General features: G+C 36.9%; 2 protein-coding genes across 2 annotated transcripts; one reads left to right on the top strand and one right to left on the bottom strand.

Moving 5' to 3' along the window:
* Positions 1 to 6,232: 6,232 nt before the first annotated feature.
* Positions 6,233 to 8,613, bottom strand: LOC121383524 (putative nuclease HARBI1). The gene is made up of 2 exons (XM_041513595.1): positions 8,059 to 8,613; positions 6,233 to 6,328 (listed from the first exon to the last, which is right to left on the bottom strand). The coding sequence occupies exons 1-2, from the start codon at positions 8,611 to 8,613 to the stop codon at positions 6,233 to 6,235; spliced, it is 651 nt and encodes a 216-aa protein (XP_041369529.1).
* Positions 8,614 to 28,250: 19,637 nt separating this feature from the next.
* Positions 28,251 to 105,208, top strand: LOC121384354 (methyltransferase-like protein 24). The gene is made up of 8 exons (XM_041514715.1): positions 28,251 to 28,381; positions 67,310 to 67,401; positions 76,290 to 76,448; positions 78,669 to 78,739; positions 79,722 to 79,850; positions 94,475 to 94,549; positions 100,179 to 100,317; positions 101,551 to 105,208. Exons 1-8 carry the CDS (start codon positions 28,369 to 28,371, stop codon positions 101,854 to 101,856), a joined length of 984 nt encoding a protein of 327 aa, XP_041370649.1. The 5' UTR covers positions 28,251 to 28,368; the 3' UTR covers positions 101,857 to 105,208.
* The last annotated feature ends 15,307 nt before the right edge of the window (positions 105,209 to 120,515 follow it).

Genomic DNA, 120,515 nt, shown 5'->3' with positions numbered 1-120,515 from the left:
ACAGTGAATTTACTGCTTCGGGTGTAGGTAGTAGCAAAGTGCACAACAGTTCACTTAAAGCCATGAATATTGTCTAAAACGTTTTTAATGTACAATTTATTCTCTATGATGTGGACATTCAATTTTTTTTTACAACAATATAGTTGTTTAAATACTTATGGTTTCAATGCCATTGCCTTGACTTTTGTTGTTGTGGTAAAGGCTGTTTTGGTAATGACATTCTGTACAGATTTTGGTTTGATTAATCAGACTACTATAATGTTCAAAGCTAATTCAGACGTTCCATATCTAATTTACTAATTACTAATTTGAATCACATATAAATTACACAAAAAACATTAATCAACGAAGCTGTTCTTCAGTATACGGTAATGACACATAATTAAGTCACTAACCTGAAATTACGAAGGGAAACTGATTTTTCTAATCAATCACAGTGTTACCAGTGTGATTTCTATAAACCATATTTTTTTGAAAAACAGCCGCAGCTGCTGTGAGGCTGACCAAATGCTCGTTGCGGTAATGACGTTAAAATTCAGGGACATATGATACTGATGGAAAATTTAAAGGTGTTCTTTCGAAAAATGGTATAAATATGATTAAAATTAAACAAAGAAGTATAACATCTGAAAATTAAAATTAGTTGTTAAAATTGCGTCCGATTATTTAATTATTAGCGAAAATCCGAATCAAAGGCGTAAATACAGTGTTTAATCTGTTTATTCTTCATGAACATATTGTAAATAACATGATACGCCACTTTAGTCATTATTTATTTTTGCAATAATATCAATAATATTTACCCGTTATCCCTTTATTTCAGGGGCGAGACGTAGCCCAGTGGTAAAGTGCTCGCTTGATGCGCGGTCGGTCTAGGATCGATCCCCGTCGGTGGGCCCATTGGGCTATTTCTCGTTCCAGCCAGTGCACCACGACTGGTATATGAAAGGCCGTGGTATGTACTACTCTATCTGTGGGATAGTGCATATAAACGATCCCTCGCTGCTAATCGAAAAGAGTGGCCCACGAAGTGGCAACAGCGGGTTTCCTCTCTCAATATATGTGTGGTCCTTAACCATACATCTGACGTCAAATAACTATAAATAGAAATGTGTTGAGTGCGTCGTTAAATAAAACATTTCCTTCCCTTTAATTTGTTTTTAGTTGTGTAATGAAAAAAAACCCCAAAGCATTTTAATATCTTATATACTGTGAGCGCTAGTGTATATCTGGATACTATAGGTGTCCTGTTTTTAAGCTGCATATTATATTCTCTAGAAAATGCTTGCAATCATCCCCGAGTTACGGACACACAACATAATTTCCCCTCAAAATGCACATCCCGTATGTAACAGACTAATAGCCTCTGCTATTGCTAATGCCCAAGTATGAATATTTAATGTGCTGTGTGCGTAAATCCATATTCTAGATCCAGACAATCCAGCCAACATTGCGATGTGTGTAGCGATAGCGCCTTATTCTTGTCAAGAGTCGTACGCCGAAGAAACTCATCTAATTAGAAAGATGTCGATAATCGTCAAAGTTGAACCGCTCTAAAGCTCCGGTATATAACCAGACGACCCGGCAGAACTGAGTCGATTTATTCAACAACGCCCCGATTTCCTTAATAATTAACCGCTATATGTAACAGAATGGAGAATTTGGCTTTCATGAGTAGGATTAGTTTTTTTGTTTGTTTTTTCATGCTTGAGATATTCAGAATAATAACAATTTGCACAAGCGCCATACCAGTCTACGGTATATTATTCTTAATACAAACAAATCAAATCATCGACCCGTTTAGGCCTTCGATTGACCAAGACACACACACACACACACACACACACACACACACACACACACACACACACACACACACACACACACACACACACACATACATACATACATGATCCATGTATCCATGTAATATATTTAAACATCACATACAAAACTGATTACATAATATACAGTAGCTTGTGCCAGCGATTAACACATACAGATTTGACGTACACATCTGTACACCGCAGGTGGGCAAGTAGGTTGTTTGAGGTTGTTTCGATTCTGCTCTTCATATATATACTGAATTTTTGGGGCAATGCCTGAAGATTTTAAATGAAAACAAAAAGGAATATGTGTTTAATGACGTATGTACTATCTTGTCTGTGGGATGGTGCGTATAAGAGAACAGGCCTCACGCGAGGTCAAAATCATAGAGCGACGTCACTTCTCTCTCAAACTTTAGAGAGGGCGAAGTTTTTAACAGCAGGGAGACTCCAAGAGAAGTTATCTTGATACAGGTGCAACTTTTACAAACTGTATTTTAAATTTCTATAACTGTTTGTTGTTGGTTTTTTTTTTACCGTCTGTACAGCTAATTGATGACTATGTGCTCTATACGTTTTGTTTTAAAATCACCTTTCCATATGTCGCCGCCTTTAGAAATAATGAATTGTAATTGAAAAGCACTAATTTAACTGTTTATAATTCATTCACTCACAAGTTTGTCTTCTCATTTCACGTAATAACTACTCCATGCAGAGTATGGTGCTAGTAGATTAATCTACCACGGTCAAGCTTCGATTACAGTTTCTTTTCTTTTTTTTTCTTTCTTTTTTTTAAAAAAACGTCACAAACATTTAACACAGAGACAAAGAATTTTTTTTGGTATTTTTGGACATTACAAACATGGATGATGATGAGATGAATGATGAAACCGCAGTATTTCCATTTCGAAATGGGACTACTTGACAGGGCCGTGCTCCACGCTTGCTGTCAGTTGAGCTATCTCGGTATCATCCGAGCCCGGGGTACACGGAACCTGCAGTGCATGCCGGGTAATCATCCCCCATGTGGGGTCATACACTCGCACCCGTGAAGTGGGTGAAACTCAGTGCATGTGGCCTTACACCTACCCATTGAGCCTTCGATTACAGTTTCGTAATTGGTACACTGTGGAGTTGTGTAAAAATTGCTTATCTGCTGCACCTTGTCACTGTTGTTTACAATTAAAAAAAATTGTAGAATTTACAGTGGCCGCTTAACACGGGCACTCTAGCGACTTTGGAATCCAGTTTAAGTGGCCGCTGGGTGTGTAAGACAGGTCACCGCTTATTATGAGTGCATATACATTACAAATCCGCTAGGACAGGTTTGCCTGTATGATTTTATAATTTCGACATCTGCTTTGTATGTTGAATGTATTCATTATGACAAAGTCTACGTAAAACTAGTTAATTACTCCGCGCATTTCTTTTCACGTCGAGGTCTGCTGCTCCAAACGAATATTTTTTTTTCAATGTATTTTCCGGTGGAGCATGACCCAAACTCCCTAAAAACAGTAACTCGCCATAGTCTAGATCCCTACCCTTGTACAATTTCCAGCATATTCGCCTGACAATACGCTTCAACAGTCAGTAGCACGTTTAGGTCATCTGTTAGTGCCAGACACGGTGCTAGACCGTCTAATCTGTGAGCCTGTCGCATGATTTTGTGGCGCCAGTCTCTCTTCAAACTCTCAGACACTTCACACTTAATTATTATCTATGAAAAGGTGTTCCTCGAGTTCTTCACCATTCATCCGTGATGTGTACATTGCAAGTGATGACTATTTTTAAAAAGGCGACACAGATTTCGCCTTACAGTGACTGGTACGGCGAAGTCAGGCTGGTCAGAGCGAAGTTTGGCCTCACTTCGCCCGGTCGCGTGAGCCCTGAGAGAACCCTTGCTGCTAATCGAAAAGAGTAGCCCATGAAGTGGCGACAGCGGATTTACTCTCTCAATATCTGTGTGGTCTATAACTATATGTCCGATGCCACATAACCGTAAGTAAAATGTGTTGAGTGCGTCGTTATATAAAACATTTCCTTGCTATACTAATCATGAGTTATAAGAGACTATTCACTAAAAGTATTTGAAAGACAAACCAAGAAAACAACCCAATATAGTGCAGTTAAAACAATGGCAGCCCTAATAAAACAATTTAAGATATATACAGTTACAATATTATACATAAATCATCTCATAATATATAAAAGGAATTTTCAATATTTAAGAATGCTATGGCAGGTTTTGGCAGCTATGATACAAGTATCGGAACAGGATAAGATAAAACACTATTTTTGCATGTCGCTGCAGTCTACATTGCGTGAGTAGCTCTAGCGTTATGTCCGTATATAATGGGCAGTTAAGCAGTACGTGACACTCGTTTTCAATGTGGTTAAGATAACTCAAACACGTCCTTTAATTTGTTCGTATATTGATGTTAATAAATAGAGATTATTAAATGAGCGCGATGATTGGTAGATAATTATGAACTGAGTTTGTGTTGAAAATACACCTGCACTTTTACACCATTGGAAATCTGTCCATTACCTTTCAATAATGGATAACAAAACCCCACTACTTTATTACCCCTCCAGAACCACTAACGTTAAAATCTATACTTACATATTTGATATATAATATTTTTATTAGTGTATTTTAAGTAGGGGTCCGGAATATCCTCGTAACTCTCCATTCCTGAAAAATAATGGGGTTCGGGCCAAGTCTCCGTTATTTTTCAGGAATGTTTTAAGTGAAACAGTGTTTTTTCTTAAAACAGTTTTTATGATATCGATTTAAAATGTGATTTAGGTTAGAACATGTTTTAGTTAAAATAAGTTTTACCTTAACGACACCATTAGAGCACATTGATTTAACAATTATCGGGCATTGGTTGTCAAATATTTGGTAATTTTGTCATATAGACAGAGAGGAAACCAGCTACATTTTTTTATTAGTAGCAAGAGATATTTCATATCCACCATACCACAGACAGGATAGCACATACCACGGCCTTTGATATACCAGTCTACCGACGGGGATCAATCATAGACTAGCCGCGCATCAGGTGAGCGCTTTACCTATAGGCTACCCCCCCCCCCCCCACACACACACACACACCCTAGCAGTTTTAAGCTTCTATTTATACACAGAATATCCATGGTGGGAGTGGGACGTAGCCCAGTGGTAATACGCTCATCTGATTAAAATGAGTGAAATATTATTACAATTATTATTATTATTATTATTATTATTATTGACAGAACCACTTTTTTTTTTTTTTACATTTATACGACATTAAAATATATGAACGAATTACAATTACTTAATTAATAATGCATTCATCAAACAATATTATCATAAACTATTATATTAATATGGGTACTCTACAAAAAGAGACAAAATGTAAACTAGTACAGTGGAAACTGCCTAAACCGGATCACCTTGCAACCTAAACAGTTATCCCGTATCCCGACGGGGATCGATCCCACACCGACGCGCACCAAGCAAGCGCTTTATCACTGGGCTACGTCCCGCCCCTCAACTCGAAACAACAACCTGTGTTATATTAATAAACGTATTAATAATTAAAACATACAACAGCGATACTAAGAACATTCTAAGAGCACATGTGTAATATACAGAAAGACAGCAATTTAACTGCAGATGTTCAATTTTCGCATAACAAATGATGGAAACTTTGAAGTGACTGACGGCTGGTCGTATTGTATGTAAATGATTACACATATTTCTTTTAGCTCTATCCTGTGAAAGTCTTGGGAGTGGTAGTCCTCCTACAGGCGATGTAGGAGGGATGAAACATCCTGTTACGGACCTTTTGGATGAGTGGCGGTCCTCCCTGAGACGAGCACCTGATAGTGATCATGGAAGTAATTACGACTTTGCCTACAACGTCCTTTCGACTCTGCCTTGTGAGATATACGATTTTGATAATGGAATACGGTTTTGTTATTCAGATTACGAGTCCCTATCCACTTTAAAGTTCAAACACGCCACACACACCCCGGACACATCCTCTGACTTCGCGAGTGACTGTTTAACGACACCACTAGAACACACTGATTATTAATCATCGGCTATTGGATGTCAAACATAGTAATTTTGATATATAATCTTAGAGAGGGGAAACCCGCTACATTTTCCCATTAGTAGCAAGTAGTCTTTTATAAGCACCATCTCACAGATAGGATAGCGCATACGACAGCCTTTGGTATACCAGTGTGGTGCACTGGCTGGAACGAGAAATAGACCAGTGGGTTCAGCGACGGGTATCGATCCCGAACCGACCGCGCATCAAGCAAGCAAGCCTGTCCCGAGTGACTGAGTCCAGGTCAGAATATCCAGTACAATCCAATAATTTTAATATATGAACCAAACCTGAAGACTGTTAGCTGAACAACAAGTCTCTGGACAAGGATGATGGTGGGATCAGAGAGTTGAGGGAACACAGAGTTGAAGGAACACAGAGCTGACCCCCTTTGTTCTGCTTGGGATTAATAAAACCAATCATCACGGGAGTGTGATTTGGCTACCCTTAGATCTCTCTCGATTTAACTGTTGCTTTTCCGTTTTAAACGGAATTTGTATAACAAATTCATGCACATTACACACACACACACACACACACACACACACACACACACACACACACACACACACATACACACATACATACATACATACATATATATATATATATATCATGCGGGTTTTTTTTTAGTTTTTTACATTTTGACTTGCATGGAATTAATTTCTAAAGGCAACGCGACACGATACGAGTGCCTGGTACGATAATAGCCGATTGTGACAAGATAAACATTACGATTGTATCGGTTTCTCTGCATTCGGCTTTTCGTGTACGACGCACTCATATTGTGTGGCCTGGCCTTAAGTGTTAAACATTACAAGGTGGTCGTTCAATAACCTATAGCTGACCTCATAGTGTGTGCATCACAGACAAGACAATGGATTCTGTCTGTTTAACAGAGAGGTTGCACTACCACACCATTACTGTTACGGATAGTGATGGGTCATCATTTTGGAAGTAGGTGGTGACGTCACAGCTATTTGCTTCCCGCTCTTTACGATTAAAAGGCCTCTAAATGGCCTCCTACACGTAATAAATTCTGTAGTGAATGTATATATATAATTAAAAAATGATATTAATAAATAATACTTCGCCATCTTAAAATCACTAGCCGTGTCGATCTGCTAAACTGGCTAAGCGATTAATAGTTACCGAATGACATTGGGCCGAATTTACGAAATATGTTTTTCTTAATTCTTAAAACCCCCACAAAAAAACCCAACAACAAACAAACAAACAAAACACAACGTATTCCGATATCAAAATATCGTATCACTGCACAAATGAGAGTCAAAAAGAAGTTAGGCGAAGTAGTGATTGCTCCCATGATCCACTACCAGGTGTTTATCTTTAGGAGGATCGCCACTCCCCTACGAGATAAATAACAACATATTTCATCTCTCTTGCACCTCCCGTAAGACTGCCACTCCCAAGACAAGCATACAAAACCCAAAGTTGCACAGGATAGAGCTCAATGGAATAGATACAGCTTTGATGGCATGCACTTATGAATAATTGTAAAAACAGTGATGATATCAAGTGTTCGCGAAAAAATTCATGAAGATGTTTAAGCATTATAAATGTATGTAATTACACGAGTACGACAGCATGGGCGGATCCAGGAAATATTTTTAGGGGGGGGGGGACCAAAAAAGAAGGGCACATTGACTCGTCAAAAGGGCACCTTACTACAAGTTTTGATATTTACAATTAATATGAATTCCTACAGTTCTACGTCATAATATACTAGCAATAATGAAGTAAATTGGCGTCACTCGCGTTAGAACCTCAATGGGGCCCCATTGAGACTCAATAACACAGACACATATCTGCAAGCTTGCGCATGTACACGAAAATCTTGATTTCATTTATCTACAATATAATTATTGTTTACTTAAAAAAAAAAAAAATTCTACAAACAAAAAGGGCACTTGGACATTTTGAGGGCACTTGAACAATTTTTGGGGGGGACGCGTCCCCCTGGTCCCCCCCCCCCCTTGGATCCGCCCATGGACAGACAGGCTTTGAAAATTCGGCTCATTATGATTGGCTATCAGTATCCGTAACTGTAATGGTGTATGCCAGTGTGCCACTATGTTGACAAATCTACGATTAATGTCGCTCACTGCTTGGACATTAACAGAAGACCAGCCTTTTCTGTTGATGAATCTTTGCCCGTTTTCACCTTCTCCAATTATACGGATGTGACTGCAGTCAATGGCTCCTACGCAGTTGGGAAAACCAGCAATGTTGAACAATCTTTCTTTAAGATCGTTCATTTCCTCGTTATTGGAGAATAAAATATACTGTGGTCTTAACCTGGCGATCGCATTTGTCACTCGTTTAAGAACAGTACATACGGTCGTCTGAGAAAGTCCATGGAGGTCGGCCATGGTGAGCTGGAATCCCCCTGTTGCATAAAACCGCAATGCAAGTAAGACTTGAAGTTCGCAAGGGACTGCATGATTCCTACGTGTTGGCTGTTCTATATCTGCCCGCACCATGTCAGTTACAACGCGAACTGTATTTTTGCTCAGACGAAATCGCATTCGAAAACACTCATCAGACAAACGGTCAAATGGATTGTCACAATCTCTGAAAACACGCTCTCGTCTCATTGCACGGTTGTAGTTGATATCCTGAACACGTTGAAGATGTTGTAGTTGTCGGAGTACGTCCATGTTTCATGTCCCAAAATGTTGAAGCGACTGAGTCCAAACACGTGATTGAGTTAGACGTACCTCTTCATTGTTTTAACTAAAACGTGTTTTAGGATATTTTAAAACATGTTTTAACATTAAAATACTTTTATAAATATGGATGTAAACACATGTTTTAGTAGCAGTGCTTTAAAGTTAAAACATATTTGTAAATATTGATTTTTCTTAAAACACTGTTTTATATTTTTGAAACACGTTTTTACGTTAAAACACCTTTATAAATATGGGCCTTAGAATCCAGACTCAATTTCATACGTTTTATAAGCACGGGCCTTGTTTATTATCCACCTGTCTTACCGTGGAGTGATCAAACATCTTGCATATTGATTTCAGAGTCATCAGCTGTCAGCCTTTCTCATTTGTTTCGTCTTTACCTCCAATACCAATGTTATAAAACATGCTGTTTTTATTCCGTCTGTGCGTGTTCACAGACATACTGAAATTAAAACCAAAGTAATTGCACCCAAACAAACAGATAAATACATAAATATGTAGATATATTTACAGGAATAATATTTGCATTTCTGGTTGCCAGTCACATTTCGATTTCAACCCACAGCCATTAATTCATGTATACTTATTTCGTGCTTATATCCACTCAAGGTTCAAGCACGCTGTCCTGGGAACATACTTCAGCTATGTGAACTGTCTGGCCAGGACAGAGGGTTAGTGATTAGTTGTTAGCGGTTAGTAAACGAGAAGTCGATGTAGTGGCCTTACGTCTGCCCACTAAGTCGTCAAACTCGCTCTGGGTGGGGTCGGGACGTAGCCCAGTGGTAAAGCGTTCGCTTGATGCGCGGTCGGTCTAGGATCGATCCTCGTCGGTGGACGCTTTGGGCTATTTCTCTTTCCAGCCAGTGCTCCACAGCTGGTGTAACAAAGAACCAGTTATGGATCACTGGTTGGTGCAAGTGGTTTACACCTACCCATTGAGCCTTGCAGGGCACTCACTCAGGGTTTGGAGTCGGTATCTGGATTAAAAATCCCATGCCTCGACTGGGATCCGAACCCAGTACCTACCAGCCTGTTGACCGATGGCCTAACCAAGACGCCACCGAGACCGGTCGGCCAGGAGGCAGAGCAACAAGGCAAACTGCAACAAGTGTCTTAATATAACAGGACACACCCATTCGAAATAAAGGATGGTGCATATAAAAGATACCTTGCTACTAATAGGTAAAATATAGTTGTTTTCCTATCTAAGACTATATGTCAAAATTACTAAATTGTTTACATCCAATAGTCGATAATTAATGTGCTCTAGTGGTGTCGTTAAATAAAACTTTCCATTCAAAATAAAGAACAGGGGCGGTGTAGACTGTACGGTCGGTACGGCAATGGCCGTACAACTGTTTCTTCTTTTTTATGGGTTATATTTGTTGTATTTGTCAAAATGTCCTTCACAGGTGAGTTTGAAACGAGGGTCTGGCAACTTCGAGCCGTACTACTTTTTTCTTTTTTTTTACACTGTGCCGCCTTTGAAGAAGAGTGAACGGTTTCGTGTTTTCATAATAAAACAACTTTCACGAGTCGTGTTTGAGTATGATCACCAGTTATTACCATGGAAACTAAGACATGGTCAGTTTGGCCGCGAGACTATGCTTAAGTTTGAGGGCATTGAGGCATATTCTGTTACAGATCGAGTATAACTTACATGGCGATTTATCCATTTTTGACAAGAGTTATAGCCCTTGGACTTACGAAATATGAAAATGTGTTGGGCCCGGTAACAGTTCTCTCAAAATGCTTGTTAATCTTATTACAGACCATGTCTAACTAACCGTCATGCCACGTGCACCTTACATACAGTTATGTAAAAGCTTGTTTTGTTTAACGACACCACTAGAGCACATCGATTTATTAATCATGGACTATTGGATGTCAAACATTTGGTAATTTCGCCAGTCTCAGAGAGAAAACCTGCTATATTAGTAGCAAGGTATCTTGTATATGCACCATCACTCAGACAGGATAGCACATACCACGGTCTTTGATATACCAGTCGTGGTGCACTAGGTGGAACGAGAAATAGCCCAATGGGCCCACCGAAGGGGATCGATCACAAACCGACCGCGCATCAAGCGAGCGCTCTACCACTGGGCTGCGTCGCGCCCGTACATTTACGTAAAACGTATTAACACTATACACTCTGACAGACCATAGCATCGCCTTATTAATCCGTTAAGAGGTAAGGGTGGTAGATATCGAGTTAACTAATTGCGATCTATTTACGTAAAACGTGTTAACACTATACACTCTGACAGACCATAGCATCGCCTTATTAATCCGTTAGGAGGTAAGGGTGGTAGATATCGAGTTAACTAATTGCGATCTATTTACGTAAAACGTATTAACACTATACACTCTGACAGACCATAGCATCGCCTTATTAATCCGTTAAGAGATAACGGTGGTAGATATCGAGTTAACTAATTGCGATCTATTTTATTTCATGTACCGTAGTTTGGTACCTCGATGGTATATTACCTCGCATTTAATAACCAGCCCATCTACCCCATGGATACCCCCCCCCCCCCAACACACACACACACAGTTACCTGGATCTTCCGACGCCTATGATTTGTTAAAACCCCAGTCTAGACAAGCCATAAAGTAGGCCTATGCCTAAAAAGGAAGTAGAAAAATTCTGCCATTTATGTGGATTGATTTATACTTTTATTATTGAATACATAACATTCCAATAAATAATACAATTTTTTTTTATTGTTATGTACCGGCTTCGGTGGCGTCGTGGCAGGCCATCGGTCTACAGGCTGGTAGGTACTGGGTTCGGATCCCAGTCGAGGCATGGGATTTTTAATCCAGATACCGACTCCAAACCCTGAGTGAGTGCTCCGCAAGGCTCAATGGGTAGGTGTAAACCATTTGCACCGACCAGTGATCCATAACTGGCTCAACAAAGACCATGGTTTGTGCTATCCTGCCTGTGGGAAGCGCAAATAAAAGATCCCTTGCTGCCTGTCGTAAAAAAGAGTAGCTATGTGGCGACAGCGGGTTTCCTCTAAAAACAGTGTCAGAATGACCATATGTTTGACGTCCAATAGCCGATGATAAGATAAAAAAAATCAATGTGCTCTAGTGGCGTCGTTAAATAAAACAAACTTTACTTTTACTTTTATTGTTATGTATCTCTTTGGGTTTTTTTTTCTTTCGAAAATGGCGTTTTCGCGTGCTTTAAACTATTGTTTTGAAAATTTATCTTTTTAATGTAGAAGTATTGAACAAACAAGTAATGGATGAAGTCATGAGGGCAGCTAAATTAGCTATTCCCTAAACAAAACCTATTCAAATAACTAAACTAGTACCATGGCGCTTAAAAATGAAATTCCAGAAAATTCCGGGAAAATATTTCTATTATGTTTGTCGCCCTGCGGCACTGAACACAATAGAAACGAAGAGAGAACAGACGGTCAATTGCTCACTGCATTACTCCCTTAATTGATACCAATCTACTACGTAACGACAAGCAGACGTTATCTGATTGGACTTACAGTGCATTCGGTTTGGATGCATTGTCGTTAATGCTACTGACTGATAAGTTGCAAGTGAGTTGCATGTGTCAGTCTTCTTGCTGGATACCGCCAAAATGTCACGGAAGCGATAAGGAATTCAACAAGCGAACAGTAGCAGCGAAGCGAGAACATACCGTTAATTGTTCAATACATTACTCCCTTAATTGATGACCATCGGCTACATAAACACACGCGGACGTTATCTGACTGACCTTATCAGTATAATTGTTTTTGTTGCATTGCCGTTACTTCCAAAATTTCTTATAATGTATCCCAAGCGGAAGAATTGAGGCTTGCAATGCAAGAAAAATCAGATTTCATGTCTCAGCTTATATATCAACTTGAAAACAGATTATTAGAAATTAATACATTTACTACACGTTTGTCGGATTTATTTTATCAAGTGACTGATAGTGTTGCTGGCAGAACCTATGTGACTGTAGATAGCAGTGATCCATTAGGAAATGCATTTAAAAACTCAGTTTTAGTAAATGGCATATTATACTTATTTTCTTTATCAATCTCCCTTTTTTGTTTTGGAATGGTAAATTCTTTACTATTTTCTTTTTTGAATTTATTAAAATTTTTGACAAAGATTTGGTCGCTATTGTTTTTACTAAAGGTTTGAGCAAGCAATTGTGCCTTTTAAAAATTAGTTACCACGTCTTTATTCTTGCCCAATATTTGTTTTTTGACGACTTTTTACCTTGAATTCGCTTTATATTATTCCATACATCTTTAATAGTGCTTTGTTGATTTTAGATTGTAAAATTTTCTCAAAATATCAGGAGATTTAAACTTTAAATTTCTTCTTAATTTATTCCGTTTAGCAACTAACTCGGCTAATTAAGAATTCCACCATGGTACTAGTTTAGTTATTTGAATAGGTTTTGTTTAGGGAATAGCTAATTTAGCTGCCCTCGTGACTTCATCCATTACTTGTTTGTTCAATACTTCTACATCATTAAAAGATAAAAAAAATTTTTTACACTCACTATTAAATTTATTCCTATTAGCTTTTTCAAAATTCCATTTTGGTACAAATATTGGATTATCTGACCAAGATGTTTTTGTGTTATATTTAACCATAATAGGAAAATGATTACTATTTAGATTTTCACATTCAGCACTAATATCAGAAGTTACCACGGTTAGATCTAAACATGAATTAGTCCCGTCGATATCAGATATAAATGTTGGTGTTCCATTGTTTAAACACACTAGATTATTACAAGCCATAAATTCTTCAACAATGGAACCTTGTTTATTGGTAGTGTTTGACCCCCACATTTCATTATAGCTGTTAAAATCGCCAAAAGAATACAATTTCCATTAGATTTAATTACTTTATTATAATCTCCAAGTGAGATACCATACTGTCCAACTCGAGGATGACAATAAAAATTATAAATATTAACATTTAATTGTTTGCTATATATGTTAATCCCTTGTACTTCAATATTAGGATGTGTTTGAACGAATTCTATTTTTGTATATGGTATAGTTGTTTTAATTTTAAAAAAGCTAAACCACCTCTAGTTGTTATATTACTATTATAATGAATACTACTATAACGTTAAATATTAAACAATGTTTTACTTGCTTTACCTTTGCCCTCATGAAATCATGTCTCCTGTATACATATTATATCAGGTTTAATTTTTAAATTTTGGATAAATAACTTCAATTCATCACCATGGCCCCTAACCCTTTAGCATTCCATTGCATAATATACAATCCATACTCGTTTTTAAAAATTAAACTGCATGTTATTTAGAGTTGGTACTTGGTGACTAAGAGGAGACTTGTCTCCCATAATCAATATATTAATATTCTTAGATCTGATCAATTGTATTTAATTAACATAAAGATGACCCATTTTCTTCATTCAGAAATTGGTAATATGTTAGCCCAGCTTTCTCCATATTTAAATGGGAAATTTTCACATCACTATGGAAGGATATCATATTACACACTTCTCTGTTGGCAGTTTTAAATTCATCACAAGTAAATGTTTTACCTCCATTTGAATTTTCAACCTTTTTCAATAAAAGACAGGTTAGGATTTGAATCGGTAACCTGGCATCTATTTTGGTATCCAGAACATTATCTGGTTTTGTTTCTATTGTGGGTACCGGGATTTCCCTAACAGAATTGTTATTTTTAAATCTTGGCTACACCCCTCCGTTTAAGCTCAGTGGTTTCCATTAAAAAGATATCAACATACCCATTGTTCCAGTACTCCACCCTCTTCACATTAAGCCCTGGGTTTTCTTTAACAAGATGATGTTTGAGATCTCTGAGATCCAGTTTTATTTCATCAGTTTTGACAATAATCCTAAAGGGATCGACAGGGGACTCTTATGTTCATTTGATCACTTTTCGTTCTAACCTTTTGGGTGATCCATGGTTGCCAGGGTCCCCCATTCTGACTCCCCTCATCATTGTCAAACTGATCCTTTGTGTTAGGTGACCCATCTCTCTCCAGTGTTTGAAATAAAAGAAACATCTGAAGGTATTAGATCAATTTCACACCTCGATCTATAGATATTCAAAGAGACACAGGTCACCAAACTAAACTGTATGAAAAAAAGGGATGAGTTCAACTTTGAAATAGTCAATTATCCCTTTAAGTCGAACAATATACCTTTTGCTCCAGCTTCTGGTACCTTTATATAACAACTTCTAAGATACCTTACAACATGCTCCTTGTATGCAGATATGAAACAATGCCATGTCATTCTGGTACAGAAGTTGTTCCATCAGGGTTATGTTGTCTAGGAGCTTCTGGAAGCATCCAATAAGGTTTATGGTAGACATTTGGAGGCTATATCTACTAATTACAATGCATTATTGACTGAAATTACTGCTGATGGTATTCCATATTTTGACCGTGTGCATACTTTTTCATCTCTTTGGTGAAACTCTGGCACATTGTTTTATTTTTGCATCGTTTCAGATGAAGTAACAGACATAATTTTTTGTCTGTTTGTCACGACTTATTTAGAACATAACTTAGTTATGTCCATTTTAGTAGAAAAGTATATGATGATAAAACGACAATTCATACGCCATTTAAATATCGAGTACTGACTGGAGAGAGAGAGAGAGACGAGGAGATGGCAAAATGAGGGAGATATCAAAAAAATATACAGTGATCAAAATATATTTTTGTGAAAGAAGAACAGGGATAACATCATGTGGGTTTTTTACAGGCACGCATGAACATACACAAACATACATGCATGCATCCATCCACCGTTCGAGGCAGGAGGTAGCCCAGTGGTAGATAGTTCGCCTGATGCGCGGTCTGTGTAGGATCGATCCCCCACGGTGGACCCATTGAACTATTTATTGTTCCACCCAGTACGCCATGAGTTGTATATCAAAGACCATGGTATAAGATCCTTGCTACTAATGGAAAAATGTAGCGGGTTTCCTCTCTAAAACTAGCCGGTGATTAATAAATAAACCAATGTGTTCTAGTGGTGTCGTTAAACGAAACAAACTTTAAACCACCCATCAATCCATTTATACGTACGTACGTACCTACGTACCAACCCACCCACCTACCTGCCTACATCCATACATACCTACATTCATACATGCATACATAGTAAATACAGGCAAACATATTCATGAATCAATGGTTGGAATAGGAAAACTCAATAACTTCACCAAGAGGATAGACCCTTCGTTATAGTCCATTTCAAACGAACGGATGACAACCGAGCGAAAATCTCATTCGTTTGGGCACGCACAGTTTCAAAATGTCCACATATCATTAAATGGTGTAACCAGAGCCCCATGACTGGTATATCAAAGATTTTTGTATGTGCCAACCTTTCTGTGGGAAAGTGAATATAAAAGACCCGTTGCTGCTAATGGAAAAAGGTGACAGGTTTCCTCTCAAGACTTCGTGTCAGAATTACCATTTGTTTGACATCCAATAGCCGGTGATTAATTAATTAATGTGCTCTAGAGGTGTCGTTAAACAAAACAAAAAATTCGAACGATTTAAGCAAATGTAACAAAGTATATGGCATCTCCTGGCCCAAGCCCGGGACATCCTGGGCCAAATACTGCCCAAAATATCCCAATTGGGACAATTTATAAATTGTATAAATATATCTGGTAAACTGTAACTAATGATAAGTAAATTAACATATATTAAGTAATTTTTGACGTTTCATTTTTAATCAGATAACTAAAGTAGTAATGAGTAAAATGTATTTAATTAAAACTTGTTATTTTAAAGGGAGAGTAATTTCAAACATGAGCCTTATGTGTTGGAAAGATGCATACCCGGAGCACCAACACATACATACTGACTCTTTAAAAAAATGAAAATTGCGTAATTTTAGAGTTAATAAAAAAAAAAACGTGCTTATTCCTGCTAACTAGGGGCAGCCATTTTCTTTTCTTTTCGATGCGCCCGGTTCTCTAGCTTGGGGCGAAGTGACGTCAGCTCCGACCAACTCCTGTATGCACAGTGTAAACAAAAGCAGTACTTTACGATCAACCTGACTTGTAAAACAACATAAACGACGTGATAATATAATAAACTATTTAACTAAATATATTTCAACTTGCAATAACGGAACGAAATGGGGTTATAGTATTTTTCTCTGTTAAATAATCCAGAGGGAACTATTAGGCCTATTGGTATGCTACGCTGGAGCAAAAACGACAACCCACGACTACGTAATTGGTCAATAAAGTTTTATTTAACGACGCCACTAGAGCACATTGATTTTTTTTATCTTATCATCGGCTATTGGACGTCAAACATATGGTCATTCTGACACTGTTTTTTTTTTTTAGAGGAAACCCGCTGTCGCCACATAGGCTACTCCTTTACGACAGGCAGCAAAGGATATTTTATTTGCGCTTCCCACGGGCAGGATAGCACAAACCATGGCCTTTGTTGAACCAGTTATGGATCACTGGTCGGTGCAAGTGGTTTACACCTACCCATTGAGCCTTGCGGAGCACTCAGGGTTTGGAGTCAGTATCTGGATTAAAAATCCCATGCCTTGACTGGAATCCGAACCCAGTACCTACCAGCCTGTAGACCGATGGCCTAACCACGACGCCACTGAGGCCGGTCTAATTGGTCAGATGTGTGATTTTAGATGGGAAAGTCTACGTAATCAATAGCATTACAGAACTATTTACAGTAATAAACCATGTCCATTACCATTTTAGGGGTGACAGGTAACATTACAATACCGGTATTTAGTTTTGTGTCTACACAACGGTAATTAATTGGCTCGTCTGGTTACGTATCAAATACACACCTGCCATTCAGGAATCACAGGTAGAGAAAACTAACAGAATAAACCAATTAACTATAAAAATACTCCGTGTATCATTTCAGTATTAAGATTAATGCATAGACAAAACATGATATACTTCTTTCGACTTGTTGTGTAGACAATTTTGTATTGAAAAATAATATATACTTATTGCTGGCTTACTGGGATGTATATTATTACAGAACATTGCAATGCAAGCCTATTTTATCATCCCGCAAAACCCAGGTAGATTTGTTTCTCTAGTTGTAAGACTCATTCCTGACGTTACGTGTTAAGTATTACGTAACCACCAGCTCGCCAGAGGGCGTATTAACTGAAATGGAATAAAATGGCTACGCCCGTTATATATAATACCCGTCACATTTAACCGTTTTATTAATTAAATATATTAATATACTTGTTGATATTAAGCAATAATGTGCATTATATATCGTTGAATATGCATACCAGTCCAAAAGCCTTTCTTAAGCATTCCTTTAATTATAAATAAATAAAACATATTTTAATTACAACTAAAGTAACGTATTATTCTGTATTATATTTATAGCTTATAAGTGTTATCTGTTTATAGATTTCGATGTGACGTACAGTTCTCTTTATCCGATTGTATGTTTGTTGGACTCATCGCCAACAGCGAACGTGTGTAGTTGTTTTCTTGTTGTTTAAATCGCGTGCAGTGCGTGTGTTGCACGAACGTAAATGCCTGCACTCGTGTTTGTTTCACTTGCGCCGATTCCTATATGGTATTGTTGGTTTTAGAAATATGTATTTATCCTGCATATTACGTTGTAAATAGGATTGCATATGCATTATATTTTTACATGTCTTAACTTATTTATAGCACTGATTATATTTGTATATGCCGTTAAGTTGAAGTACGATTCAAATGTGAATGTATTATGGAAGTAATATTTGTCAGAGGCGGATCGGGGGAGGGGGGGAGCTAGTTATAATTTTATTATATATTAATTTTCTTCTTTTTTACGACACCCTCCCCCCACCCCACTCCAAACCTCCCCCAAAGTTCCTTTGGCATTCCACCTCATATCACAGCCCCCCACCCCACCCCACCCCTAAATGGATTTTCTGGACCCGCCACTGTTTGTATAAATAACCAAATCATGGCAAATGGCGTAAATGTGATATTCGTGTTATTAATGTATTGTTTTATTATTCTATAGAGTCGTAGGGTACATTAATCAATTTCTGTTTCCGCATACATCCCTGACCATTGGTCGCGCCTTGTTTCTATCAACGAGAGTGTTACATATGTGCTGGAAGCTTAGTATCTATAGCCAAGTCGGTGGCTTCGCGGGTGGGTGATTTCGTCACCGGTTTTACGTCTTCTGCTTGGATCGACTCGAGTCTTATTGTGGCGCGGGCGGGACGTATCCCAGTGGTAAAGCGCTCGTTTGATGCGCGGTCGGTCTGGGATCGATCCCCGTCGGTGGACCCATCGGGCTATTTCTCGTTCCAGCCAGTGCACCACGACTGGTATAACAAAGGACGTGGTATGTACTACACTGTCTGTGGGATGGTGCATACAAGAGATCCCTTGCTGCTAATGGAAAAGAGTAGCCCATGAAGTGGCGACAGCGGATTTCCTCTCTCAATATCTGTGTGGTCCTTAACCATATGTCTGACCCCATATAACCGTAACTAATATGTGTTGAGTGTGTCGTTAAATAAAACATTTCTTTTTTTCTTTTATTGTGGCGCTCTCTCACATTTTTGTTACGGTCGAATCCAGAACAAAGCCCCACTCGGGCTGTATTGTTTAATGTATGTTATCGATTCTTCATGGAACAAATTTGTGAAAAATATTTATGAGTATAAAATTCATTGTCATTAACAAAAGCCCACTTGACAAAAGCCCACGAGACAAAACCCCACAAGACAAAAGCTCACTCATTAATCGGAATTCTGGACAAAATCCCACTCTGAAATATTTCTAAGTGCACTTCAAAGGAATGGTTTTTAATAGAAATTTTGGTTGTGTTTATTTCTAAAGAATCCTCTTATGACACATTGCAAAGGTATGTTCAGTAGTAGATGGCTTCCCTTAATTGCTAGTTACATCACAAGTGATCTGCATATAAAACCAGAATTCTGCACACAAAAACAAAACCACTCTAAAATATTTCTAATTGCACTTCAAAGGAATGGTTTGTATTTGAAATGTTGGTTGTGTTGATTGCTAATGAATCCGCTAATGACTGAACTGAACTGAACTTTATTTACACTCAGGCCGTAGTCTAAGGCATATGAGGATATATATACATACAGTAGTCAATATAATTGTAACAAGATGGTGGGTGTACATAAATGTACATAAATACAATAAGTACATATTAATAAATACAAAAAATACACAGAATATTAGCCAGAGGATTTGAAAGTATTCATAATTAGATTACACAATATAGAAAGTTTTCTAAGGACACCAGCTTTCTTAGAGTTGAATAATTTACAAAATTTATATGTATTTGGACACACTGCAAATGTATGATCAGTGGTAGATACCTTCCCTTAATTGCTAGTTGCATCACAATCTGCATTTAAAACAAAGTTAGGTGAACATTACTAGGTACTGCTACATCTCAAACAGTTTCAGAACCCGAGTTAAAAACAAATCATCATCGCTTTTTTCGGTCATTTTCAATTCACCAACCTCACAAGCGTGCACTGGTGTAGTTTCCACTCAACAACTCAAATACATTTGCACGTGCCAACTACACGTGTTTAATCCTCAAATAGTATTGCATGGACTACGACGTAACGGTGGCTTTCGAGTGACGTTAACTGTTGATAATGTAGTAGTTGCGGTAGCAGCAGCAGCAGCAACAGTAGTAGAAGTAGTAGTAGTAGTAGTAGTAGTAGTAGTAGTAGTAGTAGTAGTAGTAGTAGTAGTAGTAGAGTAAACAAGAACTATGACAGAAACAGTTTACGTTTTTGCATTGCAACATAAATAAATTTTTATAAATCTAATACAATGTTATTTGATTTTAACGTCAATACATTTACAAATTTGTTATAGGAAGGCTAAGCACACTAACATTTCTTCAAGAATGTGATCTAATATCACGATAGTAAGGACAAACAAGTAAAAAGTAATATTGATCGTCAATCTATTTTAAATTACAAATAGTGAATACCAATTGCCATTAGACGGACCACTGATGTTGTATCTGATTCTGGGTCGTCGTTAAGCTCAGAGAGAGAGAGAGAGAGAGAGAGAGAGAGAGAGAGAGAGAGAGAGAGAGAGAGAGAGAGAGAGAGAGAGAGAGAGAGAGAGAGAGAGAGAGAGAGAGAGAGAGAGAGTGAGTGAGTGAGTGTGTGTGTGTGTGTCGATGGCCATAAGGGCCTTTTCGTCGCCTTTGATAAAGGTTTCTCCGGTTAAATCACTGCAGTTACATTATTTAGATCATCACCGAGGGGCAAGACAGTGCTTTGATGACGATAAGAAAACATATCACGTAATGTAGTCAAATAGATAACATGAAATGTTGACACAGTGTTATATAATACCTGGTAAGTCATTGCGTATGTAAAGATGCAATATGTAGCATTATGAACATTACGTAATCCTCATGTAAGAAATTGACATATAACATAGATGGGGTATAATATTACGCTAATAATGTAGTGAATAATAATTTTCTAACTCATCCTCATCCCATAACCTGTTAGGTGGATTGGGGTGGGAGGCGGGTGCAAAACATTTAGTTTACCTTCTCTGACCGGAGGTTCGAATTAAATGATTCTATAATGCGCGAGCGCAACGTTAACCTGTCTTTGTAACTCGGCTGATAGGCCGTACCGAACTATGCCGATGCGGACATACATATATATATATATATATATATATATATATATATATATATATATATATATATATATATATATATATATTACCTCTGTCTACACCGGATTAGGATTTGATTGAATGACGGGCTGCTTAATTAGTTGAACAATGATCGTCACTTGCCGAGTAATCGGGACGCCATCGCAAGATCAAATACAAAATGTAATCACACTCGAGTCCAGATAGATCTGGATTTTGTATTCAAATAATTTCGTACGTACAAATAAATAATGTTTTAGGAAATAAAATGAAATTTAACCTAGTGCAAATATTAGAACGACCAGAAACACGTTTTAATATGCAGCCACTAATATTTTATGCAGAAAAATATATTTGATATGTAATTACAATAGTTAAAGTCTCTGTTAGTAGATAACATGTTAAAAATTGCAGCAAACTCAGGAATGTCCCTTTAGGTATATTTTTTATGTCTGTGAAATAATCGATTGCAAGTCTGGCTTGTATAGATAGATAGATAACTATTTTAACGTGCCCATATTTCACTAGGGTTTCGAACACGCCCATCCAGAGTCCGACCTCCGATAAGATCGGTGGCCTGACTCGGGATGGGGGGGGGGGGGGAGGGGGGTAGAGTTAAAAATGAGCAGAATTTTGAAAATAGCAATTAGTGAGGAAAAAAAAGTTAATAGAATTAAAAAATAAATTAATATAAGGTTACAAACCAAAAATAAAAAGAATTGACTGCTCGGTCGAATATTTATATAATTTGGAGCATTTTAGAAGGACAGTCCAAAAATAAATAAGAGAAAGAAGAGAGGATCGGACTATTTAATAATATTTGTAAAGAAAAGTAATTTCGACATAAACTTTTGAACGAAGGTCTAAAAGGTTAAAGTCCGATCTATATGTCCACGTGAGTGGCCTCGTCAAGGCCGTTTTGTTCTTGAGGAGGTTGGCGCCTACGGAGACGAGATGAACTGCTTGCCGTTGAACTGTGGCACCAGTTTCCTCCACCTGTGACCTAGCAGGGTTTTTGCTAGCTCGACGTAATGGACGCCGGCGATGATCTTGAGTCCTCTGTGGACGGTGTTGTTGTCCATATACCTGAAAAGTATTCCTTATCTATACAGACCCTCCCGGGTTGAGCCGCCAGCTTTGTTGTTGTTGTGGGGTTTTGTTTTGTTTTTTTATCTATACCTAAACCAACAGGCCTAGTCACGCTCCTTTTCATGGAAACTGTGACTTAAAGTTTCCTGCACATTGACGGAGTTACCTGTATCCATACCTGATAACTGTTGGAAAATATCTTGCCCCACAGAGGTAGAATTCGAAGAATCTTCATCCTTATCTGTCTCCATCCTATTATCTGACGCTCCTGTCTTGTATCTTTCTGATGTTATATTGGTCTTGGTTTGCAGTGCCTGGAGCACTGACTTGGTTAGTTCTGGAATTACATCTTGTATGTATTGGCTCACCACAGCTGGCAAATCAGACAGACTAGTTTCGAAACAGGTACCCTAGAAATGGACGATCCCGAATCAAGTGACCTAGATATGGACGGTCCCAAATCAGATTCTCTATATGTGGACGGTCCCTTACCTTTAGCCTGGTTGGCCACCTTCTGCCTTTTATGCGGTTTGGGCCTGTCAGACATTTTATAAATCGAATTAAGACTGGAAAATATAATATCAGATTAGGGAAATCCATGTAACTTAAAATAATGTGCCATGCTGTGGTGAACATAATTTATCCTACACAATTTTACATGAACTGGATATAAAAACCTTGAATCAGGTTAACTTACATGTATAATACCCACATTCAAGTAAAAATCCTAAATACAATTAGCCGTATCAATTAAATTTGTTAGCATTATTAAAATTGATCCAAATTGAATATGCATGTACTTACACCAGTCTTGAATCTGGCATTCGTTGATAAAAATTATATACAGACTCTGTCAATACTCTGACTGGAAAATGGAATCTGTACTCACTTTATTACCTAATACAAGCACTAAGATCAATTTGGATATTAGAGCATTTCAGTGTAACTAGTTGAGGGCTGATAATACATACAATTACAAGTTCTATACATCTACAATCAACAAATATGACTATAAATGTAACTCACTTGTAATTACACTATTAACACAAGGCTACCCTGCAATACACACACACAAATACTGGCCTGTTTGCCAATCCATTTCTTTTGTGAAATACATATTGTTTAAACCACACACACACACACACACACACACACACACACACACACACACACACACACACATACATATATACATACATATATACATATGTATGTATGTATGTATGTATGTATTGATGTATGAATATTTATATATTGTATGTATGTCGAGGTTGACTATTGCATACATAGATATTAACGCACTGGCGCAGGGGATAATTAAATCCTTTCTGGCCTCACAAATTGTCCCATGCCGTTGCTGGGACTCAAACCTGTGGCACCGATTCGCCCGCAAATTGCAAGACTAACCACGATACGCTCTGAGCTATCGAAGCTTCCTTAAAAAAGGAAGTTCTTTAACTCAACCATATGCATGGGGCCTACAATCTACGCGGTCGATCCCGCTTACGTGCATGAAACAGTGGGCAGACCTGGCACTGGCTAGTATGTATTGATGTATGAATATCTATATATTGTATGTATGTCGAGGTTGACTATTGCATACATAGATATTAACTCACTGGCGCAGGGGATAATTAAATCCTTTCTGTCCCATGCCGTTGCTGGGACTCGAACCTGTGGCACCGATTCGCCCGTATGTATGTATGTATGTATGTATGTATGTATGTATGAGGGTGATTCAGTGTCCCACAATATGTCCCAGTTCTATACAGAGATGGGTGCACAATCAACACTGACTGTGTGTGTGTGTGTGTGTGTGTGTGTGTGTGTGTGTGTGTATATATATATATATGCAACTGATTAGTTAATAGTCTAAAACTCCTTAAACAGTTAAGAAGAGAATTTTCTTTAAGTTTCTTTAATGCTTCACCCAGCCCCTACCCCCCCCCCCCCCCAACCACCCCGCTAGCTACGGCCCTGGTAACGGAATATTTGAAAAGCTTAAATCCGTTTCATAACGGAAATAATCATATCTGTTGTAACTATTGTCGCCTATGGGATTTGATGTGGTGGTATACACCCATGGCAGGCCATCGGTCTACAGGCTGATAGGTACTGGGTTCGGATCCCAGTCGAGGCATGGGATTTTTAATCCAGATACCGACTCCAAACCCTGAGTGAGTGCTCCGCAAGGCTCAATGGGTAGGTGTAAACCACTTGCACCGACCAATGATCCATAACTGGTTCAACAAAGGCCATGGTTTGTTCTATCCTGCCTGTGGGAAGCGCAAATAAAAGATCCCTTGCTGCTAATCGGAAGAGTAGCCCATTTAATGGCGACAGCGGGTTTCCTCTCAAAATCTGTGGTCCTTAACCATATGTCTGACGCCATATAACCGTAAATAAAATGTGTTGAGTGCGTCGTTAAATAAAACACTTCTCTCTTTGTATACACCCAATAGTAGCATTAACGGATTTTGTTTTCCCGTTTGGTACATAAGCAATGTTTTTCTTCTATCGATATTTTTTCCTAGCTCAGGTACTGTTTGCCTTCGTTCGACGACGTACTATCTTGCCATTTTTGTGTTTGGATTATTTATAAATGTGGCTGTATTTCGTTTCATTACGTTACAGAAAGAGTATTTGTTTGATAATGCGGCCAACCTTAGGCAAACAGTGTCTACAAAACCTAGATCTATTCATAAAAAATAACCACAACTCGTCTTTTATGTTTGGGAAAGCCACTATGTGGGTCGCACATAGCTGAGCAAACAATTAATGGCAAACGCGTCTGCATAAGTGAAAGGGGTTTCGGGGTTCGACCAGCCCCAACCCCCGCTCATTGCGAAATATATTTTCTGAGAGTATGATCCAAAAAAACAGAAAGACATGTTTTATTTAACGACGCACTCAACACATTTTATTTACGGTTATATGGCGTCAGACATATGGTTAAGGACCACACAGATATTGAGAGAGGAAAAACGCTGTCGCCACTTCATGGGCTACTCTCTCCGATTAGCAGCAAGGGATGTTTTATATGCGCCATCCCACAGACAGGGTAGTACATACCACGGCCTTTGATATAGTAAATAGCCCAATGGGCCCACCGACGTGGATCGATCCCACACCGAACGCTGTACCACTGGGCTACGTCCCGCCCTACACGATCCAAACACCCCAACAACGTATTTTGCCATACAGTAGTCTAGAGTTCCCCATCTCACCCTCTGCATAATGGTCGGCACACTCGCCTGAATGTGACCGGCCTCGGTGGCGTCGTGGTTAGGCCATCGGTCTACAGGCTGGTAGGTACTGGGTTCGGATCCCAGTCGAGGCATGAGATTTTTAATCCAGATACCGACTCCAAACCCTGAGTGAGTGCTCCGCAAGGCTCAATGGGTAGGTGTAAAACACTTGCTCCGACCAGTGATCCATAACCGGTTCAACAAAGGCCATGGTTTGTGCTATCCTGCCTGTGGGAAGCGCAAATAAAAGATCCCGGCCTTGTTGCTAATCGGAAAGATTAGCCCATGTAGTGGCGACAGCGGGTTTCCTCTCAAAATATGTGTGGTCCTTAACCATATGTCTGACGCCATATAACCGTAAATAAAATGGGTTGAGTGCGTCGTTAAATAAAACATTTCTTTCTTTCGCCTGAATGTAGATGATTAGCTCGGTTTTTTGTATCACCCATTTTAAAGGGACATTCCCGAGTTTGCTGCATTGTAAGATGTTTCCGACTAATAAAATATTTCTACGATTAAACTTACATATTAAATATATTTTCTTGATTAGAATATCAGTGTCTGTATATTCAATGTGTTTCTGGTCGTCTTAATATTTGTAAGAAGCCCAAACTGGATTTTGTCTTCACATAATTTCGTACGTACGAAAAAATATTTTTTAAGAAATAAAATGAAAATTAACCTAGTACAAATACTAGAACGATCAGAAACACGTTTAATATACAGCCACTGATATTGTATGCAGAAAACTATATTTGATATGCAATTACAGTCGTCAAAAAGTCTCTGTTAGTCGACAACATCTTAAAAATTGCAGTAAACTCAGGAATGTCGAACTAGCTTGCTTACGACTAGAGGCCTAATCAATACACAGAACCACCAGTCGTTTCAATTTCTCCATGTTGGTTATAATTGCACGAGTTTATAGTGCGCAAGAATATTATATCATGAGACATCTTGTGCATTTTAAACGAAACTTAGGCACGGGGAAGGGGTGGGGGATGTCAAGAGAAGGAACTTTCCACATCCTGAATATTTCTGTTTCTTTTGTTTTAGTTTAACGACACCACTAAATTACATTGATTTATTAATCATTGGCTATTGGATGTCAAATATTTCGCAGTTTTAACATAATTTATAGTCTTAGAGAGGAAACCCGCTACATTTTTCCATTAGTAGCAAGAAATCTTTTATATGCACCATCCCACAGGCTGGAACGAGAAATAGCCCAATGGGCCCACCGACGGGGATCTATCCCAAACCGACCACGTATCAAGCGATCGCTTTACGTCGAGAGAGAGAGAGAGAGAGAGAGAGAGAGAGAGAGAGAGAGAGAGAGAGAGAGAGAGAGAGAGAGAGAGCCGGCCTCGGTGACGCAGTGGTTAAGCCATCGGCCTACAGACTGGTAGATACAGGGTTCGTAGCCCGGAACCGGCTCCAACCCAGAGCGAGTTCTTAAGGGTCTATACTACCAAATCAAATCCCATAGACAACAATAGTAACATATGTAGCTACAACTCCTACCTGCAGCGTACCAAGCGACATAAACGCCACGGATATAAATACTACCACCCCTCACCCTTAAAGTGAATCAGAAAAAATTGGGGGATCAAGCTGCTTATTTCTGAGATAACGGGTATTTTTCTTTACCCAGATGAAAACTAATTGGTTTTTTTACAACCAACACACTCACATTTATCACCAATCACAGGACTTGTGGTGTTCACTTCTCTATCAAAAGTTCGGTGCACCTCGAACTTTGACCCAGCCGAAAGTTATTTGGTTTAGTACTACCTATAAGGGTTCAGTGGGTAGGTGTAAGGCCACTACACACTCTTTTCTCTCACTAACCACCAACCAACTAACAACTAACCCACTGTCCTGGACAAATAACCCAGATAGCTGAAGCGTGTGCGGAGGGTCCTATGGGCAACCTAGGGAGACACCTCATCATCTCGGCCTACTAAAATCCAAACTCATACGTAGCTCCCTACCCTTTATTATTAGAACGACCATCACAATTGCGCCAAACTTTCCTTCATTAAAATGCGCACCATTTCCCTTTGGCTTAATCCTACAGGACATTCCAAATTACATAGCACCATACCACCTCCCGCCTGTTACCAACTACGGTTGGACTGCTGGTGTTCCCTTGCACCTGCCAGTGCAGGCGGTCGCTTTGTCACCCTCCCCAACCCTTTCCTGTCCTGGACGGAGGAACCGGATGAGGCCGGTACCTGTGCCCAGGACGGGCGTGCGCTACAACAGCTTGCTCTGAATGTGCACGTTAATCATTTTAGAATTAGAAAGAGAAGCGTGTTCGCAGGACAGCGTGTTTGAACCTTAATTGGATATAAGCACGAAAATAAGTTGAACACATAAACAACACACGCACACGATATGTTGCCTTCTATATGGTTAACTGTGGTCAGCCCAAAGTAGTAAATATTACATTTCCAATCACTACCCTTCCGGTCAGCCACCCTTTATCACCATGGTCACTCCAATCGGGGTGTTTACAACACTGGGGGGCTTACCACGTCAATGTATTCAGCCTGTCGGTTCGCTGCATTCGGTGGACCGAGCAGCGTATTCGACTTGAGTTTCCATGTGTCTCGTGTAGCGTAGCCCGCATCCAGCGATAAATACACAGTTCAAAAAAGAATACCTGCTAGGACTGCACCATGCAAATCACACGTAAGTTGTTATGATCATCAGTTCACTTATATATTTACCATTGTTTCACATCCAATAACCAATGTCTTGTTTTGTGCTGGGGTGTCGTTAAACATGTTTTCATCGTTTCATTCATTCATTGTTTCATTCATTCATTCATTCATTCATTCATTCATTCTGTTTTGCTGTTAACTTAAAGCCACTGTAAGATGTTTCTGTCTAACAGAGCCTTTTTGGCGACTACAAATGACAGATTCAAGACATTTTCTTGTTTGAATACCTGTGTCTCTGTATATCCAACAGGGATGCAGAAATAGAAAATACTCGGTGGATCCATACAGTTGATTGGGTTGTTTTTTCTCGTTCCAACTAGTGAACCACAACTGGACAAAGGCTGTGGTATGTGTTTTCCTGTCTATGGGAAAGTGCATATAAAAGATCCTTTGCTGCATTAGAAAAAAAATTGTAGCGGGTTTCCTCTGATGACTACGAGTCAGAATTATCAAATGTTTGACATCCAATAGCCGATGATTAATTAATCGATGTGCTCCAGTGGTGTCGTTAAACAAGACAAACTTTAAATAGAAAATATTTCACAAGCCCGTCGGACCAGAACAGACTAAAATTTACTAGCCCGGCAGATTTTTTTCTACTCCGCCAGCCTAACAATATATTATTGTTTAACAATATTATAATGTACACTGTCTCCACTTCAAATGGTATATATCAAGACCCAACTGTACACCATGATTGACAAATATTCTGGAAAAGATAAAGTTTTTCACATTTCTTTTATATAGATTTAAAAGTGACATCCCGCAAGTATTTAACAGAATAATATATTCAAAGCACACCGGAAAGATACTTTTAACGTAAACAAGCCATTTGTAAGGAGCATTGACCCTCCCGTCTGAATTGAACTTTTATTTGCACTCAGGCCGTAGTCTACGGCACGTGAGAACATGTTTACATAGAACAATTAATATACTGTGACAAGGTGGTTTTAGGAATGTTGCCCTTGAGCAATTTGGAACTGCTAAGTGTACTCTGACCCTAATGTGACATTAGAGATGACCGTCAGCAAGCTCAAGATGTTATATGTAACCGTGTATGTATTTTGATTGTATTTAGGAATGTTGCCCTTGAGCAATTTGGAACTGCTAAGTGTACTCTGACCCTAATGTGACATTAGAGATGACCGTCAGCAAGCTCAACATGTTATATGTAACCTTGTATGTATTTTGATTGCAGGGTTTCTAGAATGTTTTTTTTTTTAAATCACTAGCCATGGAATCAGTGATTTTAAAAATGTACTAGCCATGATTAAATATTCACTAGCCCTACTTTAAATAAATACAATTTTACTAATAGTAATAATCAGATATGTCACCTAAAGAGAGAGATTGAGCTTAACAATCTTTAGATTGGGGTGGAAAGAGGGGGCAGGATATTCATATTTATAAAATATGTAAATGCTGCATTTGACAAGGGTTTTTTTCCCCACTAGCCATCGGGCTAGTTATAGTAATTATTTACTAGCCCAACACTAGCCATGGGAGTGGGGCTGCCATAATCTAGAAGCCCTGTATTGTGAAAACTAATATGTTTTAGTACTCTACTATACCCTTAGTCGTTTAGACAGTATTTCCGGTAATCGTACAACGTAAATTGTCGGCTTCACTGTTCTAATGGTTTATAACGAGTAATGTGGTAAGATAATACTTAACTGGCAATCCCAAAGAATCTGCGTGAAATGTAAGTTATTGTCTTTATCAAATTTTTATTGTACAAGTATTAAAGGCATATTGTCACAGACCACTGACCGATTAAATGGCCTAACAAAGTATTGCCTGAAAAACATATATTTGATTTGTCCCTAAATGTAGTTTATTCAACTATCTTCTTAGCCACCCTACTCCACTTATTAAGAACATTTTGAAAAAGTAATTGAATTATGGCAATGGTCCATAATTCAAAAATTAATATTGCCAAGATGGTTGACATGGATTTCACTCCAACATGGTTCAATTAAGGTGATGCGATAGCTAGATTTGGTTATTAAACATTAATGTAATTTTCATTTATTATCCATTTTTTAGAGAAATAAGGTCCTTAAATCTGTGACAGTATGCCTTTAATTACTGTTTAACAGTTATTGAAATACCTTTAGTAAGTTAACCTAGATAGACAAATATCATGGTATTTGGCGGAGTATTGTACAGATATTAATTACTGTAGCACAGATACTGAAATACCTGTTCAAGGTTAGGAATTAACAGAGGTAAATAAGAGTATTATTCTATTCTTAGTTGACTTGCCCTGTCAGCGTTTAACCTATCACACGGGGCGTGTGCTTGGAGTATCTATCGATTGTTATTATATCGCTGTATTGAATGTAAGCCGTTATATGTGTTAGCGCAATAATACCAATGGGACAGTGTATTGTTGTTGTTTTTTGTTTAGTGAACTGGGCGCCGTTCCACGAAGCGATCTTAGCGCTACGATTACCTTATGTGCATAACTACCTTATGTGCTTAAGGTGATCTTAGCGCTAAGATCGCTTCGTGGAACGGGGCCCTTAACTTGCTAAATATATATATATATACTGGTACATATAAGAGCTTATCCCTGATACCTTTATAGTCGAGCCAACTCGGGTAGTAGGAATCCATGATGTTTCGCCCCCCCCCCCCCCCCTCCAAGGCAGTTCGCCCCTAGTTTGACCTGTTCGCTCCATGTACCAGTTCGCCCTCAAGTCGATTCGCCCCAACTGTTTGTCAGTTCGCACCAAACTTTTAGTCAGTTCGCCCTTAACTCCCAATTATTTGTTACTTTTAAACAATTATTTGTAAATTATTACAGAAGTATGCAGTTTGTTATCCTTTCAAAATATTTACACATGCACATGTTTGTATTAATTCTATAAAAATTCACTGTAGCTTATAATGAAAGCAATATAATGGGTTATTAAACTTATATACGCGTTGGTAGTCTTCAGCCGTGTTGTTCACGAAAATCCTGTACAGCAGCAATAGCTTCTATTAGAAACATACTTATCTGCCCTTGATTTACATGTGCGCTAAGCGGCCCAAACATGCACTAAATTACTTCCGGCACGTTCACGCTCCTGTCGCTTGCAACAAAGACTCTTTGTTACTACTGTATCGTGAAGTAGTCGTCGACTTGTTCTTTAATTTGTTGAGGTTAATAAAGTTTCCTGTTTCTATTATTGTTTGTCAGATTGTGTGCTATCTCCTTCTTTTACAGAAAAGAAAATGTGCAATAGTTTTTTGTGCTCATCAGAAATACTTATGACCACATCTTGGGGAGACCTAAAAAAAAAGGGGGCTCATTGATCAATGATTTGACTCGTTAAAACGGCATCTTAATAGCGTTTTGCTATTTGCAGTTAATAAGCATGTGTGTGTGTGTATATATATCAATATGTACGAACGGAAGTGTACATTAATTTTACTAAATGACTAGCTGCGATTTTCTGTACCGCTAGCTGCATTATTAACTACGACCCCTGCGAGTGCTGTAACCTCACCGTGGTGCAGGGGTGTAACATTCTCTTTGAGAATGGCCAATACAGCACAAATTGAAGTTTAGAGTAAAATTCGGTGTCCGTATAATTCTGTGATATTTGTATTTGTATTTTTGCACAGTTCTTTACAGTGTTTTTGTTTAAACCTTGAATTTTTATATTGATGTTGATCATAACTTTATTTATTTGCATTACCATAGTTTGACACCCAATAGCCGATGTATTTTTCGTGCTGGGGTGTCGTTAAACATTCATTCATTCATTCATTCATTCATTATTAACTACGACCTATATTCCATATTATCCGAGACCGGGAGATCTAATATATACCTTCAAAAAAAGTAGAGGAACTCTAATAAGAATTTACAATTGCCAAAATTGTAAGGTATATTAGCTGTGGGGAATGGTTATATGATAATAGTGAATTAATTGGGCAAACATTACAACCGGTAGTTCAGTATTACAGTAGGTTTTATAACCAACAAAGATCTTGAAGGACGATTGATATCAAAAGTGACATTTGAAAATTGACCTTTTGGTATCTGTAAATCGCAAATTCAAACAATAAAAATGACTAAAAACAATAACAACTGTATGAAAAAGGTTGACAGAAATAATGTTCCACAGTGATTAATTGACCTTCCTGGAAATTTTAAAATCGAGAATGACACCCCACGCACGTGTACGGAGCAACTGCGTGATGCACGTGCAAACTATGGAATGTGTTTCGGGGTGTTGATAAACAGACGTGAACGTTCTTTACTAGGATGTCTGAGGTCAAAACATGTGTTCGGTCTAATAGTTGATATTAACTTTAATAGTTCAGGTTCCCCAACTATTTTGAAGAGTATATATACGTTTAGGAGAGATTTTTGATAATCGTGTTCTAGCCTGGATCGGTATTTCTATTTCGGATTGGCAGTGTAACTGGATTAGGTTCGTGACCGGTAGCGAAATAGAATCCCCGTGACATCTATTGTCATCTATTGTTGTGCATTTTGTTGAACTTCTGAACTGTTTGTTTGAATGGTTTGGATATCTGGCAAGGCTACAGCGGAAACGATGATTTAGTAATTACTTGTTTGGGTTCTCATTGATGTTCAAGGTGGTGTTTACTCTTGAAATTAAAAGAAAGATGTCAGTAAAACAGGCGATTTGTGCATTTTATTGGAACAGACTATAACAAATTTTGATCGACGTATCAATTTCATTGCTGTTGCAATATGTGAGGGACCGTCTCTGATGACGGTTTACCCCTATCCCTCTCCAAAACAAAATATTGTTTTAGACATTTCTAAGTAACTTTTGAACAAAACTGTCAAGAACCATTCTAAGTGTGTGATCTATCTATTATACCGGTATTAAAAGTGCTATGTATTAAAGGGGCTATCTTCAAGTTGCATAATGAAAGCTATTGCAAATAATCTTTTTAAATTAAATTTTGCTTTAAAATTTAAAGACTAAATCTTCAACTATATGCCCATAAATGATTCTAACAAAATAATTTGATCTATTAGTCGAAAATACATTTTTATTGGAGCATCTTTATCACAAACTCCATGTCGATCAAAATGTGTTATAGTCTGTTCCAATAAAGTACACAAATCACCTGTTTACTGACATCTTTTTTTTAATTTCAAGAGTAAATACTACCTTGTATATCAATGAGAGCCCAAACAAGTAAATGCTAAATTAGGTAGAGTATCATTAAACAGATATCTAAAAAATATTTACTTGTCAGTTTAATATGAAAGAAATAATCGACGAAAATCGGTTTTATTTTATTTCCGACACTACTTTAGTTTAACGTACCCATATACCACTAGGGTTTCAAACACGCCCATCCCGAGTCCGACCTCCAATAAGATCGGTGGCCTGACTCGAGATGAAGGGGGGGGGGGGGGGGGGGGGGGGGGGCGAATAATTAAATGAGAGAAAGAAGAGAGGATCGGACTATTTAATAATATTTAAAAAAAAAAAGTAAGGCCGTTTGGGGGCACAGCTTATAAGGACGAGATGGGTTGCACCCCGTCAAGAAAACCCCTAGATTGACAGTCATTAGAGGTTGAAGGTTTAGTGCTATGCTGAAATACAGATCTTGAAAAGCCGGATCCGTCTGAACGATAGAGAGTATCAGACTAGGGTATAGTCCAGTCGTCATGGGTTGGTCTCAGGTGTGTTCAATATCAAACTTGGTGTTATAGTCCGTTCATATTACATATGTTATGCAGTAAAATTGTAAATAAATCTCATATTTCTATCTATAACAGGTCATTTATTGTCATTTTTAGGTATCGGTTGTTTGAATACCATAACAGGTCATGATAATACTGACACATCTTTATGGTTTTTATTCCAGGGATTTTCATAACTAATATATAAGACTGGAAAATCACCTGGGTATAATTTTGATTAGTACTTTAGTGTCTGTAGAAGTCACGTTTCATTTTACTTCGTAATGTATATTTGTTTCGTACGTTCGAAGTTATTGGAGGGTAAAATCTTGTTTGGGCTACTACAAACATTATGAAGGACAACAAACAACTTATTTATATAGATACTGATATTCTTAGCAATGAAAATATCATGATTAATATGTAGTTTTTGTGAGTTGTAAATATGTAAATTACAATGTCCATGTAACAAACTCAGGATAGACCCTTAAAGGGACAGACCCTAGTTTTTAAACACTAAGGCATATTTTTCACCTAGACACTAGTTTCAACCCGTAAAAATGGACACTAATTTTGGTTAATTTACAAACCTGTAACAAATTTGGATACAACAGAGTGAAAGAAGAGTCTGTGACGTTGAAATACTCTTAAAAATAAGACTAAAACGCGACCCCATAATCATTACTTCTCAGACGCACGTGCGTTTTTTAAAATATGAAAAATGCATTTTGTAGTATTCGAAACACTAGGATGACCAGAAACACTTCGGTTGTACGGAAATTGATAAACTAAACAATAACATATAAGTAATGTTTTATTTCAGTGATCATAAACGGCACTAATAGTGAAAAATATGTCTTAGTGTTTAAAAACTAGGGTCTGTCCCTTTAAATGCTACTGGACATTTTCTGATTCATCATTACGATTGCATCTGACCGTGTATTAAACGAAAATATTACAGTTAAAAAAGAAATACCATTTACGAAACGTTTCAGTAAGATACATGTATTTGACATTTATCTGTATTGGTCAGACATCAGGAAAACGGAAAAAGAAAGAAATGTTTAATTTAACAATGTACTCTACATCATAAGCGTAATGGGGGTATACAGTTCTGGAGCAAAACTTCAAATTCGGGCAAACATTATAGAGATATTCGGGAAAACAAACATTATAGAGATATTCGGGCAAACATTATAGAGATATTCGGGCAAAATGTGCTAACCTGATAAATATGTGTCAAACTACAGGTATGCGTGTCTCAAATGGTCGTGCAAAAGGTAACACAACTGGACGTTTTACACTTTACAATCATAGTGGATCAAGTCTTATGGATTATATTGTTGAGCACAGACTTAACGCTGTCAAACTTTCAGAAATGCATGTTTGTATTTTCAATGAGAGGTCAGACCACGCTCCGGTGACTTTTTGCATGAACTATTCCAAAACAGATTTCATTCATTTCATTTCAACTTATTTTCGTGCTTATATCCAATTAAGGTTTGAGCACGTTGTCCTGGGCACACACCCTCAGCTATCTGGGCTGTCTGTTCAGGACAGTGGGTTAGTTGCCAGTTCGTTATTGATTAGTGAGAGAGAAGAAGGTGTAATGGTCTTACACCTACCCATTGAGTCTTTAAAACTGGCTCTGGGTGGGAGCCGGTACCGCGATGCGAACCCTGTACGTACCAGCCTTTTGTCCTATGGCTTAACCGCGACATCACCGAGGCCGGTCCAAAGCTGATGAGTGTCACAGGACATGTATTAACAACCAAGCTGGAACCGGTACTGTATTCAGGTGGAACGCTGACAACGTAGAACAGATTAATTGTGAATTGGATACAAAGATAAAGTACTTCAAGGTTATTATTTGGATCGTCCGTATCAAGGTTAGGAATATGCTTTAAAAAATCCGATGCACAGTTTGGTTTTAAACCTGGTAATCGCGTAACTGATGCTATATTTTCTCTTCGTTATCTGATTTCGGAAGCGTTGGAATGTAAGAAGCTGTGTTGTTGTTTTGTTGATTACAGAAAAGCCTTTGGCAGTATAAATAGATATAACTATTATTTAAATTAGCTCGAAACGGTATCAACGGTAGAAATCATACTATTATAAAATCTATGTATGAGGTCTTAAATACTTGTGTAAAATTCCAATCTGTTTTTTGCGACTTTATGCAAGGCGAAGTCTTGTCACCATTTTTGTTTTCATTGTATGTAAATTATTTTGAGGACGAGTTAATTGAAGGCTCTATTGAGCCAATGTATATACAAGTGTACAACATATTTCTCTGGTGGTTTTCACCTTGCGAAGACGATACTGTGCTGCTGTCAGAGTCTGTAGATGGTCTGCAGAAAATAATTTTATTAGATTCGTTATATACCTATAGTACTAAATGGAATATTGATGCAAATATAGAAAAACAACAAGTAAAATTGTTGTATTCAGAAACAGGAGGAAAATTACTACTAAAGACAAATGGACTTACAATTACAATATAATCCAAGTGGTTAATAGTTTTAATTACCTTGGATTACAATGGTAAATTTACAAAAACTCAAACATTGTATTAAATTTTAATTGTTTTACAAGGCAGAAAAATCAAGGGTAATATCCTTAGACTATGTACTAATCTTATCACTTAATAAGGAAACACAGTTACATGTTTTTGATACTTGTATATCTATGGTTGTGAAGTATGGGGTTTTGACCCAGCTCATAATGTAGAAAAAGTTCATATGGATTTTTGTAAAATAATATTGAATGTAAAAATAAAAAGGTACAATGAATGCAGCTGTGTTGACAGAATTAGGAAGATTGCCTCCAGATGTAGTACGTAAAGTATGAATTGTTAAATATTTGTTGAAGCGTTCAGAAGCGAATAATTGTATTTTGAAAACAATATAATATGATGATATGTTAGGAATCTAGGAGTCTTTTAACTGGCTACACCATGTAAAACATTTATTATTTTCTTTAGGATTTAGAGATGTATGATTTAATTAGCAAGTTGATAATCATGTAATAGTCATAAAAAGAGTTAAATTGCGCCTGTGTTCAAGAAATAGACAAATTTTTGAACAATTCATCAAAATGTAACATTTTAAGACATTTAACATCTTTTATCACAAAATTTCGTGTTTCATCCCACCAATTACTCATTGAACAAGGGAAGTATTATGGAACTGAATAATCACAGAGAAAATGAGGTATGTGTAATCGGGATAACATTGAAGATGAATTTCATTTTATTATAATATGTCCATTGTATTTTCATATTCGCATATTGTATGTAAAAACATACTGCTGGTTAAGACCATCTGTTTTCAAATTAATACAATTAACAGTAATTCAGAATAGAAAACAACTTTGTAACCTTGGGACATATTTAAAATGTGCATTACATTTAAGATAGCAACGTATATAACTGTGCATCCTCCAAATACACATCCACTTATTTATGTTTATGCTGAAAGAAAGAAAGAAAGAAGTGTTTTATTTAACGACGCACTCAACACATTTTATTTACGGTTATATGGCGTCAGACATATGGTTAAGGACCACACAGATTTTGAGAGGGAACCCGCTGTCGCCACTACATGGGCTACTCTTCCGATTGGCAGCAAGGGATCTTTTATTTGCGCTTCCCACAGGCAGGATAGCACAAACCATGGCCTTTATTGAACCAGTTATGGATCACTGGTCGGTGCAAGTGGTTTACACCTACCCATTGAGCCTTGCGGAGCACTCACTCAGGGTTTGGAGTCGGTATCTGGATTAAAAATCCCATGCCCCGAACCCAGTACCTACCAGCCTGTAGACCGATGGTCTGCCACGACGCCACCGAGGCCGGTACTGTTTATGCTGATGATTGTTGTGTTATAATATTGTATGTAACTGTATGCTTATGACCCACACGGCTTAAAGCTACTACTACTACTACTAACCTGTGAAAGTGTAGACGGGATGAAGTGGCCCTACACTCGGCCCCACCCCTCCCCCACCCCCGAAAATAGGAGAAGCAGTCAGAACAATAGGAAATTGTTAAAAAAGAAGTTTATTTTGTTTAACGACACCACTAGAGCACATTGATTAATTAATCATCGGCTATTGGATGTCAAACATTTGGTAATTCTGACACATAGCCATCAGAGGAAACCCGCTACATTTCCTTAATGCAGCAAGGGATCTTTTATATGCACTTTCCCACAGACAGGAAAGCACATACCACGGTCTTTGACCAGTTGTTATGCACTGGTTGGAATCAGTTGAATGGATACACCGAGGTGGTTCGATCCTGCGACGCAAGAACCTTTAGTGAGCACTCAACCGACTGAGGTAAATTCCGCCTCGAAAGTGTTCAAATGGCCTTACCCTAGTGGTAAGATTCCGAATTTAAAGTATTCAAGCGCAACATCGGATGAAATTTCAGAGCCTTGCTTTCTTTTGAGGAGTCGCAATAAGAGATTGCATTGTACCAAAGTAGAAAGTTCAGTAGAGAGAGAGAGAGAGAGAGAGAGAGAGAGAGAGAGAGAGAGAGAGAGAGAGAGAGAGAGAGAGAGAGAGAGAGAGAGAGAGAGAGGGAGAGAGAGGGAGGGAGGGAGGGAGGGAGGGAGGGAGGGAAAGATTGCTGATAAAATCATTCTTTAACTCTTAAATAGTATGTGGTCCCACATTTTTTCTCAGGTACATTAATTAGAAGGTGCCACACGTTTTATGGGTGTACTGCCTGGGTGTGTAGATACTTTGTTTATATCTGTTTTACTAGAAAGGCCAAATAAAAAAAGGGTTGGTGATCGTCCTTTTTATTTGGCCTAAACGGGAGGGGGGAATTTAGCCCAGTCGGTTGAGCGTTTGCTTGGGGTGCTTGCAGATAGTTTATTAAAGTCTCACCTCATTACAACAGAATCAAATTTAGCATACAAGCAGGATCGAACCACCTCGGTGGATTCATTTAACTCATTGCTTTTTTGTCTCGTTCCAACCAGTGCAACACAACTGGTCAAAGGCCGTGGTATGTGCTTTCCTGTCTGGGAAAGCGCATACAAAAGATCCCTTGTTGCATTAGGAAAAATGTAGCGGGTTTCCTCTGATAACTACCCGTCAGAGTGACCAAATATTTGACATCCAATAGCCGATGATTAATTTATCAATGTCCTCTAGTGTCGTTAAACAAAACAAACTTTAAACCGTATTAGTAAACGTTAACATTATCGGCAATAAGAATTATTTGGTACAATGGAATTTAGAGCGTATTAGTTGAGGGTATAGGCTGGACGTTACCAAATAAAATTCGGTAGATAACAATGTTGAGATAAGTGCTTCAAACTGCGGTGTTTAAACCAGATATAACAGGGTATTGTTTTTATTGCCACCGCCAATTGTAGTACTTAGTTTTACGGGCACCTCGCGTATCGATTAAACACAAGTAATAGTTTTATATGGGTAATAAATATATGGGCCATGCATTTGTTGCCGACATAAAACTATACTTTATGATAATTACCTCTGTCACATTTATCACCAGTGACAAGACTCACAGCATCAACTCCCGCCATTTAAAATTCGGATCACTTCCACCTTTGAACCAGCCGACATGCTTTTACCTAGATTATCATGGATCAAATAAAATGTTATTAACACAACCAAACAACGTGATTTTAAAAATCCTTAGAAAGCTGCAGAAAACATTCCCAAGATAGCGCTAAAAAGGGTCAATATTTCACTTTTTTTTTCTTCTGGGGAAGGACCCTCCATACGAGTTCCGTCTAATGCAAAGTGGATCGCCCCCACAAAACACTCTGGTTACGGACCTGGTAATCGCCAATCTTATTAAAATTAGCTCTACCTGTGGGTAATCACAACTATTACATGATGATTTAATTGTTTATTAAAGTATGAAATGACAATACATGTATACATAAAATTATACAAAACAAACATAAATTGTATTGCCACCTGGCCTATATAGACTCATTGGACGCCTAAAACGTTTATTACATGAAACTAAATACATGTATAATGTTACGATATAAAACTACAGAGAAAACAAAATAATATATATATATATATATATATATATATATATATATACAGTCAAACCTGCCTTCGCGGCCACCTCCATATGGCGGCCACCTGTCCATGGCGGCCACCCTGAGGTCCCCCCAATGAATTTTACTATATATTTTACCTCTATATGGCAACCACCTGCTGACCGCGGCCAGCGGCCACACTTTTGTCATAAAAAAGCGAAAATGAACCTGCTATCGCGGCCACAATTGTTTTTAGTGCAAGTTATAAAGAAATGTCGGCAATCGTAAAAAAAATCGTAAGATGTTTTTGTTGATATAACCAATTGGCTTGATAAACAGCGGTCCTTTAAAGGTCGTCGGTCGCTTAGCTGTGTTCGTTAATTAACAAGTGTTTTTAATCTGGATTAACGGTGCGATGTACTAGTCATCGGCGGTGGTCATTAAACGCAGTTGATAAGAGGGTATCTAGCCTAAAACAACTGGAGTTAAACGTGTCAACTCTAGAAGGAATTAAATACTGCTGCAGTTTATTCCTGATATTTATTTTCAAAATGCCACCTAAACCCAGTAAGCCGATCGCGTTAACGTTTTTGCACATGTATATGACTCCTTAATAGTTCTATTGCAACATACGTGTAATTGTTTTTAAAAATTCGGACTTATATATGACCTGCATACGGCGGCCACTTTTGTCATGTCCCACGAGTGGCCGCCATAGACAGGTTCGACTGTATATATATATATATATATATATACATGTGTGTGTGTGTGTGTGTGTGTGTGTGTGTGTGTGTGTGTGTGTGTGTATATATAGGCATGTTATCCAAACAACCAAAAAGCAAAGATGATGGAAAGACATCAACAAATAACGAGGATAACAAAAAATAAAAAAAACAAGTCGATCAAACACACATATTGAAGAATAAAAGTGGTTTTCCCCACAAACCTACTGATGCTAACTCTGGAACGCCATTGCTGTATTCGCAAATCGTCAAAAAAAATGTACCAGAACGTAATTGCTTAACTAACAAAAATGGCACACCAGCAAAGCTGCAATCTAAAGAGAAGGAGAAGGCAACAAACAACAAAAATAGGAATGTTAAAACATCACACAATGTTAAAAAAAACTAACAAAATGGGTCGGAGTGGAAAACAGTTCTTCCCAGAAAAAGAAACAACAATCTGAAACCGATAAACCGGATGCAGACGAAGGACGAGATAGTAGCACACATAAACAAAACCCTAATCAAACTAACAAGGTTAGTAGAAATCGCAGATTTATCTCCACCAAAAACCGGGCGAACCGGAAACGTATTAAACGCAAACATGACGAAATCAAAATGGCAAAGAAGAACATAATTAACATTTCCAACAAAAAACTAAACGATATAGAGTACAAACTTTCAGGAAAAGGACGGTCATTTTGTCCAACTCCAAAACCCGCTAACCAAAATATTTTAGCGGGTGATATATTCAAATTCTGTAGACGTTTACGGTTAATAGAATATTTTGGCAAACAAAGACATATTACTAATGATGATGATGCTAATAATGATGACAAATACAAACTATTATTTTCCAAGTTTAGGCCACATTCAAGTTGGACACCACCTCCCGGAAAAGACCAATGTCTTGACATCTTCATACACATTATAACACAAAGCATATTGAAAGAAAATAACAAAAAGAAACATTTTGGAAATATATCAAAAAGTGAAAGGAAGGCTCTAAGGAAACTAATAATGGATGACTCAATAGTCATAAAAAAAGCCGACAAAAGTTCTACCATTGTAATTATGAACAAAGACAGTTATATTGCAGAAGTCAAGAGACAGCTATCAGACAAGCCATTTTACAAAACAAAACAGAAACAGACTTAACTGAGGCTCATATAAAAACTGTTAACCAAATAATACATCAAATGCGCAATAATCAAGAAATTACAGAGGATGTATTTAAATGTTTAAACCACGAATGGCCCCAATGGTGACTCCACAGTTCTACATTTTTCCTAAAGTACACAAAACTGTTAATAAAGACCTCCCTCTTGGATATCCAGGACGCCCAATCATATCCGGATGTAATTCACCAACAGAACGTATTTCGTGTCTCATAGATGACATTCTGAAGCCACACGTCGAAAAATTAGATTCATATGTACGTGACACATCGGACTTTCTTACAAAATTGCGTAATATACCAAATGTATCCAAAGAATCATTCCTCGTAACTATGGACGTTTCATGTTTATATACAAACATTCCTCACAACGAAGGGATTGAAGCAATAGAAAGAACTTTAACTGGTGATAATTACAACTCCAACATACCCATTAAAACAATTAGTAAACTAGTTGCAACAATATTAGAATCAAATAATTTTCAATTTAATGGTGAAAACTTTATCCAAATACAAGGCACTGCAATGGGTACAGGAATGGCCCCAAGTTATGCTAATTTATTTATGGGTTGTTTTGAAAAAGTTCTGCTGAGCAAATGTGTTAGATCGCCGCTACTTTGGCTTAGATATATAGATGACATATTTTTTATTTGGGACCATTCTGAACAAGATCTTAATAAATTCATTGAATCTGCCAATCAACAGCACCCTACCATTCAATTTACATACACATATTCAAGGAATAACGTTACATTTTTAGATGTCGATGTCATTAAAACAGATAGTGGGTCTTTTTCATCAACTGTTCACACAAAAGTAACAAACACACACCAATATTTACATTTCAAATCAGCTCACCCCAAGGCATGTAAAAAAGGAATTCCTTTCAGTCAAGCTAAAAGGTACACCAGAATCATTTCAAACAGTGACACGTTACAAACTGAACTAAATAGTTTGAAAAAACACTTCTTGAATAGACTTTACCCTCCTGCCATTGTAAATAATGCTATAGAAAAAACATCAATTGGACCCAAAGAAAAACATATCGAATCTCCTGCATCTACGTCTGAACAAAAAACAATGATACCTTTTGTCGTAACATACAACCCATGCCTACCAAATATTGGCCATATATTACACAGATATTGGTGAATTCTCGAACAGTCAAGTAAACTCAACATACTAGCACAAAGTAAACCAATTGTTGCTTTTAAAAGACCACATAATCTTAAAGACATGCTTGTTCATTCTAAACTACAATCTAATGATGATAATAAAAAGCACTCTGCATTAAAACGTGGTAAAAGTAAATGTAAAAATGACAAATTCCTTGAAGAAAAAACGCACTTTGAAAGCAGTCAAACTGGACGCGTTTATCCCGTAAAACATACTATGACATGCTGTTCTTCAAACGTAATTTATCTTATCACTTGCACAAAATGTAGTATGCAATATGTAGGACAAACAGGGGGTAAGATGTCTTTACGTATGAATGGACATCGTAGCGACATCAGTTTATATCCTAGCAAATCTACGTTGGTTAATACCCACTTTAATACGAATTATCATTCCATATCTAACTTTTCTTTTATGCCTATTGAACAAGTATTTAGCAATGATGAACATCATCGACTAGTTAGAGAAACTTTTGGATACACGAACTGAGAACCAAAACGCCACATATACTTAATGATAACGTTATATTTCATGTAAACACATCTTAGGCATTCAGTAACGTTATAAATATCCAATGTAGTACAGTGACATTACTTTGTGTTTCCATGTTCCATAATTAATTAAATAATCTTGTCTTTATAGTAATTTAACAAAATTGCTATAAAATGCATTTATACACTTATTATTACCTTTTTCTATTTAAAATTTGACATTGTTCTTTAAAATTTCAATATGTTCAGTTAATGGTCTAATGTCTGTTTTGACGGCTACTTTTCAATGCATTAACCTGCTGTTTTTAGACTACTGTTGTATCTACGCAGATCCTGTACAAATTGATAAAACAACATTACAATAATGGAAATGAGAGTGTATAAACAATAATCTGTTTGTCTCAATGGCGTCAGGATGAGAATGACGTCAGGATGACGTTACGTCATCTTATTGTTAATTTGAAAAAGGCAATATGCCGAAACATGTAATTATTAAATAAGTGAACTGTTGGTAGTAGTTTTATTATTATATTTTTTCAAAATGTAATTTTGTTATATATATATATATATATATATATATATATATATATATATATATATATATATATATATATATATTATATCCAGAACTTGCCTCCAAAATAAGATTTTCGCGTTAAAAATGACCTACAATTAAATTAGCGCCCTGCCCCATCAAAATCCTAGCTAGAACACACACACATATATATATATATATATATATATATATATATATATATATATATATATATATATATATATATGTATATGTATATGTATATGTATTATGTATTATGTATTATGTATATGTATATGTATATATCACATTAATGCTGCTAGTAATCCATTACTTATCACACTGTAACTGCTTCTAATAATAATATATTAGCATCTACTATAATGGAGAAATATATACATTTAAAATGATAAAAAGGAACTTCAAAGTGTTATACTATTACGTACCGAAGACAAACGATGCAGTATACTTTTACTAAGACCAAACAGTTTAGCAATTTGGTAAAAGTGCTTAAATAAAATAAACCTTTCAACGTTAAATGACACATGTGTTTAACAGATCCATCATTTCTCGTATAAGTAACAGGAGGTTTTTCAGTACAAAATGGAATGCGTAACTGTCACGTCACAGAATATAGGTTTGGGGTTAAAATAGAGACTTCAAAAATTGTATTTTGTTTATTGATATGTTTGTTTGGTATGCCTATTTGTTTTGTTTAGCGCTCGTCGTTCTGGGATGGAAATCTGTCAGTGGGTTATTTTTCGTTCCAGTCAGATCACCTGGTATATCAAAGGCCGTGGTATGTGCTATCCTGTCTTTGTGATGGTGCATATAAAAGACCCATTGCTACTGATACTTAACAAATAGCTATACTTATAGCTATATAGCAAAATCTTAGTATATTTCGTCGCAGTCTAAATCTGCTCACAACTGTGACAGTCACTGATACAATAAAAAATAAATGCTTTCTTTACACAATCAGTCAGACAAAAAGGACAACTGCCCTCCACCATTCTAGGAAAGAAATCTTCATATTCGGGCAAAAAAAAACAAAAAAACAAAAAACATTCGGGCAAAATGACCTGGCCTGAACACTTTTCACCAGGTATTTCCGTCATTTTACCTACAATATTAGTTGTAATCCATGTAAAATTGCGTAGAATTTCTGTTTCCTATTATCAAAGATATGTTTAACATTATTTTAAATGCAGGCATTTTCTCTGCTGCTTGGAGTGATGCAGTTATTGTGCCCGTTTTTAAAAAGGGGAATACCGCCGATCCCAATAATTACAGGGGTATCAGTTTACTTAGTGCTCTCGGTAAATTATTTACTTCTGTACTTAATAAAAGACTGTTAGGCTGGTTGGGGGAATTTGACAAAATCAGTGACGCCCAGTTTGGATTTCGTAGAGGTATGGGAACAACAGATGCAATTTTTAGTTTATCTTCCATTATCACAAAAACCCTTACGGATAGAGCTAGACTTTATTGCTTGTTTTGTTGATTATAAAAAAGCATTTGATTCTGTAAATAGAAGAAACCTATGGTTTAAGCTGTCCAGAATCGGAATTAGAGGCAAATGCTTGAAAATTATTAAAAATATGTATAAATCTGTCAAATCCTGTGTTAGTATAGGGGGAGTTAATTCTCATTTCTTTAATAATGATATCGGTCTAATGCAGCGTGAAATTTTGTCACCGATTTTGTATTCTTTTTATGTAAATGATATAGAAAATGCATTCATTGATAACATGTGTCCGGATTATGAGCTAAAGGAACTAAGTCTATTTTTATTACTATACGCTGATGATATGGTGATTTTTTCCAAAACGGCTGAAGGCCTTCAGAAAATGTTAAACACTTTATATTACTATAATATAAAATGGGGTTTGTGTCTTAATGTTGGAAAAAAGAAAATAGTAGTTTTCAGAAAGGTTGGGTGCCGATATGATTATGAAAAATGGTATTATAATGATTTGTTACTGGAGGCTGTAGACCAGTTTACTTATCTCGGATTAGGTTTTAATTATAATGGTAAATTTACGCATGCGATCAATTTATTGACAGATCAGGGACGAAAAGCCATATATGCATTAAAGAGAAATACAAACAAGTTAATGTTAAACCATATGTCTTCTTTGTCTTTATTTGATACATACATAGCAAGTATTTTGAATTATTGTGCCGAGATTTGGGGGTTTTACAAGGCAAACTCTATAGAGAATTTACACATAGAATTGTGTAAGAATATTATAAATGTTAAAAGTTCCACTACTACTATTATGTTATATTTTGATTTAGGTAGATATCCCCTTTTGTATACTCGTAAGTACCGTATGATAAAATATTGGTTTAAATTATTAAACACAAAGCATTGTATCATGTACTCTGCATATGTGGAACTTAGATCAAAATGTGATACAGGTAATAACTGGGCATTGGAATTGAATGTATGTTTAACGACACCCCAGCACAAATAATACATCGGCTATTGGGTGTCATACAATGGTAAAAAAAAAGAAAAAAAGGTTAGGTTAAAAACAATGTATAGAGCTGTGCGGTGGTACATGAACTGGGCAAGACAAATAAGGCAAATACTGTGTTCATTAGGTTTATATGAACTGTGGTGTAACCAAGAAGCATTAAACTATAATTTTCATTTGTTATTAATAAAACAGAATTATGGACCAGTGTAAGCAAGGTCTTAATGGGCTCCTGGACACGTCTATCAAATGTTCATATTTGTATAAATATTTAGTAAAAGAGCTTATTTTACAAAATTACCTGATGAAACCTATTCCAAGTCTATATAAAAAAAAATGTATTACAAAGATAAGATTATCATCACATAGTTTAGCTATTGAAGTTGGACGCTATCATAACATAAGTAGATCTAAACGATTGTGTGTCTTGTGTAAAATAGGTGAAACTGAGGACGAGTTTCGTGTGATATTATGTTGTCCCTTTTTCAGTGATTATAGATATATCAAGAAATATTATAGAATCCATCCATCTATGTTTAAATTGATAGAATTACTATCAACTAACAATGTAAATGATTTATGTAAATTAGGGAAATATCTGTTCAAAATGTTTAAAAGACGAGAATCGATAGTTAAATAGTCTATATACAGAGTTCTATACAAAAGCATTTATATTCTCCGTGTCCTTTTCATGCCAACACCTTCCATTGTGTCATTGTTGTACATGCATTTGTATGTATAATTGATGAACTGTAAATGTTCAAGGTTAATAAATGAATTGAAATTGGTTCGTTTGCATAGCTGTTTGGCAGTAATGCTAAATGGGGCAAAAATCAGCCAAAAATAAAGAGTCCATGCGGCTATGTTTTTTAAAAACTCATCACGTCATAATATGGCGAGTTGTCCAATGCACCCCTGAATTTGGTTTTTCGGTCAAAAGGTTGGATTGTCGTGACCGATACACACGACTTACATTAAAGTCGCAGACCCTCGTTTCAACCCGTGAAACTTGTACGTGTCAAATGGCGTCGGTCCTACAAAACAAAAACCAACAACATATGGCCTCAGACCACAATTAATTTCGCTATATGTTTCTATATAGCCTTAGTGGCTATAACATTTTTATTAATATCAGCAGGCCCGTGAAGTTTTGTGTGTACCTTTTCCTGCATGGGGGACACACACCCTGAAAAGGACAACCCCTGTTGTCCAGCTCTTTCTCCCAGCATATTGGTTTAAACAGACACACCCTCTAAACCAGGCCGGAATACACCCATTTTACACAAAAAGCACTACTTTTGCATGGGCCGGAATTACCACAAACAAGTCTTCAATGTCAACAAGTTACACATGTTTACAAACTACATGCTATCCCCTGTCACTTCAGTCAAACAGTTGCCACTTCATAGCTGTCTGCCATGAAATAATCACAGTCAAACAGCAGACTACTTGCGCGGTGAAACTTCCGGATTTTGGACAACCAAATGGGAAGATAACTGTAATCTGAGGCCTATCAGTCCATTTTTTCCCCTAAAAACTGGCTCACACTAATGCATTCCAATGATATACATATTAAAGCAATGCTCGGTAAGTATCGGTATGCCACCTTTAAACTGAGAGTATACAGAGGCTGTGTTAAAACACCTACCACAGTGCCTTGCCATGGCCAATTTTAGCAATGGAAACTTGAGGGACACCAACTTCAAAATGTAATAACTTTATCAAATTTTGGAATTTCTTCATACAATGAGCAGCTATTTTTTCTTCAACATATGTTCTATCTGCACAGTGTTGTCTTGGAAAGATTTTGAAATATTTAAAGGAAAAAAAATCAATCATTAGATTTTACTTCATTTTTAATTAAATATTAAACTTAAATTTAAATTTTTGAAAAACAAAAAAATCTAAAACTGTAAAATTTTGCATTTTAGATATGATAAGTGGAGGCTTAGTAAAGATATGGTGACTGAATTCATGATACATTATTAGAAATGTGTCAGAGGGATGGTGAAAGTCACAAAATTGGGGCCATTTGCAACAAATGTTTACACACTAATTTCAGGGAAAATTAGACATGATAGGCCTCATATTCAATTTTGACCTGCTGTATTTACTTAATCTACTTCATTTACTGTATTAGACATGTAGCCACTTTGTAAAAGGCAAAACAGTCCATATAAATGCATATTAATATGAATATGCCCTACAGATATTACTTAGGTATACACCATAATATTTTTTTTGTTGACGACAACTTTGAAAATGAAGATTTTGTTACAAAATGCTGATATAAATCCTACCAAGAGGTACTTGCACCATATTTTTCAGTTTCCAGTGATAACTGTTAACAAGTGTAGTCATGTGCCAGTGTCTGGGATACCTCAGTGTAGTATTTCTTGATTGGAAGGATGTTTGTAGTAATGACCACTGAATATGCATTATGGATTATTTTGCCATATGTATTACAAGCCAAATGTTAACCTTTTTGGCACATTTTCTGCAATAAACTTGACAAGTATACCAGCATCTGATTACTGAACACAATAAATACATTCAGACAGCATAGAATATTAGCCTATTAGATTTTCTAAGGATAAAAGACCATTTTTTTGAAAATGACTGAAGTGTGTAATTTACATAAATGTAGGTGAAATGTATTATTAGAGTACTTAATCTTGTTAAAAACTGTATACTATTTATTTAAAGTGTTTAATTACATTTAGTAGTGATATATTCATTATATTTAGATCTTCTGTCCAATTGCAATAATTGAGAAACTCATTAAAATTCAATATGTAAAAAAAATCAAAATCTCAATATTGACTAACAAAATCCAACTTTTGCTCTTTTTTACCAAATTATTAGCTCAAAACTGTTAAAAAATATTGCAACAACCTGTAGTAACATCAGAGGTCATTTTATGCTATTTTGGAGGATATTGAAATTTAAAAGTTGAAACTTTTAATTTTAATTTTTAATAAATTCAAAAAAAATGTTTTTTAATTTAATAAAATATTTAGAAAATAAATAAATTAGTTTTCATATTCCTTGTGGTATGCACAATCAGTCTGTGTAATTTCAACTCTGGTTATAATACTTTCATCAGAATCAAGCATTTAACCGGTGTAATGTGTGAACTATATCAGGCCTCAGACCACAATTAATTTCGCTATATGTTTCTATATAGCCTTAGTGGCTATAACATTTTTATTAATATCAGCAGGCCCGTGAAGTTTTGTATGTACCTTTGCCTGCATGGGGGACACACACCCTGAAAAGGACAACCCCTGTTGTCCAGCTCTTTCTCCCAGCATATTGGTTTAAACAGACACACCCTCTAAACCAGGCCGGAGTACACCCATTTTACACAAAAAGCACTACTTTTGCATGGGCCGGAATTACCACAAACAAGTCTTCAATGTCAACAAGTTACACATGTTTACAAACTACATGCTATCCCCTGTCACTTCAGTCAAACAGTTGCCACTTCATAGCTGTCTGCCATGAAATAATCACAGTCAAACAGCAGACTACTTGCGCGGTCAAACTTCCGGATTTTCGACAACCAAATGGGAAGATAACTGTAATCTGAGGCCATATGTCGCAGCAAAACGACTGGGTTTTCTATTTACCCGCTACATGACGCCTCACTTCAATTTACAGATCTGTAGGACATCTGCATAAAGCTACAGCAGAGTGAAACAAGAGTCTGGGACGTTGAAATATCCTTAAGAGACCAAAGCTGGTTTTCATAGCCGTTAATTCGCATAGGTACGTACACGTTCGGTTTTGTTTTGTTTTGTTTTTTGGGTGTTTTTGTTTTTTTAATATGATAGATAATCTAAACAATAAAATATAAGAACTTCACTCGACGGAAACAAAACCAGTTCTGTTCTACAATTGAGCTATATTCCAAAACCTGTAACATCATTGTTTCGCCAGATTTTAACAGACTTGAGAGATGACAGCTCTGTGAATATGGAGTACACAAAGTTACTTGAAGTGTAAAATATAAGTACTGTTTGATTTGAATTATAAACAATATAATCAATAAAAATAAGTACTGTTTGATTTTAATTATGAAAATAAAAACCTCAAGCCGACTCTAATAGTAACTAATTACGCAGTAATGTTTAAAAGCTAGGGTGTGTCACTTTTCCTTTGAAATGACAACACAAAAGAATGAAATATATTTAGCGTATAAGGCATTCGCTAGAGTTGATTCGTGTAAATAATTCACGTGTTAGCTTCTGTCTAAAAACAACCAATTCGCAGTTTATAAATGTTGAGCTACTTACTCAACGAGTCAAACACTCATTACTTTGTACTTTTTTAATACATTATCGATAAGTAAATCCCCATATTTCAAAGCCATATAGTAAAATAGGAGCTATTTTAGTATCAAATATATTCTACACAATACTATATGATAATGTAGGGTATCTCTTAAATAAAGTAAAAATAGGAAAACAGACTTTTCTCGCTTGAATAGATAAAGTCTCGCAAGCCTTAGACCAATTCAAAAGAGAAAATAATGTTATACTAAGATACTTATAATATGACACAGTTGTTAAAGGGACATTCCCGAGTTTGCTGCATTGTAAGATGTTTCCGACTAATGAAATACTTCTACGATTAAACTTACATATTAAATATATTTTCTTGTTTAGAATATCAGTGTCTATATATTTAATGTGTTTCTGGTCGTTTTAATATTTGTAAGAAGCCCAAACTGGATTTGGTCTTCAAATAATGTCGTACGTATGAAAAAAATATTTTTTAGGAAATAAGATGAAATTTAACCTAGTACAAATATTGGAACGATCAGAAACACGTTTAATATACAGCTACTAATATTTTATGCAGATATCTAATTACAGTCGTCAAAAGTCCCTTTAATTGAACGCCCTTATAAAACCACTTCTCGTTACGTTTTAAGAACCCACCATTTCTAAATACAATTATATTACATTTATCAACATTAACTTCTTATCCCCATTTACACAAATCTTATTTAGCACATCAAGCCTTTTTTGCAAACCTATTACTGTACCATCAATAAGTACACCATCAGCAGCAAAGAGAAGCATTAGTATATCATTAATATTTTCATTCACAAAAATCCGTGTAAGATTAGTATTATTCATCTCATTTATAGATCATTAATAAAAGTTATAAACAAAACTGTACTTAACAAACACCCTTGACAGACACCACTAGATGTTGTAAAGTGATATGTTCTAACAATATTTACACAAGCTTTTACTTTTTCATACATATCTTTTAAAATGTTAAATATTTTACCTTGAATACCCCTCAAATGCAACACATACAGTAACTGGCCTGAACACCTTTCACCATATAGTTCGATCATTCTACCCACAATATTAGTTGTAATCCATGTAAAATTGCGTAGCGATTCATTTGCAACCCTATATAGCTGTTTGGCAGTAATGCTAAATCGGGCAAAAATCAGCCTGGCCCCCTACAAAAATAAAGAGTCCATACGGTTATGGTTTTTTTAAAACTCATCACATCAAAATATGGCGAATTGTCCAATGCATCCCTGAATAATTTTGTTTCTCGGTCAATGTGTTTGAATGTCGTGGTCGATACACACGACTTGCATTAAAGTTGCAGAACCCAGTTTCAACCCGTTAAAAATGGGACACTAAGCTTGGCCAAGCCCTAGATCACATTAGACAGCGCAATTCAACTTGGACGGTCGTGTTACAAGCTACGACCCGTTCACTGTGAACCCTGGCAGTCATCAGCGACCGAACACTGAAGTCGTTTCTTTACGGCCTGAGAGTAAATAAAGTTTCTGTTCTGTTCTGTCGAATGCCGTCTGTCCTACAAAAAAAAATCACTCGCAGCTAACAACTGGTTTTTCAATGTACACGCTACACGACACGACCGTTGAGTTTAGTTTCCTCGCTTCCATCTACAAACCTGTAGCACACCTGGATAAAGTTACAACAGAGTGAAACAAGAGTCTGGGACGTTGAAACATGTGACAGAAAGCAACAGTTTTCAGTGTTATATTTATCGTTTATACGACCTACCCATCCTAATGATATACATGATATGGACCCTTGCGGGGAGGGGGGGGGGGGGGGGATTGATGTCAATTAAAGTTTATAAAAGATGAAAGAAATATGCCAAATGTATCATATCACAAAATTAACGTTGGATATGTTTTATTTATTGTGTACGATGCCAAAACAAGGGTCCAAAAACTGAAAGTCGTCAACCTTAGCATTGCACTGCGAGATCGCAAGGTTGAATTAAGCCCCTGACTGATATTTCTTAACTGGCTAGGCCTATTTTTTTTTTTTTTTTAAATGTATGGTTACAGTAGCGGATCCAGGGGGAGGGCAGGGGTCCGGACCCACCCCCCACCCCCTCCCTTGACCATAACCTTTAAGGGGAAACGTGATTACATTAACTGTTCTGTGTAAAAGGGGACATCAATCATCACATTTGGACCCCCAACCCCCGTTCTGAAATCCTGCATCCGCGCCTGGGTTAGGTTCCCTCTTTATTATATATCAATATAATAGGGTAGGGACCAGGTGGTATATTTCCCAACATTAAACAAAAGTAGTGCATATACTTACTATTTATAAAATGTTCTGAACAAATTCGACCATTTGATGAATTTTTTCTGTCCATGTTCTCATTCAACTTTGAAAGCCACAATGTCGATTTTAATTAAATTTATTGCATATTACCAAAGAAGCTGGTGTCAGCAAACAGATAGAAAAAAAACCCCAAACAAACAAACAAACAGACAGACAGATAACATCAATAACAACTGTCGTAGCTCAGAGCTGAGATTTTAACATTCTTTCCATTGATTTCTAGTAATAGCTGGTAGTATGTTGAAATGTTTCTTATTTTCTTTTCTGTCTGTGATCGATTGTGACAACCCTCAACATTAGGCCAAATAAAAATAAAATGTTGGTGATCGTCCTTTTGATGTGTGGGGGGTGTGTGAACAACTTTACAAAACCCTGGAGACCATTTTGTTTGCGGGAGTAACAGCCAACAGCGCATGCGCCTCAGTGTTGTAGTTCCTTCACTGGCCGCCAGATGGACCTGGTGATGGTGATGGTGACGCATTTTAACAGTTTTTAACAAAATAAAAAATAAAATAAATTTAGGGGCGGGCGCATTTTTCAGGTATGGGCGGGGACGATCACCAACTCTTTTTTTTTTCTTTTGGCCTTAAAATAGTTTCCCTGCACCTCTGGCATGGTATTGCTGTTCGTATAAACACTGTCCACAATGGCGGACAGCCGATCTGTGACGTCACGTGAAACCACTCTTTAGGGCCTATATTTCATTTCATTTCAACATATTTTCGTGCTTATATCCAATTAAGGTTCAAGCACGCTGTCCTGGGCACACACCTCAGCTATCTGGGCTGTCTGTCCAGGACAGTGGGTTAGTTGTTAGTTGGTTAGTGGTTAGTGAGAGAGAAGAGGGTGTAGTGGCCATACACCTACCCATTGAGCCCTTAAGAACTCGCTCTGGGTGGGAGCCGGTACCGGGCTGCGAACCCTGTACCTACCAGCCTGTAGTCCGATGGCTTAACCACTGCGCCACCGAGGCCGGTTTTAGGGCCTATAGACGGGATTATTGGCCAGTGACGTCAAAGTACTGTGCGTGGCCATGTTTACAATCACGTGATCGGTCCGCCATTAAGGGATTGAAACTTGCACAATAATAACATGTGAAAGAAAAAGAAAGAACTGTTTTATTTAACGACGCACTCAACACATTTTATTTACGGTTATATGGCGTCAGACACAAGGTTAAGGACCACACAGATATATAGAGAGGAAACCCTCTGTCGCCACTTCATGGGCTACTCTTTTCGATTAGCAGCAAGGGGTCTTTTATATGCACCATCCCACAGACAGGATAGTACATACCACGGCCTTTGTTACACCAGTTGTGGAGCACTGGCTGGAACGAGAAATAATAACATGTGAAGCCATTGCATCGGATTGCATTTTCAGTATTTAATATAAACGCAAATAAAAGATCCCTTGTTGCCTGTCGTAAAAGAGTAGCCTATGTGGCGACAGTGGGTTTCCTCTAAAAAAAAAACAGTGTCAGAATGACCATATTATGTTTGATGTCCAATAGCCGATGATAAGATAAAAAAATCAATGTGCTCTAGTGACGTCGTTAAATAAAACAAACTTTTATATATTGGTAATTAAAAGAAGGAGTAATTTATCGTAATTGTTGACGTGGTACGGATTTTAAAGCGTTACGTAATCGTTGAATGGCGCCATATATATGTATATACTATTATTTTGTAATGGACACACCTACATGTATAGCCCGTCCCACCAATATACGAAAATGTTTTGTTTTGTTTTGGGTTTTTTTGTTTTGTTGTAAATAATTTCAGTTTGGTTTGGCGTAAGAAGAAAACTAAAAGTGTTTTGGAAATAACAAAACAATAGGCATACTCTCCCCCCCCCCCCCCCCCCCCCCCGCCCCCCACCCAAAAAAAACACACAAAAAAACCACACTTACTTTTCTTCTTACGTGAAACCAAACTGAAATTATTTACAAGACATTTTTGTAAGAGAATAGGACGGACTAAACATCGTTAATTGTAGGCCTATTGTTAGTGTTGTTTTGATAAACGTTTTAGTAATTGACAAAGTAACAATACAGCAATGATTAATCTTACTTACAGATATACTTCGCTAGTTTTCTGGCACATGGTATTTTATTATTTCTGCAGAATCACCGGCATTCATTTATAGTTACTTTTTTAATTTGACAGCTGCCGTCATTTTAGTTGATGTGTTACCAAGACAAGTCAAAGAAGCGTTAAGCAAAAGGGTTATAAACACAATTTATGAACTTTGACCATCAATAGAAATAATTGAACAATACAAGGACAAAAAAATAGTGTTCAGATTTGATATCAGCGATGAATTAGGAAATTCGTGTAATTTGTCAGACTTATTTTGATCGGTAACATTGTTTTGTCGTCAACTATAAAACTTCTCTTCTTTTTTTTCCTTTACAGCGTTAGTTCAAAGTAATTTAGTGTTGCTTCAAATAATCACTTGTGATTAACGCACATTTTTAAGCTAGATAGCAAAATATATTATAGTTCGAATGTTAACCCATTTTAGTTGCACTAGTTGTTGTTAATTTAAAAACATTATTTAAGTACCGACGTTAGGACACGAGATGGATCAGAATGTAATATTAATAATGTTAACATCGTGCATCCGAGGTTTAAATATCGCATTTTTCATATATTAAATACTTAGGCCTACAGAAAAGGAAGTCAATCGATGGGGTAAAAAATATTGTCAGATTCCTTGTGAAAAAGAAATTTTTGAAGAAAAAAATTATATGATTTAGGCTGTGTACTATTTACATTAGTGTTTGTTTAAATTATCGTCAACTAAAATGTGTTTACGAATCATGCCGAAACATTCCGTAACGTTTCGTTTGTTTGTCATATTATTTAGTTTGTTCATATATTAATAGACCACAATACGTGGCAAAACACATTCATGTATTTATGAATGAACTGATTTGATTTATATTTTTTAAAAATCGCATCACCCACAAAATGCATATGAGAATTCGCCATGTTTTTTCCTCGTAAAAATCCTATTTAAAAAATTCGATGCATTCTTGTTTTGCACGGTAATGTATCGAATGTATTTTCTAAAAATATATCAACACGATCCCGATCATACGGTATTTACGAAAGTAAACAGAGGATACTCCCCGAGTGTCTTGTGATGTCATAATTTAACAGCACGAGTTCATAAAAGTATCCTTTTATCAACGAGTGCTAATAAATTATGATATCACAATACACGAGGGGGTATTCTTTTTATCATCCATTATCATTCTTTTCATTTGCGACAGTTGTAAACAATGTCAGTAATGTGGGTTGAATGTCAGCGATAGACTCGTTAACTAGCAGAACGGCAGTGGCGTGACGTCACTAATGGTAGGTTTAGCGCTGAAACAAACACAGTGACGTAACAAAACATTGTCTTGTGATTAAAATTTGACCAATCAAGATTATAAGACGCGATATCTCCTGCAGTGAATATCGCAGGAGATATCACAAATTATAGTGCCAGCGATATCTCTTACAAAAGCTTTTAATGGATGATAAGATTACTTAGCCTTTTTTTTTTTTTTTTTTTTTTTTTTTTTTTTTTTTTTTTTTGCATTTGTCGCAGATTTGTTACTCATTTACTTCGATTTTGGGGTTTTTTAACGCGATTTCACTTCCGTTTTGACATTTCGACAAAATTTTATTTTCCTTACATATGGGTCTGTTTAGGTTATTTCACCTTGTCATAAGCGCTCGCTGGCGCTTGCTATTACCTTTTTAGAACATTTTCTGAAAGCAAAACAAGTATGTCGGATAATTCAACCTCATTTAAAGATTGTAGATTCATATCAAAGTTGGTGCAAGTGAGTTAATAATTAAACACGTAAATAATAAAGCATGTATGTATATACACGTGAATACGCAAGCAAATATAATTTCCCTGGACACCTGTATAGCCTAATATATTGAACTTTAAAACAGTATTTTAGTCTCAGCGGACGGTGGTATCAGATGACCCCTCTCCCCATATGCTCCTGTTTTGTTTGTACTTGTTTTGAGCATCACCAGTAAGTGTCAAAATGGGTTCGTTTTGTAATTAACTAGTATTATAGTATATAGAACATTTAATGACTAACCAGAGGCGCGTTTTCATGGTGATTTAGTGTTGAATATTGTGGATGATTAATGGAATTTTTTTTTTTTTCCTAGAAACAAACAAATCGCTTGATAACAGTAATATGAATAGATATCTCGCAAAACTATTTACCTAAGTCTTCAAAAAATGTATGTATGTATGTATTGATGTATGAATATCTATATAGTGTATGTATGTCGAGGATGACTGTTACACACACACACACACACACACACACACACATACACACACATATATATATATATATATATATATATATATATATATATATATATATATATATATATATATATATATGTATATACTCTGTCGAAAACGAAACACATAGGCGAAATATTCATGGAATTATCTTCTTAATACCAAGTGGCATAATTTCATTATTTATGATCGTATCACAGTCAAATTTGACATGGGTATGTGACAATGTTCTTGCTATGGACTAACGGCAGTCGAGGCGTTTTCGTCACCAAACAGCGTCGCACGAGGGCGCTGAAATCAGTACCTTGTGTGGCCACCAGAAGCAGCAATCACTGCGTGACGTCTCCTTGGCATAGACTGAACGAGTCTCTTAATCCGGGCACGTGGAATCCTAGCCCATTCTTTCTGCAGTGCATGTGACAGTTGCGGAAGCGCCTGAGGCTCCGGATCACGCTGGCGTACACGTCTGTTCAGTTCGTCATATAGATGTTCAATGGGGTTGAGATATGGCGATACTGATGGCCATGGCAGCACATTAATGTTCTCATTCTGTAGGAAATCCATTGTTACACGTGCCGTATGCGGCCTGGCATTGTCCTGCTGAAAGAGTTGCCTTGTAGGAACATATGTTCACTTCTGCCGGTGTATGAGATGGCTCCCCACATCATGACAGTCCCTCCGCCGAATCTGTCAACTTGTGTGACGCAGTTGCTGGCAAAACATTCATTGCGGCGTCTGTAAACACGTTATCGTTCATCACGTCGCTGTAGGGAAACGTGACACCACGTTTTCTACAAACGTACAAAACCGAAATATTTTTCTATATTTTAGGATGCATTCAGTAAAGTTTCACTTAATAACCACCAAACTTATTTACTTGCGTGTGTTTAATTCAGTGGTGTAGCGTGGGTTGCCAGCGCCCGGGGCAAGGCTCCCGGGGCAAGGCAAGTATTGTGTCCCCTAACCTGTGGCAAGTATTGCGTCCACCAGTGTAGAATTTTGCGCCCGGTGCAACCGCCCCGGTGGCCTCACCCACGCTACGCCACTGGTTTAATTTATTCGCTATGTTTTTGTATTGGCGTGTATAGGTGCTTTATTATTTATGTTTTTAATCATTCACAGATTTCCATCGACATTGATATGAATATACAATCTTTAAATGAGGTTGAATTATCTAAGAGACTGGTTTTGCTTTTACCAAATGTTCCAAGAAAGTAATAATACTGAAATTGCACCCAGCTGCATTGTCGACACTGCTGGGCATCAATCGGAAAAACCTGTCTATATACAAACCTGTAGCACATCTGGATAAAGCTTAATACTACAGAGTAAAACAAGAGTCTGGGACTTTGAAAGAACCTTAATCTACGACTGATGAGCATTTCACAAAGAAGTGTAGACGTAACTTACGAGTAAAGTTAGACGTAAATCTAAGAGTGCCCTCGACCACAACTAGTGGCACACGTCAATTGCTATATCCACTTCGATAATTCATAAAATAGTACCATTTTTGGTTTCTGTAAAGTGTTTAACAAATTAACTCCTTTTATTAATCCAGTGACACCCAGTTTTGTTACCTGTGTCCACTCAGGGCTGGATTTAGCTCAGTCGGTCGAGTGCTCGCTTGAGGTGCCTGCGTCTTAGGATCGAACCACCTCGGTGGATCCATTCAACTGATTGGAGTTTTTTTCTGGTTCCAATCAGTGCATCACAACTGGTCAAATGCCATGGTATGTGCGTTCCTGTATATGGGAAGTGCATATAAAAGATATCTTGCTGCATTAGGAAAAAATATGTAGCGTGTTTTCTCTGACGACTATTTGTAAAAATTATCAAATGTTTGACATCCAATAGCCGATGATTATTAAATCAATGTGTTCTTGTGATGTCGTTAAACAAAAACAACCTCTTTTTGTTTGGATCCACTTAATTTTTTATTTATTTTTTCAAATAGGCTGATAGTGTTCAGTTAAGACGAGTCTGCATATTTGGTGATATATGCAAATGTATGCAACAACAAACGAAACAATATTTTTTCCCAGTACTTATTTCCTTTACCAGCTCCCCTTAAACGCAGGACCGTACCGTGGTCTGGGCATGGGTGGGGGTGAGGGTGGGGGTGGGGGTGGGTGCGAAAATTAACCTGACCACTTTTTCTATATGCTCTATGGACATCTATTTTTATATGAATAACCTAATATTGCATTTTAAAATGCACCCATGGATGGTTGGGAAATACAGTCATACAAGCCAGACTTGCAATCGATTATTTCACAGACATAAAAAATATACTTAAAGGGACATTCCTGAGTTTGCTGCAATTTTTAAGATGTTATCCACTAACAGAGACTTTTTTACGATTGTAATTACATATCAAATATATTTTTCTGCATAAAATATTAGTGGCTGTATATAAATCGTGTTTCTGGTCGTTCTAATATTTGCACTAGGTTAAATTTCATTTTATTTCCTAAAACATTATTTATTCGTACGTACGAAATTATTTGAATACAAAATCCAGATCTCACGGCCAACCGCAATAAGAGTAAACTTCACACGAGTGTGATTACATTTTGTATTTGATCTTGCGATGGCGTCCTGATTACTCGGCAAGTGATGATCATTGTTCAACTAATTAAGCAGCCCGTCGTTCAGTCAAATCCCAAACCGGTGTAGACAGAGGAGGTAATTAATGCATGAACGGTTCTTTCGTTCTTGATTTTTGATCCGGAGTCCGGAGTAGATAGAGTACGGATTATGCAGAGATGTATACCTAAGAGATAAACGGTAGCTGGATGGGCTTTAGAAATGGACCGGTTTACGCAGAGATCCGGATTACAGAGAATCCGGTTTAGACAGAGTCCACTGTACATGTATTTCACTTTGGTGGTTTGTCTTAAAATATTAAAACAAAATTTTATTTTGTAACATTTAAAGCTGCCATATATATATTATTATTATTATTATTATTATTATTACATTAAACTGTCCTAAAACACGTCTCTTCGGACCTCTGTGGATCCCTTTCGGACCTCGGCTCATTTGCTTTGCACAAACACAAATGGCTCTGTTTACAATTCTGACACCCCTCGCCCCTTTACAAATATATAGATTCGCCCCTGTTATCAAACGTATTATTTTTAAAATTATATTTTACGGACTGTACAATATTTTAATTTTATCTTTTTCAAATTCAACATAATATTTTCTCTACAGTTTAGAAGAAAAAAAAAAAAAAAAAAAAAAAAAAAAAAAAAAAAATATATATATATATATATATATATATATATACATACATACATACATACATACATACATACACACACAAATGACTGCCTGTCCAACTGACTATTATTTAGGGGTGAAAGTTGTCTAGACAGAACGAACAAACAAACAAACAAAAGACATCCAAACGTCATCTTTCATATTGCCTAAACCAATAATAAACTCGTTCGTGACGTGGGAAAAGTTTAATTGCGGATCCAAGGGGTGGACATGACATTTTTTTCAGCCCCTTTTTGAAGTATATCTACTACTTTGTTGAAAAACATGAATTGAAATCACCATAATAGATTTTTTTCTTTCTTGAAAGTGCACAATATAGAGAATATATATATTGGCCCATATATTATTTTTTTTACGTGCAAAGTAGGCCTAAGTTAAGGTCGACGACAGTCACTTTTTGGACTCTTGTTTTGGCATCGTACACAATAAATAAAACATATTCAACGGTAATTTATTGATATGATATATTTTACAAAGGTACTTTTTATTTCTTTCATCTTTTAAAAGTTAAAAATAATTTGTCCAGAATTATGATAAATAAAAAAATACCAGCCTGTAAACAGCGTTGTCTGCTTGTTATAGACATTTGACAGTAAGTAAGGGGTCAAGGTTAGAATGACAGAGCCTATTGTTCATTAGTAATTTAGAAAATCTATCAATTTAAAAGCAAAAACTATGAGGCTATCATTATGCAACTTTGATCATGCAACTTTAAAGTGCTCATTACTCGTGGTGAACCCCACTGAGACTCACATCTGCAAGCTTGCGCATACACGCACAACTTAACTTCATGCAGCTAAAAATGCTTACGTGTAAAACAATTTTTATACAAACCAAGCCAAGGCCGATCTGAAAAGGAAACAACAACAACAAAAACATCAACAAAATGGTACGGATTGGAAAGCCCCGAAACGGCAGAAGCACTCACATGGGCCAGATAACGTCATTTCAAGTTGAGTCATGAATCAGTGTCACATTTGCCAAAAAAATGTTGGACCCTCCACCTAACTCGGCACATACGAAATAAACATGGACTCTTGAAATCTGAAAATAAACCTCCCCAGCAGCAGCAGCAGCAACAACAACAGCAACAACAACAGCAGCAGCAGCAGCATCCCCTAAGATTGATACATCCGTCCACCATGATCGTGTCGGGACTCGCTTCGTGTAGAAAGACATTTTTGGTACACAAACGGCTAAGGAATGGTAAAATCTTCCTACCGCCTCAACGCATCATGTGGCTCTACAAACGATGGCAACCCCTCTACAACATCATTGGGGCAACCGTTCGAGTGAAATTTGTTCAAGGCATACCTGAGTATTTGGAAAAGGATCGTTATTTGAATCCCAGAGTCAGAAATCGTATTGTGTTGGACAACTTGATGTGTATGGTCAACATAGATTCTCGCATTACCGACCTGTTCACGGAAGGAAGTCACCACAGAAACCTCTCGGTGGTTGCCATCAACCAGAACCTCTATTACAGTAAGGACCAGACACAAAGAAGAAACTGCCATTACCTGACAAGCAGCAAGTTCTGACGTTGGCACGGCAGATGTATCAACAAAAAAAACACTCGTCATTTCATGCAACGGTTTGAGGAAGCTACCCACAGGCCCTATGGACATCTCTTGGTGGACTTGAAACCAACCACGCCCGAACATTGGCGCCTTCGACCTAATGGTTTAGAAACAGGCGTGACTGAACAGTATAAAAGCACGAACGTAACGGCGAATGTCCCGACTTGGTCGGGCTGCTGGTGCACCCTTGCACCTGACAGTGCAGGCGGTCCCTCCTCCTCCCCCCCCCCCCCCCCCCACTTTCCTGTCATGGACGGAGGAGCCGGCCAAGGCCGGCTCTTGTGCCCACGACAACCGTGCACTACAACAGCTTGTTCTGAATGTGCACGTAAAACGCTATGACCTGACCTGACCTGGCGAATGTCTCAGAAGAGTTGCAACCACCGTCGAAGAAAGAGCTCTACGTGCAAATGATGCAAAGGGACGCATTCAAGAGAAAACTACCAGGCATACCCGCCAAAGAAAGTGAAGACGAAGAAGATGATGAGGTAGAACCCCATCTGAAAAAAGTCAAGAAGATGCAGTCTTGCAATACGTGTGGGCTGGTCTTTAAAGACGGGAGCGACTTGCAGTGACACTTGCGATTTAAAACTTGCGAGGAGGGAAACGAAGGCATACGTCTGATAGTGGAACGTGAATTCGACATCAATCATGACTATTTCGAAAGTAAGAAGAAACGCTACGAAGAAAAAAAACATGTCCCAAGATGCCATCGAAAAAAAACATGAAGACTTTACAATGGAAGTTATTTAAAGACACGTACTCCCGCTTCCTCACGTATATGCATTACTTTGAAGAGAAAATTACTTTGAAGAGAAATGAACACTAATAACATTTACCTGTTGCCATTGATTTTAAATCCAATGTGTGTCCATTTTATATACGTGTTATACAACAAAATTGATGTTTGTTTGTCATTGTTACAGGCGTTATTTCACTCTTCTTCGTCTGTGAAGTTAAATGCAATAAAAACAGTTAAGTGGTGAAGTGTGTTTTTGTAATTTGACAGTCGCAGATTTTGATGGTTATTAGGGGCAGGACGTATCCCCGTGATAAAACGACCGCTCGATGCGCGGTCGGTTTTGGATCGATCTCCGTCGGTGGGCCTATTGGATTATTTCTCGCTCCAGCCAGTGCGCCACGACTGGTATACCAAAGGCCATGGTATGTTTTATCCTGTCTGTGCGATGGTGTATATAAAAGATCCCTTGCTACTCATGGAAAAGAGATAGCGGGTTTCCTCTCTAAAACTGACATCCAATAGCCGATGATTAATAAATCAATGTGCTCCAGTGATGTCGCTAAACAAAAAAGAAACTTTGAGGGTTAGTGTGCATACCATAAAGGCGAATATAGGATTTATTCTGCTGCTTAAGACGGGCACGCGTCGGTATTTCACGTCATACAAGAAAGACAAAAAGAAAACGCTAGTTGTCTGCATATGTTAGATGGAATACATACGTGCTCTTGCTCAAAGTGAACGTCGCACCTGCAAACCAAAGATACAAAAGTCACTGCCTTCCAACACCAAGGTCACATACACCAAGGTCACACACCTTCACACCAAGGCTCAAGGTCACGTGATCACGGAAAAGTAGGTCATGACTACTATTAGTAGCCTACTACTGTACAATTTACAGTATTCAAATTAAACGCACTGGTGTGCGTGCACCAACACATTATACATTTTACTTTGACTATTGTCCGTTTGCGTCAATAGGGAACCGATGAATTGGCATGCAACGTCATAATGAATAAAGATAAAATTCATATAAAAACATATTAATTTATTAAATTTATACCGGCCTCGGTGGCGTCGTAGTTATGCCATCGATCTACAGGCTAGTAGGTACTGGGTTCGGATCCCAGTCGAGGCATGGGATTTTTAATCCAGATACCGACTCCAAACCCTGAGTGAGTGCTCCGCAAGGCTCAATGGGTAGGTGTAAACCACTTGCACCGACCAGTGATCCATTACTGGTTCAACAAAGGCCATGGTTTGTGCTATCCTGCCTGTGGGAAGCGCAAATAAAAGATCTCTTGCTGCCTGTCGTAAAAGAGTAGCCTATGTGGCGACAGCGGGTTTCCTCTAAAAAAAACTGTCAGAATGACCATATGTTTGACGTCCAATAGCCGATGCTAAAATACAAAATCAATGTGCTCTAGTGGCGTCGTTAAATTATACAAACTTTACTTTATTAAATTTATAAACCCATACCATCTCAAACAACATTTCTGGGACGACGACGGGCGCTTTCCCGCTGAAATACACCCCGCCCTTTTTACTATCGTTACTAGCTATGGCAAAGTTTCCTTTGATGTATACACTCGTAAATAGCCCAGTCTTTGGAAAATATTAGTCATTGTTATTTACCAAGTAACGGCATTTCTAAGTGTGGAATGCCATCACATGAAACCGGGTACAGTAACAGGAAAACAAAATCAGACGGGGTCGGGGGCATTACTTTTTATAAACAAATGAAACACTATAGAAATTAAACCCTGAGATGTGTATGCTATTTTCTGGAGTAAAAAGAGAGAAAAAAGGATCGATTCCCGTCGGTGGGCCCATTGTGCTATTTCTCGTTCCTGTCAGTACTCCACAACTGATGTAACAAAGGCCGTGGTATGTACTATCCTGTCTGTGGGATGGTGCATATAAAAGATCCCTTGCTCATAATCGAAAAGAGTAGCCCATGAATTGGCGACAGCGGGTTTCCTCTCTATATATCTGTGTGGTCCTTAACCATGTCTGTCGCTATATAACCGTAAATAAAATGTGTTGAGTGCATCGTTAAATAACTCATTTATACGCTTGGAAGACTTATAGGTGGTGTGCAACCCTTTGTTACAATACAAGTAACGCTTATTGTGTCAATATTGCCAAGGAACAAATTCGCAACAACACACGTACATAAAAGAATTATTGATCAGTACGCATTGATAGCTTACACCGACGTCTTTCGATCGTTATTACCCGGCACCTGTGTGCTCGCAACATGTTGTATCTGTGTTAGTATTGTGGACAGCCAGACAGAAAGACATACGTTATTCGAAAACCGGTAAGGTATTTGTGTAAAATTGGAATCAAAGTTTGTTTTGTTTTTATGTTAATCATCAGCTATTGGGTGTGTGAAATATTTTATCATTCTGACATTTGAAAAATTGTTTGGGGATAGCCCATATCATAACTGGCCTCGTGTAAATGGGCGAAGTGAGCTACAACTTCGCTTTGATCAACTTGACTTCACCTTGTTCAAAACAGTAACCGCTTACATTGGACACAGTCGCGAACGAATGGTGAAGAACTTGAGGAAAGAAAGAAAGAAATGTTTTATTTAACGACGCACTCAACACATTTTATTTACGGTTAAATGGCGTCAGACATAACAGTTATTGAGAGAGGAAACCCGCTGTCGCCACTTCATGGGCTACTCTTTTCGATTATGCACCTTCCCACAGATAGGGTAGTACATACCACGGCCTTTGATATACCAGTCATGGTGCACTGGCTGGAACGAGAAATATTCCAATGGGCCCACTGATGGGGATCGATCCCACACCGACCGCGCATCGAGGGAGCGCTGTACCACTGGGCTACGTCCCACCCAGTTAGAAAGGAAACCAGCTACATTTTGTTTTGTTCGAAAGAGTTCCGAATTTCCCCCAGATATATAGTAATCCAAACCCTAATCCTGATCCCAGTCCTAATCCTGATGTATATTGCATAGAACTGGGGGGAAATTCGGAACTTTTGCTGAATGGGAAAAGTTCCAAATTTCCAGTAGTTTTATACAATATATAAGGTCCATTAATCACTGTGGAACATTATTTCTGTCAATCCTTTTCATTCTGTTGATCATACAGTTGTTTTTGTTTTGTTTTTAGTCATTTTTATTGTTTGAATTTGCGATTTACTGATGAAAAAACCTTCAACTTTAAAATTTCCCTTTTGACCCCAATCGTCCTTCAAGATCTTTGGTGGTCATAAAACCTACTGTAATACTGAACTACCGGTTGTAATTAATTCACTATTATCATATAACCATTCCCCACAGCTAATATACCTTACAAGTTTGGCAATTGTTAATTCTTATTAGAGTTCCCCTACTTTTTTTGAAGAGTATATATATATTAGGGATTAGGGTTAAGATTAGTGTCAAGATTAGGGTTAGGATCAGGATTAGGGTTAAGCTTATTATATATCTGGGGAACATTCGAAACTCTTTCCACTGTCGGGTTTTGGATCGATCCCGTCGGTGGGCCAATTGGACTATTTCTCGTTCCAGCCAGTGCACCACAACTGGTATATTAGGGGCCGTGGTATGTGCTATCCTGTCTGTGGGATGACACATACAAAAGATCGCTAGCTACTAATGGACAAAATAGCGGGTTTCCTCTCTAAGACTATTGCAAAATTACCATATGTTTGACATCCAATAGCCGATGATTAATTAATCAATGTGCTCCACTAGTGTCGTTAAACAAAACAAAACTTCCAATAGCCGATGATTGATAAATCAATGTGCTCTAGTGGTGTTGTTAAATAAAAGAAAACTTACGGTAACTCGGGCATAACTTTATATGCAAAAACAGGACGGTGCATATAAAAGATCCCGTGCTACTAATGGAAAAATGTAACGGGTTTCGTCTCTAAGACTATATGTCAAAATTATGTTTGACATCCAATAGTCTATGATTACTAAATCAGTGTGCCCTAGTAGTATCGTTGAAGAAAATAAACTAACTTTTGAACTTTTACTTCCAGGTGGTATTATGAACGGACGTTACGTCAAGGTGCTTGTTCTGTGTATCATCGGCGGGGCTGTCCTCCTGGTATTCTTCCCTCTGCTGGATATGGTGAGTATTAAGTCTGGTTTCCATAAAGTCTGTAGCAGGACAGATCCGACGCAGACCGTCGGAGGTTATGTTTCCTTAAAGGGGCACACCCTAGTTTTTAAACACTAAGGTATATTGTTTACTATTAGAACCATTTTTGATAGCTGAAGTCATATTTTACATATATTTTATTGTTTAGATTATCCATTACAATACATTTGAAGTGGGTTTTTTTTTTTTTTTTCATCTTGGGGTTTTTAATATCACAAAATGCACTTGCCTCTGAGAAGTAACAGTTAAGGAGTTGAGTTTTAGACTATTTTTAGAGGCTATTTCACCATTTCAAAGTCACAGACTGATGTTTCACTCAGTTTATCCAAATGTGTTACAGGTTTGTAGATTAGCTAAACTTAGTGTGCATTTTCACAGTCTGAGACTAGGGTCTGTCCCTTTAAAGACAATTTATTTGGTCTGCGTCGATATGCGACGGTGAGCAACCTGCAACAGATTTTGTGGAAACAGACTTTATTACAAGTTGTTTATTACATTGATATAGGACCGAGACTTTATCAACGGGCGGTGGGGACGAGTTAAAGTAGTGTCGGGAATAGAATAAAAATTATTTTCGTCAATTATTTCTTTCATATTAAACTGACAAGTAAATATTTTGTAAATACCTATTTAATGATACTCTACCTAATTTAGCATTTACTTGTTTGGACTCTTATTGATGTACAAGGTGGTGTTTACTCTTGAAATTGAAATAAAGATGTCAGTAAACAGGAGATTTGTGACCTTTATTGGAACAAACTATAACACATTTTGATGATATGTGTCAATTTCATTTACCCTTAAACAAACTTTTAATTTAAAACTGCAAGTTAACCGATTATTTTGAATCGCAGCATAAATTATTAATTATGACCAGTATATTTAGTGAATAAAAATTCAATATAAGTACATTAGAAATTTACACAATCTTGCAACCACTTAAAGGTGCTATATTAGAAGTTGTATGTGAACATCTGTTTGTGATAAAAAAAAAAGAGTAGCCCATGAAGTGGCGACAGTGGGTTTCCTCTCTCAATATCTGTGTGGTCCTTAACCATATGTCTGACGCCATTTAACCGTAATTAAAATGTGATGAGTGCGTCGTCAAATAAAACATTTCTTTCTTTCTTTCTGTTTGTGATAAAGATTCTCCAATAAAAATGTATTTTCTATTTGTAGATAAAATTATTTTCTATAATCATTTATGAGCATATAGTTGAAGGTGTAGTCTTTAAATGTTAAAGCAAAATTTAATAAAAACATGATTTGCAATAGCTATCATAATGCAACTTTGAAATAGCACCTTTAATACTGGTATAGTAGATCACAAACTCAGAATGGTTCTTGACAGTTTTGCTCAAAAGTTACTTATAAATGTTTACAAATATTTTGTTTTGGAGAGGGATAGCGGTAAACCGTCATCAGAAACAGTCCCTCACATATTGTAACAGGGATGAAACTGACACACCTGTCACCTGTTTACTAACATCTTTCTTTTGATTTCAAGACTAAAAACCACCTTGTACATCAATGAGAGCCAAAACAGGTAAATGCTAAATTAGGAAGACTATCATTAAATAGATATTTACAAAATGTTTACTTGTTTGTTTAATATGTAAGAAATAATCGAGGAAAATATTTTTTATTCTATTTCCGACAGTACTGTAGTTCATCTTCAAATTTAATCCATTCTTGGACATTAATTAAATACTTTATTACACCTCAAACCCTAAACACACACACACACACACACACACACACACACACACACACACACACACACACTCACTCACTAAAAAAACAAAAAACAACAACAACACACACACACACACAAACAGAAACCACGCCTTGTAACACTACTCGTAGCTAGTATGGTTGGTCCTCCGAATGTGGGTCCCCCACCACCCACGAATACAAACTCGTGATAACTTCAATGTGCAGACACGACTATGACTCGCTCGTTCTAGAGGCTCATAATTTTGAAACTGCGCCTCGTCGATTTCAATACTTTAGGGAATTAGATTAGTATTACAGCGAGGTACAGATAGGATAGAGTATATATTACCTTATGGCGCCGAAACACATCCTAAGACTGCACGCTACCGGAGAACCGGAGAACCACAAGATATATTGTCGTGATAAAACAAGGTACGGGATCTAGCGCATTCGGTAGAGCGCTCGCTGAAGGTAGTTGCGTCGTAGGATCGAACCACCTCGGTGGACCAAGCCCCAACCAGTGGCCCACGACTAGTATATTAAAGGTCGTGGTACGTGCTGTCATGTATGTGGAGAAAGTGCATTTAAAAGATCCCTTACTGCTAATGGAAACATGAAGCGGGTTTTCTCTGAAGACTTTGGGCTATTTCTCGTTCCAGCCAGTGCATGTAAAAGTAGGTGGTTTTGTTGGGGGGGGGGGGGGGTGTTGCTGGGGGGTTATGGGGGCTGGGGGTTGGGGGGGTTGTTGTTTTTGTGGTTTTTGTTGGGTGGGTGGGTAACAAAATTCTAAAAAGAGAAATTTTAGTTTGTCGAAGGCAAATAAACGGAGTTTGTAAAGGGAGTGAGATCAATAAGCAATCTGATTAAAATTAGTTCTACTGATCTACCAGCATTGCGTGGACTCCCATGTTCAGGTGACATTTCATCTATAAATAATAATTTAAATATCGACCAATTACACTTCGCCTTTTATAGCGTTATTCGGGAGCATACAAATTCTAAAATATCGGGCGAGACTATTTATGCAATAGGCGAACTTGTTGGTCTATTTCAACATTAAAAAACAGTGGGAAAAGTGCAGTAATAAACTCTGGATTGTATACTAGTATAAACAGATTTTATGGCTATACCATCACGGGTTTTTTTTTCGTCTTGAAACGAATTTTATATAAAACAAATTATTGAAATTAGTTTCCGGCATACTTCCTAATTCACCCGAATCATTTCGTATACCCTCGGCATAATCACGAATGTTTTCAAATTATTTTCAAATCACTGGCATGATTTTGCAAGTAAGGTTTTCACTGGTCGAATAAAAGGTCAACTGGGCATGAACTCCAACGGGGTGCTGATCCAAGTATGTGTATCGATATGTGTAGTAAAGTTAGTGAACCTGTGTCGAATGTAACTCTGTCTTGTACAGATGTACAATCTAATATTTATTTCAGTGATGTGCCCCCCCACCCCCCCACCCCCGATCCAAGTATGTGTATCGATATGTATAGTACAGTTAGTGAACCTGTGTCGAATGTAACTCTGTCTTGTACAGATGTACAAACTAATATGTATTTCAGTGATGTGTCCCCCGATTCAAGTATGTGCATTGATATTTGTAGTACAGTTAGTGATCCTTTGTCCGATATAACTCTGCCTTGTACAGATTCACAATCTAATATGTATATAAATGATGTGCACCCCGATCCAAATGTATATATAACCACAAATGTTACCTTGTATCGATATGTATAGTACAGTTAGTGAACCTGTGTCGAATGTAACTCTGTCTTGTACAGATGTACAATCTAATATGTATATAAATGATGTGCACCCCGATCCAAATGTATTTATACCACAAATGTTGTATGCAAGACAAATGTTGTCTTGTATTGATATATGTAGTACAGTTTGTGAACCTTCTAATATATCTCAGCCGTGTACAGAATTACACTTTAATATGTATTCCAATGATGTGCCCTCGAAACCAAGTTTGTATATACCAGAAATGTTACCTTGTACTGATACATGCGCTACAGTTATTGAACCTGTGTCCAATAAAACTCAGCCTGGTACAGAATTCCATAGAAAACCATTTACCTATGATATAGTAAGTAAGTCAAGCGTGTATGAACCACAAACTATGCCCACTATAGAAATACCTACAGTTTTTAAAACCACTGAACATATTTACATTGCGGAGTCACCCTTTACATCAAATCGCGTGTTACCAAGTAGTCAGTTAACGTTCTTGAGTTTAAATGTGTGCGGTTCATATCCCAGAATTTGTAGATTTTGTATCAACATATGATATTATTTGTCTCACTGAAACTAAAACAGACAAACCGGACTGTATATCAAACTTTATACCAGGCTACACGTTTTACCTTAATAACAGAAAAAGAAAGCTACGCCCATCGGGTGGGATAGCCATTGGTATAAAAGATTCACTGGTTACCTGTGTTGACTTTAGTTTTACAAATAGCTCTGAGTATATCTCTTTGTCACGGGGATCCTATAATACCCAAACTGAATGAAACACGGTTATCAAAATATCTAACTGTATATCTATTAGATCTCTCTGTAACGGGCGGTTAAACCCTAGTATGGCTCGTCTAGGTATGATCAGAGATAAGATCTTATATAAAGTATATATTATTATAGCACGTTTAGTTCACTAGAAAACACAACAAAAACACAATACACTTTGGAATCTGTATTAACCTATTAACAATGTACTGCCGCAGTATTTAAATAATAACAACAAATAATAACAACCCAGAACTGATCACTTAATTAGTTAATCTCTAGGTGTCTAGTTTACACAATATACTGACCACTTCACCGTGACACAACACCCACACGTGTGATAATTGAGAAACGCTAACACACACACGTGTAATAATGGAGAAACGCTTCCAGGGGAACTTAATAAAGGAATTACAACACTATTCCTAACTGGTTAATTTTTAATTAACCCTAACTACTCATTCAATAACTTTGTAATACAGAATTAATACTGGTACCTATTACAATAAAGACAATAACCTACAGTTTACCTAGGTCCTCTAGGATGACTGGCTAAGCTTTATATATATATATCAGAACGGCGAGCCTACAGAATACTACGTCAGATGACCGGCAGCACCGTCTAAATAATATTGGTCTAATACAGTATTAAAATATTTAAAGTCACATCAATCACATCAAGGTTATACACAGAGCAGAAAATATATATTTACCAAAGTCCCGTCTGAACTAATATAGATCGTTCAGTGGACGATGACCGTTCCCTGGAAGCCTTCCAAATGTTTCTCCTCGATATCTAAAAAAAAATAGCTATTTATTATAAAAAATCAGAATATCGCCTGGGGGTACAAGGCGGTACCTCACGTATCATGTGGATTTGCCACAACCACCATGCCGGCATATTTTTCTCTGATCATCAGACTGGCTGTCGCCATACCGCGAGCAATCCCCTGGCCATAAACAGCACTACCGGAGATATTACGTAACTACTAACAACATGGCCTCCACACCTGCTGGGTGTGTATTAGAAGTACAGCTCGATGACCGTCGCGCAAAGGTATCACGTAACAAGTTGCCCACCTGTGCTAAGTGCATTTGGAACTGCACACGGCCTTCTAAAACAATTAACATCGCCACAGGCGAAAAGAAATTAAGAGCATGTACCGTCACACTCTTGGTTTAGCATACCACCCACTAAGTCAGGCCTCACTGAGAAACTAACAGTCGGTGTAGTATATATACCTCCTATCGGGTCACCATATTATAAAAATTATACATTTGATATTATTGAAAATGAGATAACGGAATGCACAGAAATAGGCAATCCAATACTTCTTTTAGGCGATTTTAATGCAAGGACAAAATGTGCTCTTGACTACATTATAACTGACACAGATACGAGAACATTGGATATTATCGAAAATGAAATGGTAGATTTCTTAAACGACGTGTCCAAATTAGAATCGATAAATGTACCTGTTGATAGATCAAGTCAAGATACAGGAAAAATAAATAGTCATGGCATTAAGATGCTGAATATATGTAAATCACATAACCTTTATATTCTAAACGGTAGAGTAGGAAGTGACAAATATATCGGAAAGGTTACTAGCGAAGATTGTAGTTTGGTAGATTATATCACTGGCACCTATCACATATTCGAAATGGCAAACAATTTTCAGATAAATGAATATGATCCACTTTTCTCAGACATTCATGGCCCTGTAACTCTTAGCATTAGTACCACACCGACAACAGGTTTGCACGACACTACCGAGGACATGCCATCACTTACTCACATAAACATACAAAAATGGGAACCTGATAAAGCTATGGAATTAAAAAATAATATCAAGACAAACTTGAAAACATACTCTTAATCCTTAACAACGATTCTGTCGAGATACAAGCGCGAGTTGACGCAGCAACCGAGGCTCTGAAAGACGTATTTCTTGATGCTGCGGTAAAGACATTAGGCCAAACTCGTACACACACACAGAAAGGGCGACCATCCCATTCGAAAATTCGTTTTTGCTATGGGAAATCTTCTATATGCAGAATCCTTCGCGGTAAATACCATATAGCAAAATCCACATACGCAAAGCATAGAACCACTTGTAATAGACTAAGTTTAATAAATGCAAGCGAATCTTATAAAAAATGTTTATGAAGAGAATGTAGAGCTCACAAATTTAAAATGGAAAAACAAATGCGAAACTTGAGGTCCAACAACCCAAAAGCTGCTTAAGCCCACAAACACTGAGGATAACTTGCCATCATTAGAACATTTCCATGATTTCTTCCATGACCTAAACTTTGGAAATCCAGAGGAAAACAATGGCGAAATACATATGGAAGACATTGATTTAGAAACAATAAATGCATTAAATAGAAGGATCGATGAACAAAAAATACTGTTAGCAATTAAAAGATTAAAAAATGGAAAGTCACCTGGAATAGACAATATTAAAAACGAGTATATTAAGACAACTTCTGACCTCATGCTACCAGTTTTCGTCAAACTTTTCAACATTATTTTAGATCATGGAGTGTTCCCAAATGAATGGCTTAAAGGAATTATCAAACCTATTTATAAAAATAAAGGAGATCGTAAAGCACCAGAAAATTATAGACCCATAACTTTTACTTAGCTGTAGCTCTAAACTAGTCACCTCGATTCTAAATACACGATTAAATGAATTTATTGAAGATAATAATATCCTGAGCGAAGCCCAGACTGCATTCCGAAAAGATTATTCTACCACTGACCATTTATTTAATATTCATGCCATTATCGAAATTCTAAAGAATAAGGGTAAAAAATTGTTTTGTGCATTTGTCGACTTCCAAAAAGCATTTGATATGATATCCAGGGCTTATCTTTGGCAAAAACTATTAGATAATAAAATTAACGGCAAACTATTCGTCATTATACATAATATGTATCAGGGTATTAAATCGTGTGTTAGTGTAAATTAAGTACATTCTCAGCTTTTCCCATGTGACATCGGAGTACGCCAAGGGGAAAATCTGTCACCGATCTTATTCTCCCTCTACTTAAACGACTTAGAGACTTTTTTTTTAAAAACAAAAATTGTATGGGCGTTACAAATGCAATAGACGACGTAGATATATTTCTTGAAACAGGTGTATGTCTATTAAGCCTTCTATATGCGGACGATACTGCCTTACTAGCTTCCTCAGCATCTGACCTACAGCATACATTAAATGCTTTTTTCGAATATTGCAATACCTAGAAACTCAAAGTGAACATCGACAAGACTAAAGTATTAATATTTAACGGTAATACAAAGGATTACAAGAAAATAGTTATGCTTGGAAATAGGGTAATTGAGAATATAAAGGAGTACAAATACCTGGGACTAACGCTAAACAAACTTAATAAATTTAACACAAACAAAACATTGTAATGGGAAAACAAACAAAGATTTCATTTTTACTACACGAATTAATGTTGCGTGATCAGTTCTTGAATGAACACAGTTATAAATGGATAAATAATATCAAAGCTATACTTGATAATCTTAGCATGTCAGACACATGGATGTACCGAAACTTTCAATCCACTAAAATATTAATAGAACAAATAAAATTAAGGCAGCATGACCAGTACATTCAAAACTGGAACAGTGATAAAAATATATCTTCCAAAGGAAAAAATTACAATATCATTAAAGATAATCTAGCTTAGAAAAATATTTTAACATTTTACCCGAACATATCTGGTCCAACCTTATTAAATACAGAACTGCGAACCATTACCTACCAATTGAAACCGGACGATGGAATAATATCCCTTTAGAATACAGAATTTGCACACTGTGAAATGAACGACATAGGTGACGAATGTCATTACCTGTTTATATGTAAAAATTGTTTACAGATATCCGCAAACAACTTTTGAAACCATATTTCTATGTTAAACCAAGTACATTGAAGTATAATGAATTAATGAATACCCACTGAATTAGTTATCTAAAAAACACATGCAAACTAATAAAAGAAATCATGAATAAATTTAAGAAACCGTAAGTAGCAAATATATTACATATTATTTACTACATCATAAGCTATATTTATATACCATTGATAAAATATCTCATTTACTAATTTTTGCATTTGTATTATATCTGTACTATTACCAATATTATAATTATACTATTTTTGCTCCTGTAAACCATGTCCTACCATTGAACACATGTCCTCATATGCCGTAGAATACGGCCTGAGTGTAATAAATTCTTGTCTTGTCTTGCCTTGTTAGATCCACAGGTAATAGTAATTAACCAGTGGAGCTAATTTTAATTAGATTGATCAATACGCGGGTTCGAGGACATGCTATCCGGAAACGTTTCAAATAAAGATGATCAGAGGCGCGTTTTCAGGGCACTTTTGTTTTGTATATTGTAGATGATGTATTGAAAAAAAAAGGTCATTGAAAAGGACAATTCAAATGGGTGGGGTGGGGGTGGGTTGGTAGGGTGCGTCACGGCACCGTGTGACCCACCCACCCATCCTCTCTTGAATTGTCAATACATGAAATTGCACCTTAAAAAACTAACACTGCTTTAAAAAAAATGGTTTTGTTTTTGTTTCAGAAAAATACATCCAATAAACTCCAGACAATACTGATGAAAATGTCAAAAGACCCGAAAGGCGTCCCGTTACCAAAACCGTTAAATAGTCAACCGTTCTCAGGTCGTAAAATGCCAGATGTTGATACCTCGGTCCTTGCCGGTGTGAGGAAGAAAGGACTGGTCAGTATTAATATGTTCTCTTTGTTTGTGGATGCTAATGTTGATATGCTGCGGTCACTTGTTCATATCAGTACACTCTCTCGTAACAAATTAAGGACAATACGATCAATATTTACATATATGTAGAAATAACTTATCACAATCATCGAGAGGGAAAGGTTACGAGCTATATGAAGAAAAAATACTTTTTGAAAATTATTTCTGATACTTCCTGAACAGCTGTGGTCAGTTATCGTAAAATTTGGAACGTCCAATCATTATTTACCCGTTGAAACTGGTCATTGGAATAGCATACCTATAGATGAGAGACTTTGTACATTATGTGACGTAAATGATATTGGTGATGAGTTTCATTATCGTTTTGTTTGTATTTTTCATGATTTTAGGGTCCAGTATATACATTCATATTACTATTAACGACCAAGTACTTAAAGAATTAATGAACAGTAAGCGAATTGGAATATTAAAGAAATTAGCATATTTTATAAATGTAATTATTAGTAACATTAAACGTCCCTAACCAAACAAAACAAAAATATATATTATTACGATGACATATTTGCTTATAAGTACTTGGTCACACATGATGTATATTTAGATTATATCTATATTTATATGAACACCAACCTGTGGTATGTGTATAAGGATGTTCTTAAATATGTACATGTATCTAATGAATTTATAGTTTTTGTTTTTCACCTTGTTCTTATAGAATTTTATTTATTGATCTTTGTATATGTTTATTATTAACCATCTTGTCACGTGAATGTTATAAACTGTATATGTATATATTACTCCTATGCCGTTGTGCAACAGCCCGAGTTTAAATCAATTCTTGTCTTGTTTTGTCTTGTCTTGTATTTTAAAGTTAAACGTAGTCACGTTTTCCTAAGAAAACGTCAGACGCCTTAATGAAGATGCTGTACTTTTAGAAGATAAACAGTACTGAATTATTTAAATCAAGTTACTTTTGTGTTCATCAAATATGCCTAGCTGAGAGCGTGACCACCATTTGCATATGGTGAACACTTTTTGGAAATCTCTTTGTCCAGCAGGAGAGTCAATCCAGGCTGCTGGATTGTGTCCCCGGGACAGCGTACTTGAATCATTAATTTGGACATAGGCACATAAAATGCTATACAAGTAAAAGTTAAAAGTTTGGAAAATGATAATTGCAGTACAATTGTTATGTTACCCCAACCCAGTTAATGCTAACAATCCAATGCTAAGTGTCAACTGTAAATGATGTATACTAATAAGAAGTGATTTGAACAAACTTCCATAGCTTAAAGACCTGGGACCCTGCTTATAAAACTTTTAGAGTCCAGACTCAATCTCTAATGACGTCACACACATACAATTTGTATGACGTTGCCATGACGTTACTGTCTCAGACTCTATTAGAGTCTCGAATCTAGACTCTAAAACGTTTTATAAGCACCAGGCCTGGGACGATATTTTCGGAGCTATCTTAGCACTACGAAATCGTAAAATCATCGTAAGCTATGACGTCACTATCGTTAAGAATTTTAATGTTTATTATATGACAATAAATATAAATTTTAAATTGCTGTTTAGAGTAGAAACGTTTGAAAAAAAGTTAAAGTTATCAAATAGATGAACATTTTCATTACAACATAATATTATCACAGGATAAAAGCTACATGATGGTTAATAAGGCAACACAGTAGACTGTCGGAGAATATCGTGTCAAGGATACACGTGAAAGATCCTTTGCTACTAAATGTCAATTCATACTTTGACTGCGGACCTCATGCGGAACGGAATTTTATGTTTTACTAGGTCGATGCATTTTAAGCAAAAAAGCATTGAACGAACGCGGACTAATGAGGATTAGGCTTGAACAGAAGCAGAACTAACATAGAATCGACGGAAAAGTATAAATCCAGATTTATGGAAAATTGTAGCGAGTTTCTCGTCTAAGACATTACGTCAAAATTACCAACTGTTTGACATCCAGTATCCGATGATTAATAAATCAATGTGCTCCGGTGGAACTATCAAACTCCTGACGGTCGTAGCATGTAATGTACCTCACCTATTCTGTTGTTACAAACTGACCATGCATCAACTATCAAACTCCTAACGGTCGTAACATGTAATGTACCTCACCTATTCTGTTGTTACAAACTGATCATGCATCAACTATCCAAGTATTTTACGATTATTTATTGTTATATTTATCATTGCTTTATCAAGGTTAAAAATCTGCAAAGTGGTGAACAGTTGAAAGCCATGGATGCAGATGGAATTTGGAAAACGTATCACAGGTAAATCATAGTGTTAAAAATAAGCAGAGGCTATTTGAATTGAAAAATAGGACTAGGTATGGAATGAAAAGTAAATGCAGCTGTAAACCTTCAGCACATCACCATGCACATGGCCAGCCCTGAGACCAGATCTTTGCGTCATTAAACACGTGTGGGAAACACAACATCAGTCGAGTTCGTCAACGTCAAGTAAGTCCAGGAAAATTTACATTTGGACAGCTGCAGTATATTTGAACAATTTCCACTGGATATTTGATCCGAGTGATATCGGACTTAGGTAACCGCTACGGCTGAGGGCGTTGCATCTTTATTTAACTTGAATTTCAGAAGATGCCTCGCTTCCTGTCTATGCCTTGTTCAGACCTCTTATATCTTGGGATAAATGTGGATGATAATGTATCAGATCAATGTTGCTTTTTCTTTGCTAATACCTACACTTAATGTATATCTTAATTGATCGTAGCATAGGGAAACGGCAAAATTGGCAAGCATCGCGAAATTTCCAATCCTTATCATCACAGGATAAAGTCTTTATCCTACGTCATTAACGATTTATTCTCTATTTATATGTGCAATATCGATCCAATTGTTGAATACAGAGCTGAATAATTGTGCAGTCGATACGTACATTTACACATATACCACAAAAACAACATTTGAACGTTGTTGTTGTTTTGTTGTTTTTGTGGGGTTACGTTCAGGGGCGTAGCGTGATCTGGACCTAGGAGGGTTCGAATATGAACCAAGTGGACCTTTTTCTATTTTGTTTTTGCACCACCCGAAACTCCATATTTATAAACCTGTATAATTTAGTACTGAAAGCGGACCATTTGCTTCAGCACCCCGAACCCAATCCACCCCACCCCCGAACACCCCAGCCTACGCCCCTGACGTTGCTAGCAAGAAAGGTTTTAGTACAAATGCCGTTATCACCTGGTGTGAATTAAACATAACACTGTCATGTGACCATTTCCATTTTCAGTTACACGGACAACATCGATATTATTTGTGAACGTCGACTTAGGATGGGTAAAATAGGAGATGGAGGCTGGGAAGTGTGTGATGATCCACCATACAGACCCATTAAACCATGCATAGTGTACTCGTTTGGGTAAGAAAAACAAATCACATATTTTCAGAAGTTTTTAAAAATTCAACTTTTCCAAGGACTGGTTGTTTGTCTAGGCTACTCAAAATTGACTAAGCCATGGTCTTCTGTCATAAGGTCCCTGCGCGTGCTGTAACCTCACCGTGGTGCAGGGGTGTAACACTCTCTTTGAGAATGGCCAATACAGCACACAATTGAAATTTTGAGTAAAAATCAGTATCTATCTGTGATATTTGTATTTTTGCACAGTTCTTTACACTGTTTTTATTTAAATCTTGAATTCTTATATTGATGTTGATCATCACTTTATTTGTTTGCATTACCATAGTCTGACACCCAATAGCCGATGTATTTTTCGTGCTGAGGTGTTGTTAAACATTCATTCTGTCATAAGGAAGCTCCAAAGGTGCAGTTACCAAAACCCAATAGATTTAGGGCCGAATTTACAAAGCCTGTTTTAGACTTACACATGTGTAACTACATACATTTACTATGTTTAGACACCTGGTTTAAGAAAAACCGGTTTCGTAAATTCGGCCTTAAAGTGTTTATTTCGTCATAGTCCACTAAATCTATTTCAAAATTTAGGTGAACCTTGAACAAATTGCAACAGAAGATTATATCCAAAATCTAACACAATCAGATACCGTCATTCTAGCCAGTGCCGCACAACTGGTATTTGAGAGGCCGTGGTATGTGCTATGCTGTCTGTGGACATATAAAAGACTCCTTGCTACTAATGGAAAACATTTTAGTAATTTCAACGTAACATTGAGGTAACCGATCAGGTCACCCACGGGTTACGCAAATAGAATTCACGTAACCGAACAATTGGTTATCTAGGTAAACAAAACCCACGTGAACAGACTTTCGGTTACCTCAGATTTCGAAATATTGTCCCCTGCACTGGGCTACGTCCCACCCTGTCTAGATGGTGTTTCAACTGTTGATTTTCTCTGATTACGTGACGTCACTAAGTCTCGTCGATTAGAAAGCAGTTTGCGTTAAAGTGGCAGACCCTAGTTTATAACCAATAAAAGTTTACACTAAGTTTAGTTAATCTACAAACCTGTAACATATTTGGATGAAGATACAACACAGTGAAACAAGAGTCTGTGACGTTGAAACGGAAATATTCTTTAAAAAAAGACTAGAACTCGACTCTTATATCCGTTACTTCACAGACGCACGTGCGTTTTTAAAAACATATATATATATATATATATATATATATATATATATATATATATATATATATATATATATATATATATAAAATGTTTGGTTTTGTTGTTGTTTTTTAATACATTTTGTGGTATTAGAAACACTAGAACTACCAGAAACGCTTCGGTTGTATGGAAATGGATAATATAAACAATAAAATATAAGTATTGTTTGATTTCTAGGCTTTGTCACTTTAAATGGAAATATACCGAATAAAACAATTATTGACCATATTTTAGGCAATGTCAAGTTTTATGGACCATTAGCCTCGTGCGGTATCAATTTCTTGAGACCATAAAACGTGATATTGCTGCCACTGATCAATGGTCAATAGTAGATATAAAGAATAGTACATGAGAGTCCGTTAGATACCGTTTATCTCACAACGAGTTGTTTTAAAATGTAACCAGGTTTTAAGCAAATATTAACATCATTTTCTACTAAAACTTATTTACAGCCGTTGCACTTGTAGCTAACTTACGCGTCACAGACACATGATTGTTAGGTTACATGGAACGTGAACAGGAGCAATGAACATAAAATATGCGAACAGGCGTTTGTGGATATTATATGGCAACATATTATATTCTTATCAGAATGTTGGATAAAAGAGGATACTGATCTTGATTTATCATTATTAAATGATGAATATGAATGTAAATATTATGTCACCATGTTTGTATTCATTGTATATAAATGATTTTCAGAACGAGTTAATTAAAGGCTGTAGTGAGCCGATGTATATACAAAATATTTCACTGTTTCTTTTAATGTACGCAGACGATACTATGCTGATGTCAGAGTCTGTTGGTGGTCTTCAGAAAATATTAGATTCGTTTTATACTTATAGTACTAAATGGAATATTGATGTAAATATAGAAAAACAACAAAATTGTTGTATTCAGAAACGGGGGAAATTACTACTACAGACAAATGGACTTACAATGACAATATAATCCAAGTGGTTGATAGTTTTAATTATCATGGATTAACTTTAAATTACAAAGGTAAATTTACAAAACTCAAACATTAACGGCTTTACAAGGCAGAAAAAACATGGGTCATATCCTCAGACTATGTAATAATCTATCACTTAAAGGAAGGGCAATTAAGGCATTTGGCCTGGTATGCATATTCAACGATATATAATGCACATTATTGCTTAATATCAACAAATATAATCATATAGTTAAATAATAAAACGCTTAAATGTGACGGCTATTATATATAACGGGCGCAGCCATTTTGTACCATCCCAGTGAATACGTCCTCTGGCGAGCTGGTGGTTACGTAATACCTAACGTGCCACGTCAGGAATTAGTCTTCGAACTGAAGAAACAAAACATACCTGACTTTTGTAAATGCATCGCAATGTTCTGTAATAATAGCCATCCCAATAAGCCAGCAACAATTATATATTATTTTTCAATATAAAATAAACCACCATTGTCAAAGTGTTGAAATAGGCCTAACTGTATTATGTTTTGTATATAACTTAATCCATGTACTGAAATAATAATCGGAGTGTTTTCTCAGTTAATTGGTCTTTTCTTTCCGTGGCCTGTACCTGTGGTTCCTGATTGGTAGGTGTATATTTAGACGGTCCCCAGACACTGTGTCTAGACAATCTAAAAAGACATGCCTCTTTTATTAAGATCACAAGGCATTGTTTGATAGCCGCGCGGACACCCCTCTAATCGTAATGGACATTATCAGCCGTCCTGCTTTATTACTGGTTGATGAAAGCGAATGGCCTTGTCGTAAATTAGAGCGTTTGTTTACACTGTGCTTAGAGGAGTTGGACGGAGCTTACGTTACTTCGCCCCAAGCTATACCACCGGACGTCACAAAAATTAAACAAAATGGCTGCCCCCAGTTAACAGAATTTTTGTTTTGTTTTTATTAACTCTAAAATTACGCGTTTGTCATTTGTTAAAGTGTCAGTATGTGTTGGTGGTCCGGGTATGCATCTTTCCAACACATAAGGTTCTTAATTGAGTTTACCCTCCCTTTAATAATGAAACACAGTTACATGTTCTTGATACTTATATATCTAGAGTGTTAAATTATGGTTGTGATGTATGGGGTTTTGACCCAGCTCATGATGTAGAAAAGGTACATATGGATTTTGTAAAATAATATTGAATGCGAAAAAAGGTACAATGAATGCAGCTGTGTTAACAGAATTTGGAAGATTACCGCTGCATGTAGTACGCAAAGTAAGAATTGTTAAATATTGGTTGAAGCTTTTAGAAACGAATAATTGTATCTTGAAATCAATATATGATGATATGTTAGAAAGTCATGAATCTTTTTTAACTGGCTACACCGTGTAAAATATTTATTATTTTCTTTAGGATTTGGAGATGTATGGTTTAATCAGCAAGCTGATAATCGTGAAATATGTATAATAAGAGTTAACATGCGCCTGTCAGATCACTGTATTCAAGAAATAGACAAATGGTTGAACAATTCACCACAATGTAATAGTTTTAAGGCATTTAACAGATACGTTTTGTTTACAATATTCTGGTGTCCATCAGTCTATAAAGTCTATCGTCAACAAAATAGCATTCGAATCTTAAATACAAAGGAAGCATGCTACATTTACAAAACCACCACAAAAACAAAAAAATAACAGAAGACGAAATAAAACAATCATTAAACACATTGCAGAAGAAAAGGGATCCGATGGTAAACAACTACAACATGTACATGTAATCTCGACTGTGGTATATAAGAGAAGCATGATTTAGGTGGTGGTAGGTAAAACTGTAACTTTAATTGTAAACGTCAATGTAACTGCAAACTTTAACTATAACTTCATCTGCAACTGAAACTGCAACTTTAACTAACTATACCTATAATTGTATCTGTAACTATAGGATAGACTGCCTGTATGCCATGTCATCTAACGGCATGAATTTAAGCATGGATTTAAGATCTTTAATTTTGTCTTTACTTAACTGTTGAATCGGTTTTAACATAGACAGGGTAGGGAGTTGGAATTTAGTGTTTTGGTTTCGGGGGGGGGGGGGGGGGGGGTGGTTGTCGAAGATTACCTTCAACTTCCTCACCTGAAAATGATAATTTGAAATGTGCTACTTTGGGTTTCTGGGATGAAATACTGATCATTTTAAAATTTGTGAAGGGTATATCATGAAACTTTAGGCATTTTGATACAGACTGATAATCATTTGAATGATGACCACAGGCTGTCTACCGATTTGTTTCAATAAACGAATAAAACTCTTTGACATTTAAGATCTTTTCAATATTGCTATGGAGGTAATCTACTCCCTGAATTGAAGAATTCCCTGGTTCACAAAAGTGCATGATAGAGTTTCTATTTTGCGTGACACATGAATCGGACAACAAAATAATGCTTTTTATCTCCGGGAAATCTGTTACAAACCTATCTAGGATTGCAAACAGAATTAATGAATGAATGTTTAACGATACCCCAGCACGAAAAATACATCAGCTATTGGGTGTCAAACTATGGTAATACAAACAAATAAAGTGATGATCAACATCAATATAAAAATTCAAGATTTAAACAAAAACACAGTGTAACGAACTGTGCAAAACACAAATATCACAGATAGATACTGACTTTTACTCAAAACTTATTGGCTTATTGCTGTATTGGCCATTCTCAAAGAGAATGTTACACCCCTGCACCACGGTGAGGTTACAGCACGCGCAGGGGATTGCAAACAGTGCACTTGCCTACAACAACAATAAACTCATCATGACTCTGGAACAAATTCAATGGCATTTCAGCAACTACAGTAATCTCGACTGTGGTATATAAGAGAAGCATGATTTAGATGGTGGTAGGTACAACTGTAACTATAACTGTAAACGTAACTGTAACTGCAAACTTTAACTATAACTTAATCTGCAACTGTAGATTACCTTCAACTTCACCAAGGGGTGCGGATGACGATTTTTATTATGAATACATTGTAATGAAACTTTGCATGTGTTTACTTTGACATTCCATTTGGTTACAAACACAATAAACCTGTTCTTGGAGATATATTTGTACCTGATTTCAATATACTAAAATGACCGATTCTGAACTTACCATCATCACAGAATTTTGGTGTCACATGTCATGTTTGATAACATATGATTGGTTAGTTAAGATAGAACAGTTTAACATTAAGATCGAGTGATTATTTTGAGATAGAACAAAATAATTCCGTTAATATCTTTATTACAAGTAACAGTTTGCAACTGAAACCGGTTTCATCTTCAAGATTATAATGTCAGCCTTCAAATGATACCCATAGCTCCATATAACAGTATAATTCTCAAGCAGCGACTGGTTAAGACCGTCTGTTTTTAAATTAATACAATTACTGTCTGTTCAGAATAGAAAACAACTTTTTAACCTTGGAAAATATTTTAAATATGCATTACATTTAAGATTGCAACATGTATAACTGTCCATCCTCCAAATACACATCCACTTGTTTATGTTTATGCTGATGATTATTTATATATGACTTATAATATTGTATATACTTGTATGCTTATGAGCTACACTGCTTAAAGTAAATAAACTACTACTACGTCACAGTGTAATATATTTCCACTGAGTTGTTTTGCATTGGATGCATGGCACTGGTGTTAACAACCCATATGTTATCAAAAATAACGCATGATGTTCTCACCAATAGGTGTATAAGATGATGGGTATTTGTGTGTTTTTTAGATTTGTTTTTTGTTTTTTAGGTGTGTTTTTTTTGCACCAACATACATTTTCATAACGTCGATAACAGTTCAGCCAATACAACATAGATCCCAAAGTATGTGACATGTTCGCACTCGAAAATGCAACCGCTAATAGCGCTTCTCGCGATCGACGCAGTGATCAATAAAGAAACATAACGGTGTTGTTCTTTGTGTCTCTTTAAGTTCTTTGAATTTCCATGAACTTGTTCTCGCCGTTTCTATTTCTATAACTTTGTTTACAACACTCGACTTCTTTTATATGTTTTTTGCAAGCGACCGGCGGCTGAATTGCCGTGTACTCGTTATTAATGAATGAATGAATGAATTATTAACAACACCCAGGCACGAAATATACATCGGCTAATGGGTGCCAAACAAAGGTAAATGATATGAATGAAGCGACCTACTATTATGAGTTGTGACGAGTTGAGTTTGCAAGCAGTGTGACTTAATGTACATATGCTGCTTTTGTTAAACTAATAAAAATTGCAAGAGTTAAATAACCTGTGAAATAATGTTTCCTTCAAAGTACAAGTCGCTGTAAAATCAGCCAACAGGTAGACATTAAATGTATAAAAGTCGTTAAAATAAACAACAGAAATCGGATGCCAAACCCTCACACCAAAACAACAACAACAACAAAACCCACCCAAATACGATAACACTACTGAATATGGAATTATTTTATACGTAATGGGACTGCAACATTGATATTTCACACCCATTAATATATATATATACATATATATATATATATATATATATATATATATATATGTGTGTGTGTGTGTGTGTGTGTGTGTGTGTGTGTGTGTGTGTGTGTGTGTGTGTGTATACACGTATATATATATGGCTATTTGTTACATCCAGTGAACATTTTAGGCCCATAGGTCAAATATTAGATATTGTTAAAATAGAAACTGATCCAAAATTGCAAGTAAAAAAGATGCGAAGCCGGACAGGAAGGCAATACAGTGCATTTTATCATGACATCTTTTTACTTACAATTGATTGAAAACATATTTTATTGCATGTAATATATATATATATATATATATATATATATATATATATATATATATATATATATATATATATATATATATATATATATATATATATATACATACATATATACATACAAAACGATTGGGCATAAATTATCCAACTTACGAATCCCTCTCCTAATTACAAACATTAAATTGTATAATAATGGCGACTGCAATTTTCAGTAAATAAATAAATAAAGTAATAGTTTGTGAAAAACGACTGAATAAACTGAAAGGACAGAAAAGGAAAGGAAAATAAATAGAAGTAATCGATGGTTTAACAGGATTCATTATTAACATTTTACCTTCTCAGACAGCCCAACTGGTAAGTAATAACAATATAATAGTAAAATATAACAACAAATAAATGAATGATTCCACACCACGAAATAACGTTTTCTTAGTCAACGCGTTGTGCCTGTTTAATATATTTGTTTATTAGTATCATTAAATGTGTCGCGACCGTTTAATATCAACTGAGGTTCAAAACTGTTTAGAGATGTTAAAAGAATTTGTCTTTGCTGGTTATAAAATTACATTCAAAGAATAATAATGGGTGCTTTCAGAGTAATGTCCACAATTGCACCAGGGATTCATACGTCTTTGTTACAATAAAGGGCACTATTCCCTTCCGCATGGGTCCAAAAATAAAGTTTAATTGTGGTACTCAAAATTTATATTTTTCTAATGTATAATGTTTAAAGTTTGTACGTCCAAACTTTTGTTAAGCAATTATCACAGACAAAAACGTTTTGACTCTTTTTCATCTGTCAACAAAGGGTGGTTAAAGACACTACACCGGTACTATAACACAATGACACAATATACAAAACTACAAAAACACAAACCAAATGAATGTTTATTTACTTCGTTTAATGTATTCTAACAAATTAATGGTGTAATTATTGTTGTAAAACTTAAATATTTTATCTCTGGCATATACTTACTACTAATTGTAATGTCTGTCATATCCATAACATGTTTTACACTTCATTTCGGTTTGTATTAACAGTTCATGGAAGATCTAACTAATGTTTTTCATTAACAGTATGCCCATTTTACAAATGGAAAATGCCCCAATGGGAGTGATAAATCCAATTTTATGCTTATGACAGTAGTGTTTTCTTTACACGTTAAGGTTACGGACACTACAATCTTATATATAACAAGATATAAATACACCAATATTGTTGTATTTATTTGCCAGGATGTTTGATTCATGAACAATTGTAAACATAATATTTACTTTATCTAAGATTTAAATGACTGTTAAAAAACACGTATGCTTTTATGCATCACATATCACATGCCTAATAAATATGACTGTAAGAGATAAAATAAAACTGCCTGTTGTGCTGAGATACCTTGACATTAGAGTTCCATTTCCAACTATTTCTAATAGGGCTATTTTAAGGCACACTATACTGATTTACACTCAGTTTGGACAGGCAAAGAATCTGAAGTAGTAAAGTCAGTAATATTTGGTTATAGACAATACCAAACAAAACCTGGGGTTTAGATATAAAATCATAATGTACATACACAGTATGTAAACATAATTTATACTGTTAAAAAAGTAAAGATGTGCATTCTTTAAGCTTAAAAAATAAAATGTTTATGACACAGTCAGAAAATAAATGATATTTTTGTTAACACCAAGAAAACAGTAACCTTGTTAAAAACCAATGGTAATCATAAATTTGAACACAATCATTCAACTTTGACTATAACAATACAAGTTTTGAAACAAAACAAATAACATTTCCCATATTTACAAAATATAGTTCATGACCAATCAACTGAACATTTTTATTTTCAAAATATTAATATTTCAGTATCTAGCTTGCTACTTGTATTATGTTTCAGAGTAACTTAATTTGTTTACTATATATGTCTTGTTTGTAAAAGAAAATTTTAGGAAAGATTTGACTAAAATGTTTTTTTCTCCTCAAATTTCATCTTAAACTCTAAAACAAAAGAGTAATAAAATGGTAATTTTTCTAAAATATATCATATTCATATGAAATCTATATCTTAGTTATTGGCAAGTTACATTTTACTACACAATTTTTATATTACTTGTTTGGTTACGGACACTACAGATAATTCTTACTGAATGTAAAGCACCCCTAGTATGTTATTGGTAGTATTTTATCATTGTGAAGTTAATTGGTTATGCAAGTTAAAAAATAGCTAAACACTCAACACAATTCAGAAATCATTTCAGCATAAAGAATGTTCTGCTAGTCATAATTTTGTTATTTTTAGGGGTGAATGCTGGATGAAATAACAATTACCAATTCAATTATATTATTCATGTTTGTTCTTATTTTAACATGTTGTAGTCTTACAAAATAAAATACAAGAAAATTTAAGTACATATTTTGGTATTTTTTATAAAGTTTCTAAATTTATTATTATGTTTTTTGAAAGGTTACGGAAATTACAGTTACAGACACTGAAAATCCACGTTCAGTGTGTATTATTTTCAAATCCTTCAGGTATTCCACATTTCTATTACTTTGCAGAATTTACTCGTACATCTGACTTGTAAACCTCATTTGGATGTAGAATTATTTTGATCAAGTTAAAAATTATTAGATGGTTACGGACACCACAGATTTTTTTGTGACAAACCTATAAGTTGCCTTACTTTTGTTAAATTGTTGTAATATTAAAAACATATTGCATTTTTGTATTCCTAAATCATAAATACTAATTATTTGTGATAACATTAAGTGCGACATGATTTAATTTCACTTAACTTTTAAAGACTTAATGTCCATATAGCATGAGGTATAGACTGTCTTTGAAAACACCACAATGAACTTATACATTTACATAAACTGCAATAACTTTTGAACCTGATGACCAATTTTTATAAACTAACTCGCATTTTAAAGACAACTGAATTGTCTGCAAACCACTCTCATTTTAAAGGCATATTGTCACAGACCACTGATCTATCTAATGGTCTAACAAAGTATTACCTGAACAAAAATAATTTGATTTGTCCCTAAATGTACTTTATTCAACCATCTTCATAAGCACCATACTCCATTTATTAATGACATTTTGTAAAAATAATTGAATTATGGCAATGGTCCATAATTCAAAAACTAAAATTGCCGAGAGGTATGACATGGATTTCACTCCATCATGGTTCAGTTAAGGTGATGCGATAGCTAGATTTGGTTTCCAACAATTAATGTAATTTTTATTTATTATCCATTTTTAGAGAAATAAGGTCCTTAAATCCGTGACAGTATGCCTTTAACATAAAACATTTTCAATACATATTTACAACAAAGAGATGCATACTCTAAAGTATTCTAATTTCACTCACTAATTTACCCAGTGTGCAATAAGAGATCTGAAATACTCCACACAGTTAAGTGTGGACCACATGCACCAACACATATTTACAACAAAGGGATGAATTCAGTGACAATTAAAATAGAAATCTATAACGTCAAAAGGTACTCTTAATTTGACTCACTAATTGACTCAGTGTGCAAATACTCCACACAGTTAGGTGTGACCCATATTTACCAATACTAACCAAACAGTGATGTGTTGACCGGCTTCGGTGGCGTCGTGGTTAGGCCATCGGTCTACAGGCTGGTAGGTACTGGGTTCGGATCCCAGTCGAGGCATGGGATTTTTAATCCAGATACCGACTCCAAACCCTGAGTGAGTGCTCCGCAAGGCTCAATGGGTAGGTGTAAACCACTTGCACCGACCAGTGATCCATAACTGTTTCAACAAAGGCCATGGTTTGTGCTATCCTGCCTGTGGGAAGCGCAAATGAAAGATCCCTTGCTGCTAATCGGAAAGAGTAGCCCATGAAGTGGCGACAGCGGGTTTCCTTTCCAAATCTGTGTGGTCCTTAACCATGTCTGACGTCATATAACCGTAAATAAAATGTGTTGAGTACGTCGTTAAATAAAACATTTCTTTCTTTCCTCAAGTTCTTCACCATTCGTTCGCGACTGTGTCCAATGTAAGCGGTCACTGTTTTGAACAAGGTGAAGTCAAGTTGATCAAAGCGAAGTTGTAGCTCACTTCGCCCATTTACACGAGGCCAGTTGTGATATGGGCTATCCCCAAACAATTTTTCCTTACTGTGCTCGACTTGGGGGTCCTTCATTTCGTTGTTTTTGTCAGCGAAATGAAGTTTTCTACTGGGATGTATGCGGCCATTGGAACTCATTGAACGCTGGAACGCTTCTCGTTTCGACAGTCTGCACCACCAGGTTGGATTCTTTTTCAGCGAGATTCCTCGCCTCCACGTTTTTCTCCGTCTGACTATGTTGACTTGTTTTTTTCGTGACTCGTATGACGGCCATTCTGCAGAACGCCACGGTTGTTCGCGTTTAGTCTCTACATGTCCGAGCCTGTCCTAGCAGCACTGGAAGATTGACCGCCCCACTCTAAAAAGAAATAGGAAGCGGGGTCGGCCCCTACTACTCTTTTTCTAGACTTTACATTGTTTTATAGTGATACCATCTCGTATCCTCCGGAGTCGGGCCCGTCCGCACCACTATACCAACCCATGACGACTGGACTATACCCTAGTCTGATACTCTACTCGTTCAGACGGATCCGGCTTCTCAAGATCTGTATTTCAGCACAGCACTACACCTTCAACGTCTATCGACTGTCAATCTAGGGGTTTTCTTGACGGGATGCAACCCATCTCGTCCCTTTAAGCTGTGCACCCAAACGGCCTTAACGAGGCCACTCGTGTGGACATATCGATCGGACTTTAAACGTTTAGATCTGCGTTCAAAATTTTATGTCGAAATTACTTCTTTTTTGTAATATTATTAAATAGTCCGATCCTCTCTTATTTAATTTTGGACTGTCCTTCTAAAATGCTCCAAATTATATAAATATTCGGCCGAGCAGTCAATTCTTTTTTATTTTTGGCTTGTAACCTTTTTCTTTTTTTTCTTTAATTTATTAACTTTTTTACTAATTGCTATTTTCAAAATTCTGCCCATTTTCACCTCCCCCCCCCCCCCCCCCCCTCCATCCCGAGTCAGGCCACCGATCTTATCGGAGGTCGGACTCGGGATGGGCGTGTTCGAATCCCTAGTGGTATATGGGCACGTTAAACTAGTTATCATCATTACTAGTGAGATTAATGAATGGAAATGAAATGAAATATTTTATTTAACGACGCACTCAACACATTTTTTTTATTTACGGTTATATGGCGTCGGACATATGGTTAAGGACCACATAGATATTGAGAGAGGAAACCCGCCACTTCATGGACTACTCTTTTCGATTAGCAGCAAGGGATCTTTTTATATGCACCATCCCACAGACAGGATAACACACACCACGGCCTTTGATATACCAGTCGTGGTGCACTGGCTGAAACGAGAAATAGCCCAATGGGCCCACCAACGGGGATCGATCCCAGACAGATCGCGCATCAAGCGAGCGCTGTACCACCGAGCTACGTCACGCCCTTAACGAATGCGGTCATTTGCGGTAATTAGGAATTAAGCATCAAGAAGATAAACTATATAACCGTAAATAAAATGTGTTGAGTGCGTCGTTAAATAAAACATTTCTTTCTTTCAGTGATGTGTTGGGCCCACAATATTTCATTGTAGAATAGCATAACATACTAAATCATGATTTGGTCCCTTTATTGTAGAAAAAGCCGATAGTAAGACCACACCGACATAGATATGCACTTAAGGTACTACAGGCATGTCTTAAAATTACCAATCTAATTAAAATTAGCTCCACTATTACGTGTGGATCTAATAGCAGCCCGTTGGAGCTCATGTCCAGTTGACCTTTCATTCGACCAATCAAAGCCTTACTTGCAAAATCATGCCAGTGATTTGAAAAGAATTTGAAAACATTCGGGATTATGCCGAGGGTATACGAAATGATTCGGGTGAATTACGAAGTATGCCGGAAACTAATTTCAATATAAAATTTTATATAAAATTCGTGTCAAGACTAAACCCCCCCCCCCCCCCCCCCCCCCCCCCCACACATCCCGAGTCAGGCCACCGATCTTATCGGAGGTCGGACTCGGGATGGGCGTGTTCGAAACCCTAGTGGTATATGGGCACGTTAAACTAGTTATCATCATCATCATCATCATCAGGACGAAAAAAAAATCTGTGATATATAGCCATAAAATCTGTTTATACTAGTATACAATCCAGAGTTTATTACTGCATTTTCCCCCCTGTTTTTTTCAATGTTGAAATAGACCAACAAGTTCGCCTATTGCATAAATAGTCTCGCCCGATATTTTTAGAATTTGTATGCTCTCGAATAACGTTATGAAAGGCGAAGTGTAATTGGTCGATATTTAAATTATTTATAGATGAAATGTCACCTCGACATGGGAGTCCATGCAATGCTGTTAGATCCACTGGTGAGACCAGTAGAGCTAATTTTAATCAGATTGTAAAATTACAATGTTGTTATTTTTACAATATTTGACCTATGGGCCTAAAATGTTCATTAAGGCTGTACCCTAACCGGACGCGAGCAATGCGTTAATATGTGTTAATATCCTAACCAGATGCGACCATAACGACAGTCTCCATTTTAAAATTGTTAGCGACAGTTGAAGCCGTCAAATACATCGTTTTGTTTTGTTTTGTTTATTGTTTTGTTGCTCGTGTCGCGCGAGACAAAATATATAGAAACAATTCCTATGGGTATGGTATCGCGCGCTCGACTAAACCAATCTGTCGCGCCGTACGCGTGCGGTTAGGATGCGGCAATTGAAATAACGGCTATTGGATGTAAAACACATAAGGTCATTCTGACACTGTTCTTTAGAGGAAACCTGCTGTCGCCACATAGGCTACTCTTTTACGACAGGCAGCAAGGGATCTTTTATTTGCGCTTCACACAGGCAGGATAGCACAAACCATGCCTTTGTTGAACCAGTTATGGATCACTGGTCGGTGCAAGTGGTTTACACCTGCCCATTCAGCCTCGCGGAGCACTCACTCAGGGTTTGGAGTCGGTACCTGGATTAAAAATCCCATACCTCGATTGGGATCCGAACCCAGTACCTACCAGCCTGTAGACCGATGGCCTAACCACGACGCCACCGAGGCCGGTTCTAAAAAAACAACTGCTTAAGAATATAGCTTTATGGTGTCCGTAAAGTTGCATCCTAGCCGGACGCGAGCGATTATTTTAGAAATAATTGATTTCAATAGGCGTATTGGGCTATTTCTCGTTCCAGCCAATGCACCACGACTGGTATATGAAATGCCGTGGCATGTGCTATCCTGTCTGTGGGATGGTGCATATAAAAGATCCCTTGCTAATAATGGATTTTTTTTAAAATAATAATGGAAAAATGTAGCGGGTTTCCTCCCTAAGATCATATGTTAAAATGACCATGTATTTGACATCCAATGGCCGATGATCAATAAATCAGTGTGCTCTAGTTGTGTCGTTAAACAAAACAAACTTTATTGTTTGGTACATAAATCACTGTTAATTCATTATTAATATTTACTTTTGAAGTAACCTAATTTAATTCGATACAAGAAGGAAAACTAAATGAAGTAAAACGTCTGTTTATCTTCCATCGGTGTTTTGCAGAATCAACAACGACTTCAGTTTTGACGACGATGTGGTGAAGAGTTACGAATGTGATGTCTATTCGTTCGACCCAAGGCAAGTGATGTTCACTTTACTCTATAACCAGTCCGTGGTATCTGTCCTTAAAGATCACTAATTTGCTTTCCGTGTTGACAGTCATAAGAGTACAAGATTGGGGGAGGGGCGGGGTAACCCCCCCCCCCCACCCCCATCTTTAGAGCTGGAGCAAATCCACAAATTCGGGCAAAAACGATAGAGATATTCGGGCAAAATGTGTTGACCATGTATTTCCAGTATTCTGCGCGCAATATTAGCTGCAATCCATGTAAAACTGCGTAGTGATTCGTTTGCAAACTTATATAGCTGTTTGGCATATAATGCAACTAAGGGGGGAGAGGGGGGGGGGTGTTATCTAGATATGGGCATTTCTGTTTAATTCAGGCAAAAACCAGTCTGCCCCACCATCCCTTTCCCACCCTATACAAAAATGGGAGGTCGTACGCTTATGTTGATAGCACCGCCTATTTCTCAATTTCAAACATACCGGGGACAAGATCTAGCTCAGTCGGTAGAGCATTCGCTTGAGGTGCTTGCGTCGTAGGATCAAACTACCTCAGTGGACCTATTCTCTGATTGTACCCCACGACTGCTATATCAACAATGGTAGTGGTATGTTCTGTTCAGTCGGTAGAACAGTGAATGTACATACACGATCCCTAGCTGATAGTGGAAACATTTAGAGAGTTTTCTCTGAGACTTCGTGTCAAAAACTTTGACATCCAGTAGCCGATGATTAATAAATCCATGTGCTCTAGTGGCGGCGTTAAACAAAATAAAGTTTTAGGGCCGAATTTACGAAGCATGTTTTTCTTAAACGCAGGTGTTTAAGCATTGTAAATGTATGTGCTTAAACGCGTGTAAGAAGTAGTCAGGATTTGTAAATTCGTCCCCTGACGTTTCCTCAGGTCAGGTCAGAGAGTTTAACGTGCACATTCAGAGCAAGCTGTTGTAGCGCACGCCTGTCCTGGGCGCAGGCGTCGGCCTCAGCCGGTTCCTCCGTCCAGGACAGGAAGCGGGTGTGGAGGGTGAAGGGGGGACCGCCTGCACTATTAGGTGCAAGGGAGCACCCGCAGTCCGATCGTGATCGGTAACAAGCGGAGGGGTGGTTTGGTGCAAAGAGAAATGGTGCGCATTTATGAGAAGGAAATTAGGCGCATTTTTTAACGGTCCGCCGAAATAGTAAAGAAGGGAGCTACGTATATAATTTTGGAATTTAGTAAGCCGAGAGTAGCTCGTTAAGGGGGCGAGGCGTAGCCCAGTGGTACAGCGCCCGCTTGATGCGCTGTCGGTTTGGGGTCGATCCCCGTCAGTGTGCCCATTGCGCTATTTCTCGCTCCAGCCAGTGCACCACGACTGGTACATCAAAGGCCGTGGTATGTGCTATCCTGTCTATGGGATGGTGCATGTAAAAGATCCCTTGCTGCTAATCGAAAAGAGTAGCCCATGAAGTGGCGACAGCGGGTTTCCTATCTCAATATCTGTGTGGTCCTTAACCATATGTCTGACGCCATATAACTGTAAGTACAATGTGTTGAGTGCATCGTTAAATAAAACATTTCCTTCCTTCCTTTTATATAGTAGCCCAGTGGTAAAGCGCTCGCTTGATGCGCAGTTGGTTTGGGATCGATGCCAGTCAGTGGGTCCATTGGTCTATTTCTCGCTCCAGCCAGTGCACCACGATTGGTATATCAAAGATTGTGGTATGTGCTATCCTGTCTATGGGATGATGCATATAAAAGACCCTTGCTGCTAATCGAAAAAGAGTCCGACGACATATAACCGTAGATAAAATTTGTCGAATGCGTCGTTAAATAATTTTCCTTTCTCCCTTCCTTTTATACATCTTGGTTACTTGTGTGCACAAATCTGACCGGCCATTTTCTATTATCATTCACTGTGGATTTGTTCCGTCTTCGATGGTGATGTGCAGAAGGGTATAGTCCGTTTGCGAGAAAATGGAACCGACTCTATAATGAATATGTTAAAACTTATATTACAGCATATTACTGAGTTTTAAATCCACACCATCTCAAAACAATTTTTTACTACACCTTTCTATGTAAATTAACAAAATCTTAGACTACACACACCATTTGTCGTGTCGTTACTTGCTGTAGCAGCTTAATATAGTCCGGTATAGGAAATAGTTCCTCATAAAAGAAATGCTACAAAATTCTGATATGCTTTTGAAAATTTTTCTTTGACGATTACACGTACGCTGACCTCTGTAGTATTTAAATAACCCATTGGTTTGAATTAACTTGTTATATGTAGTACTAACTGATAACAACTGTGCTTGTGGTATGGTGCCATTTGTATATCAGCAATACAAAGCGGTGGTCAGGCATAGGGGCCGTTAATTAAAAACTTTCGTGGTCGATCCATGTTGATTTTTTACACGATACGTGTCAGCTGAGAGCACTCTCTAAAATTAAAAGTCACATGACCCTCTCGATAGTGTTGTATTTTACACAATATATTCTGACATAGAAATTGTATTGAAATGTATCAAATAATTAATGATGGTGTGTAACCGTAAAAATTACCTTCAGATTATATAGATTAATCTCATGTTTAATACAGGGTTGAAGCCTCATTTCCATTGATAATCGATAATGCAGTACACGGAGACTAAAGGTGGAACCGTGTAATAGCTTGGCAATTCCACCAGCTGTCTTCATACCTGTATTGTAAACTAAAATCTATCCTCTGCAATTTGATGGTAATTTGTACAGAAACGTTTTTGTTTACACTAAATTTGTTTTTCAATTGGGTTTTTTATTGTTTGTTTTTTTGTTGTTTTTTGTTGTGTTTTTTTTTTTGGGGGGGGGGGGGGTATTTGAATTGATATGGGTTTAAAACGTAATAAAATGTTTTATATGAATTTTAATATTATTCAGTAGAGTTACATATGTATGCTAAAGTCACCGGTTCCCTTTTATAATAGTTGTAATACCACCAGCAGGTGACAGGACTAATTCTCTTGGCAGAAAACACCCACATTTTTCAACGCTGGATACCAAATAATACAAATTTAAATTGACCGGCCTCGGTGGCGTCGTGGTTAGGCCATCGGTCTACAGGCTGGTAGGTACTGGGTTCGGATCCCAATCGAGGCATGGGATTTTTAATCCAGATACTGACTCCAAACCCTGAGTGAATGCTCCGCAAGGCTCAATGGGTACGTGTAAACCACTTACACCGACCAGTGATCCATAACTGGTTCAACAAAGACCATGGTTTATGCTATCCTGCCTGTTGGAAGCGCAAATAAAAGATCCCTTGCTGCCTGTCGAAAAGAGTAGCCTATGTGGCGACAGCGGGTTTCGTCTAAAAAACTGTCAGAATGACCATATGTTTGACGTCTAATAGCCGATGATAAGATACAAAAATCAATGTGCTCTAGTGGCGTCGTTAAATAAAACAAACTTTACTATAATGAATATGTTAAAACTTATATTACAGCATATTACTGAGTTTTAAATCCACACCATCTCAAAACAATTTTTTACTACACCTTTCTATGTAAATTAACAAAATCTTAAGACTACACACACCATTTGTCGTGTCGTTACTTGCTGTAGCAGCTTAATATAGTCCGGTATAGGAAATAGTTCCTCATAAAAGAAATGCTACAAAATTCTGATATGCTTTTGAAAATTTTTCTTTGACGATTACACGTACGCTGACCTCTGTAGTATTTAAATAACCCATTGGTTTGAATTAACTTGTTATATGTAGTACTAACTGATAACAACTGTGCTTGTGGTATGGTGCCATTTGTATATCAGCAATACAAAGCGGTGGTCAGGCATAGGGGCCGTTAATTAAAAACTTTCGTGGTCGACCCATGTTGATTTTTTACTCGGTACTTGTCAGTTGAGAGGACTCTCTAAAATTAGTAGTCATATGACCCTCTCGATAGTGTTGTATTTTTCAAAATATATTCTGACATAGAAATTGTATTGCAATGCATGGAGTAATCAATGATGGTATGTAACCGTAACAAATTACCTTCAGACTATATAGATTAATCTCATATATAGTTGCATTGTTATTGAAATAATCGATAATGCAGTACACGGAGACTGAAAGTTAAAACGTATAATGGCTTGACAATTCCACCAGCTGTCTTCATACCTGTATTGTAAACTAAGATCTAACCTCTGCAATTTGATGATAATTTGTAAAGAAACGTTTTTCTTTACACTAAATTTGTTTTTCAATTTATTTATTTTTATTGTTTTTGTTTTTGTTTGTTTGTTTGTTTGTTTGTTGTTGTTGTTGTTTTGTTTTGTTTTGTTTTGGGGTTTTTTTTAAGGTGGGGGGGGGGGGGTATTTGAATTGATATGGGTTTAAAACGTAATAATATGTTTTATATGAATTTTAACATTATTCAGTAGAGTTACATATGTATGCTAAAGTCACCGGTTCCCTTTTATAATAGTTGTGAAACCACCAGCAGGTGACAGGACTAATTCTCTTGGCAGAAAACACCCACATTTTTCAACGCTGGATGCCAAATAATACAAATACTGACCGGCCTCGGTGGCGTCGTGGTTAGGCCATCGGTCTACAGGCTGGTAGGTACTGGGTTCGGATCCCAATCGAGGCATGGGATTTTTAATCCAAATACCGATTCCAAACCCTGAGTGAATGCTCCGCAAGGCTCAATGGGTACGTGTAAACCACTTGCACCAACCAGTTATCCATAACTGGTTCAACAAAGGCCATGGTTTGTGCTATCCTGCCTGTGGGAAGCGCAAATAAAAGATCCCTTGCTGCCTGTCGTAAAAGAGTAGCCTATGTGGCGACAGCGGGTTTCCTCTAAAAACAGTGTCAGAATGACCATATGTTTGACGTCCAATAGCCGATGATAAGATAAAAAATCAATGTGCTCTAGTGGCATCGTTAAATAAAACAAACTTTATTTTACTTTAAACTAATGTCACAAACTGGAACTCTCAATGTTTTTAGTAAATACGCTGAAATATAGTTCGTCGTTATAACACACACAGTTTTCAAAACTGATTTCCACATAATACAAATTTAAAGTTAAGATAGAAACTGGAACATCTTCTTAGTATATAAACTCAAACAATTATCATCGTTATTATTCAGAAATTATTGTACGACCATGTGCTGTAAAATTTGTGTAATACCTGTCTGTCTGCTAGCCCATCTCTGTCTGTCTCTGTTTGTCTGTCTCTATCTGTCTGTCTGTCTGTCTGTCTCTACATGTTTATTTATTTACAGATGGGGTTTGGTGGATTTACACTGTACTTTACCCCCAAAACACGATTGCCATATAGAGATAGCCACCCCCTCGTTAGCCAAGGCTATATACACAGACGTCATGTATCTAGCCACTTCTACGTTAAGTGACAAAGATAGCTGCGTCCAGTGACGTTGTATTTATGGAATGCAGCTTTGTACGCAATATTTAGTACCATCTATGTACGGTGCACGTCTGGACCCAAGTACCAAAAGATCCTTGCGAAGTGTGGTATTGGGCAAGTACAAAGAAGGCGGTCGGCAGTGCAGATCAAAACAGGACAAGCTATCATAACGATCGGAGACTGCTAAGGAGGCCTTGCATATTATATTCTAGGTTTATTTATTTACAATTTGGTTTTAATTTCAGTATGTCTGCGAACACACACAGAAGGAATAAAAACAACATGTTTTATAAAATTGGTATTGGAGGTAAAGACGAAAAAGATAATAAAAAATGGCAGTTGATGACTCTAACTTCAATACGCAAGATGTTGAATCATTCCAAGGTAAGACTTGTTACACTTCTGTATATATATTGAATTTGAAAAAAGGAGTAAAACCAGCCACGGTGTTGTTGTGGTTAAGCTCTCAGGCCTGAGGCTCTTAGGCACTGGGTTCGCATCCCAGGTTTAACGACCCGATGCATAGGTGAATGGCTCAAACACTCAACACATGTACATGCATACGTACACAAAGGCATTCCATACACGTTCACACAAGTAATCACATTCTCTCTCTCTCTCTCTCTCTCTCTCTCTCTCTCTCTCTCTCTCTCTCTCTCTCTCTCTCTCTCTCTCTCTCTCTCTCTCTGTGAATGTGTGTGTGTACCATAGAGTGTCAGAGTGTAAGACATACACAGACACAGATACATACAGACACTGGGCTATCAAAGGCCGTGGTATGTACTACCCTGTCTGTGGGATTGTGCATATAAAAGATCCCTTGCTGCTAATCGAAAAGAGTAGCCCATGAAGTGGCGTCAGCGGGTTTCCTCTCTCAGTATCTGTGTGGTCCTTAACCATATATCTGATGTCATATAACCGTAAAATAAAATGTGTTGAGTGTGTCGTTAAATAAAAAAAAATTCAGTCTTCTTCCTTTTCACTAAAAGTTGTGATGGTATACACCACGGATTACTAGCAGGTGCTTCGCCTACTGATGGTAAGTACCATTACAAGTTTGGCATGGAATTTATTTTCATGAATGTTTTTCAAACCGTAAAACACGAAAATAAAGGGCTTTTTGTAGTAAATTTGGCGTGTGACTTAATGCCAGCTACTAATTTTCACAGTGGTTGCCCTTAAAGGAACAAAAGGAATGAATGAATGACGCACTCAACACATTTTAATTACGGTTACATGGTGATTAGCAGCAAGGGATCTTTTATATGCACAGAAAGGATAGTACATACCATGGACTTTATTACACCAGTTGTGGACCACTGGCTGGATGGAGAAATGGCCCAATGTGCATACCGACTGCACATCAGTCGAGCGCAATAAGTGTAATATTTCGCAATTTTTTATTTATCAATCCTACACATATTTGCATTAAAAACTCGAAAATATTGAATTTGTAGTGTGACGAAAAAATACTTACATTAAATACATTTTAAACACCTTATACAATTAATGTTGCTCATTTCAATAATTAAAGTGAGTGATGTATTAAACAACTTGACCCCAGACTATGCCAATGATTATCATTATTAAATTATCTCTCTCTTTTTTTTTTTAAAGTCCATTATTGACGTTTTAAAAATGGATGCTGAAGGAGCAGAATGGGCTTCCGTACCTTCTATGATCGAAGCTGGAGAGCTCAAAACGGTTAGACAACTCTTGCTGGAGTTCCACACAGGGGGACAGAAAACGTACGAACAAGGCCTCCCCAAGCTGAAGTTGCTGTCAGATCTTGAACAACATGGATTTAGAAGATTTTTAGTTCATAAAAATCCAGCTTGTAGGGCAATAATGAAAGATATTTTTCCTCTTGTAAGAACTGGATGCCAGGAAGTTCATTATGTTAATATTAATTTACTGCCTTAGTATTATATATAATATATGTGATATATGAAGAACAGTGTTATCTGTATTGATTTGTGAAACTGCTGGAGACAGATCACGTAACTTAACCTTTGATCGATAGGCTTGAAAAGACTCAATCTTGTCAGAAATTTGTGCTAATTTATTGACGGAATAATCCGTTATGCTAGGCTTCGACTACCAACTGCCAACAGAAAGTTGACCAACTTTCTGCAGTCACGACTTCTATGACTGTCCAGTTGCTAGTCTGTGAGCACACTTACAACTCAATTCTCCTCGCATCCAACTGTTACAACCGATTAGTAGTGAATCTGAGCACACCTGTCCTAAGTCGGGAGTTGGGGGAAATTACAAACGCAAATGTCCAGTGGGCCAACTTTCTGGTGGCAGTTAGTAGTCTAACCCTAGCATTACTCGCCCAATAGCTGATGTGTGTGTGTTTGTGCTGAGGTGAATCATTCATTGATTCATTCATTCGGCCATATGCAGATCTACGAATTTAGCAGTCCTTATTTGTTATGCAAATTACATTTGTCCCGTCAAAAAGGTTTGAGTCAAATGACTAAATTATTGTTAACATCTTCATATTTTGAGTGCAATGCGTATTCAGTGGTATATTTCATTAAGGGCGTGACATGCCTACATAATCATCGCAAGTATACTACTCAAAACACGTTAAGAATCGGGAAATATATTTTATATGCAAGCATTTCACCATAATGCCATTAAACTGAACGTGACAGAATTTCACGTGACATCGAACTCAGACCATATATATATATATATATATATATATATATATATATATATATATATATATATATATATATAGTCCGTCTCTGGTTAAGTTCCAAAACTGATGCGGTGATGAGTTTTTGTTGGTTTATTTATTTGTTGAAAAGTATCGATCGGACAGAAGAGGTGGGTATACATATATATATATATATATATATATACACATATACATATACATATGTATGTATGTTAATTTTATCTGAACCATCGGTGCCAACTTCACCCATCAATTTTTTTTTAGCATTCCCTTATTAGGTCTCTTAGGTTGTTGTTTTTTTTTGGGGGGGGGGCTTGGGGGGAGGGGGGGTAAATTTCTTCCTCGTCTGCCACGGTCGCTCCCCATTGGCCATGGTGCCACCTTATGTCCCTTAATTATTACACTAAATGCTTTCCTTCATATTTTCTATTTTTTGTCACTATTTCCAACAAATTTAATTGATAAAGTACCTACCCAACCGTCTCAATATTAAGATAGTCCGTCCGTGACAAATTATTAATAATTTTTTTTAGGGTTTTTTCATGATGGCCTTGTTTTGTGCTGGTACTGGAATACATTTAACATTAACAGATGATGTATGTCTGTGTATCCGATACTTTTTTATGTTAGCCTTGTTTTGTGCTGGTACTGGAATACATTTAACATTAACAGATGATGTATGTCTGTGTATCTGATGCTTTTTCATGTTAGCCTTGTTTTATGCTGGTACTGGAATACATTTAACATTAACAGATGATGTATGTCTGTGTATCTGATACTTTTTCATGTTAGCCTTGTTTTGTGCTGGTACTGGAATACATTTAACATTAACAGATGATGTATGTCTGTGTATCTGATGCTTTTTCGTGTTAGCCTTGTTTTGTGCTGGTACTGGAATACATTTAACATTAACAGATGATGTATGTCTGTGTATCTGATGCTTTTTCGTGTTAGCCTTGTTTTGTGCTGGTACTGGAATACATTTAACATTAACAGATGATGTATGTCTGTGTATGTGATGCTTTTTCACGATGGCAGCTCTTTACTTACATTTACATTTCAACTTATTTTCCTGCCTATATCCAATTAAGGTTCAAGCACGGTGTCCTGGGCACACACACCTCATTTGTCTGTCCAGGACAGTGGGTTAGTTATTAGTTGTTAGTGGTTAGTGAGAGAAAAAGAGGGTGTAGTAGTCTTGCACCTACCCAATGAGTCGTTAAAACTCGCTCTGGGTGGGAGCCGGTACCGGGATGCGAACCCAGTACGTACGGCCTTACGTCCAATGGGTTAACCACGTCACCACAGAGGCCGGTAGCTCTTTACTAATTATGTAAATGTGTGTGATATCTAACAAACATACTTTAGTTTGTTGTAGCACCTGTCTGTGTACTAGACATTTAATGTTTTGGGGTATTATTTGTTTGTGTGACTTGTGGTTATTATTAAAAACGTTTTTTATTATTATTTGTTTGTTTTTTAAACATTAATGCTTTTGGTTGCTTCTAATTTCTGCCTCTCAATGCCAGAGAAGGCCTGCATTTGATATATTTTGAACAAAGCCGTGACATGACTGTATAATCGGTGTGAGCATCAACACCTTACATACTAATATGTAAAATAAAGAATGCATAATAATTTGTGTAATTTATTTTGTAATACACGTACATTAGTCATACTTTTTCGGACCTGTGTCTTTTTGCAATCATTTATCAATGGTTTTGTTTGTAATATATGTATATAGTACTGCCACGTTTAGTAAAGTACACTTATAACGAACATGCTTAGAACGAACTACTGCACAGAACGAACTGATCGTGAAGTCCCGTTTTATCTCCCTACCCTATACATCAATAACCAACGTATGCAAATGTATACAACGAACTACTGTTATAACGAACTAACTATCATGGTTCCTTCCAGTTCGTTATAAGAGTACTTTACTATATATATATATATATATATAAAAATATATCTTCACAAAAAGTAGGGGAACTGTAATAAGAATTTACAATTGCCAACATTGTAAGGTATATTAGCTGTGTGGAATGTTTATATGATAATAGTGAATTAATTGGATAAACATTACAACCAGTAGTTCAGTATTACAGTACTATATAGTAAATATATGGTGTTGTATTTAGTGTCACATTGAAATACGAAATTGTATTTTAAATATTGGGTTCTATAATGGATTAAAATTATGAAATAGTATTGTATTTTGTTGTAACTGTTGTGGTTAATAAAGAAATGGGGAGACGCCAAAATTATGTATATATTTTTTTGTTTTGGAAATATGATACAGCAGTCATCGTATCAGTCCAGACCATGTTTAAAAACGCACGTAACGGATATAGAGTCGAGTTCTAGTCTATTTTTAAAGAATATTTCCGTTTCAACGTCACAGACTCTTGTTTCACTGTGTTGTAACTTTATCCAAATGTGTTACAGGTTTGTAGATTAACTAAACTTGGTGTACATTTTTAATTAATGTTATACATGATGTTGTATTTAGTGTCTCATTGAAAAACGAAATTGTATTTTAAATATTGGGTTCTACCATGGATAAAAATTATGAGATTGTATTGTATTTTGTTGTAACTGTTGTGGTTAATAGAAAAAAAGGGAGACGCCAAAATGAGATTGTTTTTGTTTCGGAAATAAATGATCAATCAGAGCCATCTTATCAGTCCAGACCACTGGACGTCACTGAGAGAGATGTCGACGTGTTGGCCTTATACCTTCCAGAACCACCCCAGTGGATCCATTCAACTGATTGGAAATGTCTCTCGTACCAACCAGTGCACCACAACTGGTTAAAGGCTGTGGTATGTGCTTTCCTGTCTGTGGGAAAGTGCATATAAAAGATCCCTTGTTTAAGAAAAATGTAGCGGGTTTCCTCTGATGACTGCGTGTTAGAATTACCAAATGGTTGACATCCAATAGCGGATGATGAATTAGTCGCTGTGCTCTAGTGGTGATCTAGTGCCTCCTGTATAGGACAGCCACTCCCAAGAAGATCCTTTTTGCGCCGCTCGAAAGAGGACTGCCACTCCCAAACTGGTTTCACTAAAGCATAATTAGCACAGGACAGAGCTCATTGAAATAAATATAGCTGTGATGATATACACTCATGATTCACTGTCAAAACAGTGATTGTATCAGGTGTTCGCGAAACGAGAGCATATCCTGCCCCACCGGTGCCACACGTCAAAGGCATTGCCATGTCCGTCAACGAATGAAATGGTCCTCCGCTTCTGAACATGTCAGGTTAAATCTGTTGTAAATTGTGTCACATTGACATATGTCTAGTAGTTGCCTAGCTGGCTTTAGATTAAAAAACAAAACAAACAAACAAACAAACAAACTCTTCAAGTATTATGATTATATTTTTATCGTGGTTAGCTAAATAGACCAAATTGAATGGCATACATGGCAAACAACTCTAATGTTATCGATTTTTGAAACTCGTCAGTGAACAGAACCGTAACGATTTAAAAAATTTGTGGAGGATTGTGTGTTAGCTATAGAAGACAGATAAAAATATCCTGGATTACTTTTAGATACAACACCTTGATTTTAACATCACCGCGAAAATAGTCGCACTTAATTTAACAGGGCTATGAGTCGTATAGCTAAATAATAAGTTTGTTTTGTTTAACGACACCACTAGAACACATTGATTTATTAATCATCAGCTACTGGATGTCGAACATTTGGTAATTTTGACATAGGCTTGAAGAAAACCTGCTACATTTCCCCATTAGCAGCAAGGGATCTTTTGTATGCACCATCCCACAGATAGGACAGCACATACCACGGCATTTGATATACCCGTCGTGGTGCACAGGCTGGAACGAGAAATAGACTAATGGGCCCATCATCTGCCAGTTTTTACATGCAAAGTTACAATATTGCGAACTAATGAACACAGCAAAGTAAAAAAAAATAAAAAAATCCTGCTTTCAGATTTGTTTGGTGTTTGGGAATGTACATACTAAACGTCGCTCTAACGGTAATATGAACTGGACAGATATTTTGGAACCTATCGTAGCGATACAATATCGTAAAACGGTAGTAAGGTATGGCAAGCGACGTTGCGACGTCATAGCTTACGACGGTTTTACCATGTTATCGTAGCTCTAAGATAGCTTGGAAAATCTCTGGTCTGGACTCTTTTAATGGAATATCAGTAAACAAAAGTTCGTTTGTTTAACGACACCTCTAGAGCACATTTATTATTAATCTTCGGCAATTGGATGTCAAAAAATTGGTAATTTTGAAATACAGTCTTAGAGAGGAAACCCGCTCATTGTTCCATTAGTAGCAAGGGATATTTTGTATTCACCATTCTAGAGACAGGATAGCACATACCACGGCCTTTGATATACCAGTAGTGGTGCACTGACTGGAACGAGAAATATCCCAATGAGCCCACCGACGGGGGATCGATCCTAGGGGGTAAAAGTGCAGTAATAAACTCTGGATTGTGCACTAGAATAAATACATTTTATGGCTATACTATCACGGGGTTTTTTCCGACTTGAACCGAAAGTTCAACATTGACATTTTACATCACGGCAGTGAAATTAGTTCTGATTAAAATTAGCTCTGCTGGTCTAACAGTAGATCTAACAGCATTGCGTGGACTCCCATGTCCAGGTGACATTTCATCTATAAATAACAATTTAAATATCGACCAATTACATTTCGCCTTTTATAGCGTTATTCGGGAGCATATAAATTCTAAAAATATCGGGCGAGACTATTTATGCATTTAAAAACGGTGGGAAAAGTGCAGTAATAAACTCTGGATTGTATACTAGTATAAACAGATTTTATGGCTATACCATCACGGGTGTTTTGATTTTTGTCGTCTTGAAACGAATTTTATATAAAATTTTATACTCAAATTAGTTTCCGGCATACTTCGTAATTCACCCGAATCATTTCATATACCGTCGGCATAATCCCGAATGTTTTCAAATTCTTTTCAGATCACTGGCATGATTTTGCAAGTATTGTTTTGATTGGTCGAATGAAGGTCAACTGGACATGAGCTCCAACGGGGTGCTGTTAGATTCACAGGTAATTAACCAGTGGAGCTAATTTTAATTAGCTTGCCCGAATCATTTCGTATACCTTCGGCATAATTCCGAATGTTTTCACATTCTTTTCAAATCACTGGCATGATTCTGCAAGTAAGGTTTTGATTGGTGCAATGAAAGATCAACTGGACATGAGCTCCAACGGGCTGCTGTTAGAGCCACATGCAATAGTGGAGCTAATTGTAATTAGACTGGACATATAGTTACTTAATTACTTACTTACTTATGCTTATTTGCTCGCTATCGACTAAGGAACGCCACTGTTGCCTGTTTGTGGCCATCTTCTCCATCTCTCTCTCTCTCTCTTAGTGTAACCCATCTCCTTTGTTACTTTTTTGGTGTCTCTGTAAGGCATATAACTAATCGTTTATTTAACATGAGATAATCCTAGGATGCTTTCATTCATTTCATTTCAACTTATTTTTGTGCTTATATCCAATTAAGGTTCAAGCACGCTGTCCTGGGCACACACCTCAGCTATCTGAGCTGTCTGTCCAGAACAGTGGGTTAGTTGTTAGTTGGTTAGTGGTTAGTGAAAGAGAAGAGAGTGTAGTGGTCTTACACCTACCCACTGAGCACTTAAGAACTCGCTCCGGGTTGGAGCCGGTACCGGGCTGCGAACCCTTTACCTACCAGCCTGTAGTCCGATGGCTTAACCACTACGCCACCGAGGACGGTGGATGCTTTCAATGCATAGGTTTTGTCGCAAGGACGCGCTAACGAATTCAGAGATTCAAGAACTGTCACATTCGTTTAATGGCATACTGTTACAGCCCATTGACCTATTTAATGGCCCAACAAAGCATTACCTGAAAATGTATACATATAACCATCAAATGCAACCTATTAATGATATTTAAAAGAAAAATAATTAAATTATGGTGACAGCCCATAATTCAGACAAAACATAACGATTTGGAGCACAGACGGATGACACCATAGGCATCTTCGAATAAACGCAGCGTCATAATGGTTTCTCAAGCCACTGTATCGAGAACGCGATTAGAGGCCAATCTCATAAGCGTACGAGACAGAGGGGCAGGTGGGCGGGCAACTGCCCCCACCCCTCACCCCTCCCCAGTGCTAGAGAAAAACCTCAAATTCGGGCAAAAATTATAGAGATATTCGGGGGAAATGTGCTAACCCGAGACCTTTTTACCATGCTACCCTCAAAATTAGTTGTGATCCATGTAAAAATGCGTACTCATTCGTTTGCAACCCTATATAGCTGTTTGGTAGTAAAGTTAATTTGAATAAATGTTATTATCCAAATTCGGGCATTTTTGTTTAATTCAGGCAGGCCTTTGAAAATTGCGAGAACGATCGTTTCGTTCGCGCGATGCTCATGCAAATCTAATTTTGCGTAACCTATTTTCTGTTCGCTCAAAATTTTAAGCACCATTTACTTGGATATAACGGGTTACACAAAAAGGAAATAGGTTAACTGGATTTATTTCTGCGTAACCGATAAATGGGTCACGCAGATTTTCAATACTCCGAGGCTTGCACAGTAACTAGTCGTTGGGATTTCTTAGGATAAGCTGGCATAATTATATCACCTCAATGAAACTCGCTAAATTTTGTTAATAAAGTCTGGCTTGTGTCTCAGCAGCTGATCATACAGGCTCCAACTGAAACGACCGTTGTCTGTCGCCAATACACAGTGTTTTCATAACAAATTCACCACGATTGCTGTTGCTTGGGAAGTCGGTTTCGGAATCAGGTTTGTTTTTTGTTAGTAGCTTCATTGTCATTCTATGTAAAACTCCTCTAGGTCAAGTACTCGTATTCCGGCACACACGTCACATCCGCTTTATGGGCGGAAATTCTTTTCGTAAAGATGACTATAATCATAAAATCGAAATAATCCGGTTTTTTTTTTTTTTTAATCGATTCTAGTATGCATACTGATATGCCTTTTTGTTACATTTTTAAAGTGTACTTAAAGGTGTACTAGTTTGGAGTTTATGTAGTCGTCACTCGTGGCTACTGGAATTGTCTATTATATTTAGCCCTGTTTTATCACGTCAGGGTTCCACGATTCAAACACGAAAATTGCCGAGAGGGTTGACATGGATTTCCCTCCATCGTGGTTCAATGAAATCGTTTTGGGTGAACCAATAGGGACGTTTTGTGTCTCAAGTAAATGTAATTTTCATTTATAATTCACTTTTAGAAAACTAAGGTCCTTAAATCCGTAACAATATACCAAAACCAGTCAAGCGAGCGTTTCGAAACGGTACTTAAAGCGCTCGCGTCAGTTATAAGTAGGACCAAAGAATACCGGTGTAGCATTGAATTTGCACTCCCCAAGAATATGCACTCCCCAGTCATTATTATACATATAATTTGCACTCCCCCAGGCATTATTATACGAATACTACGCACTCCCCTTGAATAACAAAAGAACAAAAGAATAGCGGCTCACTCTACCCAATCCCAAAAGGTTCCAGCATGGAGCTACCTCTCGACCATCCAAGTCTAGTCAACCAGTTAGCTCCATTTTCAATTTTGATGAACCATTTTAAATTATGCGTCAAAATTACGTTCTTTGGCTTTAATCCTACGGGACATTGGCAAATTCTGTAGCACCAAAACCAACCCTCGCCCGCTACCGACCCTGGTCGGGCTGCTTGTGTTCCCTTGCACATGCCATCGCGGGCGAACCCCTCTCCCCCACCCATCCCCAAATCCTTTCGTGTCCTGGACGGAGGATCCGGTGAAAGTCGACACCTGCGCCCATGACAGGCGTGTGCTACAACAGCTTGTTCTGAATGTTCACGTTAAAACCTATGACCTGACCTGACCTATTATAAGTAGTACTAAACCAAATAACATCAAGTTCGAGGTGCTCCTGACATTTGATAAAGCAGTTAATACCACAAATCCTGCCATTGGTGATAAATGTGACAGTGTTTGTTATCAAAATAGTTTCATCTGGGCAATAAATGTATGTAATTTTATTTCAGCTGGTATCACTGTGTCAACGTAGGCGTACGGGCTCCCATTTGTGTAGGACACGCTGGGGTTTTTCCCAAATTATAATGCCTGAATCTGGTTAACAACTTTTTTTTCATATTAACATTACTGCTGCACGGCTGTACATTTTTTACATGAATTACAACTAATTTTGCTGGTAGAATGATGGAAATACATGGTAAAAAAAAACATCTTCAGATTAGCACATTTTGCCCGAATATTATCTGTATCGTATTTGCCCGAATTGGACGATTTGACCCAGCTCTTGTACGCTTGCGTGAACCCGTGAAACAAAGTACTACAACTTTAATTGTAGTGCTGGGCCCCGTTCCACAAAGCGATCTTAGCCCTAAGATCACCTTAAGTACATAGCTACCTTATGCACTAAGGTGATCTTAGTGCTAAGATCGCTTCGTGGAACGGATCCCTGGGCCCTGTTGTTCGAAGCCAGGGTTAACGTAATCACTGATTAACACTAACTGAGTTAAATTCCTTAACCCAGGATTGGCTAATCACTGGTTAAAAACCCTGGGTTAGTGAAAAGTAACCCTGAGTTTGCTAACCCAGAGTTAAAAGTGTGTTTCAGCAACGGTTTTTAACCAGTGATTAGCCATGTTGGCATGGACTATACACTGGTTGGACTATACCAAATAAAATTCCACCGAATTTGGCCGTGACATAATCATTTGAATGGTAGACGAACAGATATCCTATATTCCTTTGAGTTCCTTTGTTGTTGTTTTTTTTTTCATTTTAATGTGTATTTCGTGGATTACACGTCATTTGTTGGAGACTGGTTTTACACCCTTTCTCATGATGAATAAATTCAACATATTATAAAGATGTAGAAATTATAAAATAATAATGGGTTATTTTGTTATTATTTTTAAATGAAAAATAAATGGTTTCCCTCTTGTTAAAAACTTCACCCTCTCAAAATGTGTGACAGAAGTGACTTCGCTCTATTTGGACCTCGCGTGAGGCTTGCATAATAGTCTTATCACCAACGCAGCAACCCAATTTGTTTTAGTTCCAGTTTAAATAAAACTTTTTTGGATTAATATATGTTTTATTTTAATATTTATCAGACACCATCTGTTCCCTTTTTTTTATCCTCTTGGTAAAACGAACAAACAACCTCCACCAAAATCATCTTTATTTAATATCTAACATGTTAATTGGGGGGGGGGGGGGGGGGGGGCGAACACAGAAATAGTTGGGACAGAAAAAAAATATTTATATAAAAATCGGAGAATGGCTCCACTAAGGCGTCCACTGCGACCTCAGGTGTGCGCTCAACCGACTGAGCTAGATCCTGCCTGTTCAAACTGGGTGGGGACGAACGGACTTGGGGCAAACTGGATTGGGCGCGAAATGTCTGGTACCTTTGAGAAATGCGTTTGGGTCGACTTCCATCAGTAAAGTATAACCAGTCTTGCAAATGGTGTTTTTAATTATTCAGTTATTTATTGGAGAATTTAATAATAAGAGATGGTTAATACAGATCGATGTGTTTTTCGATGTTGACCACCCTTCACCCTCCCAATTCGAAAATAAAATCAATGAACCAGCTATTCTACATCATTCAACTTTTTTTTTCGCGGGAATTTGACATCATTGTAATTTGGGGGCGAGACGTAGCCCGGTGGTACAGCGCTCGCTCGATGCGCGGTCGGTTTGGGATCGATCCCCGTCTGTGGGCCCATTGGGCTATTTCTCGTAACAGCCAGTGCATCACGTCTAGTATATCAAAGGCCGTGGTATGTACTACCCTGTCTGTAGGATGCTGCATATAAAAGATCCCTTGCTGCTAATCGAAAAGAGTAGCCCATGAAGTGGCGACAGCGGGTTTCCTCTCAATATCTGTGTGGTCCTTAACCATATGTCTGACACCATATAACCGTAAATACAATGTGTTGAGTGCGTCGTTAAATAAAACACTTCTTTCTTTTTTTCTAGTGTTTTTAATATCACAAAATGCATTTCTCATATTTTTAAAAACGCACGTGCGTCTGAGAAGTAACAGTTATGGAGTTGAGTTTTAGTCTATTTTTAGAGGGTATTTCACCATTTCAAAGTCACAGACTCCTGTTTTATTCAACTGTAACTTTCTCCAAATGTGTTACAGGTTTGTAGATTAACTAAACTTCGTGTTAATTTTCACGGGTTGAAACTTAGGTCTGTCCCTTTTATATATTTATGGATTATTTCGAGATGTATACAAAGCTATGCAATTATTATTATCCGCAACCAACATCTGTTTCTGTTTACAACCGGTGGTCGCCACAATATAGCCATTGTTAGCCCTCGAGGACGGATATAAAATTATTGGATTCTTGTAAATATGCAGCAACTTTAGAGCCAGAATTATGGGCCTACATGTCCTGCACTTGATTTGTATAAGAGAGAGATATCACGTATCAGAATGCGTGGGGCTGGTTTAGCAGTCGATGAGGGGAGATATATTGGTTTAAATGAAATGGAATAATGTGTACATTATGCAGTAGAAAAAGAAGTAGAAAACGAATTTCATTTTATTATATATTTAGAGGTTATTACCAGAGTGTTTTTCGGTATCGTCAATATCTTATAATTATTATTAGGAATAGATATTGTATTATGCGAGCCTCTGGCTATTCCTAATATATGATATTGACGATACCGAAATACACGAGGGTAATAATCTCTTTATAATATAAGCTCAAGCTTAATACAACGTGTTTTTGTAAACTGTACACGCAACTTTAATTCCAGTCCGCCATTACGAGATATTCAAATGACGTAAGAATATGTGGCGCGGTGTATTTTTGAATGGAAATGACGTCAAACTTTAGCTTTCAGTGTCAAATTGCCATTGAAATGTTTTTATTTGATGACTATGAATGCATACGTCAATCATGGAGTGTCACTCAAGTATGTTTGCTTAAATGTCAATAAACCTTGTGCCGAGACCTCGACTAATTTACATCTAATTTGCAAAGTTATTAAATTCTTAAAGTATGTGCATTGAAAATGTAAGATATTATATGATACATACATATATATATATATATATATATATATATATATATATATATATAGAAATGTTATTAGAATGAAGTGTATTGGATGAAAAAATAAAAAGATAGAATTTCACAATGTTTTAATGGAATAAGCGCCTTTCACCCGTAATGGGTTCATCAGTTCCATATACATGACGTCATCTACATCGGGAGGTAAGTTCGATGACGTCACGACAATTCTAACAATACAAAATGCATACCACGAATAAATTGCATATTTGACAATAATTAAATTTCTTTGCGTCTATACACTTTACGGCAATCTGATTGGTCCAGAGGTGCTAACTTTTTTTCGTTCATATCTCGATGGACCGAAAAAATTTAAGCCACGCCTACTAAAAATTTACAGCAGCTAGAGGAAATGACGTCATTTACATTTTTTTTTTACCTCATTCAAATGATAGGGAATGAACGTTCGCATTCTTACGCGACATAAGTATCAATGAAGTTTACACAAATAATACTACAGGCGTATTTAAAGCTAAACAAAATAAATTAAGTTATGTATTGTTAAAGTGTGCATATAAATTTAATTATAAGATTTGACCGCAATTATTTTTTGGTTCATGCAAGTATGAACCGAAAAAACGATGTGCACACGTTTGTATGACCCTCTATGCGGGCTCATACAATGTGCCCATCGTTTTTTCGGTTCATACTAGCATGAACCAAAAAATAATTGCGGTCAATTCTTAATTAAACGAGATAATAATTATAATTATAGTGACGGTATATAACTGTCATATTAACATTGTTATTGTTACATTGTAATACATGTAAACAAGCATATAAGAGTCAAATGTTCTAACAGTAGATACATTGTACAACAAAGTTTCAAACTATGTTGGAGTGTAGTGACCACAGTATGGGTTAGCGTATCTTAAGTTTTGGTTTGAAAATGCAAATAAAATTGGCTTCCTTTTGCTGTCGAAAATGTTTGTCATCCATCATAACTTTATAAAATGGAAATATAGCAAATTTGCCTTTCCCACAGCTTTTGATGTGATGACTTACCCACAAAATACTGGTTGAAAGAGTCCCTAATGTGCTGTTTATGCAAGGTGACCCTGTATCGAAGTTCCATACCGGTCTCTCCAATATAATTTTCTTTGCAACCTGTACATATTATAGCGTAAATAACATTTGTTGTCTTACAATTCATGTTGGTATGTACATAGAATGATTTGCCATCTGCAAACTGAAATGTATTACCTTCAACCAATATGTCACATGTGCCGCATCTTTTATCTCCGCATTTACTAACAGACTTACACGAGTTAGATGTAAATATAGAAGGACATAGTATTTGTTTAAGATTCTTAGGCTGTCGAGTGCTGTTAATAATATTTCTTTTCGATAAGCAAGCTTTTATTTTAGAACTTTTCAGTAATATAGGTAGATGGTTCTGGACAATAGGCATTATTTTAGTATTGTTCGGATTACATGTATTGACCAGAGTAATACTCTCATTCTGATTGCAAGACTTATTTGAAGTTTTTCTCAACTCTTCTATTGGAATGCATTTAACTCTTTCAATACAGTTGGTAATTAGACCCATAGGATATCCCTGTTTTCGTAAAAACATCTGTAAATCTAAAAGTCTATTCTCCCTCCTATCCCTGTCTGTAACAATAGTACAAATACGCCTTGCCATGCTATAGGGTATGTTTTGTTTGGTATGTCTAGGATGACAAGAATGAAACTGGAGATACTGATGTGTATCAGTTGGTTTGTAATACACATCCGTAATTAAATTAACACCTTCTTTTATGATTTCTATATCCAGGAATGGTATTCTATTACGATTAGTCTCCATAGTAAATTGTATGGATGTGTGCAAATCATTTAGAATATTGTGAAATTGCTTAATTGAGTCATCATCGTTTATCCATATCAAGAAACAATCGTCTAGATACCTTTTCCAGTTTAATTTAACATAATCTGCTGATATATTATCCCACTGTTCATTGATGTTACTGAATAATGTCTCTTCCAAATAAGCAACCACGAGAGTTGCATAGGTAGGACCAACCTTTGATCCCATTGCACACCCTTTAATTTGGCGGAAGTGTTTCTCGTTAAAGTCAAAGGTGTTGTTGTCCAATACAAAGTGGAGAGCTTCAAGTATAAAATTCACAGAAAATGTTCCTTCTATTAGGTGAAGTGATTTTTCTGCAAAATGTTTAATGGCTTTGATTCCTAGATCAGCAGGAATGTTTGTATATAGACCTACTATGTCAAACGTAGCTAGAATGGCATTTTCTGGGCAGGAATTAGGCAAGTGTTTTAAAAATTCAATATCGTCGCGCACATAACTTGGTATGGAAGTGGCGATTGGTTTTAGTATGATATCCAGAAAATTACTGAGCCTTTGTGTAGGGCTCCGGGGTCCACCTACAATGGGTCTAAAAGATAGATCGTTAGGTTCCACTGTTTTTAAATACTCACTATTCTGTTGGAGTATTGCTTCCTGTATCGTTTTATTCTTGTGTATTTTGGGTAAACCATAGAAATTAGCAGTGGTAAAGTCCGAAAATAACAAATATGACTCTTCCTTCTCGTGAAGTTCCGCAGAATATTTCCGTATCAATTTATGTAGATTTTTCAAGATAGTTCTATCATTTCTGTCACTTTCTTCGTAAAAATTATTGTCATCAAACATTTCATTTATTTTTGCTTCGTAATATGATGTATTCATGATAACCACTGCACCTCCTTTGTCTGCTTCCTTAATCATAATAGACTTGTCATTCTGGAGACGTTTAAGAACTTGGCGTTCATCCTTTGAAAGATTACCTTTAGCTTGGCAATTACGTTCTAAAGGGAATGATTCAATGGTGTCTATATAGTTATCTAGGTGTTTATCTCTATTCCGCTGAGGAATAAAGTTACTTTTATTCGAAACAATAGGTATGTTATTGGTTACATGATCCGTATCATCTTGAATATCATTATCTTCATTGAAATATTCCATTAATCTCAACTTTCTGGTAAAGCTTTCAACATCACTAACTAATTCGTCCTTGTTTGATCTGGGTGTAGGGCTGTCACGTTTACAAAATTTAGTAAACGTTTACACGATACCTATTAAACGAAACGGTCCCGTTTAACCGCTCTTCGTAGCGTGTCCAGTTTCAACTGCTTCTCCACTGTATGCAGTAACACAAGTGAAGGCGTCGCTTGGAAATGGAGACCAGTTATCGCTTATCACTTCGGCCAATTTCGGTAACCTTCGAGAGTATGTAAGGCTTTCTGCCAGCAAATAATTTGAAGATACTGAGAGAGGAAACCCGCTTTCGCCACTTTATGGGCTACCCTTTTTGATTAGCAGCAAGGGATATTTTATATGCACCATCCCACAGACAGGATAGTACATAGAATGATACATGCCACGGTCTTTGTTAAACCAACGGGAATCGATCCTAGATCGATCGCGCATCAGGCTTGCGCTGTACCACTGAGCTATGACCCGCTTCCGAGTTCAGATTATCTACAGGAGTCAAGGAGTTGTTTTATTCAATCCATTATTGTTAGAGAAATCAACGCATTGGACCCATTTTCCATAATTTATTGGAATTAGTATGAAGCAATGAACAGAATATAACTATTTTCAGCCATAATATCAAAATATACATAACACAACAACAGAATTCTTCCATTATGCAATGTTCTCAATTTTTCAAAAAAAAAAGTGTCAACTAAAATAATGTAACAGTGCAAGAGTAGGTTGCGAAACTGCGACGTTAATATTATATTTTTCCTTGCTAAGAACTAGTTTCAGCCATATTAAATATCAAAAGCACAAGTCAGCACAACATAAAATTATTTTTTCAATTTACTCAATGTTTTCAAGTTTAAAAAAAAAAAGGTTTCTATGAAAAAATAATGAAACAAGAAGCGGCAAATCTTGGACACTAATAGTTTCAGCAATATTAAATATCAAAAACTGTTTTCATTACACAATGTTTTCAACGCGAAACGTTTCAGTTAAGTCAATCAAACTGGGGTAGAGCAGACCGAGTCTCGGCGACATCAACAGTTTCATTTGACTCTGGCTCCAGTTTCACAAGGGTGGTGGCGGCAGACTCTTGAACAGCTTTTTTTTGTTGGACATTTTTATCAAGGATTCTCTTATTCAGAAATATAAGCTTGTCGACCGAATCTGAATCGTGAGAAGCACGCAGTTTTGTAACAGTTCCGCCTGCAACTGAGAAAACACTTTCTGAGGGGACGGACGTGGCGGGCACAGACAGAACACGTCTCGCAAGTACAGCTAGTGTTGGATACACCGTCATAATTCGTTTAAACGGATATCATTTTTGTAAACGTTTAGTTGGCCTACACGAAACGATGCCGTTTACACGTGTAAACGTGACAGCCCTATCTGGGTGTGGGAGTAAATTTTAACCCACGTTTCAATAATTTAATTTCCGTTTCTGAAAGATCTTTGGAAGATATATTTATAATTTTAGGATCTACTCTATCTTTGCTTGCCCTACTATTTGTTTGTTTACTTACAGTACCGTTTAGAACATGACTATATTCCCGCCTGGTTCTTGATGGAATCCGCTTCTTTCTAAAAAAATCATTTCTTCTGTACATCGGTGGAAGGAATGTTAGCGCTCCTGTTGGTCTGGGTTCTGGTCTGTTCAAGTAAACATTTCCATCATGGTGTTGATACCATGCATGCGAGTTGTATCCAAGTTGGTGCCTTGCTTGTGGTTGACATGGTGCTCCATTTTCCCGCCACCGTCTTTCTCATGGTAGCACACCCCTGTCGTTTTGGGTGTTTGATGTCCAACGTCGTCAGCTCTGGTGATATCTTGTTTTGTTTTCACCACCTCTTAATATAGGGGTCGCTTTATGGAGTTCTTGGAGATGTATTGCCTGCCAGTGTTAGGTCTAGTGTCTCTGCGTTCCTTCTGCTTGTAAGAATGAGAATTTGTACTGTAGTTTTTCTCATAATCAAGGAACCACTTTTCTTTCTCATATTATAGCGTAAATAACATTTGTTGTCTTACAATTCATGTTGGTATGTACATAGAATGATTTGCCATCTGCAAACTGAAATGTATTACCTTCAACCAATATGTCACATGTGCCGCATCTTTTATCTCCGCATTTACTAACAGACTTACACGAATTAGATGTAAATATAGAAGGACATAGTATTTGTTTAAGATTCTTAGGCTGTCGAGTGCTGTTAATAATATTTCTTTTCGATAAGCAAGCTTTTATTTTAGAACTTTTCAGTAATATAGGTAGATGGTTCTGGACAATAGGCATTATTTTAGTATTGTTCGGATTACATGTATTGACCAGAGTAATACTCTCATTCTGATTGCAAGACTTATTTGAAGTTTTTCTCAACTCTTCTATTGGAATGCATTTAACTCTTTCAATACAGTTGGTAATTAGACCCATAGGATATCCCTGTTTTCGTAAAAACATCTGTAAATCTAAAAGTCTATTCTCCCTCCTATCCCTGTTTGTAACAATAGTACAAATACGCCTTGCCATGCTATAGGGTATGTTTTGTTTGGTATGTCTAGGATGACAAGAATGAAACTGGAGATACTGATGTGTATCAGTTGGTTTGTAATACACATCCGTAATTAAATTAACACCTTCTTTTATGATTTCTATATCCAGGAATGGTATTCTATTACGATTAGTCTCCATAGTAAATTGTATGGATGTGTGCAAATCATTTAGAATATTGTGAAATTGCTTAATTGAGTCATCATCGTTTATCCATATCAAGAAACAATCGTCTAGATACCTTTTCCAGTTTAATTTAACATAATCTGCTGATATATTATCCCACTGTTCATTGATGTTACTGAATAATGTCTCTTCCAAATAAGCAACCACGAGAGTTGCATAGGTAGGACCAACCTTTGATCCCATTGCACACCCTTTAATTTGGCGGAAGTGAAAATATAGAAAATGTAGGACAAAAGTAGGAAAACGTAGAACAAAAGTAGGACTGAAACAGTACGTAGCGACATTATTGATGCTCAAAACACCTTTTTATGTGGTGCTTAGTTTGTACATGTATTTTGTGTTCTATCAAAAATAATGTGAATGACTAGACGTTTTGTATTTTAGGATTGTTAAATAGGAACTTTAACCTGCATTTTAGTTACTAACAAAACACCACAAAAAAATAAATAATTTTTTTTTTTAAAAAAACCAAATGACGCGACGTTTTATACATTAGGATTGTTAAATAGAAACTTTCACCTGCATTTTAGTTGCTAACAAAACTGCAAATAATAATAATAATAATAATAATAATAAAATAAAAAATAATAAATAAAAATAATAATAAAAAAATAGACAAACCCCGACCCACCCAACCCCTCAACTAAACTCTTTGATAAATGTTGTGTACCGAAACAATGTTCCACGTGTTTGTGTGTATGTGTGTGTTTTGTGTGTGCGCGCACGTGTGTCGTATGTGTGAGTGTTTGCGTGTGTCTGTCAGTGTGTTTTTGTCGTATGTGTGAATGTTGCATATATATCTGTGTGTTTGCGTGTCACTGAGTGTGTTTTTGTCGTATGTATCAGTGTTTGCGTGTGTATCTGAGTGGGTTTGTGTCTGTGAATGTGTTTGTGTCCATGTGTATCTGAGTGTGTTTGCGTGTCTGTGAGTGCGTTTATGTCGTATGTGTTGGTGTTTGCATGTGTGTATGTTCATGTGTTTGTGTTTTTACGAGTATGTATTTGTACGTTTGT

This window comes from Gigantopelta aegis, chromosome 10 (genome assembly GCF_016097555.1).
Source record: "Gigantopelta aegis isolate Gae_Host chromosome 10, Gae_host_genome, whole genome shotgun sequence".
NCBI classification, from domain to species: domain Eukaryota; kingdom Metazoa; phylum Mollusca; class Gastropoda; order Neomphalida; family Peltospiridae; genus Gigantopelta; species Gigantopelta aegis.
The sequence above is the reverse complement of the archived record's forward strand: the minus strand, read 5'-3'. Positions and strand labels throughout refer to the sequence as shown.

Coding starts and splice junctions, on each gene's coding strand:
- LOC121384354 (XM_041514715.1), top strand. Junction 78,740..79,721: donor ATTTGGAAAACGTATCACAG/GTAAATCATAGT, acceptor TTCCATTTTCAG/TTACACGGACAACATCGATA. Junction 94,550..100,178: donor GTCTATTCGTTCGACCCAAG/GCAAGTGATGTT, acceptor TTTTAATTTCAG/TATGTCTGCGAACACACACA.
- LOC121383524 (XM_041513595.1), bottom strand. CDS start 8,613: ATGGACGTACTCCGACAACTACAACATCTTCAACGTGTTCAGGATATC. Junction 6,329..8,058: donor CTTCTGTTAATGTCCAAGCA/GTGAGCGACATT, acceptor AATCCCAAGCAG/AACAAAGGGGGTCAGCTCTG.